Source organism: Lepidothrix coronata, unplaced genomic scaffold (assembly GCF_001604755.1).
Source record: "Lepidothrix coronata isolate B3197 unplaced genomic scaffold, Lepidothrix_coronata-1.0 Scaffold17, whole genome shotgun sequence".
NCBI lineage: Eukaryota > Metazoa > Chordata > Aves > Passeriformes > Pipridae > Lepidothrix > Lepidothrix coronata.
The window spans coordinates 1,427,729-1,550,311 of record NW_016690197.1 but is presented as its reverse complement, the minus strand read 5'-3'; the positions used below and the strand labels follow the sequence as shown (position 1 = coordinate 1,550,311).

At 39.5% G+C, this 122,583-nt stretch overlaps 4 protein-coding genes across 11 annotated transcripts; 2 read left to right on the top strand and 2 right to left on the bottom strand.

Annotated features, from left to right (window-relative positions):
- Positions 1-8,308: 8,308 nt before the first annotated feature.
- Positions 8,309-39,470, bottom strand: GPRIN2 (G protein regulated inducer of neurite outgrowth 2). Of its 2 annotated transcripts, XM_017806854.1 has the most exons (3): positions 39,299-39,470; positions 39,022-39,160; positions 8,309-12,713 (listed from the first exon to the last, which is right to left on the bottom strand). In XM_017806854.1, exons 2-3 carry the CDS (start codon positions 39,036-39,038, stop codon positions 10,895-10,897), a joined length of 1,836 nt encoding a protein of 611 aa, XP_017662343.1. In that variant the 5' UTR covers positions 39,039-39,160; positions 39,299-39,470; the 3' UTR covers positions 8,309-10,894. The 2 variants fall into 2 exon arrangements, with proteins under 2 accessions (XP_017662343.1, XP_017662344.1); XM_017806855.1 differs by lacking the exons at positions 39,022-39,160; positions 39,299-39,470 and adding an exon at positions 15,658-15,772.
- A 2,249-nt stretch (positions 39,471-41,719) lies between these two features.
- Positions 41,720-51,645, top strand: SYT15 (synaptotagmin 15). Of its 2 annotated transcripts, none has more exons than XM_017807156.1 (8): positions 41,720-41,826; positions 45,083-45,281; positions 45,969-46,111; positions 46,676-46,971; positions 47,805-47,975; positions 48,502-48,622; positions 49,885-50,064; positions 51,345-51,645. In XM_017807156.1, the coding sequence occupies exons 1-8, from the start codon at positions 41,820-41,822 to the stop codon at positions 51,479-51,481; spliced, it is 1,254 nt and encodes a 417-aa protein (XP_017662645.1). In that variant the 5' UTR covers positions 41,720-41,819; the 3' UTR covers positions 51,482-51,645. The 2 variants fall into 2 exon arrangements, with proteins under 2 accessions (XP_017662645.1, XP_017662644.1); XM_017807155.1 differs by having other exon boundaries at positions 46,652-46,971.
- On the bottom strand, positions 42,417-88,607 carry FAM35A (family with sequence similarity 35 member A). 6 transcript variants are annotated; one of them, XR_001873520.1, is made up of 10 exons: positions 86,697-87,374; positions 64,319-66,808; positions 63,067-63,174; positions 62,085-62,279; positions 61,104-61,238; positions 58,773-58,979; positions 57,670-57,904; positions 55,842-55,957; positions 55,007-55,256; positions 42,417-42,428 (listed from the first exon to the last, which is right to left on the bottom strand). XR_001873520.1 is itself a non-coding variant. In XM_017807150.1 (10 exons), the coding sequence occupies exons 3-10, from the start codon at positions 65,829-65,831 to the stop codon at positions 55,084-55,086; spliced, it is 2,682 nt and encodes an 893-aa protein (XP_017662639.1). In that variant the 5' UTR covers positions 65,832-66,808; positions 86,697-86,793; positions 88,508-88,607; the 3' UTR covers positions 54,817-55,083. The 6 variants fall into 6 exon arrangements, 5 of the variants coding, with proteins under 5 accessions (XP_017662639.1, XP_017662638.1, XP_017662641.1 ...); XM_017807150.1 differs by lacking the exon at positions 42,417-42,428 and adding an exon at positions 88,508-88,607 and having other exon boundaries at positions 54,817-55,256; positions 86,697-86,793; XM_017807149.1 differs by lacking the exon at positions 42,417-42,428 and adding an exon at positions 88,413-88,477 and having other exon boundaries at positions 54,817-55,256; positions 86,697-86,842.
- Positions 88,608-88,877: 270 nt separating this feature from the next.
- GLUD1 (glutamate dehydrogenase 1) lies at positions 88,878-118,232 on the top strand. Its single transcript, XM_017807121.1, has 13 exons — positions 88,878-89,307; positions 100,841-100,921; positions 101,749-101,804; positions 102,687-102,750; positions 104,409-104,503; positions 108,690-108,869; positions 110,607-110,744; positions 111,749-111,886; positions 112,013-112,093; positions 112,783-112,906; positions 114,131-114,222; positions 116,161-116,223; positions 116,871-118,232. Exons 1-13 carry the CDS (start codon positions 88,878-88,880, stop codon positions 116,988-116,990), a joined length of 1,662 nt encoding a protein of 553 aa, XP_017662610.1. The 3' UTR covers positions 116,991-118,232.
- The last annotated feature ends 4,351 nt before the right edge of the window (positions 118,233-122,583 follow it).

Here is a 122,583-nt window from a genome sequence, read left to right as displayed (position 1 = left end):
AGGGAGGCTTCAAAAGGAAAACGCTTCATCAGATGGAAATCTCAGTGTCTGTGCAGCTCTGAGTGCATGTGGTACCCGAGTCACCATTTCCCACACATTTCCTCCCCTGGGCACGGACCAAGGAGCCCGTTCTTTTGAACAGGACCTTACCCGTGGTTACCAGTACAAGTAATTTAGTGCTGACCTACGAGAAAGTAGAAGTCAGATGCCCAGACCCAAATGTGCTGTTAACCCTAGGAACCTGTGTTTCAGGTATTTGACTTCCTTGTCTAAACACGAAGGAGACACAGGATGTGTTATATAATCCTCCTCTGTGTATTTGGATTTGAGAGGAAAAATAATACCAACCTTGCCTGACCTTGGAAAACCAGCAGTGCTCATACACCTGTTGTGTACACCATCCAGTTACACAGCGAGACTGGTCCAAGGACAGAGAGCAGCCTCTCCTGGGTAGGCAGGCAGAGCAGACAAAGTGGTTTGCTGGCATGCCTTCCATGGGCTTGACCAAGGCCATCCCATAATCCAGGTGGTTTGAGTGCTTTTTGTGGAACCACTCCACAGCTAGTACATTCCACATGGTACACTCTGTGTGGATTCATTGTGGTTAAGGTTATGCCTTCCTAGGAGGATTTGCCTGTTGGATACATCTTCCATCTTGCCCTTAAAGGATGACAAGGAACCATATGCACATTGTAATGGTCTCTTTCCTCCCACCATTGATGGCAGTACATGCTGTTCCTCCCTCAGCCATATCCTGTGCCATGCCAGATGTGCCTTTTTACCCAAAGCTGCATTGCATAATCATCATAAAAAGAAATTTAAAATTATATTAGCCTGAGCAAAGGACAAATTGGTGGCATGTTAAAATAGGGGCAAAGGGTTGGGTAAGAGTTGCAGTTTTATGGGAAAATAAACAAGATGATCTGCTTATGTTCAAACAGCAGTGAAGATGGAGATGTACTGGGCAGTTACTCAGCACTGTGTTGGCAGTGAGCTTCCAACCAGGGCACAAAGAGAAGCATTTTGGATGCATAAAAGGGATCTACATACACATCAGAAATAGTTAATGAGGATAAAAGCCTGCAGCTTTTCCCATCAGAAGTGTATGACACTGTGTTATGCACTTCTCTACCCAAAATTCAGTGCTATTTCTTGCCAAATGGGAATCCTGCCTGTAGTCCTGCAGTGTAAAGCCCATCTTTCCTTGATTCTGCAAAAGTGCTCAGTGACCTCCTTTGCACACTCCAAGTTCTTCCCTGCTTGGCTGCAGTGTGAAAATGAAGAGCAGGGAGAGATTCATCCCTCCACAACCCCAGGAAACAGGATCCTTGATAGAGAAGTGCAAGCTTTTCCTGTAGTCCTTTGGCCTGCCAAACTGTACTACTGTGCACCACCCAAACCACAAGGAACTTGAAGAATGTTCTCTGCTTCGATGATTTTAGAGGAATTTTTATGGTGTTCAGATAATATTTCTGGTTTCTGTTTAGACCGTTCCTCTTTCAGTAACTGCAATAATTTAGTTGAAGAGAATCAGCTGTGTTAACTTCTCTGTTTAATGCCCCATAATGTAATTTCCCTGTTCTGCAATGCTACCACACAGTTCAGCAGTCCGTCCCTGCCTCGTGGAGGGGAGATAAAGAAGTGCAGCACAGGCACGGTGGCACAGCAAGAACGGCACAGCTGGAGGTGAAGCCAAATGCCAAGGCAGACTAACAAACTGACGGCCGCTCCTGTCAGGAGCAGCAACAGCCCCAAGCTGGACTATGAAATTCTAGAAGAGTCGCCACTGCAGGCGTCAGGGAACCTCACACAGCTCCCGGAGGAATCGCCAGTTTCCTCCGAGCTCTGCTGCTGGAAGGGAGCTGTTTTCCCTTTGTCCCTGCCAGCGCGGGTGCACGGCCCTCCCTCCCACGTATCCTCGCTGACGTCTGTCCTTGGTCCCCTTCCAGGCAGGCTGTGACTTGGCACTCAGTCCCACAGCTGAGCGCCAGATCCGTCCCCGGCCTTCCCCCGGAGCTCATCCCGCCCGTGGCCGCAGCCCGACCCCGCGGCCGCCGGCCCGCCCGAGGAGCGGCTCGGAGCCGTCTGCCGTGCTGAGGGCCGAGGCTTCACTGCCCTGCAGGGGACTTGCAAAGCTCTCTGCTGTATTTACTCACCTTGAATCTTTGCTTTTTGTGTCGAGCTACCTCAGTACCAGAGAGAAACGAAATGTTTTTGAACTCCCACACAAACGGTTCCATATATAGACTGCAAACAGATGTTTTAACAGCCATTTCCTGCACACCACACACAGCCTTTTTCCTTTCTCTAGTTTAGGGATTTCTCATTTCTGCAAACTTTTTAATTACTATCTATTCATCTGTCCCACTTCACATCAAACAGAAGTACAGACTACACCTAACTCCACAATCATCTTTCATTTAAAGAGGTTCTCAGAAAGATTTTCTGTAGCTTCTCTGGGCAGTCAAACCAAAGGCAGAACGTACTTCTGGAAGCAATGGGTACCAATGAGAACTCAGTGTTTGTGAATTAGTGTCCTGCCACAGATGAGAACAAATCTCTTACCTGTTGTGGCCCAAACCTATCAATGCAAAAAATAACAGAAGTTTTAACCAAATAAGTGCAATTCCTGAGCAAAGCAACAGACAAAAGGAACATATTAACTTATGATAACAGAAATTATTTATCTTGTGCAAGTGCAGTTACCAGCAATTGGAGGGAAATACCCTTATTTATGTACTAGCACATCATGTATGCCGTGCAGGTATTAGGACTCCATACCCTATGCACAGACATGTTGGTAAGCGCATACCCAAGCATCCAGATGTTTGCCAGCACAGCATCTTTTGTGTGATAGATACCTATGCAAGTAGGTTTTCCCAGGAATCCCACATGTCCTTGGAAACAAAACTACATGTGGCCATTTTAATGCTCACCCTTTTTTTTCCTGCTTCTTTTGTTATTAATTTTTCCCTCCGGAAACCCTCTAAAGTTTCAGCTGGTAGATGCATCTGAAACAGCAACCACTACATTTACACATATCCTTTTGCAGAAACAGGAGATTCTTTGATGGCCAAAAATTAAATGTCTTCCCACCTATGAAGGGGAAGGCACACCCGGTTCGGGTACGATGGAGAGGTATTGCAACTCGCATGTGCTTTACAAATGAGAGGAATGCCCATATGTGCTTTGTAGGTTACAACAGGCTCCATCACATCTTCAGTGACAGCAGGAATGGCTCAACAGCTATGCAAAAATCTGGCAGTACAAAGTGTTATTTGTCAGTAAGTGTGTTACTGACCTCATCATCAACCTCTGCCACGACAGCGATGTTCATGTCACTGAAAAATAGTCTTAAAGACAGTGCATACCTTTAATGAGACTTGTCAAGGCCAGGAGTGGGGCTTTGCTTCAGTACCTGATGTAATTCTCCTTGTGGTGTTTGCTGGCCAGCCTCCAATACACAAAGAAATACATTCAATAAGCAAAGTCTCAAAGTCACATCCCAACAGTCATTCATCGATCCTAGACTTGATGGCTCCTACAACTTGAAATATTGAGGAAGGAGATAAGTATTAAACACAAATCCTTAGTCACGTTCCACATACACCACACAGACAATTCTTGAATTACTGCCTGGCACACTTGGGCTATTAAAAATGCTGTAAATTTAAGAAATCAGAACATCAGTGGAAAAGTTTGCCATGCAAATGTAGAGCTCACTGCCAAAATCTCAGGGTTGAGAAGGTGAGCTTAAACTAGAAAAGATTATTATGAGTCACCTTTGGCAAAAACAGTTGGCTTCTGCGATACTTGAAAGGTGGGAAAGCAGTACAGGAAAGAGCTGCTGTGTGACATAGGGTGGGAAATTTAGCATCACAATAGAGGAAAGTACTTTATTTCATATAAAGGCATATAATACCCAGATATTCCATTTTTCTATGGCAAAAGTAACAGAAACTGTAAATAATAAATTAATGAGAAGAAAATGCATGGGGAAGGCCCAGGCCTGGTGACTCAAGTGGGGTGCTGGCCCCACCACAAACACCTGTTTTTGAACATGAGGGAAGGGCCTCCAGGGAGGTGAAAGCAAAGAAGATGCAAGTCCCCACTTTTTGCAGCCCCAGGCGAGGTCGCAGCATCAGTGGTCAGGCACAGCACCAAAGGGCTTAAACTAGAAGGAAGGAAGCATGTAAACAGTGTATAAACAATTTTAACTAACCTAAAACCATTTTTACAAAGCTTCAACCTACTGCAGGAAACTTTTCCTATCACAAATATAGATTGAGCCTTTAGAGAAACAGCAGCACGATTTTGGCCACTAAACATTTTGAACCTCCCCCCGATACACACACACACACACACACACACACACACACACACATATATTCCAGTCAAAATTGGAGCTACACACACACACACACACACACATATATATTCCAGTCAAAATTGGAGCAGAAGGGACTCAGTGCAGGCTTAAAGTATGAGGGCTGTGTAACAGCTCTAGGGATTACTCTTGTTTGAGTGGAGAAGTAGATTGTTGAACAACAGGCATCACACAATCAAAACAGGTCTCTGCTTCCTCAGAAACACTTATCTTTTCTCGAGATCCTCTTTAAGGAAGCAGCTACAGCAGCACAACACTAAATTAACCCCTAATTGTACTGTTAGAGTGAGGTTGGTGCTGAAAAAAGTGTGAAATTTAGCAAATGCAGATCACTACAAAAACAAGGAAAAAATTACAATATAACCCATCATACCATGAATTCAAATTAACAGGTAGGCTTTCCTAAAGTTGGATTCTCTGAGACAATGGCATTTGCAGGATTTTCCAGACAATGTGAACACAAAACAGCATTTAACTTACCTACATGCAGGAATTTCTGCTCAGTCCCAAGCAGGGGCAAAGCAGTTTGCCCTACAACCAGCACCAGAAGTGGGGCAAGCAAATTACCTATAACAATTGCAAAAAGCCACCAGAGGAGGTGAAAGGCCTGACTTTTTCCACAGGCACTGAGAGTTAGTGCCTGTGTCAGGGGAAGGACCAGAAACTCCAGCTCCAGCAGCTGCTGCTGCCAGGGCAATACATCACAGGTCAGGTAAAGGCACCCAGGCCTGGATAGTTGTGTGCTTCCTGCACTACAAAGACCTGCCTGTCAGCAGGCGTGTGTTGGAAAGCACAAACAAAAGGGTGTTTGGGCAAGGTTCACTACCCCCCAAGCTCTGACCCCATCTCTGCTTTACATTAAAATTGTAGGAGGTGAGCAGGGACCAGAAGATGCAGGGGAGGAGGAGTGGGTGTGTCCTGCCAGGCTGTGCGCCAGGTGGAGCTCAGAGATGTAATCCTGGCCAGCAGCAGTTCACCCGGGCACTTGACCCAGATTCCTTATGTTCCACTACCTTGAACACCACGGGGGACAAAATCTCCCCTTCACCAGACCTGTGACACTGTTGTTGCTAGAGCTGTCTTTTGTGCCCAGAGGAGAGCAAGAAGTGGCTGGAACGGGATGGATGGAAGCTTGCAGCACCGTTTCTTTACTTACGTTTCTCCCCTTTGTTTTCTAAGCTTCCTTCCCATCATCTGAGTGGCACAGCCTGTAGTATACTGAAAGCCTGATAATAAGACAGATGACATCTGTTTAGGTCACATCTTAGAAAGGATTAATGCTTCTCAGGACTTACAAGCTACAGCTTAGTACTCTGCTATCTGAACACATGGGCCCTGGTACATGTGATGGCTGTCAGCTCAAGACTCAGCACTTCTACAGCTCAAGAAATATGGAAGCTGGACATCCAAATGACCATGGCAAAGGATATGCACCATTCCCTTCACTGATGCAGACTGGTAGTAAAAGCCACAAGTGATTGTGTGCTTAGTCTGATGAAGGAGCTCCAGGAGGAAAAACAACCACAGCACTGGTTTTGCCTGGGGCAGGGGTGCTGCCCCACAGAAAATGACAGGCTCATTCCAGATGGCAGAGGTTGGGAGCTCAGTTTTTATACTGAGCTCCCCCCTGTAGATGGGCAGGGGAGTGGGATGACCCAGACTGTAGCACCAGCAGAAAGCACCACAGCTCCCTCCCTCAGCAGGCAGGAAGTATTAGTGGACACGATGTACTTGCAGACTCAAGCAGCCCAAGGCTCTGTGCACAGGCTCACAGGCATCAGATTCCTCTTTTTTTTGCAGAGGGTCAGCTGGATCTTGTGACCTGAGTAAATAACAAGGCTTTGGAAAGAAGCTCAATAGGCACATTGTGTTCTTAATTTCAGATCCATAGTTCTGAATGGAGAAAAAAGAAATAAAACTCAGAAATCAATCTTAGAGCCCTAAAGTCCTCTGGAAGGGAAAGATGAGTGGCTGACGCAGCAAGTTCCACTAAGTTATTTAACTGATACTGTGGAAGTTGATTAGAATTATTTATTTCCACCTCATAAACCCACATGCTGCCTCTTTCTCTCTTGCCAATTAACAGTATTACTTAGCACTAATAGACTGCTTTCATTTTCAAGGGGCTTAGGAAGACAAATTAATCACCTCAACATGCCTGAAAGGAACAGATGGCAATGAAGTATTAACATTGCAATTTCACAGTTGGAAAAGCTCCTGAAAGAGGGGGCAGCAGGAGTGTTTGGAGGGCACCTGGCCCTGCTCCCTGTGTGGAGCTGGGGTTCCTCAGTCTTGTCTCCACTCTGAGCTTTTGCTCTAGCCCAACCTCACCACATGTTACTTTTTCTGAACAAAGTTACACTGTTTTTCTTATTCCATCTTTAACAGGGGTAACATCCCTCCAGAAGGTCTCTTGCCTCACCACATCTCCAAGACAGGTTCTTACTGTTTTGGATTTAAAAGACTAAATGTCTATCCAATAATGCAATTAGTCCAGCCTGTCATTATTTCTTACTGGTTATAAGCAGAGAAGTGATCAGGAAGAAATACATTCCCCTGTCCGTACAGAGGGGATGCTCTTTTTCCCTAGAACATCTTGCCTACATTTGGGTACATAACAGCTGACTGCTTTTGCCTCCTCCCACTTGCCCTGTCTCAGAGGACCATGGGCATGGAGCAGCATTGCTCCCTGGGGCCTTTTGGCTCAGTCCTAGGACACACACTTCCTTAAGCTACACCAGGAAGGAAGATAAGCTTTCTCTAGAGCAGGGGTTCCCACAGCAAAACTTGTGTCTAAAGCGAGGGCTCTGCGGCCATCCTTAACAGAACCAGCTCAGGATCCAGGTCTCTTCCAGCAGCAGGAGCCCAAATCTAAGTGGTCTGCAGACACCACAGAGTGAACTGGGAGTGAGAGAGAGCCCACAGCACCCCTGTCACAGGCTGCCAGCCTTCAGAGAGCCCCTCAGCAGCGCATCCCCATCCAGCTGCTGCCTCCTCATCGCCCCGGGGCAGCAGGAATCGCTGGGGAGTTTGTTATGGGGGCAGCCACGTTACTGGGCCTGGAGTGAATTTGGTTAGGTGGCCTTTCCACTCGATTCCCAGACATTAAGCAACCTGTCACACACACAACTCTAGAAAGCTGCTTCTCAGAACAAACAGACATTGTCAGGAGAGGACCAAACAATAAGGACAGTGATTTTAAAAGTGACCCATACGACAATGACAAAGCAACTTTTTCGTAGTTTGTTGTTTTTTTAAAAATCGATTTAACTATGGGAGGTTTTTATTTAAAACATTGAGAGAATATTCTCTATTTCAGTATTTAACCCCACAGTCAAAGTTTATCTCAAATAGCAACTGTGCAATGATAATAGTCAGTGTCAAATGTCTGACAGGTTTTGGTCTCTCCTCTAGGAATGGTAACAGTAAATAATAATTCAGAGTGAAATGAATTATTCTAACGCCTTTTCAGAGCCCTTTCTTCAGCATACTGATATTAGTATCAATTCCCTTTAACCTGTGCAGAGCCACTGAGCTAAGCATCTCAGCCCACTATCAATCTCTCAGCCTCAAGTATCATATACAATGAAATCCTTCTAGAGACATTAGTTAGTGTGTAGGGACAACATAACATAACCAAAACGCTGCATTAGCTGTGGCTGTTCCCATATGTTAAGGGAAACAAGGAGCACTGAGGCAAAATGGTTAGAGCACCCAGTGTGTCAGTGCAGCCCTCACTGAGGATTCCAGGGAAAGGCAGTCCCAATTTCCTCAGATGTAACTGGTTCCTCAGCATTCAGGCTGGGGAGCAGAGGCAACATGATGCAGTGCAAACTGGTTTTCAAATGGGCTCAAGAAAATAATACGCCCTGATTTCACCTTGGCTTGATAAGCATCTGTGTTCAGCATTGACCCACTCAGTTATAAATCCAGTATGAGCTTTTCTGCTACTTTATTCATATTTGAAAATAGAATGTAATGGATTTGGATTTTCCTAAGTTAGAAAACATTAAAAAACAGAATCAGAGTTCTCACATTTATAAGAGTAACACTTAAACAGAGAATACTTAATACACAATGTGGCTGCATTTAATTTTTTTTTAAAATTGAACCCAAATGCAAAGTGAATCCAAATTGCCTTTTTTTTTGAGGCATCTATCATACAAGAGAAAAGACTTATTTTATCCATGCAGCTGATATTCAGATTAGTGTTTCAGTTGGTATTTTTTTCCTTAAATCTCCATTAATATACGTTGTACTTTAAACCTTTGCAAAAGCATAGGAAATCCTCAAACATAAACACTATTTTTATAAACAACAACAACTCCAATTATCATCCTAAACACTGTAGTAAGTGAGCATCTGTTTTTCTGGACTTGCAAATCATTGGTATCCTCTCTCCTTACTTGTTATTTTTCTCATCCAGGAATGATAATCAGTATTTAGGACTGTGGCAGCAATGCACAAACCCCAAATAATCGCCACCAGAGCCGTATGAAATCCAAGAGTTGTTCCAGTTTTTATAGTACAACAGCCAAAGGATTCCAGGGACTTGGCCATGTTGTTCCAATCCCTTCTGCAAACTATCTCTTTCTGACAAGTTTGATACTGGTCCTATTTTATCACCTTCCTAGAGCAGGGGGGCTTTATTTTAGAGGGGTTCTTGGATTGGCAGGGGTGGGAAAGAGAATACAGGTTATTCCACACGTCAAATAGCTTAAAAGTATGGATTATGATGGCCATGGGAACAAGGTACACTTGCTATTTTAAAGGTTTAGTTTGACTCTTCAAATCTTTAATTCTCCTGCACACCCAACGACAAGCTAATAGACAACACAAGCTTTTAGACCACCATAGTGCTTGAAATTCTCAAAGTGTAATATTTGAAGAAAGGGAGAAATCAGCGTTTGATACTCTGGGCCATAAAATAAGTTCATATGGAAACTGTTTAGCTAAACTCTAAATAACAGCAGAGTGATTTTATTTAGCTACTCATTACTTCTTTACTTCTATTAAAGCTTAAAGAAAAGGAATTTTAACATCCAGGATCATTATCAAAACTTGGATGCTCAGAGCTATAGAAGCATCCTGAGTAAGGCATCATATTCCAGCGGTTTCAGACTTGGTTTGTATAAAACTCATTTTGAGCTCAGACTTCATTGAGGCAAAGTCCCAGGGCCTGAATGAAGCCTCCTGAACTCAAAGCAAATTTCACAGCAGCCAGCTCTGCTTAATTCCACTTTGTCCAGGAGTGAAAATTTGATCTTCAGCCACTCTATATTATTAAATTAATGCATCACAGCTCATTGACCAAAGGCCACGTATGACACTGGGAATGGTATTCTCAGCTTCCTTGACAAACCTTTCACTTCAAGCAGGCCCTGCACCATGGCTGCATTACACTATCATAAAAGGTTTCTCACTGAGAAATGGTTTGCAAAGTTGCTTTTAGGAGAAAATAAATCTTTAAGCTGCCCAAATGACCAAGGCACTCGGAACAAATAATCTTAGAGCTGTACTTTGGGGAAGACACAAGGTCTGACTTTCAGCAGGCGCTTGATGTCAGACCAGAGAAGAAACACAAGACGAGCAAAGGTTACATGCAAACTGTCCCCTGTGGCTTATGCAACAGCCAAACAACCACTGATCAGGATAGATGCACATAAAAAGAACTCACTGGAAATTACTTTTAATATAAGCAAAACAAAACTGCTTACGAGTTGTAGGGTATGATGTGTGACAGACTAATCTGAACACCTTCTGTTTTATGTCTCTAAAACAAGCATTCAGTAAGTAATTCACATTACATGAGTCATCTTTGGTATACTGTACATTTGTGTCAATCGCTTGGTAAACATCAGTTCTGGATATTTATAGTGTAATTCATCATAACTACAAACTAATTGGAAAGTTGGAGGGGCATCCAATGTACGTGAGCTCACAGAGGGAAGAGTTCAGACTAGTAATACTGAAGTTACTTCACAGTTACGTAGAAAAAGTTACAATTCTTTGTCATAGAGCATTACACTAGTTTGTCATTCTACAGTTAAAGTGGGCTTACAGTCAGCATTTTTATAAATTAACAGCAAAAGCTCCCAAAACGATTTAAGGGAGTAGGATTGAAAGCTAAGAACTTTGATGAAAGCATAATTTTCTAACTTTGTTTTCTAGCCCTAAATTATTAAAATACAGAAAAAATCATCATTATTTTAAAAAGATGCGTCATTTAGAAAAGAAGTTTCATTCCTTACAATACAGTTTAAAATAACACAGAAGAAAACAGTGCTACATTACATACAGTCAAGAGCATTCGGATGACAGGATGTAGATACCAGCTTATATTCTCTGTTATATGGCCCAACCACAGGTTTTTCCTTGCTTTGATGTATATTCAATGATCACTGAACTTCTCCCACTTATCCTGATGTGGACTGTGTCATCGGTTAAGAGTCGGCATTTATTTACAATTTAAAAGCAGCACAGCTATCCTGCATCCTACAGCTGTGCTCACTCCACTGCAGTACTGGAACGAGCACAACAGCTCGGATATCTCAGGGAATGCATCACTGTCCTGAAAGGCCTTTTTTTTGCTGGTTTTTCAGGAGGTGGCTCCTCGTTACTTTTCTCAGCCACCTCAGCAGGCTCTGTCTGGAATTGTTCTATTTGAAACTCCAGATGTTTTTGAATGGCTACCCCGAGAACTTCTGGATCCACAGATGCCCCATACACTTCCCATGTCATTCCTTCATCGTCCCACCTCACTTCACGTACTGGAGTTTTGGGGGCCTCCAAGTCTTGCTCCAGGTTCACCTCTGGGAACACATGTGGGTGACCTTCTGCTGCAGCTGCTGGGCTTGTAGCCACAGATTTGCATTCCATGGTCGGAAGAGTTTGTACCTCGGCATCTCTACGCTCAAGAGGTGGTTTCAGTCCTCTGGTTAAATCATTCATAGAGGTCATAGTCCACATATCCTTAGTTGTCACTACCATGTCTGCACCTTGCTGGCTGCTGAGGGCAACGCAGGCAGCCTTGGTTTCTGGAGGAGCTCTCTCCTGATGAGCACAGTGCTGAGCGTGCTGCAGTTGTTCTCCAGGAACATTACAGCACTTCAGGACTCTCTTGGCATCCAGGCCCGATTCACTTACTGAAGACACCAGCTTAGGATAGGTCAGAATGTCTGAAGCAGAAAAGGAATGAAAATAGCCAGGTGCTGCTGGCTCTCTTCCTGTCTCACTTACGGAGCACACCAACCGTGGAACGAGTTGTATGGATGGGATGGGCAAGGAGTGGCAGTAGGCAGGGATGGTGGCATCTGCCTTCAAGGCATCCTGCCTTATACTGCAGGGCCCTGCAGAGTTGTTATGAACTGCCATCACCATGGGGGAGTATGCAGAGTTTGGAATATTACCATAAGTCAGACCACCATGGATAATCCCAGTGGCTTGATTGAACATTGTCCTGTTTGGAAAACCATTTCCAGGCATGTGGTGTCCTAGAACAGCAGCGTGAAACGTTCCAGGATCTGTGTAAACAGTAGTGTTACGCGGAATAGTGCCACTGTCAAAGGTGTTTGTGGGTACTTGTTGGTCTCTAGGCAGGACTGGAAGATGAGTCACAAGGTTTTGATAGTGAGATGTGTTTTCATTTGTTTCTGATCCAAACCTCTGTGTTGGGAAGGACATCCTAGCCCCTGGTGGGCCATGTCTGCAGCTAGAAGAGCTCAGGCTGGAGTGGGTGGCACTGGTTTCTATGTGAGTGACATAAGTCTGCTGTTTGCAGCTGCAGGTTAGGTCTGAGTGGCTTCTCTGAAGGGCAGTTCTTGATTCTTGCATTTCACACATGCTTTGCTGGTGAGCAGCACAGGCTGAAGAAACATTCCCAGCGGTGCTGCTCTTTACACATATCTTAGCATCCCCCACTTCCCAGGATGCTGAAGGCTGTTCAGTGATAAGGAAATGGTTTGTAGTCTTAGTTCTGCTCTCTGAACGGTCATTTGCTGACTGGTCACTTATGATTTGGACCTCTGATGCAAGTCCCATCCTCCCAGGCTGTGAGGAGGACCATCCTGGACTCTGCACACTCCTTGCATCGCTCTTGTTTTCCAGGGTATGGCAGATGGTGCTACTGTAGCTTTTCTTCAGCTCCTGTTTGTAGTTTAGCCTTTCCTCTAGACTTGATTGCCCAACACAGGTCAGATTTGAGGAGCTCTTGGACAGGGGGTGACTGTTGACATTCAAGAGTCTGTGACAAGTAGAACTTAGCGAGTCCTGGTAGGAGTGAGTGTGGAGCTGGTGGCTGTCAGCTGACATGGCAAAAAAGAGAGATCTGCAGAAAATGGTGGAGAAGAAAAAGAAGCAATTTAAGAAGGAAATAAATGTACCAGAAACTATAATCTCTATTGCCTTCTGCCTGGGCTTCTTGCTATTCACAGTTCACAAATACCTTTGAAAAAGCACGGTATTCTAGTCTACGTGTACTCAGGCCAGTCAGTTTCCACAAAGGGTTTTTCCCTAAATTAGATTCAGGTTTTATTGAAATTCTGGTGAGGGTTTTTTGTTTGGGGGGTTTTTTTTGGTTGTTTTTTTTTCCATTTCACAAAACACAAAGGGAAAAAATTTTCTTGGTTTCTACCTTTTAACAAAAACAATCCCAACATTACCAACTATCATCTCTCCTGAATTCACTGGAGCTGTTTTTGGGAATGCAGAGATGTCATGTAACTTAAGCAAAGACAGATGTATTTTCAAACAAGATAACTCTTTGCCACAGTGCTCATTAAGCCAACAATGTTAACTGATTGTCAAAACAAAGAAATGTTCAGTTTTTAGTCTCTCGACATTATAATTTCAGAACTTATCCAGCCATTGCTGGAGCTTTCAAACATTACCAAAGCCATTAACAGTTGAACAGGTTCTCCCTTTTCCTCATACTCAAGCTTCTTCATATTTCATTTCAGAAGAAGATCACTATTTTAGTCAACTGTTTTCCCAGACTCCACACAAGTGAACTGTAGGTATGGACAAAACTGGTTTGGCTACCTGTGGCACAGGAGATGTGACATGAAACCCAAAGAAATGAGCTCTCCCAGGCCTGTGTGGAGTCAGTGCTAGTGTTCCCAGAACAAATAGTGCTGGGCAGCACAGGGCACTAATGCCCAGCTGGACTGTGACAGCTCAGGGGGCTTTCTAGCTTGTGCTGACCGCTGGCACCATAGGAGGTGGCAGCAAAGAGGGATCCAGTGAAAGGCAGGAGATGAAACTCCTCTAGGAACCATAAAGGCCCAAGGAGAGTCTGCACCTCAGCACAGACTCTGTTAAGGGTACGTGCTTTGGGCTGCTTGGGCTGATCACCTTTGGGAATCCACAAGTTCATGCTGGCTGTGGAAAGTGCACACTCACTGCACTGAAAGCAGGGTAAAAACAAAACAAGAAAATCTTTAACCAAAGTGTTGTGGTTCTTCTGTCCTTTTTACAGTCACTTCTTGTTTCTACTGGTGGATGTAGCTATATATTGTTAACACGTTAGCACTGCCACAACTAAGAAAAGTTGTGATTGAAGATTTTGAATCTAACCAGATTTAGTGATTTATTTTTGCTGATTCAATCAGATCTTCCACTGATTGACTGTGCACATTCCCTCGGTGTCACAGAAGTGTTGCAATATTTGCATAACTAGGATATTTTAATATGCTCATGTATCTATAACTACACACAAAGGTGTATTTCTTTTCTACAAGAACTCATTCTGTTGAACAGGAAAATCTAGAGCATTTTTGCATTTCTTCGGGGTCAAGTACTACTGGATATTTTGTCGTGCAGATGTATAGTGGAAGCCACAGTTTCTCAGTTAAGACAACTTTCCCCCAGATGTTCTCTATACACTCTGCCTCCCAAGCAGGTCTCCTACAGAAACCTGCACAACTGTGCACTGTATCACTAAAATAAAAATGAATGTGCAGAACAAAAAAGGTACATACCCGTGGTGAACAAAAGCATTCTGCAAATGTAACAGGAAAATTCACTCATTACACCAAGAACGTGGTGGCTGCAAGGGCTCACATTTGACCCTCTCAGTGAGAAGCTTCTAATATGTGATCCTTCTAATGTGATATTTACAGGCTCAAAGAGTCATCTACCAACCAGCACAACTGATAAAGAGCATGCCTTTTGTTCCATCCACAAACCAAGAGCTCTACTGCTGATCCAGGCAGCTATCAGTGCTTGTAATTCCAGTTTTACTGGTAACTTTGGCAGGCTAACAGGTTGCAATTTTCCCGTCACCTGAAATCCAGTTGTGTTGCCTGTTTTCCATAATGAAATTAAATTGAGCATGACAACATTAAAAAATAATAATATTTGCAATCACTTCCTTGGGAAGCTTCTAACTGCTGGCTGTGTAGCAGGGACTTGTGATTGGCAGCAATATGGTCTAGCAAAGGGCTTGCTCAAATTTGGACTGTATGCAGAAAAAAGGCAGTTTCCTGTCCTTCATACATGCTTCACCTCCTCCAGCACGTTACCTGTCCTGCAGCCACTTACACACATGGGGATAGTCTGCCACACAGAGTTCAGAGGAGTCAAAAGGATTAAACACCACAGCATAGCTGTCTGCAAGGTGAGAACCTTACACTTAATCTCTTTAACAGATAACACCTGCAAAGGCTCTCACACACACCGGGATGAAACAACACTGACTAGTGGGAATCCTCAGCCACAAATATTGAGACTTAGGTGAAGGGAAGGCTCAAACATATCCTCTTACAGATGATAAACAGCTCTGTGAACTTTGAAGGGTTCTCTCACAAAGTTTACAAGGTTCAAATACGTAAATATACACAAAGACCAAGGCCTCTATCTACTTTCTATGTGTAGCATTGCTGCAGAAACCTCTGTAACTGAAAGAAGTGATGCAATTTGAAACCGATTCATCACCTCACACAAAACAGATTCAGACAAATGAAACAGTCCAAATATAGTGACATTACTGAAAACAACATTCAGTGTGATGCTGGCAATGAAATCTCCAAGAGAACGCTGAAGAAATTTATTTTTGCCCCACTGCAGGTGAAATCAAGACCAAATGTGGGCCAATGCAACATATATTACACGTGTACATGTATAACATTAAAACCAGCAACTACCATCAGCATTTAAACATTCTTGCTCAGATAGACCAGTGTTCCAGGCTAGCACAACTGTAACAATTATCCTATGATTTGGGCCTTGAGAACAATAGGAATGATTACCAATTAACTAAAACCACATCTCACCTTCTCACCTGAGACTTTATGACACAGTTAAGGATGGGGAAAAAAGGAAACAAAGCCCCATTGAAGCAAGATGAAACAGCTTCTTGAGAATAATGCACTTTCCTGTCATGTTGAAATCTGGAGTTACTTTTCCCAGACAGCCTGAACATTTCTCCTTTTATAGGCCACCTACTGCTTTCCCCCTCCATTCCCTGCTCCCTTGGCCCACTCTGGAGCTCTTACACAACCAGCACATTGTGTCCACCTGGCAGAGGCAGGGCCCTGAGCCGGACTTGTGCACGTGGAGCTCTGCACGGAGAGTGACAGCTGCACAACAGACCTGTGGCAGCCCTGGCCTTTCCTCCCCTCTGCTGCAGCCAAATGTTGCCTCAGCATTTCACAGCAGCACAAGTGAGCCTGCAGGTGTGCCACAAAACAACACCAGCTTGCTGATCCCCATGACTTTTTTTTTTTTTTCAAGTGGCTTAGCTCTCATGACATCAATTCATCAATCCAACTGCACCAATCACTAACGTCAGCACAGCGGGGGAAAAGAAGGCTGTGCCCCTCTGGAGAAACACAAACTCACACATGGCACAAACTCACAGCAAAGCTGTATGTGCAGCGCCCTTCTTCCCAAGTCTTTGGAAATGGAATGTAATCTCATCCCCTACTTCCCAAACCACGTTTCACACGAGCAGTGCTGGCACTGGCTGCTCAGGGTGCACAGAAATTCTTCTGTGTAGGTCCACCCCCCCACAGGAGGGGCCCACACACCGAGGTGCGGCACGTCCCTCGTGGGCCTGTGCGGCTCATCCAGCTGGTGACTGCGGAGAAGGAGCAGGAAGGAAGCAGAAGTGTCTGGATGGTCATACTGACACATCTACCAGCAAGGGGATGGGTCAGGCACCCAGAATTGTGTGACAAACTTTTTTTAAAAAAACCACCACCAACAAAATCCAACCCCAAAACACGGGACCTCTCTAATGTCACAGTCATACACCACCACTGTATTCTGTGAATCAGCTAATTAGAAATGGATTAGCATGTGAAACACGGATAGAGACACAGCTGATTTAGTGGGTACTTAGAGACCCAAACCAGCTTTCTCTGTGCATGCTGGGTAGAGAAGATTGCTTTGCTTAGCTTTGCTTCTTAAAAAGTAAATATATAATTTATAGAAAAGGAATTTAATTCAAAAATACCTATTGTAGGTTCTGAGTTTGTCTGAAAGATTCTAATTTTGAAGTTCAAAGGAAATCCACACCTGAATAGACAAACAAGAAAGCAGTAACTTTGAGGCAGATACTCTGCTGTGAATATATAGAAAATTGTTAGACAAGCAGAGAAAGGATTAGGATAGAAATGGAATTAACATCCACTATTTTTGGCTTAGCTTCAGATAGCTTATGAGAGGATCTAGGCTGCTTTCACTAATTCCACTGAACTACTTTAAAGCAACAAATGTGTATTTTGCTATGACTTATGATTAAAGTTGTGACCTATTTAATGCACCAGTAAATTTAGTCTCAAAATATTAAATATAATGTATGTTATCAACTGAAAGACGTACACTGGTAAATTAATGATGATTGTAAAATTCTTCAGTATTTTTATGTTCCACGCATGTCAACATATAAAGCAAGATTTCATGTAAAATAATAATACCCCATGTATTTTAGTATGATCATATTTAGCTCCTGTGTTACGTATCCGTTAGTGATTGCTTTCTTCCCTGCACTGGCAAGCTTCAAAATAGTGATATGACAAATGAGACATCCACAAAACAGATAATAGATTTCATAAAGAGGATAGTAACACGGGATACTGACATGGGATGATGTGTTAATAACAAAAGAAATCCAGCCATGCTTGCATTTCCTCCAACAAGCAAAGAGAGAAACTACAAAAAGCCATAAAAGTAACTCAGCTGCTGGATCCTTCTAGGATGCTTGATTTTGAGAATTCAAGAAAAAATCTACACTGCAGCTTGGCAAGAGCGACTATGCTCTTTGACAGAATCATCACAGAATGGTTTGCTTTGGAAGGGACCTTAAAGATTACCTAGTTCCAACTCCCTGCCATGGCAGAGATGCCACTCACTGGATCAGGTTGCTCAGGGCTCCATCCAACCTGGCCTTGAACACTTCTAGGGATAGGGCATCCATAACTTCACTGGGCAACATGTTCCAGTGCTTCATCACCCTCACAATAAAGAATTTCTTCCTAAAATCCAATTTTAATCTCCCATCTCTTAGTTTAAAGTCTTTCCGTCTTGTCCTATCACTATCTGCCCATGTAAAGAGTCATTTTCCCTCTTTTTTATAAACCCCTGTTTAGTACTCTGCTAACAGTAGCAACAATAGACAGTGAGGCAGTACGAATCACCTAACACATTAAACAATACAAGTTAGTTGCAGGATTTGGGAAGAGTCAGAGAAATTTAATGCTATTTACTAAAAACATGCATGCAGTGCCAGAGACTTATTTCTCTAAGACTTTCACTGTTTATTTTTGCTTTATATAACTGTGATGGTCAACCCATAAGTCAACTACACTTATAATAGTGACTGCAGGCTGTTTCACTTGTTCTCACTTTGCTGATCACACAATTAAAAAAAATAAAAATTTCCTCATAACAATTCATTTTATGCTTTCAAAACCAGCATCTGACTGCAAAATGGTGATCAGAGCCAGTTTCAGAGGTGAGAGCAATAATATGCAAATGTGGAATTTGGAAAAACATTTGGCAATTTGATCCACACCAGCATTTTTGGATGATAATTGTAAATTTTGGGTCCTTGCCCTGAATTTGCTCCTTTATTTGCATGATTCTGGCCCCACCGTGCCTCAGTAACCTGTGCAATAATCAGCTTCATAAGGCAAACACAGAATTTCTGCAATAGCACCAAACTCCAAGACAAACACATATACGTTTTATACAAGGAGAGTAGTGTGATTTTAATTAACTTAGGAGATTTACTTGAATAGAAGGCTGCTATATGTAGGTTCTTAACTCTGTTTAATCTTATTACAAATACCATGGTTATACATTTGAAAAGGCAAGAGTAGTTTATGGTTAAAATGACAGAACTTTAACTACAACCTAAGGGACAGCTGTCATGTAGTCATAAACACGGCTGACACCTGCCTGGGACATAAGACAACACACACAGGAAAACCTAAATTTCTGCCTGAACAGCCAAATTACCTCAGGTACCAGAAGCAGTACAGAATATTTACTCTGTGTTCTCTTCAGGCCTGGAGTTCAAGCAATATGTCTTCCTTATTGGAATCTACGACTGAACTTCTAAGATACATGTTTACAGTGGTAAAATGACATAAAAAGGAACATCATCTAATATGACATTGATTTCTTTTAAAGCAGTACTAATTTTGAAGAGACTTATACCACCAAAATAAAAAAAAAAAAATAAGAGCAAGGTTATGTCTAAAAATGTGTCCCTGCTTGCCCACACTGAGAATTACCAGTCATTTCCACAAGATAAGAAAGATCTGTTCTGCACTCAGGAAAAGATTGACATGCTAGTATGATGAGTTCTGATGGCCTCTCCCTAACTACTACTACTGAAAGAAACAGTTCATTAGCAGTAATCACTAACATTTATATTGGGTGGGGGGAGTCAAACCACTTGAAAGGCACTGGCAAAACAGGATTAGCCTTGGTAAAAAGCTTAGAGGTTCAAGTGTCTGGGATTAGGAGTTTTGTTGTTGTTTTTAATTGTTATTTTATTTTGGTGAATTATAAGTGAAAGGAAGAAATAGAGGAGTTACAATAGGGTAAAAGGTATCCCTTGTCACGGAACATAAAAGACTTTCTCTAAATTCTGTCAGTACAACTATTTCAGTGCAACTAGATTAATAAAGACTTAGGTTGAGACCCCAATCACTTAACCTTTAATCCATCATCTTCCTGTAGGCTTTCCATTTTGAAATAGCATTATAAATGTACTATGACTTATTCAGTTCAATCTGCTAATGTCCTTTTGTGAATATTTTGGGTCATCTTAAATATTTTCAAGCATCAGACAGATCCACAGGACAGACTGGTCTGGGCACTTACAAAAGCCATCAGATGGACACAACAGATAAGTGCACACTGATGGGAATGAATGGGATCGTTTTTCAGTTCTGCACCATGAGAAGCAACGGTGACAGTGGTTCATGTCACTGGGACCATAATTCCCTGTAGGAAGAGGAAGAGGAGTACATTTGACAGGCTAGAAAACACGAGAGCAGAAGAGTTCTGGCCCTCAGTGCACAGGACTGCAAAGGCACACTGGACAGACATCTCTCTGCATTGATTGGTAACAAGATGAGAAGGAAAGAGTCTCCTTTTTCCTGAGTCCCCTTTTTCCATCTCCATTCTGAGGAGCGAAGCAGAGACCTCCTCCCCCAAATGCTGAAGGGACTATGGGTAGCCTGGTTACCAGTGACCTCACCAGGGGATAATAAATGAGTTGCCACACCAGAAAATTAAAAGATTCCAACATTTTCCAATATATTCACCTCAGTGCAGAAGGACAGGGCCCTTGTGTCCACAGTTACCCCAACAGTGTAAGAAAACCCATGCAAGAGGGTGAACATTCTCTTTTAAGAACCAGCAGGGACAGCCCACAGCTCTGGTACAGCTTGAGCCAGGAAAGCAGAGCTGAGAACTCTGAATTCTAAGAATGAGAAAGGCTAAAGTGAGAGTGCTACGAGAGAGGAGCCTGATATAGATGAACCCAAAGAGACTAATTCCGTGAGATCTTTAGCTGAATTCCCAGGAAGGACAATTCACATGGGGCTGTAAATAAATCATTGGGAAACCAGAGGCACACTCTATCACAAGGGAAGCATGTGTTGGAATGTAGTCCTGACACCACCACATGATTACTGTGCAACTACGCATCCTCTTCACCACCATTATTTAATCATCTGTCCCAGAAACAATTTCAAAAATCTCTTGGATTTTGATCTTTTTTTAGAAGAATTTTACAAGCAAAACATTACTCCCACTCAGTGTGCACATAGATCTGCCTCAGCATACAATTACCCTACAATATACCCAACAGAGCTAAAATATGAGATATTGTACAGTTATAAGTCAGACGACTTAAAACATTTTAATTACAACTGAAATATGCTGATGTGCTCATGTGATCAGCTGTTTTCAGCAGCTGGGGCTTTAGAAAAATCAAATATTATGACAGCAGGCAACACTGACCTAGAATCATGCTTGCAGTGAATAGTGCGTGCCTACAGAAGTGGTATATTAATATAATTGTCTTTCTGGTTTAAGCAGATCAGAATTAAGCAAAATGAAACTGTTAATTCAGCTGCCAGGTTTATGCTGCTAAGAATTGCTGGCTACTGGTATCCACTGGCAGTACAGAAGTCCTGTGGGAAAAACATTTCACAATTTCTTTAGGAATTAATCTTTAATGCAGAAAATGTTTGCAGTGATCTATGAACATTTGGATATATTTCAGAGTGACAGACACTAGTGAACCTTTTCCTCTTCACAGCAGAGGATCAAATTGTATTCCATCACATGTACCAACTTGGAGGGGACAGGGTCAGTCTGGTATAGAAAGACTTGTGCTCTTCAAAGCTCTCTTTCTGTGTCTACTCCTCAGTCCTGAGCAGACCACTTCCAAAGCAAACCCACTGATCTGGAACTCTGCAAAAACACATGGCCATTGCTTGCTCAGCAAGCCTCTGCCTGTCAGAGGCCCAAGCCTGAAAACTGTGTGAATCACAGCTGCCTGTGAAGCAGCTTGAACTTAGAAATCATGCAGAAAACCAGCAGCTCATTTACAGCCTGCTTCCAATCTCAGAGCAAGGGAATACAGTTGGATATTAATGCAACCTTTACAAGAGGCCAGCAGTTTCCACATCCAACAAACTCCACCCAACATGGAGTTCCAAGATTAGAACATTTACTTGTAAATTCATGTGTTTTAGTAGAAAATGTTCAAATAATCATTTTTGCTATTTGCTTGAAAGCTTCACAGCAACAGTTAGAGGGAAGATACAAACTCAGCCAAGCCACCCTGCCCTATGGATACCCTGGCTTTAACAACAGGATTCAGCACTGTAGTTAGTTACCTTTGAACATGAGGGCAATGAAATACTCTGCCCTGACAAGTGAACACACCTCTGACACCTAAAGCTCTGTCACAGAGTTTGTATGAGTGGATGGACAGTCAGTGTGTGTGCTCTGTGCTGGCTGGAAGGCGGTGGCCAAAAGCACTGAGCTGAGCCTCTGTCTAACATGCCCAGCCTTTCCAAAAAGCTCACTCACTTGGTCCAGTGTTGTGCCAACAGAGATAAAAGCTTTATAACTAGTTATTAGCTCAAATCTGCCTTAAAGATACTGCCTGGATATAGCCTCAGGTACAGTGGCTTTTCATGTTCACATATCAACATTAATTGAAGGATGGCAGTTCCTATAGTGGCATCAAAAAGGAATAATGGGGAAATAAGCAAAAGTAATAATAATAGCAAAAACATCTCCATTAGAGTAAAGGAAAACAGTATTTCAGACTGAAAGATGCCCCATCAAAACAATCAAAGACGGTTCATTCTTCTTGAACACGTAATAGTTGAATCTCTTTCCTACCTAGAGAAATCTGACAACTCATCTAGTGAGACCCAGTAATTTACCTTCATTTCTTGTTCCCTTGTTTTTTCCTGTGATTGAACACCACACAAAGGGTCTCAAAAGCCCCTTCAATTCTTTATCTAAATGAGTGTTTGTGAACTATACACAAAACCTTGGAGAAAAGAAAGATTCAAAACAACAATCTCTCTAACTCCAGAAGCTGCTCTCAGTGGTGGCAGGGAAAAGACTGACTTTTACATTGTAGACCCACAGAAAACTGACTTCCAGATTATAAATAACAATTGCTCAGTAATTAGAAAGAGGAAACAATTGCCTTCTAATTCTGTCTGTGCCCACTGACATACTGTATGACCTTGAGCAAGTCATTCCCTTTGTGACTCAGTTTACTCACTGTGACTCAGGGATTAGATGCAGAAGCCCCTGATGTAGGTGTTTAAAGGCTTAATTCATGATTGCAGAGTGTTCTCAAATCCCAGAATGAAAGATATTAAATATAAGAGATTGAAAACAATGTATTCTGGCCCTTCTTTTGTAATACTTGGTTTGAAAGAAATAAACAGAGCACCTCTACAGGAAATTCTTGTTGTACATGCAGAAAGCTCACTTTACCAGTAGAGACACTAATCAAGCCTTAGAAGCACCCTCCCCCCTCCAGCTTTCAAGCATCAAGTGAGGATGAGTTATCTTAAGGATTTCAAATACACACACCCAGTATTACCAGAGTTTCTCAAATTAGGTGTTGTGTGTATATACTCTCTCTATAATATGCATGGTATATTAAATAGCAATGTGTTATTATAAGCAGCTTCATTAGACCTTTATAAGCAACGCTGTCACAACTGCAGACCACATTGTCCTACAGTGCCACATTCATTTGCAAGCTTTTATTTACTATGATGGACTTCTCATGAAAAAGAGATTTTCTCAGAAATTTAAGCTGTCAGTTCACACTGCAAGCTGTCTTTTGTATATCCTTAAGCTGGAAAAGAACTGGCAATCTCTATCCAAAGGGATAAGTGAGTATTGAAAAGGACTAAAAAGAGGACTATCTAATCGTATTTCATAGCATTGCTAAAAGCTGCCATTGTAGTATGAGCTAGCTTTGAAAAGTATACACAAAGAACATGGGAGGAACTAGGAAGAAGAAGTTTTCATTTCAAATTTGGTATTTTGTCATTAAAAAAGTGGTATTATGTCGAAGTGCAACGTCTGTCTCTCAAAAAAGCAACTGTACCAATTCCTCTGTGATCTGATCAGTCCTATGTGGGAAACTATTATCTATATTTTTCAGAAAATGCCTGAAAGGGATGAAAGGGAGCATCTCTCTACTCTATCAGGACTTCTCAGGAAAGAAGAAAAACATCGGAGCTTGGCTAGAGGAAAATCCATGCTATCCAAGGCTGATTTACCACCAGAGACCTTGAGGAGAGAAAAACCAAGACAGAGTAAAGTAGCAGACCAAAGCAGCAGACTAAAGCTTGCAAATATTTGTCAAATCCAAGTATGTGAAGAACTTCCTCTAGAACTAACATTTACACCCTGCTCTACGTAAAGAAGCAAATTTCCCCTCTCTTTGGTTAATCTCAATCACAAAATGAGCTGCAGAAGTCTCTACTTCCTTATTTATCATTTAATAATGTCAGGAACACAAAATTTTGAGGTATAAATTTGAAACAACTCAAGAGCTGCAAGACAATTCAGCTCCTGTCATCACTCGGATAGAGGAAGATCCCGAGGACAGCTAGAGGATAACTCTTTAAGCATCCGGTGTTAGCTGCTAGCAACAAGATACTGATTATAATAAATAAAGTCCCTGTTACAGGAATTCTTTGCTTTTCAAACATTGGTTTGACCATATTCAAGGCCCAAGCAGACATAACCCTAAGAAATCTGATCTGATCTCACAGTTGTCTCTGCTTTGAGCAGGAGATTGGAATAGATGGGTTCCTAAGGTCCCTTCAAAAATGAGTGATGCAATGATATTTTTTTATTGTTTTCATAATTTTGTGCTTTTATCTGTCCTTGCCAATGAGAAGTTTTCATGTAGCTTCTCATCCTGAGCCTCAAGAGAAACTGAAATGTGCAGCCATTTTGCAATACTAAACCATTTTTTAATTGATTAGTGGAACCTGCACCTTTTACTGAAACAAGTTGAAAAAGGAATGACTTTAGAAAGGATCACAAAAGTGATCCCTGTATTCTGCAGGCAAGGGGATACATATGAAGGAGGCAGTGACTCCAAGAGTTTTCCAATCCATTAGCACCTCTCAACAAAAACACTCCACCCCTTCCACAGTTTAGAGGCCATTGAGAACCAAATAATTTTACAAATCTAAAAAACACCCCAAAACAAATGAAACAGGGTGGCTTTGTGAATTCATCATCCCTCCAATTTCCATGTCAGGTTTGCCTAGTTTGAGCTGAAAAGGAAATTGGATCTTCCAACTCAGCTCTGATGAACTGGGTTCTGTTTTCTGCACTGTTGACCACAGTGCAGCTCTGCAAGTCAAATGAAGGTCTTAAAACTGCTCAATCCCATTAACCTTCATTTGCACACTCAGGTGTGCCCTTGCTAAAGCTTGATTAGCAAATACTCTGCAGATAGAGAAATACTCCTGCTCCTTTCTCCGTTTTGTATTAAATCCACAGCGCACAAGGGTTAAGCCATAATTTTGGAAGACATAGACCTTTAAAGATGCACACAGGGCCAGGCCAGTTTAAAGATGATCTTTCTTACGATGCTTTTCTTTGTGCAGAATGATGCTTGGCTATAGCTCACATGCTTAATGCTCACACTCAACACCAAGCTAGCAAAGACCTGGCTGATGTCAACTTCATTTAGCTGGCCTGACCCAATTCCCATGCTCAGAGCATATACACCTAAGCAGCATCAAGGGGATTTTTTTTTTTTGTGGTTCCTGTTGCTACAGATAATTTCTCTGAGTGCAACTCTATTCTGAAAACTTTACCAGCTTCTCTAAATGGAAGAGACCACCTTCTTGCCCACAAACCACTAAGGAATCAGAGGACACCCCTTAAGGGACAGCTCTTAAGACATATATGAACTAACAGCTGCATGGCTATAGATTAATTCAATAGTTATAAGGCATCCATAAGAAATATTGCATCAAATTATCTTAACCACAGAATAGTTCATGCAGTATTTTTCAGTTCTCTACCTTCTCATTGTATCCCTCATGCAGATAATCCTGACCACTGTACTCCAACATTTATTTTCATTCTCCCCCTCATTTTGCTTCTACAGAAAAGATTTCTCTCACGTCGCTGAAACATCCCCCACTCTCCCGCCAAGAAAAAAACAAACAAGACTATTCAGAGTTTGGATAATTCAGATCTTCCAGAATTTTAATAGCCCAGAGAGAAGCCTTTTCACTAATACAGCTTTACAGTTTACACCAGTTAAAAACCTCTTATTTCTGCGCAATGAGGGTGCAAGAATTAACCAAAGGGCCCTATGGTGTGGCTCATTGCTATGGGAAATGGCAAAGACAAACAAACAACCCCCAAACACAAACAAACAAACCAAAACCACCAAAAAAACCCCCAAAGAGTTCATGGCTGACAAAGACAGTAAAGTGTAACATCATTTGTGGCCTATGATTGTTGCTGTACTGTTGCTCTGGGGCCAGAATGGTTTGGGGCTACAAGTAATGAAATATCACACACACCTGCCAAAGATACAAACCTTTGTTTCCTTTAGGAAGTAAGAGAATTGCCCAGTGATTTGAGGGTCACTTGCAACAGTAAAACTATGGCATACAGTAACAAAAAGAAGATATATTTTCCCCTAATTAACTGGAAAAAGTACTTATACAAAAAAATTCAATTAACAGCTCTCTGTCTAGTCCTTAGCCTTTAAAAGCATCATTCCCAGGCTTCATTCTCCTGCAAATTGGATAACAGCTTGCAATATCCAAATACAAGGGACCAGTGAAGTACACTCCATCCTCATTTAAAAACATTAACTCCAAGGGAAAGCAATGGACAATGCAGGCTCTTTAATCTCCAGAAGAGATGCTGAAGAAGAAACAGGATTTTATTGCTGTTCTGCTCAGAAGTAACTCACCTGCACTGAGATGTAACATTATCTCACTGTTACAGCAAATTCCTCTGCTCCCGAAGTGTTTTAATGCTACCTCCAATTTACCCTTTCTTATTACCCTTAACAGAAAGAAAATTAAACTTCAAAACTATAATGATCATCAGTAATAGCTTTCACCTATTCTACCCTCCCTCAGACACTTTGATTTTTCAAGTGCAAAGTGAATATGCATAGTTCACTATGGCAGGAAAAATATGGATTTGATATGGTTATCTAATGGGAATTTATGATATTTGGTATTATAAACCAGCTCAGATACCACAAGGCCATATGCAGTTTACTGCTCTTGTTTATGCAGTCTTAGATAACTGTCAGAGCAATTAAATGGCAATTGCAGCTTTCTCTAGAGTACAGTTAAGATAAAAGGTCTGGATTGTAAAAATCAACAAAACCCTATAACTGGAGAAATGTTTTACAGAGTTACTGAGTCACAATATGAAAACAAAAAGTTCTCATCTAACCCACCCTCATAAATGAAACCCTCCCTAAATCTAATTCTTATACACAGAGACTCCATGCCGAGGTCTTTGAACTCGGATCTTACTACAATCTACATCCTGCAAGCATTCAGACATATGCTTGACCTTAAACATGCAAACAACTACCTGCAAACTTTAATCCATGTCTTGGTGCAAGGAAATCACTGATATTTTTGTATGAGATGATGACTTTGAAGCTTGAGTCAATGGAAGAGAGGTAGATTTTGATCTCTGTGTGGTCCATCTTATTTACGCACAAGATCGACATCTTACAAAATATATTTATCTCATGGCTGTCTTTCCAGTTACCTTTTATGTTTTGAGTTCTCTAAACAGAAATAACTGCTTGTTCCCCCTCCCTTTTTTAAACATCTTGCCCTAAAAACTAGAAGTGCATCAGCCCAGATTCTTGCTTTTTATCATGGGAGGTTGTAAACCACAATATATGCACAAAACACCCTTCTACTAAGGATTCTGATTTAAAACATTTCCTCTAGAGACAATAAAAGGCCAAACCAAATCAAATCTTTCACAATGGAAGAGACATGTTTTGGTTTAAAAGAAAATTTTTCTTTGTCATTCTAAACAGCAGTTGAACATTTATCTAGGAAGCAAGACTGTAAAACAGAGCTGACATGCAGAAAGCACTGAAATATTCCTCAGGTTTTCTCTAGTGTTGGATATTAACTTCTTAGGAATTTAAAAAACATGTGGTACACATGGTATAAAAAAACAAGGTAAACAATTCTCTGGCAGATTAGTACTGAAAGGTAGTAATTTAAAATAATACAATTTACTCTTTTCTCTTATTTTTAATATCAAACCCCTGACATACACACAAAGGGTAATCAAACAGCATCTTGATAAACTTGCAGATGTGCAGAGGAATAAGATGAACAAGATTATGGGGGTTTTTCTCCCCCAGAGAAACAGTGACAAGCATATTCTAGAAACACTTACTAAAAGACAAACACATACACATGTAAGTGAAAGACACCAGCACCAAAAAAAACCCTTCTGCAGAAATATATTAAATTCAATTAAAGCTCAGAGCCATAGCTCCCATCATTTTAGAAAAAGAGAAACTACCATTTCCTGGGCTTTTCAGTCCAGCTATCAACCCCCTGCTGCCAACACAGCACTTACAGAAGCCTGGGTCTGTCTCTGTGCAGCTCCTCTCCCTTCCCCTCATCTGCTTTGTTACTCTCAAAGACCTGCTGGCAAAACAGGGAGGACTCGGTGTCCTTACGGGAGACGAGAGAATGGGCAATACATGACTTCTGTGGTCCTTACCTTCCCCCTACTCAGAGATTGCACATCCAGCTTCCCTGTCCAAGTTACTTGGAGGGTATTTAAAAATAGATGCTCAGAAATCTGAGGAGAACAAAAGCCAAAAGAGTTCAGATTTCCTTTCCTTGATCCGCCTGATGCTGTTGACACTAAGGTGAGCATATGATAAGGGGAAGGAGGTGGGATTGTTAGAGAGCTTCAAAGGCAGGAGACTGGGAGATGGGGTTCCCTCTGCCTAGATGTGGCATCCCTTCCTGGCTCCCCCCTTGGCTGGAGAGGAAATAAAATGGAGCCTAGGAGGGAGGGAGAGAGATAATCCTGCTGCTTCATCTGATTAGAGAAACTGGGCCTGTGCAGAGCCGGCAGTGCCGCCAGGGAAGCACAGGGAGGGGAGGCAAAAAGGGGCAGGAAGAGGAGGAGCAGTGGGGGAGGAATAAAATTAGAAGGGTAAAGGAAAATTATAAAAGATATACAAAGGAACTGGCTCCAGGGCCAAGGCATGCTGTATGCCTACAATTTCTACCTTCAAGTAAAGGTGAAATCACCAGTAGGAAACACCCACTGCTTCTGGTAATATGGGGCAATTGGAAAAAAAACTAAATCAAACCCTAAGCCCAGAATGCATCAGTTGTGTAGGCGTGGACTGGGAACAAGGATGTACCAATGGATTGAAAAGAGTGAGATTGCTTGTGCTGAGCAGGGGGAAATGGAAAAAACCAGTATGCTACAGATAGTTATCTAGTTTGTCATGCACGGGACACAACTTAGAACACATCTTCTATTGCAAGTCATTTTCCAGAACCTGTTTCCACTTACTAAAACAAATCTTAGTTGAACCAAAGTGACTTTTTAAAAAAGTGTATGTCAGCACACACACCAGGGTGTTTGCAGCTGTGCCCTCAGCTGCCCTCCCTCAAGTCTCCTGCTTTGGCAGCTGCGCTCCCAGTCGTGCCCTCCCTCCTTCCCTGCCTGGTGCAGGAATTTCTGGGCTCACAGCTGCCCACTTACCTACCTATGGCCACCTGCACCACCGTGCTAGTGCAGCCCAGGGGGATCCCCAGCCTGCAGGAGGCTGTGGTCAGTCTGGCCCTCCCTGCACACACACATGAAGGCAGCACCTTGTCCTCACACTTGGCCTGACAGAGGGGCTCATTCCAGGGCACAAGCAGGGTCCCCAGGGTGCTGCTATGAAGCATTCCCTGGCCTATCCTGCCCCAGCAGGAATATCCTACTCCAGCAGGAATATCCTGCCTCTAGGACACAGTTGACAGGTGTGGCCTGTGGTACATCAGGGAACTTCAAGGGCAGATATGAACAGAGGAGCCTTGTCCCCAGCCATGGTGGCCTGTTTTTGTAGAGAATCTCCTCTTTCCCCCACCTTTATGAAATGCTACACTCAGTCCTTTCCCAAGCACCACTCCTTGTCTCTGCATTGCGAGCTGTTTTAATTTCTTTCTGGCCTATTCCCCTCCATTTAAAGCTTCACACAAGGCAAGCTGGTTGGATCTTTAATGGGTTAAGGAGAAGGATTCCAAAATATCAGAAAATAACCATTTCAAGTCCTCTTTCTTTCTGTTCAGGAAGGAGTTAATACCTTTCTTGTAAACCACTTACAGCAGTTCCCACTCTGTTCCTAAGCCTTCACCCAGTACCCCTCTATCAGGCCTACCTCAGCTGAAAGAGGGGGATCAAGACCCCCTCTCTGCTTCTAGGAATGTAATATTGCTCCCTGAGTCTTCAGAATGGGCTGCAAAAACAGTAATTTCCTATGTGCTTCCAGGCTTTGTTCCTAAGATGCACATCCCCACAGCCTCACTGAGCAATTACTCCCTCGGGCTACAGGTCAGGAAACATTCCAGGGGTTAAGAGCCATGCACGGGTCAGCAGCAGCTCTCTGCCTGCCATGTTTACTACAGCAACGAAGCACAGTAGGCACTACAAGTCAGCTGTTTGTGCTGACCTTGACATCCTTCCTGCCAGGCTGGAAACAGAAGTTCCTTGAACCTGTCCCTTCCAGCACACTCTTATCAGCATTCCTGGTGGCCCAGGATCACGCCAAGGTGACTCTCCCCACCCCCTGGCCTAGGACTGCAGTGGTGCTGCAGGGAGAGCATAACTCTACAGCATTTGCTTCCTTTCTTATTCCAGCAAAAGACCTTTGGCTGACATGATGAGACGCCCCTGGCACTCGTAGCTACTCCAACATTGTTCCATGGGTGCCAGTGGCCAGATGCAGAACAACTCAGTGTGACGCTTCCACTCAAATTCATCTCCCAGACTTGTCTGAAGTTGCCCAAATGATGTCCCAAGCACATATAAAAGGTACAATGTGAGGATAATATTGCACTTAGGTTTTCCTCTAAACTCTCTACGGGAGGAATTTGCACAGCTCTCTTGCCCCAGGTTTGGTATGTCCAGCAAGGTTGACTATTTTCATTAAAAGCATCAAAATGTGCTTACTGAAAGGTACCAGCCCCATGACTTTGAGTTACCTCATGTGAGGAATGGCAGTCAGGTCTGCTTGCCTGCCAAAGGAGGACACCGCTGGGCAGAGCTGTTGGACCTGCAGGCCAGCTTTTTTCACCCCAGTCTCCACCCAGGCAGCCAGGGCTTCCACATTCAAGAGAGGAGAAGCCCAGTCCTAATCCAGAAGCCCTTCGTCTAACCTAAAATTCACTAACCACACTTTGGCCAGATACCCCACTTCAGAACAGGATATGGGGCAGGAAAACCATCCTCATTGCTTGGTTCCTCCATGAGACCTAAAAGCTTGTACCGAAACCCTTCTCTCACCCCTTCCCATCTATAACCCCACAGTCTTTTCTTACACTGTCTGATCTGCTGTCATTTGTAGCAACTTTTCCATGCCAGGTGGGTGATTGGGACCTGCCCAGACCGTGCTTGCTGAATTCCTGCATCAGCCTTGAACCTCCTGAGCTCTGCTCCTGGCAGAACTTTCTTTGGGGAGGCAGTTCAAGTGCCTGGGGTGGCAGAGTGTCCTGCTGGAAGTGCCCTTCTGCGCTGCAGCTCACACAAACACTGCTTGCAATTTGTTTGTATCTCTGTCTGGGGGCTCTGCAAGCAATCCCTGAAGGCTGATATTTGCTGCTTGTTGATTTTAAGCCACTTAAACCAGTGAAACTGCACCTGTAACCCGGCAGATTTTAGCTTAATGCACTTCTGGAATATGCTCTAGTCTACAACAACAGCACAGCCCTCCAGGACCAATATGCTGTCTTGTGGGTAACATTGCTCATTTGCCTGAATGTCATCTGCCACAGCCAATTTGGATCAGGTCTTGGATATCTCCATTGTAAAGTATTTTTGAGTGTTTCTGAAGAATAACAGCCCTTTAGCACAATCTGAGAGAGCCTTCAAGATAATAACTAATGCACCATAGGCAAATTTAACTTTTACTATGCCTGTAACCACTCAGAAGCTCTCCACTCTAGATACTGCTTGCCCCCTATTGAAATTGGCATTCTGTTTGCAGTGCCAGCTTTTCAGGTTTTGCTCATGCTCAGATACCTAAAATATCAGTCCAGTACAGGAGCTGGCATAGCAAGTGTTTTCACATACCACTTGAGGCAAGTGAAATGCATCTGAGATTGTTTAGAAACATAAAATTGACCATCACCTTCCATTTGACATAAAAAACACAATTATTTCTAACATAGAATTTTATAAAGAAAGCGATTGTCAGATAAGCAATATCAAAATCACTTCACATTAAAATTTTAGATAAACATACAAGAGCATGTAATTCAAAGATAATTTACAGATAGAATCCACTTCATCACATGTTAACGTTCTACTTAAGAAAGCAATGCCACATATATAAATGCTTAACTTCTTAAAAATATCTGCAACTCTAGGTTATCTTCCCCTGTACAGGAGTTATTTCAGTAAATGAGCTCTTCTCAAATTCTCAGACTTCCCAGTACACTTCCCAGAGTGAAAACCTTACACTGCAGGGTTAGATGAGCACTAGTGCCAAGGCAGAGTGTGAATATGTGAGAGGTTGTGTGTGTGTGTGTTGCCCTCAGTGACTTAGGCAGTACTTTCCAGTGGAGACTGAGGCAAAAAGGTGCCTCAGCCTACCCCATATCCTAGATAATATCCCGTATATCTGTAACATCCTAAATATCTATATCCTGGGTAACCAGGTCTCCCATTTCCTCCTGAAGACGGTCCATATTTTTCCTAATCTTTCTTTTATCTCTCATGTACCTTTATAAGCTTTCCTTGTTGCATTTGACATCCCTGGCCAGGTTAAATTCTATCAGGGCTTTAGCTTTCCTAACGTGATCCCTGGATGGTTGGATAATTTCCTCTCAGGATAACTCTAGGCTTCCTTTCTGTGTTTGAGTTTGTCCAGGATCTCTTTGTTCATACATGCAGGCCTCCTGGCATTATTGCCCAACTTCCTCTTTGTTGGGATGCATCACTTCTGTGCTTGGAGGAGGTGATCCTTGAATATTAACCAGCTTTCTTGGGACTCTCTTCCCTCCAGGGCTTTATCCCATGGCACTCTACCAAGCAGATCCCTGACGAGGCCAAAGTCTGCTCTCCTGAAGTCCGGGGTAGTGAGTTCGCTGTGCACCCTTTTCACTGCCCTAAGGATCTTGAACCCCACCCTTTCATGGTCACTGCAGCCAAGGCTGCCCTGGAGCTACATGTTCGTCAACAGCTCCTCCTTGTAGGTGAGAACAAGGTCCAGCATAGCACCTCTTCTCATTGGCTCCTCTATCACTTGGAGACTAAAGTTATCATCAACACATAAACCAAGAACCTCGTGGATTGTTTATGCCCTGCTGTGGTCTGCCTTCAACAGATATTGGGGTGTTTAAGTGCCCATAAGGAGCAGAGGTTGTGAATATGAGGCTGCTCCTACCTGTCCATAGTCAGGAGTTGAAACCAGGAAAATAGCCACCCTTTATCCCATACCATCTACATCAAGCCCAGGACTCACACTTTCAAACACATCCCAATTAATCACCACCACCTTTTCTGTATTTTGATATATACACAAATATCATTCCCTCAGGCTATGGGCTATCACTCTAAATTGTCTATTGACTTAATTTGTCTATGAACACTCTCTCTCTATATAGATCTACATAAACACTATGTGGAGTGTTTATATCCAACCAGCAGCATGACAAGTTCTGCTTGTTGTGCCTGTGAGAAAAGACATTCTGGTTAGACAGCCCAATTATAGCAGGTGAGGTCTATGAATAAGCCTCTATTCTGCAATTCTGCTTTCCTGTGAAAAGGAAGATGATTTTTATGTTTTTATCTCATAAAGTCACCATGAAATTTGCTGGGTCATCTGCATTCATCTTCATTGGGAATAATGTTGGAATACTACTGACAAGACTTTTTTCAAGGAGCAACATAGATGTAGTACTCTTCTTTGCAGAATTAATCTTTTTGAAAGCTGTCAGAATTTTTAGACCTGTGAAAACTGGTCCTTTGAGCTCTGTCATCTCCTTTCTTTTTCATCTTGGATTTATGAGCAGCTTTCTCAACAAAGCAGACCAGCTCTTTTGCCTTTATTTTGCCTTGGCACTTAGCAAGGCAGCCCAGTGATATAAAGAATCTCATATATTTCAAAGACTTTGCAGATCTCTTTACAGCACTTTTTTTTTTTTTTTTGTTATCAAACAAATAGTACAAAAGCTGATTATGGAGAATACAAACAAGGTGCCTTTTTTAAGCATGCTTTGCTATAAGCCAAAGATGTCATTAGATGAAACCTTACATCTCATCTTAAATCAAGGGACTATCCATGGACACACTGCTCTCATTTCTCTTTTCCCTGATGTCACTTCCTCCCATGCACAACCACCAGAATGACTCCTCTGATCTCTACAATTGATTATATCCATCAGCAAAAAGCAATAAATAATTGCACAAACCCCCCCAACCTTTCAAGCCAGTTTTGGGGGAGCTTTAAGCTGCCTTTCATGCAATAAGGGCTTTGGCCTTTTTGAGAAATTAATCACGTTTAGCTTCGTCCTGAATTTGATTGCTAGTCTTCCATCTGTTCTGGTACTCTCAACTGGAAAGGAGGCAAGCCAGGATCACACAAACAGGGAGGACTCCCAGGGCCTGCTCCCAGAAAAAAACCCCCACTACAAAACCCACACTTCCAGAAGTCACCAATAATCCTGTCCTACATGACTTCTCCACCAAGTCGCTCTTGAAAATTTGGATCTGACCTCTTTTCAAAATTACATTCATGTAAACCTCTTTAGTTTTGCCAGTGATGTCATTCAGAAAAATTACTTGGTTTTTGGACAACAAAGTATCGAAGTCTGTTTGATAAATTTACTGGTGCCCAGGGCTTAGGGCTATGAACAAAGCCTCTGTAGAAACAGCTTGCTCTACTTGATGGGAGCTAAGTATCTAAATAAAGATTTGAACTTTGATGCCTCAATTCTCTGATGTAAAATGAGGAGATGGTATCACTGAGAAGCTGGGGAAAGCACAAAGGAAAACACTGCACAAGAGAAAAGTACTGCAGCCTGGGAGCACCATTTCTGACCCTGATGCAGCCCCAAGAAAGGCTTTGTTTTCCCATATGACCTGCAACATTCCCAAACAATTTAGACCACATCAGTCATCATAATGTAGCTGTTGGCCTCATGGCCTGTGCATCAACTCAAGTCCACTCAACACTCCTAATCCAGCCTCCCTTTCCCTGGACAATAGGCCTGGGCAGCAAACCCATCCCCATTTCTGCCCAATGCAGCAGGAGCTCACCTATACTGGTCTCCCTGACTTCATCCAGGACATGCTGGGGAGAGTGTGTTGGGAGCAAGAGAGACAGAGGACAGAGGCTTCAGGAAAGCTGGGGGAACTTTAAGGGAATTTGGATCTGGTCCCTGTGGCTGCCTACATTAGACCAGTCTCATAAGAGGCATGATCCCTGGTGAGCAATGCACTGTACATTGAATAATGCTTGCAGAATTAAAACCTATAAGTACATATAACTATGAAGTAGTGCACACAGATTTCAGAGCAGCCCCACAGCAAGAGAACAATGCTATTTCAAATGCATCCAGTGCCAGAGGCAGTCCAGAGAGATGGACTGTAAGCCAGGCCAGCTCTGCCTGCAATAATCTGCAGGGCTGACTCTGTGACAGATTGAAATGCAGTAACAGTGTTTATGCAACTAAATCTTGTTCTAATCTATTAGTTTATGTAACCTTTGCTCATGGATATACTGACTCATAGGTCTCAGGAATCTAAAGAAAATCTCCTTTAACTCTCTCCCATCCTCCAACCCCCAGTTGCCCCATAAACAAGTGGATTGTCAGAGATCTTGCTCATTCTCTTTGAGGAAGAATTATGTTGCTAACAGGAAAAAAGGCATAACTAAAGTTCTCAGAACCAGTGTACTATTCCATACAACCCAAGTTATATAATAAGCTGGCCAGTGGCAGGCAGGTGTCCTTCAGGTTAGCATTTCCAACCACAGAATGTACCATTTGAACCCCAGGCTGGGGAAGGCACAGAGATTGTTGACTTAGCTCATAGGGAGAAAAAATACTGCTTTCTAGCATTGACTTTTTTAATTCTAAATAAAGCATGGCAACCATATCTGTGGGAATGACACTGATGTTTCCTAGCTTGAAAGATGTACTTTCATCCTTCCTATATTGCTTGCATTTCCTAGAACATTTTCACATATATTTTGAGTGAGGAGCTGACAACAGGAACAGAGTGAAGAATTCTTGCTGCAGCAGTCAAAACTCTAGGGATTACCACACAAAACATGCCCACATCAGCTTATTTTGTCCCTTCCTGTGACAAATCCTTATGAAAGGATTTGAGTTAGAATGAACCCTTTTTTGAATTCTTGGGGTGGTGGTTTTCATATTTTTTTTGGTGTGTTTTTGTGTTTGGTTGGGGTGGGGTTGTGTGGTTTGTTTTGGTTTGGTTTGTTTGTTTGCTTGTTTGTTTTGGTTTTTTTTTTGCTGCCACTGCAATAGTTCACAGAGCTACTGCAGTGCTGCCCACGTAACTGCACTATACCTGATTTAATTTCTAACCCTTTGTATTGAGGATTCATACACTGGCCAAAGCTGATTGATATCAGTTGTAATTAAAAAGTATTTGAAGCCAAATCCCATTGTATTTGGTGTATTTAGGAGAGGTCATTACGTATTTTTGATGCATACCAGACACTATCATTACTAGATAAATATTCTGTAAATGGATCAGTCATTCCTTATTATTTGTAGCACAAGCAGTATAAGAACAGGCAGAGTGCCTTTTTCTATTAAGTTCCTTTATATATTGGATGGTGTCCTAGTGGATTCTTGATCACACTGAACTGTCTATTCTGCAGAGCCAGAAGCTGTCTCTGAGAGGGATGGGTCAGGTTTCAGCACTGCCCTGTGCAGTGGTTTTCCAAGGAAAGCCGGCAGAGACAGCCCCGGGATGAGGCCTGCCCACCGCCTCCCAGCACTGAGCAAAGAGAAAGGCATCACTTGCCCACGTGAAATAGGGACTTAATTACAGGAAAAGTTTATTCTTTTTACCTACATTCAGGATTTTGAATTTTTTTTTTTTTTGACCCTCGAGACTCACTATGGTCTTGCCTGGGTTTTTCAGCAACCTTTTTTTTTTTTTTAACACATATATGTTTGGGATGGCATCCATAAATCTGTTGTGGCTCTACGTTGGGCAGTTTTAGGTGCATGTGCCTACAGAAACACACCTGTAAGTTACACCAAACAAATCATCAGTTTTCCCTATCTGATTCCAAAAACAAACATCACATTTTTCTCTCAGTTAAAAGTTTGCACCCCATGAAGCTGTACCAATTACACCATTACCTGTGGTGTAATTTCTATGCCATATATATAATTTTGTACTTTCCTGCAAATCTTAAGATGGATTACTGCCTATGGATTCATCTACCTGCTCAGCAATCCCTTCCCCTTTGTATTAGAGTACATACCTTATTTACATTATGTCTAGTTTAAATTCATTATCCCTCACTCAGACTGAGTGAGACCTAGGAAATACTGCCTAAAATAAAAACTAGTCTTGCCTTAGAGCAACATCTTTTGTTCATCACTACAGCTGTGTGAATAGCTCGTTTTTCATGTGTACATAGGTAATCTTGCAAGGCCTTGCCAGAGTTACAAAGTTTAGATTACTATTACCAAGGCTATGTGGCGTACAAAACCAGAACAAAAAGCCAGATCTTACCCCCAAAAAGCTTTAAACCCACACAAGCCAGAGATTCACAAGTAGTTTTCACTGCAAAAGTCTCTACAGGACTTGTGCCTATAATCTGTGAACTTGGAGTTTATGAATAAAAAAATTTTAAAAGGAACATTTTGTACTGGTTTAGTTTTTTTTTTCTTAAAACAGCAACAGCTGCTAACTTTCTTATGCAAATTATATTAGCAAAAAAAAAACCCTGCAGCCAAGAAGACTTGGTATTTCTGAAATTCCTACTGCAAAACACGGGAAGAAAAAGTCATTTGAAAGGAATGAAAGTTCACATTTTCTCCATTTTGTTTCATACATTAAGAAGCCACCCTTAAGGGAACTTTTTGGTTTGCTCCATCATTCACACCAAAGCCAGGAGGTGGTGCTATAGCTTGCAAACAGTTAAAGCTTACTAGAAGAAAAAGGAAAAGGTAAAAAAAAGAGAAACATTCGGAATCCTGTAGAAGTGCTGGTATGCAGACCTTACCTACATATGCTTTCATAGCAGTAGGTGTATTATAACAGGGCTGAAAAGTTGTGTAAGGCCCTAAAGTATTCATGTCTGTCAGGGGTTTCAAATACCTGACAAAAGATGAATATCAAAGCATGGGAAAAACCCCTGTATTGCACAGCACGTTCTGTGCCAGCTGTAACAATTTTTCATGTGGCCAAGGTTCTGTTGACCAGTTCTGTGCCATGAGGAAACTGATGGGATAAATACACCCAGGTGGAAAATTTTTGCAGGTCCAGAGAGTATTCTGCCTCCCTCTCCCTGAACAATGTCAAGGTTAGCTGCAGTGCCTGGAGTTTTACTGGGATAAGATGAAACACCAAAGTAGGAATCAAACCCCCTCAACTGGGTTAATGCTTGCTTTCCTCTCTTTTATTCTTTTGCTGCCTTTCTCCTCAGGCCCTTCTAGAAGCACCAAACACGGCAGCATTTGAAGATTTTTTCCTGTTGCCCACGTTGCCCTGTCTTTATCCCCATTTCATACCTGTAATTTTACTGGGAGAGCTGTTCTGGACTGTAGCCTGCTTAAAGGCAACTACCATCAACAGCAAAGCTCAGAGAAAACAATTCTGGGAGATTCGTTCCCTTCTGGATGCACTCACTCTCATTGTCATCTTTTCTTTAGAAAGGACACTAGCAAATGGCTCCCAGAAAGAATCCAAAGGGTATTTTGTGACAGAGTAAGTCTTTTTTTCCACATATTCTTTTCTGAAACAGTCAATTATCCGTAGCTTGCTAAAGCTAAGAACTAGGTGTTAGTCCAAGGCCAACAGTAGACTGTGGGAGAACTTCTTATCTCAGTTACACAAGTGTGGATCTGGAGGAACTCCAGTTATTAAACAATCTATAAAATAAGGATAACAATAACTATTATTTCAAAAAGGTTTTGTGATGGTTAACTACCAGTAATTAATGCTGGTGGAGAGATCAGGATGCTGGAAATGAAAGGCACTATAGAAATTCTAAGTGCTCATTATTTCTGCCATTTAAAATTACACTTCTCGATGTAATCTGTTTGTTGTAGTCAGAGTGCCCATCAGTGCTCCCTGTAGATCTAATCTATTAAGTCCCTGAGTGATTCACCAGTTTCACATTTTAACTGGAAAAAAAAGTTTACCTCTTTCCAGATGCCATTGTAGCTGAAGGCACCACCGATGTGAAAGTCAAAATTCACAAATACAAGGAAGTGGGTGCGAAGGCAGAACAACTTGAACACATTTCACTTGAAATGGCTGGATTTAAAGATCATTCTAGAGCTGCAAAATGGGATTTAAAAAAAGAAAAATTAAAAAAATCCTTCTATCCGCTGAAACTTTAAGATTATTAATAAAAATTACAGTAGGGGTTGGACTTTAGAGTAAAACTGTCAGCTAAACTGTGCTATAATTACTTACCATTAGAAGGATCTACTGATACTTGTGATTCTACAGCTTTATCTTCTTTAAATACCTCTCTATCTTCTATCACGGGATCTTTCTAACAAACAGTTTTAAGTAATTTCATGCAGTCAACTTGATTGTAACCAGAATGGTATAAAAGGTGCTAAGGAAATACTTCAGTTTTTTCAAAAATATCCAATTTTAAATATACATACGTTGAATTTCACCAAGTCTAGTGGGAATTACAAGAATATCATATGATAAATGATGCAAACTTGATACTTAAGTGTCTCGTGAGCAATGCAACATCACTGTTTTTAAATTAACACTCCTTAGAAAACTATTTTGTGGCAGAATATTCTTTAGCTTCAGTGCTCTGACTGTTTAAATCAATTCCTTTAGAAACCATAATCTATTTCCAACTTGTCTTTCTATTCTTCAGAAGGTTTAAGAACAACATCAGAGAAGATTTTCAGGCTCACCTGAAAAAAACCAAAAAATAGAACATGAAGAAAGACATACTTCATAAATATGTATTACTATCCGGGGCCTGACTCCTTACTTTTGTTGCTAATACTAAAAAAAAAAAAAAAACAAAAAAACCTAGGATGTCTTGCCAGTGATTATTCTGAAGTATAGTAAAATATGATTTTGTATTTGCATTTGGAATTTTTAAGTGGTCTTCTAAAGCTCAAGGTTTTACTGTAAGATGCAAGACCTGGATATGCAGACTGAAAAAAAGTATGTGTTATGAAATACGCACCAGAAACTTAGAATATTTATAGTACAAAATCTAGGTCCACAAAATATTAAACTCTAAGCTTGCTCTCAGCTGTTCCAGAGATTTAGGCTAGGAAGGAGGCAAGTAATCAGAGATAAAGGAGAGTATAATTGTTTCACATCCTGCATTTATTCTGATTTCCAACTGGTGCAAGAACTCAGCACAGAAAGACTAGAGAACAGGAACTTTGTGATGCAGCAGAGAATCAAAATTAAAGCTCCCTGCTTAACAACTTTGCCATTAACTCCTTCCACAGGGACTTGGAGAGGGTGAGATCTGCTCCTCCCAGCTGATGCTGTCCCATCTCACTGAAACAAGAGCTCAACTCACAGGTGGTTACTGGTTATTGTTTCCCAGACTTACAGCTTCACACACCTTCTCACAAGCACCACAACCGGTATGGGAGACAGTGCGTCTGGCACAGATCATTTTAACCCCTCAGTAGCGTTCTGTAAAGCAATCAGATGTTTAAAGCAACTTTATCACTCCTCACATGGCCACAGAAGCAGCTCAAGTGAGAACACTGTAACAGAAAGCAGACAGTTGTTGTCTTGCCACACAACTCACAACTTTTGGTTGTCTCAGACTTGCTTATAGACATTATCCTGACAAGAGTAAAACTGCTCAGCAATAAATCTCTACTTCGGTGTTAATACTAATTCAATGTAGAAATAAGAATAGTAAAAGCAACGACTATCCAACATTTATTTAATGGTTAACTTTCTTACAAGTGTAAACTCGAAATATATGAAGCTTTTTCTTCTTAGAGTAAAAATTATCTAAATACTTTCTTACTTCTGGAAGACTCAAAAATTAATAAAAAAGCTTACCACACTACATCTATAACAGGACATTTTAAACGCAATAAGAAGTATTCTAAGATTCCACATACACAGAAGATATTTCACCAGAATCCTGCTGGTTTAATTCCTGTGCATTTCCCTGGCTTTTAGATTAAACAGAACTATGCAAATGTATGCAACAGCTGTGAGGAGAACAAGTATATGTAATACAAACAGTTGTTAAATTTAAGGTACAGATTCTTGTCATACTGTGAAATAAGCATTAGCAGACAAGAAGCAGTGACAGTGAATAGTTTGTTTCTGAACCATGCATGAGTAATTTTGTTGGTAAAGATCTGTTTGGTTGTGTTTATTACACACATGAGCGATTAAAGATCATTACGTTTATAAATACAAATAGGAAGAGAATATAGAAATTGCAATTGTCTGAGGGGATTTCTTGTGTTCCTTTGTGCGTATGTATTTTGTTAAAAGCGTGAAAGAAGTTAATACTACTTTCTTGCCCACCCGAATATTCAGAATCAAGATACTAATATCAAACTCTTTTTTCTGAGCATAATTGTAGCTTTTGAAGTCCTCTCGCACAGCCAGGGCCGCACAGGTACGTTTTTTAGGGCTGACATAAGATTTACGCAGCACAGCGGTCACTTCCCTGCCCGGTTCCAGCCCTCCCTCCCCACCAGGATCGGTGCTGTCCGTCCCTCGCCTCCCGCGCTGCGGGGCTGGCCGGGCACGGAGAGCCTGGGACAGCACGGAACCTTTCCCGAACAGGTGTCCTTGCTTTTCTTCTGACCGGGACCAGAAGTGTCTCCGTTTTAGCTCCCGTTCCCAGCCTCTCCCGTGTGCGCCCCGCGGGGGCGGTCCGGGGAGGGGCTGCCGGCCCTGGGGCAGCCGCACATCGCCCGGGCCCGGCGGGGATGGCACCGGGGCCGTGACCCGGAGCACCGCACCCATGCCCGGTGAGTGCCTGCGGGCGCGGGGGGACCGAGGGAAGGAGGGAGGGGGTGCCCGGTTCCTGCCGCAGCCCCGGGCCGGGCACCAGCCCCGGCCCCCGCCCGCCAGCGCTGAGGGAAAGCCCGACATCGGCTCTAACCTGTCTCTGAACGCCAAGCGCTGTTCACCTGCCCGGCCGCCTCCGGAGCCGGCTCAGGGAGCGGAGCCCGTAACCTGCGGGTCCGGGAGGCACCGCCCGGAGCACCGGCCAGGGGAGAGCTTGGCTCAGAGACAGGCACGGCCAATGCACAGGGTCCAGCCCTCACCCCTGTTATTTGGTTTATACTGTACATATGCTTATACTCTAAGTGCCTTATATGGGGATTAAAATTTTCACGGAGAACTGGCTGGTCACAACTCCAAAAGGCTTACTGCAAACTTTAAGGAAAGCTTATTAAAAGCACATCATCAGACAGTAAGCGAAAAGGGATGCAATCCCCAAAGGAGACAGAGGATGACCATCAACATCTCCTCTGTGCTGGGATAAACCTGGTACCTATTAACAGTAGCCAGTCCCCCAGCTCAGGCCATGCGGAGATGAAATGGTCCAACAGGTCTCTTCCATCTCCTGCTGCCATGATCCAGTACCACTGCAGAATACAATACATAATTTCTCACGATGACAGGTAGTTATTTAAAAAGATACATATTTTCTCCCTGCACACAATGGACTCAACTTATTTCAATGGTCGATTTTGTGGCTAGTGCTACATTGTACCCTACACAACTGGATCTCTTGCTGATCTAATCAGATAAGATGGACAAAAAGTGAGCCAAATTCTCCTTACTCTTATTAAATCACAGGTAGCTTTACTGAAATGAGTAAAACTTTACCTTATATCTACCACTGTGTAAAGTTAAAGAAGGAATTTGAGCCCGTGGCTGTGGCTGTGTCATAAACTCACATCATTCTGCACTGAACAAACTCAGTACATAAAAACTCATTAACAAAGAGATTGGAAACTCATTCTCTTACACCAAAAATCAATGCACAGGTGCTGTACTATATGTTGGATTACAACACACTGAAGTTTACTGTACTTAATAGTAAATGGTGACAAACTGGTTATGGGGGGACACAGAACTGCTGCTGAGAGCATCAAAGACTTGTGAATGAAGAGGACAAGTTAAACTAAGTTCTGTTGAGCTTGCTTGAAATGTTAACCTTTTAGACACCTCTGTCAGGCAGTAAAAGTACCAGCCATATAGACATTTGTATTGTTGATAGTGCACCTGTATGAAATAAAACATTAATTTCTGTTATGTTCAAAGGCATTAAACTGGTGCATTTTTTTCTGCATCTGGCTATCTAAGCTGCAATGAAATGGCAATCTGACTGAAGACATATTTGAGCATACCCTACAAAACTAATAGGAATAAACACACAAAATTCCCATGGTTATATGCATTTCCTCATACTGTGCATTCTTATCAAAGGAAACTAATTCACCCACATAGCACAATCAGACTTGTGTCTGTATTAATATTAACCCATACCAAATGGGTACTTGTTTCCTGTTCCTCAGAATAAGTATTGCAGTAATAGTCTGGCTGAATGCTGAAACCTGTTCAGGTCACCTGCCAGCTGCAGGGACAGCAAAGTGCCCGTTGCTGTGGCACAGCCATGAGCAGAGTGGCTGCTCCGTGGTGGTGCTGGGAGACACGAGTGATTATGTCACTCACAGGGAAGCAGCAGCCAATTCCTGCAGACAGTTAAGGCAACACACCTGGAGGGGAGCTGCAAAACTGAGTTGGCTCCAATGACGCTACCAACTGCAGGAAAATGAGTTAGGATATCTAGAGGTCTTTAAGGCACTGTGGCCAGGTTAATTTTACAGCACAAGGTAATTACTTAAGTGTTCTGTAGCTGAAGGACATTTCATATCACTTATTGCAACAGGGCAACACTGAAAAAGATCAGTAATACATGTATTTGCAACTGACTTGCCATACTCTTTATAGCTCTAATCAATAAGCTCCACAAAATTAGTTTCGAATTCTTATTCAAAGCTATTACTGGTGTTGACTGATTATTTTGTGCTTGTATTGTTTTTATTTACTTGTACCATCGTAGAGAGATGACTAACTGCAAGGTATCTACCAAGCACAGACAGATAAAAAGGAAAAAGAAATAAAGCATAATCAGAGTTATATCTCCCTAAGCGCAGAGAAGGGGAAAAAGGTCAATACTAGTTGTGAGAAAACACCAGGTCACTTGGCTGCTTCAGTTTCAGAGGAGACCCTGAGAATAGTCAGCACCCAGTACTCAGCTGATCCTGAGCTGCCTCCCACGGCTGCACAGTGGAAGATAATTCTGCAGTCTGGGCTCTTTTTCAGACAGAGGATATTCTGGTAGGATCAGTTCTCAGCTGAGATCTAGTCACATCTCGATGCATCAGTACTAGTCTAGTGGGGACTGAACATAAGTGGTCTTTGCAGCCTTTCAGTGCAGCATACTCAGCAAACATGTAAAAGCAACGAACTGAGCCCATTATCAGTTATCTACCCTTAGTCTGATGAGAAATTCTCACAACAGAATTCCTCATATTCATATTAAATACATTTATTAAGTTTTTTTAGTGTGAACAGCCCAAAACCCAAATTATACAAGATTTTGTTTTATGTGAAGTAATCACAATTCAGGAAACTGTGTTTAATGGATACTTAACTCTGACTTCACAGATCAGGAAACACATGCATCCTTAGAAGGAAAACAACCCATAGCTTTGCTTTGTTCCTTGTTCCAGGGTCTAGTCTCAACAGAACATAGATGAATAGTTAGAAGAACAAACCAAACCAAAATAATGGAAGAACAAACCAAACAAAAATAATGGTACCTTTTGTATTAGGTGCTCCTGGCTTTTCTTCTTCTTTTGTTACACAAGCTCTAGCACTTCTGACATGCTGAGGTAAAATGCTTATGCTAAGGTAAAATGAAAGCCCAAACAATCCTTTGAGGTCTGTTTGGTTTTTTTTTCCCCTGTCTGTAGTCTCTTACCTTGCAGTCACTGCCAGCATATCTGAACACTTTCTAATCTGTCACTGCTGATGTCATACATCTTCCAAAGACAAAAATGTGCACATGAGCTGAAGGCTTCATTTAAAAATCATTCTGGAATGTAAATCAGATAAATTTGTTAGCTTTATTATTCCTGCCTATCCCCAAAACATCCATAACTTTGATCTTCCTATGATGCTTTCTGTGGTTCTGTGTTTGTATAGAGCAAGCAGTTGCTGTGGCTGGAGCTGTAATAGGAGGCATCCTTCTATTTGTTCTCATTGGAATGACTGCATACCTGCTCTGGAAAAAATTTTGCTGCCTCCTTTCTTATGAAAAGCTCACCAGTTCTGTCAAAACAACAAATGCAAATGCCTTTTTTCAAGATCAGACAAATCCTGAAATGCAACTGAAAAGCACAAGGTACCTATTTTAATTTTGTTTTTAAAGCATACACTAGTGGTACTTTATTTCAACTTGTCAAATCTCAAACGAGGGGGTGACCTAATATGTGTATGTACAGAAATAAATAAGACTCCCACACTATGTGAAAACATCAGTCATGTTCTGTTTTGTTTCTTTAGAAAATGAATAATTTTACTATGAAAGCAAGGATTATTTCTGATTTATGTAAAAGAAATACTACATTCAAATGTAATTGGTGCATGGCTAGGTTCTTTTGTTACCTAGACAAATTCACCTATCTTCCAGAGTCATTCCTGGTGGTCTCATAATGAAGCATCCAAGAACCGAACAACAGGACTTCAGGAGGGAGGGAGACTCCCTTAGAAAGTTAGTTACCAGGGCTTTTGGGCTCTAAAACAAGAAGCTGCAGTTAATTCTTATTTTTCTTTGAAAGATAAATTCTAAAGGAAGAGGGATAGAGAGGAATCTGTCTGAAGAACTGAGACCTAATGTGCCTCACTGGATATTTATGCATTAAATCAATAAAATCAATTGCAAAACAATGGATATTTATAATTTTTACCTATGCATCTCTGTGGAATTTTTACAAAATTGTGTGAAAAGAACAGTAAAGTTATTACTATTACCAAGTTTGGTTTCCATATTTAAACCAGAAGAGTCAATAGCTGCTGTTGTCTTGAGCAGATCCAGGAGTGTTCCATTTATCATTCCACCAACACTGCATGGGAGAGACTGGATTAACCTGACAAATGAAGAACAAGTTCAGGAAGACAGTGACCCCTACATGATCCCTCAGTCTGGGCCACGGTCATCATTTCATTCTTTGGGTATGGCACTGAAAAAATGGGACTCTCCTTAAGGGTATTCCTTTAATGGGTAAACTTGATTATTATGAGTCTCATTTATTGGGGGCACATTAGACATAGTGTTACACAGTACAAGCCCTAAACACTATATGTGTGTGTATATATATATAGGAATTGAGCAAGAACAGAGCCATTCTGGTCCCAGTGCTGTGGTACCTTGCACATATGGCAGACAAAGCAGTCTCTCCTCCCATGTTTTGTAAAGGCCCAACACAAGTGTAGCTCAGCAAGTGTCTTATTGTTGTTCCCAGAAAGAGCAGTGACCAGTTGCAGACTGAAACAACAAATACCTAAAACTATCTACATACAGTCACAGGAATAAAAGAAAGAAAAGTGGTGCAGCCTTATAACTACTCCTCCAAATTTGAGGAAAAGAGAAATAAAATATGAAATTACACCAAAAATTATTGTTAATTAAGAGACTAATGTGATTTCCCCTAATACAACATTGATTATAAAAATGCCTGCTATGGTCTTGAGACTAATCTCGTTCTTTACAAGGTGCTTGTTTTTTATTTCATGAAGCTGGAGCTTACGTTGTAGGGACCATTAACCCAGAGCTGTACAAGTTTCCTGAAGACAAAAGTGAGACGGATTTTCCTGATGGCAACATCGGCCGCCTCTGGTTCTCCATAGAATACGAGCAAGAGTCAGAGAGGCTCCTGGTCTCCTTGATCAAAGTCAGAAAGCTGCAGCCTCCTGCTGATTCCTGCAGTCCATTTGTGAAAATCTACTTGCTGCCTGATGAAAGAAGCTACTTGCAGTCCAAAACAAAACGTAAAACACTTAACCCGCAGTTTGATGAAAACTTTGTTTTTCAGGTACTTTTTAATGAAGCAGATTTTTGTTAGCAAATATTAACCTGTCAAACTACAGTAGTTTGTGGAAAATTAACGTTCACAACACTTCTGACAAGATAGAAGTTGCTTCCACCAGAGATGGGATATTTTACTGGGGCTTTTGGAGATCCTGAGCTACAGAAGTGTGTGGCTCCAGAACTGATCTTACTTGTGCTCTGCACCAAAGTTAAGGATTCCAGGACTTGCCCTGGGAATGATGAAAATTCCAGTTTGAATGGCTAAGCAGTTCAGCCCAGCAGCTCTGGAAGTCCAATACTGATCTAATTGCCAGATCAGTAATAGAAGCAGCCAATACTGATCTAATGCTTTCATAGCTTTTAGTTTCTTTGCTGTGGAAGTGGGGGAGACACTAGAACTTATCTGGTATGCTGTTTGTACAGTGTTGTAAAGAGTGGCTCCCCCCATGCTAAGAGGCTTTCAGCAGATGTCACAAGACAAAAGCTTTAAAACCAGAAAAAGTTTGTGTTTCAGACAACTGAAAAAATAAATGTTTACAGATTTGTAGACATTTGTGTCTGAAAGTGAATGCATCATATAACACTAGATCTGTATGAGCTGAAAAACCACCAACTAACATCATATTTTTCAAATAAACTCATTCTATTTTAGCTTGCATCTTGACTTCTGCATAGCTAAAACTTCAGGCAAATTAAGAAAGTGAACTTCAAATAATTAAAGGAAATCTCCACCTACCTTCAACATACTTTGAAAAATTCTTCCTTTGAAGTCATGCTAGAATAGAAAAGTGCCAGATATTTTATAATTATTAATAAATTCTTCCTTTTCCTGTACAGGTTTCCAGTAAAATGTTGCTCCAAAGGACTCTGAAATTTTTGGTTTATCATGTTGATAAACACAAGAAGCATCATCTCCTAGGACAAGTTATCTTCCCACTAAAAAATGAAGTATTAACTGATGACAACAAACTAGTCATATGGAGAGATCTGGAGAAAGAAAACTTGGAGGTATGTGGTACCACGCTGCTTGGCATTGTGGAACTTCTGTCATCTTGCAAGTGTTGGAGGGATACAGCTGAAGTAGAAGCATGTTCTATCAAGGACATCAAATGAAAAAGTATTTGATAAACATTTGGAATCAGAATCCCCATCTTACCAACCTGCAGATCCACAACTGCTATAAAGGGATTACCCAATTTCTCAGAAACAGTCACATGAGTTAGGAGGTAGTTACATAGGAAAGCACCTTTTCCTATTTGCTTCTGGTTTGAATTACTAAGAGCAGAAAAAAAAAAAAAAAGCAGGAGAGGCAAGGAAATAGGCAGAACCCAGTAGAGAGCGTACTTCAAAGGTTTAGGAAGGCTGATTAATTGATTCCATCAAATGCCACAATGGCATAAATAAAGCCATTACAATTTCCTCACATCCCTTAATGTGACAGAAACCATTACTATGAAAAAGGCTTTTTCTCCCCATTTTCCATGCGACCACAGTTTTTCAGATATATCTGACAAGGGGTGTTCTGCTTCCCAAGCCTCCTTCAGAGTATGGTGATATCCAGTTCTCCCTGAGCTACAATGACTACCTGGGCCGTCTCACTGTAGTGGTTCTGAGGGCAAGGGGATTAAAACTCCAGGAGGAGAGCCATGCTGTTGGTAAGTGTGATTTCCCCTCTGCTATCAGCTCCAGAATTCCTGTTTTAATTTGCTCCTTCCTCATCTGTCCACCCAGGCTTGTGCTGAGTGACTCTGGAAAGAACAAATAAACATCTCAGTGATTTAATATGAGTGGAAACAAGCCATATTTTGCTACTGGGGTAATTGGATTTTGATAGCTTAGTTCTGCTATGTTTGGGATTTGTTTCATAATAAATGGTTTGTCTCATGTCATTAGTGGCAATTTTTTTCTCCTGTTTTAGTACAGAGAGCAACATCCCTTTGCTGCACTCCAACATAGAGAAAGCAGTATTGCAGGGGATACTGACATGAAAAGATTTGCCTCAGGTCAAATTCCCAGAGGTAACAGCTGCAGGACAACTCCTGATGCTAAACATCTGCCCTGGGAAGAACTGAATTGAGAAAAAAATTCCCATTTTAGGACAGCCTGGCTGTTCAAAGGACCATGGCACCGAGTCACATTTTCCTCCCTTTCTGCAGTGGGGGTTTTTCTGATATGTCATACTCATGTCCTTGGTCTCTGAGATTACCTCAAAATGCTCTTTAAAATCTAAACACTCCAAACAAAAACAGGCAGCAGAAAATTTCAGGTTGCTTTGGATCTCATTGTCAAAGATCTGCTGAATAAGACCATAATGCAATACCAGTCCCCCTCAGGAAGCAAGGCAAAATTCTGTTGTTCTTGGCATGTGTCCCCCACAATTTTTGTAATATTCTTTAAAAGCAAGAGGAGAGATCATTGATCTCTTCCTCAGATTTTCTACAGAATCCCTCACCACAGGTCTGGGTGACTGTGAGAATCTGTTCACCTGCAACACACCCAGTGCGAGCACAGGCTGCATCTCTGTGATGTGGCTCCTCCCTCACGGCCTCCCTTGTGTTGGCTCAAACAGCCACAAGATCACACACCCGAAAATAACTGCTGACTGAACAAACTAAGCCTGCAAAAAAGTCTCCACCAGATGAAGGGAAGGCATAGAAATATAAGAACAAGGACGCAGGGTAAGGATGTGACTGCTCATTTTAACAGCTCTTGAATTGGAAAGTGCACTGCGGAACTGCACCCTCAGTGCTTTGTGTACTCCCTGCTCAAATGTTATGCATTGTCATGCTGTCATGTGTATTCCACGAATCCCTCATGATTTGATACCTGATATTGAATCCTGAAGGGAAGAAATTCCTTAGGCCATCTCCCACCTGCTTCTCACGTATTTTTCTTCTTGAATTTCTTTTTCTCCAAGGTGTGTATGTCAAAGTCTCACTGATGAACCATAATAAATTCATCAAAAGTAAAAAGACAGCAGCTGTTCTGGGAACTCCCAATCCAGTGTATAATGAAACCTTCAGTTTCAAGGCAGATCAGACAGAGCTGGATACAGCAAGCCTGAGTCTATCTGTGCTCCAGAGTATCAAGGGAGAAAGTAAGCTACGTAAATTATTACAGTCAAGTTGTCATAAATCTCTTACTAATTGGAGACATGTTTAAACCCGGGAGGAACTAATTCCTTTTCAGCAATAATCATAAAACATATAAGATTTTTGGGGTATTTCACAGGCTGTTTCTTCAAAAAGCAGAACAACTTATTTGCAGTTAAGCATATGTCTCCTTCAGAGGCTAAAGATAAATTTAACAGAGGGTGAATAAAATAACCACAGACTAGTCATTGTCAGTAAAAGGTGCTGAACTTTTTTCTGTATTATTTCAGTATCCTATTAAAACAAGCTTACGCAATTATTCTGTGAACATTTGTGGGTAATCCTCAACCTCCAAAATTTTGAGGCCATTCACTCTTGCTAACCAAATTTGAAAGTGGAATAGGAATTTTAATTATCCCAGCAGTTCATGCAGCGAGAAAGAAGAAAGAGATTAGCAACATCCCCGTTCCCTGGCAGAAAACCTGATACGTGAGGCCACCTCTTACTAATTGTTACAAGAATCCATTAAGGATTCTCTAAGGAGCTCCACTTGGAGAAGTAAATCAAAATTCAATATTTCCACTGCTCACAAGGACATCTTCCCTGCAGTGCAAATATGATCTTGATAATGTAGCATTAATACCCTCATTTAGATTCACACACTCCTAAAGAAAATTCCTTTAGGTGAGATTTTGGGGAGGTACTTTGGCTTTGAGGATTGATGAGAACTAGAATCAGCACTTGAGTCTTTCATCGTTTTCACTCGCAGACAGTAAATGCTTTACAAACTATTCTGAAGTTCATGCCAGACCAGTTCGAATCATTTTCCCCATTCACAGCTGAAAAGTCCAGGCGTGAAGAAACAATTTGCTCCTTGGCAGAGGGTGGTCAGTGGCAGTCCACATACTGTGCCTCCAAGCTGTCTCAATAACTACATTTATTCATTCCTAAGCCAGAGCACCATATGAATCCTACTGAGGTTGCTGATGCCCAAAACTAGGGCAAACTTCCACAGTAAACTTCAGGTAGAGGAGCTGGGCAGATAGAGATCTTTGTGCCTTGAACACAGTCTAGTTTAAGTGCAGGCCTGCATTGACTAAGTACACACTTACTGCAGTACCTGAGTCTCAGCAGGTAGAAACTACAGAACCTGAAATCCAGCATGAATTCCTTGACGAATATTTTGGTTTAGTAACTTTCAGAATATGCATAACCCAGAGAAATATAAGTTAATATGCAAATTTAGGCAAGGATTTCATTACTAACTGCTTATTTTTTTTCCTAGAAACACTTCTGCTAGGACGAGTAGTAGTTGGGCCTTTCATGTACACACGTGGCAAAGAACTTGAACACTGGAATGAAATGATCAGCAAGCCCAAGGAGCTGGTTAAGCGATGGCATGCTCTCTGCCACAGCATGTAGGCAGTACTGATAAAAAAAACCAACCTTAAATTGGAAAAGCTCTTACTATCTTTCTTATCTAAAGGGTACAAAAATATTTGCTAAGATTTTGTATTCTAAGTAGACAATAATAAAAGAATTGAATTATTTCCTTAACCAAACAAAAATAAAAGATTTGGTCCCTGGTAGGCTGGAACTCTCCCCTTTTCAAAATGTATGTTCACTTTATATAACACACAGCAGAGTAAACAAAACACAAAGCCAAACATGATCTCCCAGTATTAGTTATTTTGATTAGTAAATTCCAGTTCTTGGTCATGAGTTCTGTGCACAAATGATCACCTATCATGTGGATAGAATCCAAAATGACCTAAAAATTTTCAGTGATGACACCAGGCCTAACTGCCCATGCATTGCATCAACACAGGCAGAGTGGCTTCACCAAAAAGGGTGGGAGCCCAGTAAGATGCCAAAACTGACAAACCCAACTAATAAATTTATTCAAAACTAATAAGTTTATTCAAAATAGCAGCATTATATTTAAAACCTCTTTTGATTAGGAAGGGTGGAAGGAACTGTTTATGGGTCAAAAACCCAGAAGCACCTGTTTCCCTCAGCACAGTGTATTTCTTGCAGTTCAATGTTTTCACCTGACCCCAACATACAACACTCTGTGTTGGCACAAGCATAGAAGGGACAAGCATAGAAGTCATGAAGTCACAAGTGATTGGAGGTTTCCATGAGTATTGGAATACTCTGAGAACATAAGAAAAGGACCTGTCCTGCCCTTATATATTTCCCTCTAAACATGTCTCTGCTGGAGACAGCGCACTGATTTAAAGAATCTTGGGTTTGACCTGGTATGACCATTCGAACATTGAAAATCCAATTAGCTTAAGCCCCCAGGGCATATATCTGTTTTAGCAGTAGAGTTATCTTTGTTAAGTAAATTACTCTTCCATAAAGTAATTTGGAGCAATTATTCTTAATCAAAATAAAATAGAACATTCTTCTCTTCTTGATTGTTCACTGGGGACCTGAACTCTGTGCCTTTCACACTGTACAGTCATAAGCCAGCCAGACTGACTACTGCAACAAAATATTTTGTACAATTGTGTTCCAAGAGGACCATAATCTCTACAGCTGAAATAAAAACAACTTCCTTTCAAACAGGATACAATAGTAATTAATTAAATATATTAAAAAGATGGGACTTCTTTGGAGAGATGAGAATGCTTTCCCATTTCGATAATATTGTTATTATCTAAAGGAAATATTATGAATGAGAAGATATCACAGAGTAATTGTAAGATAACAGACTTCCCTGATCCACCATCTGAAATGTTACATGGTACCCTCAGTCTGTCTTGCTAACTGCACCCCTGGATACAAGATGAGCCTAGATGCATTACATTAAAACTGAATTATACAAAGTCCTCAACCCTAATTATATCTTGGCTAAACGAGTAACACCAGCACCCTCAACCCCAATGAGCTGTTTTCAAATTTTAGTCCTACAAAACTACCGTAAACCAATCTGATAAGCAATATGTTTGATCTGGGAAGGAAAACTGTACAGTTATGCACTTTACATATTAATATAATAAAACAATTTCATGGAAGAAATTTTTTCCTTTATCACTTAAATAATATCAATAAAGATCTTAAAAGCAACCTGTTAGTAACATTTCAGACAGCTGGTTTACTAGTTTGTGCAGGAATATGCACGTAATGTACAGTCCCTATTAACAGGTCATCTGACTTGATGTACAGTATCGTCCATGTAATTAAAAAATGCACTGTACTAATGTGATTCTCTTTCCTTTCTGCTTCTTACATATTAAAGTAACAATGCTTCCAGCTTGTATGTTCAATAATTCCAGCTAAAATAATGAGGAAACATATTTAAATGCACTTACCAGTCATCCAAGTGAAGTAAATGAGAAAGACCCTTTTTGACTCTTCCTGAACAAGAGCTATTTAAGTAAAGCAAGAGACATTATAAGGAGCTACAATACAGTATTATTGTCAAATGATGTAGCAATTATTTTTAACTACTGCCTTTTATATACCTTTTATCTGATCCTGTGCTTGAGACTTAAATTGAGATGAAGGAAGAGGAATGATTACAAGACTGCTCAGTGCCCACCAGAAGTACCTTTCCTCTAATAAATGTTAAATTTTTACAAATATGCATAGCACAGAAAACCCCAAGAAACATACAACAAATAAATGCAAGATCATAGAAAATGTGACAGCTTCCTCAATGCTTCCCATTACTATTGACAAGTACAGGAATTTCTCAAGCTCTGCAATAAATCTAGCATGTAACTTCATGACAGTACAACCCCATCTGATGACAGCGAGCAGCAATTCACCACCACTGTAGAACAAACACGAATAATGGTGACATTCTTGTTCTAGAGAACAGGATCCTGGAGAAGCCCTACCACTAGTCAAGCAGAGTATTTATTTATAAATCCGTTTTGGATCACTCTTACCTCTTTCTCCCAATTACAATGATATCTATACTATTCTTTTAAAAAGCCTAATGATCACTGCCATCTGCACTCATCTGTCCTTCCTCTAAGGAAATGAGAGACCAGATTTGAAAATCACTTGCTCCTAAACATTCTAAAAGCAGCAGCTTGATGAAACTGAAGGGGAGAAAGATGCACCGCGGGTGATAAAGCATCGGAGAGCTCCTTCAGAAGAAATATCTGTGCCAGGCACAGAAAGTAAAGTGACTTCCTCTTTGAAAGGTAGGGAGAAAAGTCTGGAGTAGTAAACACAAGGCAGCAGGACCTATAACTTTTACACAGAATTATTAAAATGAAGATAGGAACCAAACCATGGCATCATGTTTGCAGCTTGGATTTCAAGAAGGAATGCTGTTAAACATGAGTCAGAGGGGCGATCTGCAAAACCCTGAGAAGAGAATGAGGCAGTTGGGTCCCTGTCAGCTGGAGAGACCTAAGCCCAGCAGATGGAACTTGGTGGTTACCCACACAGAGCTCGGCAATCCAGAGGACATGACTTCTGCTCCAAGGCATCAAATCAACCCGCTGAGACTACGCATTGACAGGATGTAAAACAATCTTTAGGGTTTCTCTAATGCAATTGATGACTGCTTCTCACGAGTCTTACTGAACTCAAAATGCTCAAGCAAACAATCACAACATCAAACCAAAAGACATAACTAAGTTACAGATAGCATATAGAATCAGACAAACAAAAATCTTATAACTAAAATATTACTGAATTCTGTCTGCCTTCCTCTAATCTTCCAGATCTGAGGAAAATTCAGTCTCCCAATTGTAGTGAACTTTTCTGAGGAGAAAAAGGCAAACACATACCCAGGAAGAGTTTATTAAGATAAAAATACAGGTATAAAAATATACTTTATGACAATTCACCAGTATTACAGCAGCAGTATATACTATTAGCACATATTCCATATCAGTCCTTTAGGTGGTTTTGCTTTTTTCATAAGTTAAGAATAAAGTCCTTTATTGTAATTTTTTTTAAGATATTTGCCTCCTTCACCTAACTCGTTTTTCTTCTGATTACCATCTGTGTGTTCTTACGGTCTTTGTTACTCAGTTACCGCAGAGGTCAGTACTTCAAAGATCAGGATGAAAATTTAGCAGATGGAAATCCTTTTGCAAAGGGTAGCTGTTCTCATCTAGCACAAAATGGCTCCTGATTTCCAACAAATAGGATGCTTCTGTATCTGTTAGCAGCGAATGACACAGATCTGCTACTACTGTGCTGTAGGTTATATCTGAGGAGGGCACTGCAAAAGACAACAATTCAATTTACACTTGATTTTCACAACAGCACCTAGCATTCAAGTTCTATCTCCATAAAAGCTCCACTGAATCACTGGAAATGCAGTTCAACATCTGAGTAGAAAATTAGCTTTTATTTTTAATTATGTTTTAAAAACAACGAGCTGAGCCTGTTTCTCACCAAACTGTTAACATCTGTGAATCACGTAAAATGCCTCTCAGGTCAAACAGGATGTATCAAGTGAAGCTTGTCTGAACCACTTCTCAGTGTTTCACATCTTGAAAGCACATCAACTATTTATAAAAACTGCTAAAAGATTCTATTTTGCCTATAAGGAATCCATTTAGCTATTGAATATTTAGCTATACAGTTACACCTATTTAGTTATATAGTAAATGTTCACAGCATCTCGCCTCTTGTAGCTGCCACCTGTACTCTGAACTTCTTTCTCAGACAGCAACTGAAATATTCTCTGATTTTGGTTGTTGGGTTGTTTGTTTTTTTTTTTTAAACTGTCAGTAACTAAAAATTTTGATTCTGATGTCAATTTGCTGCCCGTTTCTATCATAAATAATTCATGAAACAGTACCTAGTAATCTGTTCAGCCAGTCTGCAGGAATATTGAGGAAGATTTTTTCCATCAACTCAGACACGACATGAACATAAATTTCATATCCTTCATCTTCTACTGTCATCAGAGCAGGTCTAGATCAGAAAACAAAAGTCTCTTGAAAGACAGCTGCTACATTTTGGGTTTTTTATTGAAGCAAAATTTCTGAAAGTAAGACAATTTAATATTACTCTGCAACATAACACCAAGAACTCGAAAAACAAGAAAATCTCTATGCGCTCATCTGTCAAATCTGTAGCACTGGAATCAGTTTGAGGTGTATATACTGAATTTACTACTCAATGTTAAAGTAACTTCTAAAGTAAGCCTTACTTTAAGACAACTGCTGAAAAAAATGCTTTATGACGTCTTCCTTGGAAGACAATGAGAAATGCACTGTTATAAGTGTTACTTATGGCTCTGAACTTTAAGTATAAGTGTTTATATCTAAGTATATGTACCTACAAATATACAATGCTTACATAACATATTGAAATGCAAAGTAGGGAGATGAGCTTAGGTGGATCATTTGGAATTGTATCATCTATATCAACCTCACCCAATATAATCTGTCTTAATACATCACTTTATAGCCACATAATACCAAGGTACATCACTTGTACCATGACAAATACCAAATGATTTCACAAACCATTAAACAAATAAAAAAATCCTTCACTGGAAATATTACTAAGGTGATGGATTCTTATTAATCTAATCAGAGCAAAATTTCAGTGTAAAAACAACAGGCTTTTCTCTGAAAAAGTTGGACATGTAAGTTCCACCAGCTGTGTTCACATGCTGAGAGTACAAACATCACAAATCTATCATTTTTCTACCACCTTTTGTGAAGAAGCAAAGTGAGGTCCTTCAGGCCCACTGAGAGTCTATAATCTTATGACAGAGTGTGGGAACCTTTCCAGTTAAGAAAAAAAACCTCTTCACACTTAATCCTCCCTGATAGGAAAACAAACAGCATATAAACTTAAAGATGCAAGACCATTTTGCTTAGAGGAAAAATACTAATTCCCTACCTTGTTAGATAAAGAGGATATTAGTATTTAAGTCAATGATTCATTAAACTCACTATGAAAGAGTTTAGAAAGAATTTGAGAAAGAATTTAGATAGAAAATTTACATATTCTACAATTCTGTTACATCCGTGACCGTCTCAATTAACATTCTCTAGCTCCACATCTTTTAAGTCACTGTGATACATTTTGAAAGCCCAAGATAAATTTAAAAATTGAACAATTAGTTAATAGCAATGTTCCTACATCAACTGGATCCGCTTAGTTTATTTTCTCTAAGTGTGAATGTATGTGTCTCACAGTGCCATCTGGTGATAACTCAGTATTTCTGCTCTCTGAGAATGCTGATTGAAAACATTTATCAATGTTATTTCTGCAAGGCTAAAACTGATTATTCAGTTTAAAAATATGGTTCTGCATTCCCACGATTTCAAACTCAGGCTGAACAAGACTCTTTAAGTTTTCCTTCGGTCCTCAAGCTTCTACTCCATCTTAGCTTCATCTCACACAGTACTGGGTAAACGTCATTTCTGTATGACATAGTACTCAAAGAAATTAAAAAGTTACAATTTAAACTAAGAATATCACACACAAATAACGACAATATAATACAGCAATTCAGGAAAAACTCCTTGAACATTCAATTTCACTTAGAAAGACAAGGACTGCTTACCACACCTTAAATAAAGAATTTTATATATAGGGGAACTTAAAATGGAGAAAGTTGCAGTTTACTTCCCTAATAGTAAAAAGTATTTTAGCTTTATTTTGTTTACCTGTAGAATGTTTTTACTTTGTTGTATGGCAAACATCTAATACATTGCTTGTAGATCATGTTCTCATCTGCCTGCAGTTCCAAACCACATTTGGCACAACCTGAATATGTAATCATAGGCAGAGAAGCCAAAACACACTCCAGTGAAGTGTCAGCAGAGAAGATGAGTTGCTTGTACTGACCAGTTGAAATGGTAAACTTCAATTCTAAGATATGGGCTTTCACTTGAATCACTCCTACAAAAACAAGTTCAATCAAATATGAATTCAGTTTTATTTATAACTGAAAGCAAAAGCAAGAGCTGCAGCTGATTCAAAACCAACATCACTATCAATAAAACTTTCTGCCTTTTTTTCCCTTTAGTAACACATGCTCATATTTTTAGAGATATTTTACGTAAGGAAAAATCACTGTGGTTAAATACTATTTTAAAATGTATAAAAGTACACTTTAATACTACATTTTCAGGTTGTATTGTCATAGATGCCTCTACAGAAGTGCCTGAATAAGACAACAAAATTGTGCAGATAATTTCCAAGTGATTTTCTTTCCACACTGAAAATCACAGCTTTAACAAATTAGCTTTCCATTATTTTAACATAAACCACAGTTAAATGTTGCAACACCAACTTTAGTTACTTCCTAGAATTTAACACCAACCCAGCAATCTTTTAGGTTTATCTGGGAGGGGGTGACTACGTAAAATGTTTTCTTTGTTCTTTTGTAAGAAGTTTTCAATAGCAGTAGCTGGTTTACTCTTGATTTAGAGAGTTCTAGTTTTGGAGAAATACTATTTGACAAGCTTTCAGTGATGAATCATTTAATTACAAGGCTGGTTGGTGCGGATAACTAAAGTCAGCATTTCTCCCTATGTTCCAAAGCTGTCTTTGTATGGTACCACACACCCCACCTATCTCACCACTGGGCTCATGAGATGAAGGCTGCATCAGTTTGGTTGAGTACTGAGCAGCAGCCTCCAGAATAAATTCAGACTCCCAGACCTGTACTACCTTAAAACATAAGCATTTTACTTCACCAGCAGAGCATCTATTCTGCTTAGTTAAGCATTGCACAAGAGACTACAGAACTACGGACAACAGTTACCTGAGCATTTTTCCTCCAAGTGTGCAGAGAGCTTTGTCAACTGCATGAGGGATGTTTGGCTTTTCTGAAACTTTTCTTTAAATTCAACTGCCCTTTTGTCATCATCAAACAAGCACTCACAGGATGACCATGGAGTTGTGTGCAGTTCCAAGTCACCTGAGACAGAACTACGTTGGACCAGAAGGTATTTGAAGTCCCATATGTGATCTATTGAACAAAGAAAGCAAACAGAAGAGTATATTTTCTTATACTGTGGCTAATTTAAAGCAAGCCAAGGTCACTTACAAGTTTTAGCATTTTCCTGTTTTGGATTAGAGCCTGATTTTTGGTGGTAACATGCTACAACTTCAAGCCCATGAAAAATGCGCTGTCAGATGCACTGTTTTACAGTGAAATACTTCCAAAAAATTGTCTGAGCATTCATCTAGTTTCATGCACCTCATATCTGACTAGAGATCTTGCAGCCCTCAAGAACTGAGCACGCTTCAGTCCAAAGGAATGTTTCAGGCAGTAACACTACAGCAACACCAAGGGAAAATCTAAACAGGAGGAAACAAACAGACACTTGGCAAGAGGGGATATACAGAAATAAGGGACAGAGTCTAACTAGGGAACAAGATTTGGCTGACACCTGAATTAAACTATTACTGAGATCCTCAACATTCCCCTGTTGACTAAAAATCTATCAGAAACGTGAGTAAACTATAAGTAATCAAGTTTACAGAAACATATTTAATGAAATACATCTTTATTTTTTGGCAATCTAAACCAGGTGAGTGTAAATCATGAACTGAATGTCTGATGACTGTGTACTGGAAGTCCAAACTGATTTTTAGCAAGAGATGAAAAATAAATGATATTTAGATGTCTCCATACCTTCCTCTACAAGACTAAGGAGTTTCTAATCTGCTCATACAACCAGTAAACACATAGCAGAGCTGTGGTACAACTCCTGCCAAGGACTTTGTGGACATCGTGGTTCTCCTGTAGCCCACTCACACTATTTAGCTGCTGTACTGTGTATGCTCTAGTATCCTGTGAATTTATCTTTTTGGCTATCTTACTGGAATCAAATGTTCATGGTTTGTACACAATTAAGTATTTGAACAATCCCCCATCTTGAATTTCAAATAATCATTTAGTCATAAAAATGCCAACTGCCAGATGCACAGAACACTAGCTGGAGAATAAGACACAAGGTTTACAAACACAAACAATACTACAGAGATCTACATGTTATACTTTTCCATTCTAAGCATCAGAGAATGATATATTGTTGTGTCTAATAAATTACCTTTGGTATCCTCTTTTGGCAGCTACCAAAAAAAATCAAATTCTATATTTTTAAAAGTAATATTCTAGATGACTGAATTCTGTAAGATTTCTAAGCATCTAACAAACAGTATACACCTGCTAACACTCAGGTATGCACAAAAATAAGAGCCATGTAGGCATTACATAGAAAAGTTATTGCTTGAATTGGACCATTTTCTTCAAGTAGTTTAAAAGGGTAGGTCTTGCAGTTAAAATGATTTCCAGGAATGGAGATTACTTATAAATTGAAGTAGAACTGGCAGAATTCAGAGTGTCAGAATTTAACAGGTAAAGATTCACTATGAAGTTGTTTAACCTTTATGGATTTTATCTTGTACTGTATGAAAGCTGGCTTTTTAGGCAGGCATATTCAGCATTTCAAGTAATGCACCATTTACTTCCTAAGTGTATTCATTGATCAGAAGCATAAACTGAAGTTATCAATTTAACAAAAACCTACTTTCACTTATTTTTAAAGAACAAAGCCAGGAAAAAGTCAGAATTTGGTAACAGTCAGTCACTGCTGAAACACAAGCTATGTAATTAATGCAAGAGATGGTTTTAGGCAGTTACAGCCAGACTAGATTGCAAGACCATTCAGATATAAAGCCTGACACTGCAGCAAGGTGGAAAGCAGAGAATGAACATCAGAAGTAGAAAAAACCAGCAATTCATGCTAAACTTGACATCGATAAGGAAGACCCAGCAAAACTGTAATAGTTAACACTCATGGTTTTTAATAGTTAGATAACCAGGCACTAGTGCATCTTGTCTCTAGATTCAAATTTTTAAATATTTATGTCTCCTCGGTCTTCTAAGGTAAGTGCATTCAAATTCTGATGATGATGGCATTGCTCCTAAACAGAGTAGACATGTTAGAATTGCTATCAGATATGTTACCCTTGCAAGGGAAGTATTTAAAGGTTGAATAGCAAATGTTACCAGCAGAACATTTTAAAGATATTAACAGCATCACAAAAATCCTTCTACAGCAACCAGCAGGTACAAGGACTTTACCTTTTTTCCTTTGAAGCTGAGGGCACCAGGCAGCCCCTGCTCCCCACAGAACCATCCTATAGCGTTGATCTCTGTTCTGTTCTACTGTTAAAATAATTTTTCTTTGCCTGCCACCTTTGTAGCTATACACAGATTCTGAAAAAATTGAAATTACATTACTTCTACAGTAAAAACATGTAACCCCAGTATTAAGGTGAAATCATGTTGCTATCATATTTTACAGTGCAATTGCAAGGGAAGAAGAATACACCTACAATTTCTTCAGGACAGGAAACCATCTGATTTCTTCAGCAACATGAATCTAGTTTGAAGGAGTGCATAAAGTAGACTAAATTACTTTTATCCACCTAAATACTCAGCAACTGGACACCCCCCTCTGAAAAAATAGGTATGTGAGCATCTTTCAGCTCCCACTCATCCTGGCTTGTATTGAGTAGAAACAAATTTTACTCAACCTCTCAGCAACTGATTGTCATAACTGAAAGTTAAAGTTCCTGTAACTTCTGTGGAATACACTAAAAAGCACTTCTCGAGAAGTCTTCACATAAAAGAAAACCACAGTCATGTACAAGGCACACTACAAGTATTAGGAACAGTACATATAAATTGAAACAATTAGGATCTCTACGTGACTCTTACCCAGCATACTGCCTATCTTAGTTCCACACTAAAACTACAGTATCCTTAATAAAAAAATAATTTTTCAACAAGACCTCTGGCATTAAATATCTAACAGCTCTGAGATTTACATACTATAGCAAATATGAAGATTTCTATCTTCCAAATTCTCCAATTATAATGAATAAATATGATATTGACAGTGTGGGTAAAAGTTTGAATCTTACTAATACAAGTTGATAGTGCAATATGATCAAATTCATGTGCAAAGCTTGAAGTCAAGCACTGAGAACATTTTGCCTTGCAAAATTACTATTTAAGTTTCATCCAACGCAGAAGCTGAAGTCCAGTGCGTGAACTCACCTGTTAATACAGCAATGTCGATAATTTTCAGGATTGAGTGCACCAATGTGTTTGGCTGGAGCTGATCTAGCTGCATGTACTGAACACTATCCAGTCTCTGAACTTGTCTTCGTGGAATGTCTCTGAAGTGTGGAAATTCTGATGATATGTATGCCAATAAGCCATGGAGAACACCATAATCCCCTAAAGGATAAACTTATAGGAAAAAAAAAAAGTCAAAATTACATACTATTCTTCATGCTTAGAAGTATAAAACTTACTGCTTGGAACATATTTACACTCATAAAATCAAAACTGTTTCAGAACAATCTTAAGGCAAGAAAACCTTGAGATGTGTAACACGATCTGAAATTAAACTGTACTTCATTTGCCTCCTCTTGATAACATCCCGAAGCTAAGCTAAGTACAATACTTTAAATTACACTAAATACAGCAAAGAAATCTTGTCTCATAGCTTGGTAAGAGGAATAGCTGCTCTTGACCATTTACATCAGAATCTGCCTCAAACAGCTGGCAACAATGGACATCACAAAGACAGTAAGAACAATGCAATCATGGTGGTACTTCCACTGTATTTTTTCCTTAGTCTCCCATAATGAATTACTTTCCCTGGATGGATCTACTTACTCTTTAAGCCTCTGAAGTTTTTGCAAAAAGTTTAATCCTTGGGCAATTTCAGACATCAAATGGTCGAGTCCTGGGATAACTGCTCTTTCTTAAACTGAACTCACAGAACTCAATTTTTCAGAGTTTTGAGCAGTAACCACCAAACTTTACCATAAACTCCACATGCCTATCTGATGTCATTATGTCCACATGTTGTCCACAGGTGTTCCTGTCATACTTTTCTACAGTGTTTTGTACCTCTCAGTTGCACATATTTCCATTTTATTCCATGTGTGAGGCATTGCCAGCAAAACAGAATACTTTAAATAGCTATTTTACTGTGATTTTCATGGAAACTTATGCACTATAATCTTACATTCTTCTGGATTGAGAGTTGAGCAGTTCCCCAGATTCAGTAACTGGCTGGTAAATGTAGATTGAAGCATGATTTCTCCACACCAAAGATTCTCATACATTATTATATCTGCAACAAAAAAGCAACCTTATCAGCTCATGTATCAACAATATTGAAGTGTATCATATTTTCTCATTAGTTTGATGTAATTCTTAAATTCATTAGCCTCCTAACAGGCACTGTTTAAGTGAAGTGGGTGACCATATTGGATAAATTATTATTGTACAAAACTTCAAAATTAGTAGTACAGTACTAGGCTTACCTAGAAACACTTTTAATATATTTTGCAATAAGAATGTCTAAGCAGAAAAGAAAAAGGACAACTTGTCTTTAATTTCTTTGAAATATCTACCTTTGAGCACTTAAAGAACTCTTAACAAAGAGAAATAGGCACCTTAAACTGTGGTGCCTATTCAAACAATTTGATATTGTTTAACTTTTTTGCATATTGCCAAACCTAAATGGCTGGATCACTAACAAGTTCTGGGCCACTCCGGCCCCAAATTAGGTGCAATATTGTTTTTGAAGTATTGCATTTGCTCACAAGATGTATTCTCTTGAAGAGAGGGTTTTGCTCCTGTCAGGTACTAAAGAGTACAAAGGAATTATCAAGAGGAATCTACATTATTAGTTGACATGTTATGAAAGAGGTAAACTACAAACAGCATTTTGTATTTCTGCAGTCTGTGTTGGTTACCAATTCACAACATGATCCATCTCAAGATGCTACTGCTACATTACAAAGTCCTTCACAGGAGGAAGAATATTTCCCATCTTGAGACTGAACTTCCCATCACAATTTTTTGGTCTACCTGCTGGTCCAACAGCAGAGTTACAAAGAAGTCTATGAGTCAAACAACTAGCACACCTGGTTTGTAGTATCACTTGTACTTTTCCAGAACAACTGTTGTAAGACACAGACACCTTCCAGAATACATCTGACTACCCATGGCACTGCTGTAGTGTCAAGGCATGGCTGTGTCTGTGGGCAAACCTCTATGGGACAGTCAGTGTTCCACTGGCAGCATGACTGAGAGTTCAAAGCGATGCTGAGCAATGCAAGCGATGCAAGAAAGATACTCAAAAATGCTTAGCCATAGTTCCAAATTACTTGTTACATATTCTTCTACTTTAAATGAAAGTTTAAAACTTCTTCTGCTACTTTAAACTTCTACTTTAATACTTTTAAAAAGGCAAATAAAAGAATTCTCACCTGTAAGCAGCACAACATCCCCAGGAAACACAGTGAGGGACCAAAATGCAGCACCACGCCACAGCACCACCTTTCTCTCAGTTTCTGACTGGTCAATAACAACAATTGTCGCTACAGGAACTTTACATGGAGATTTTGGTCTAGTCTTTACTTGTATTTCTTTGATATGAGAAGGATGTAGTACTGTGACCAAAATATTGTACTTTTGATTTTTGCAGCAGCAATTCTTAAGTGATGATAGTTTCTTCTGAAGTTTCTTGAACTCTGTCATCCTCTCTTGATCCACTTTAATACCAGGACCAGGTAGAGAAGAATTCAGTTTAGCTCTCTTGGATACCAGCTGCCTTTTAAACACTGAGTGAAAAAGATGAAAGGAATCTTCACATTTGCGGGGTCTTTTAGAAGAGTTCTTATGAGAACAGTCTACTTGAGAGCACAATATTCCAGAGCTCAGTGGTTCAATATGGATTTCATTTATCAAGGGCTCATCAGGAACTTCAATTTCTTGTAATTTCCCTATGTTTTCCTGAGCACTTCCTTCTTGTTTCGTAGCTTCAAAACAAACATTTTTCCCATCATCCTCAGAACTGAAAAGATCAAGAGAATTTGTATAGTCTTCCTTATATTCATTTTCAGCCACATTAGTACACGTTCCAACACCAGAATCAAATTGGAAGTGATCATACTGCCTTTCTTCAGGTTTTTTGCCTGCTTCTGTTTCTGACAGTTTTATGATTCTTTCCGGCATCTCACTCCGCTCCTGTGCAAGAACAGCCATCTGACTTGATGTCACTACGCTGCGAAACTCAGTATCTGTTGACACTGCAAAGCTCGAACAACCGTTTGGTGCTTCTGGTTTTGACCCTTGACTTTTTCGGAAAACCATATCCAGATATTGACCTAGACGTTCATGATGATCACTTCTGCCACCTGCCTGCAGTCCCACAGACAGATTTATGCTGATCTGCTTCGTACTGGCAACCAACTCGGAAATGTCGGCGCCGTTCACTTCCGAACGACCGGATTTTCTCTCCGTGAGGTCTGAGCAGCAGCCACGCGATGGTTTGCCTTGTCCAGCCGATTCTGTAAAGTTCTGTGCAAGGTGTTGATCTGCAGCCTGATTTACATTTGCAGGTGTGTATCTATCCTTAGATATCTGACAATCAGAATAAGTTAAACTTTTGGTCTCTTTAGGTGTGCTGGCACAACTTACTGCCGCGGGTACAAGAGATGTCAAACATTCTTTTGCTGCCACTGACCTTCCCTGTTCAGACTGCTGAGTGCTGCCATCCCTTGTAGGAACTGCTCTGACTGTGGAGTTTCCTGCCTGGAACACTGAGGGCTCAGCAGCACCTTGGACTTTTTCAGAAAAAAGGCCATGTGCATCACACAAATAGTGCAGCTCTCTCCATTTTTCAGCAGTAGGTGCTGAACTACTTTGCTCTAACGCCTCCAGTGGGCCTGGAATATGGGGTGCTCCCACAAAAACATGAATCTGAGGTCTTTTTGACATTTCTGACTGCTGTGCAAGTTGGACTTTAAAAATGTGGCTTATGCAATAAGCACAATAATAAATATTAGCCAATGCAAAAAAAAAGTATTTTACTTTCTCTTAACAACTTTAAAAATACATAAAATTCAAAGGAGCATTTCACAGTTTAACTGGTAAAAACACTACTTTACTACTTTTAAAGCCTATAAAAATAAATGTACAATATCTAAAAAAATGGAAGTTATTTTAAAAATATTTAATATTTATTTCTTGTGTCAAACTTGCATAGAAAAATAAATTACAGTACTCCCTAGTTTCTGATTCTGATATTCGGAAACACATTATAGTGAAGTTAAAATTAAGTTTAATTATCGAGCTATTTATCTTCATTTATAAATAAACAGTCATATGTGAATTCATTATTCAGTACTTTGATTTTAATTCATGTGAAATAAATGCCTGTAAGAAACTTTCACAGCACAGTTAGGAGATAATTTCATCTCCCAGAAAATTAGAGTTTCAACTAAATTATTAAAAACACCAGAGCCATTTAAAATTAAAGTTTGCTAGTAATGCAATATTTTACATGCTGTTTTACAACCATATATTAAGTGATTGGTTTAAGAAACTGAAGTGTTTGGGCTACTACTAATAAATTATAATTATTTACTAAGCACTAAGAGGTCAGTGAAATTTGAGCAGGTGATTTAGAATTTGCTTTAATTCATTTAAGCAGTATCACACGACTCAAGAAGTAGCTTTTCTAGCTACTTTAAAATAAGCCCACCTTACATAGCACGAAAGACATTCTATTTTTTTAAATTTCTGCTACATAATTACAAATATAATTTTAAAATATGCAGCTACAGCTACGAGTGTTCATTAAAATGCTGATGTCTAGCTACATGTTTTGGGAGTGTTATTGCTAACAGAAGTTGCTGCAATAGGTACTTCTGCAGGTGTAGAGAATGCCAGAAAAAATTCAAGAGCTAATCCACCTGTGAAGAGAAGGAAAAGAGCATTGAAACAAATACAGCATCGAAAAATATGCAAATTTTTCATTTAGCACTTCTTAAATTAGCAATCATTTTCCCCACAACCCCACTAGGGGTCGATAAATCTGCATATTTCTAAAGATCACTTAACATGGAAAAACTATAAACATCCTGAAACACTGATCTCTGGTATATTATTGGTGTCACTGGAAAAGCAATATACAACCACTAAAATTAGATATGGCAAAATTCAAAGAAGGTACAAAACACAGTAACTGTCTGCATTCGGTTTTATACTCATTAAAAAATGAATGCTTAAAACAGAGTATCCAAACTTCTGTAGTTGTACATCTAAATTTAGTCTCATAAGAATGTAACTTTTAAAGGATAATTCTCAAACCTGCGAAAGCTTTCAGTTATGTAAAGAATGGCAATATACAAATAAGCAGAAAGACAGAATTTACAGTTCAACACTAAAATAATGGATCAGATAAGGGAAAGACAAAGCGACAGTGAAGTTGAACCCCTAAGTAAGTGATGTTAGTAAGTTCTGCAGATAAAAGTCTACTCAATACATGACATAAAAACAAGTTCAGTAACAAATCTGTGACAAACAGAAAATGTTTTGATTAGTTTAAATGAACTTCATAAGTGTAACCTAAGTGATGAGATTAAATAATTTCTTCCATTTTAAAATATCTAAGTCTACTGGTAACTTTTTCATTTGTGATTACCTTGGTTACAGCCTTTACAAATGGGTATCTTTCTTAATTAGGTACACTAAAGTATAACAATATGAATGTCTCTTAATAAGGAGGTTCAAATGAATAAAAGGTTCAAATGGATTCCAAAATATTTAGTGCACATATGTTCTATAGAACAAAAGATGTTGAACTGTAGAATTCTGACACAAGCCTATGCCATTTCAACCTCTTTTGTTCTATAGCACATTTTAAATTAGTCCGTTCAATACTTCAATACATGAGTTCTGTGCACACTGGAATGCTAATTTAGCTGCTAAATAGTTAAGATAATTAGAACAGTATGTTTAGAGGCAATCTTACAACCTGGAGTTGCAAGACCTCTCAGAGATTTGTAGTCATAGAAAAGTTAGTGCTTAAGATGCCATAGTGTAAAGTACTCAGAATTAAAATAAAAAAAACTGCCAAGTGTCCCAGATTACTTTGTATATAAAATGCAGGACTTCACATACTGTACTGTAGAAAATTTCTGCACTTTATAGCTTAAAGCCAGAAAAGAGTGACAAAGGAAAGCTTTTAGACAATTATATATTTCATGGGCTAAATGTACCATTTCAATACTTGAAGTTCAGTATAAAGGAAGATCCTAGAAAGGCAGCTGTACTTCATTCTACTTCCAGAGATATCCTGTATCATATTTCAAGTGTATTCTTCCTATAATCAGGGTTGAACAATTAATTAACCAGTTAAGACTTGAAGGAGAACCATCACTGAAGAATCGAATAATAAGCACTGGGGTTTTTGTTTGTAATTCGGTCTACTCCCCATATTAAGCTCATGGAAAATTAGATCTGTTTTTTAATTCCCAAGTACTACTATACTATTTTTAACCAAAAGCATTACCAATTTATGAAAACAACAAGATGTAAATGTAAACATATCCTAACAGCCCCAGATTTTCTTCTCTCTCTCTTTCTCTCTCTCTCTATATATATATACACATACATTACACTCAAAGTCTTTATGCAGAGTCTGAATTGAACAAAGCTGTTATTTTGGCATACTTGAAAAAGACAACTGCTGTGCCCCTTACACCTTTCTCCCTTGAGGATTTCATTTTGAGGACCTGGAAGATTTTGGCACAGTCCCACAGCATAGTCTAAACCAGCTAATTCCTATTGTAACTGCAGTAATTAGGACTCAAGTTACAGCAGGCATGACACTGCCAAATATAACTGAAAAATTTCTGCTTTTTCTTCCAAAAAGCCTCATCTTTTTACATTTACAAACACACATCTGTGACTAATATTAAAGGGGTACTTTGACAATACTTTTCTTCTTAGGCGAGTATCCAAGTATTTCCTTTTATAAATACACCTTATACCTAGGCAGCATTGACATGAAAAAGATGTATGAATTGTAAGTGATATCTTGCTACAGTACTAAAACAAAATAAACTGAACACTGCCAAAATCTACTACCATAAACATATAGGGGCAACTGGTATCATTAGGCAACTGCATTTCCCTGAGATAGATTAAACTGAATTTATAATAGAAGGATGTCTATGCCGGTCTTCTAGCAGACTGATGAATTCAAAGGTGTGAGCCTCCATACAAATGTGTTCTGAATAAATATCTGGTAAATAAGAACACATCTGTAACAGTATTGCATATAAAATGTGAAATGTTTGCCAATTGAGAAGTCAACAATACTTTAATAGGAAAACACTTTCTAAAACAAAAATAATTTCTCTATCTTGGTAAAAGTCCAGTTATACAGTAATTCATCAGCCTCTCATTTTAAGTATCACTGCTCTTTTGGTTCTTGTCATGTTTAAAGATTAGTAAGTTACATATAGATTCAGAAAGTTTTCCTTAACTTTCCAGTTCTGTAACTTCTCTGAACTTAGGATTTGCTTTCTTTATTCATATTTTGCAGTGCCAGTATATTCAATGCCAGGTTGGATGGGGCCCTGAGCAACCTGGTCTAGTGAAAGGTGTACCTGTCCAAGGCAGGGGAGTTGAAAGTGGATGATCTTTAAGATCCCTTTCAACCCAAGCCTTTCTATGATTACACCAAAGCAATTAAATCTTCATGCTAATTATGAATTTTTTCAACTAAAATATAATTTATATTTTCAAAACCTGAAATTTACATTTTTCTTACAATACTTAGAGCTTAGGAATGGTAAGTGAACTCTGCCTACTTTCTGGTTCACATAATAAGTCCACTACCAAATCATCTCCATTGGCAATTTTCAAGTGACTTTCTAGATCAAAGATACTAAACTCCTTCCTATACTAGGAAACATCAGTACCTAAAATCATTTAAGTCTGTAAATCAGAAAGAAAAATAAATTAAAGTTTACCTAAATTCTCTGCATCCAAAACTGTGTACAGAACCTTTGTTATGATGGTTTAGAACGGAGTTATTACTATTTTAATGAGTTTTGTTAATGAAGTTCTGGGCCTTGTTTTAAATAAAAAGTCTGAAAGAACAATTCATCATAGATCTTAAAAAAATAAGCAAAAAAATCTATCAATCCTATTAGCATTTTATACTGTAATTAAATTATCTGTGGGCAGACAGGGGGTTAACTACACCACAGATAACAGGAGCTAAAGCTCATAAAGATACAACTGAAACCTGAATGCACATATCCATTATACCTGTTAATTATTACACCATTTCCTAATTTGTAGAAAGGTGCTCTATTCCTAAAAGCCAATGAAAGCCTAGTTTTTTATCTCTGAAATGGTCAGAGTCTGATTGACGGGTCAATGATCTATTAAAAAGCAGTAACTACATCAGCAAGGTTTACATTTGCAAGACACTGCAACTGAAGTTTAATATACCTATTACAAGAAATACAATATGCTACATAAAGTATTTCCTCCAATCTAAACACTAAGGCAGGAATTCTAAATTTAAAGGTTTTTTAAATGAACCATTATTAATAGATTGTTAATCTGTATTGATTTGCTACACATGGAATAAAATTAAAAACAGCTTTAAAAATCCTCTTCCAATAGTTACTCTAGAAACGTTGTGATGCTACATACTTGACCTTAAAGTACCCCTAATATACCTCAGAAATATTCATTACTTTTATTCCATATTTCACTCTTCATTAATAGTATTCACTCACCATGATAATCACCAAGCATTAGGTCAAAGTAACTTAAGAGGGTGACATAGCTTCAGCTTCCTGTCATTCCTGAATATTAATGGTAGCCTAAATCCCTGTTTTGAAAATTACATCCAAATAGTTCCATCAAGCCCTATACATCCAAAAGCAAATCACACTAATTCCACCTCTAGTTAACAGTTTCTTTATATCTATCCCATACTACAGCTTCAAGCTACAAATAAAATTACAGAAATAACAGACAGCAATGCATCAGAAGACAAAGCATTATAGCAATATAATGCAAAAGTGTAACTTACTTTACCCGCCAGAATTTTCATATATCCCCAACATTAAAGTTTTAGGAGACAAAGTGTATTCTTTTAACTTCGCAGCTTTGATTTGGTACTGCTTGATGATGAACATCCTAAATAGCAAGCAGTTAATAACTTGATGCCTAAAATATGTAAAATGCAATCATATTGCCCTTTACCTGCTGAAAAGGTGGCCCAGTAAGAACTACATAAATTAGGATATTCTTTAAATTATAAATTTTAACTTCTACTGTAAGCTTTCCCCTCCATTATTTGTATATTTGATTTTACACTCCTCCTACACGTAGCATACAAAATTAAAGGATTGATTCATCAACCTTACAACAGAAGAAACTGAATTATTCATAGCCATCTTTGGAGTAGAAGAACAGCAAGCAGTGTAGTAACACTTAGAAACTGAAACAACTCTGGGATGAAGTGATGAACTCATTCCATATTTGCTTACAACTTGTGCAAGAAAAAGAAGGATGATCCTCATGCCAACTACTCCTGCTGGCACTGCAAGTGAATCAATACACCAGCAACATCACCTACCCACCAAATCAACAGGCAGCTTGGTCCACATGCATATGTATTAAAAGGAACCCAATGGAAAATAAAAAATGATGGAAGAAATCGAGCTAAGCAACTTGTAGCTGAAGCAAATTTATATTCTACATAAGAGTGAGGAATGTATCATATGGGCTTAAAAGAAAATTATATGTGCAAGTGAATGGCAGCTCTAGGAGATCTAAGTGGATTGCATGAGACCAGGCTAGTGGGACCTAACAAGAAGCCAAGAGAACATGCACGTGGGAGAAAGTACATGGACATGTGGGCAAGTGGGGAAATGAACAGGATACATAATTAAAGGTCTTATTTGTCATCCTTTGTTTGGTGATTGTAACAATCACCAAAAACCTTTTATCTAAATTTTAGTACAAGGTTTCAGGCAAAGAGTGTAGTCCTATCTATAACCGACAGGTTTAACCAAAAGTAATTCTACACCAAGATGGTTATTTGGTTTAATAACATCATATAATAACATCATGTTTCTGGAATAGTGTGCACAGAGACAGCTGCCAACCAGACATGGTGGTAGAGCAAGAATCCTGCTAGTCAATGTCAACAGGTATGAAAATCATAAACATTTGTCTACAGAAGTATCTGTAATTAGTATAAAGTTACTTCTAAATGAGGTACTTGGGTTATTACTGACTGTAAAATAATTTCTATTAGTAGTTACTATATACGTTAAATAGCAGCAATATTAATCCATTCACTGTTTAGTTCTTATCACTGGCTATTACCAGAGGACTGCAATACCATTTGGCCTCAAGACAGGTACAGCTGGTTTATAACACACAAAACCTGTACTCAGCAATATGTAGTCAAAAAACAAGAGGTATCAAAATTTTTTTCCTTATCTGCAGTGCTTTCAGTAACAAAATGCTTTTTAGAACATGAAACACCTATGACTCGGGCATTGCAATAGAAACCTTCCTAAATACTCCTGCAGCAGCAGGGAGATAATTTCAACCAAAAATCAGTGTTCTGAGAAGTTCCACAGACTTGACACTGTTAGAAAAGTTAAATACTGAATAAGAGGGAAGAAACACCAAGTTGTTCTTCATAACTATTACTGAACTATTAAAATAAAAAAAGAAGGCAAGCAATCAAATGGCATTGCTATTGCTAATATTTAATACGTACTTACTTGCCTGCAGGATCAAGGCCTGAGTTTCTAAAGTTGTGCTCTAAAAGGAAAATACTTCCCTTGGTCTGAAACAAAGACATTTCTTCTGTGAATACAAGCTTATATCATACAGAGGCATCTACTGAGCAGTTGCATCAGCCATTTTAAGGATTATTTTTTGGAACCAAATGATGCAAAAATCTGAACACTGATAATACATTTTCAATTCAGCCACTGAGATGGTCATCAGTGTGTTTGAAAATAGGAGTAAAGGTACTAGGCTTTTGTGATTAACTTGATAATTCTTTCCCCACTACCTTTGTGGCTTTTGAGATGTCCTTTTAAGTAAATGCTATTTATTGATTTTTGTTTTGCAATACATAAAAACATATCATTAAGGAGATATGAACATACAGTGGCTGTTACAAAAACAAAAGAAGTTAAAAGTTCTAAAGAACAGTGACCTTTAGAATCGGAAAGAAAGATAAAGGTAAAAGGCCAAAGATACACAGACGTGTCGTGCACGTTTTATTGCAGAACATTCCTTCCCAAAAGCCTTACTTGTGATAACTGTTTAAAACACTAAACTGCTATATCTTCTCTTAAGAAAGATATTCTTCACGGTATTTCAGCATATTAAAAAACCTCACAATATTAGAATGGTATCACTGTGGCTTTTTTTTTGAAAAACAATTAAGTCTGCAGAAAATTATCCACAGGTATCATTACTGACGAAAATCTATGTTAGGACTGAATCCTTCTGATAAACAGAGTTTGATAAAACAATATAGGACCTGAGATGAAAGCAAGGCAACTGGTCAAACTAACATTATCATTATAGCCCTACTTCCACCTGATTAACTTCTGCAGATTTGATTTATTAGTATCAGAAGATAAAAAAAATATATCAGGCTAGCATCACCTTCTATTTTCTTCTTGTAAAAGTCTTTTTGTTTTCTTAAATTGAATTTTTTGACCAATGAGAAAAACAGAACTTTTATCTAAACTGAGTAACCATTCACTGGGCTTTGATTGAATGGCTTTCTGTAAAATCTACTTCCAGAACTGCAAGTATCTTTCAGCTTGACTTAGTAACACAAATGCCAAAATATCACTATGATACTGGGCAACAGGCATTGTAATAATAACAACCAAGAATATCTTCCTGCACAAATCCAGTGTATTTGAAACAAAAGGATTCTTATTTAGGTTCAAATGACGTGAGCTGGTATTTCCTATTATGAATGTTTTTGGAATCCATCTTCCACAACAATTACATAGATCACTGGGATTATTTGGTTAAAGCACATGGTTAGAGCCATAACCAAAAGCTGCTCTCTCAACTGCAGTTGCTTCACTGGTTTGGGAAAGAGAATTCATTCCTCCACATTTTATGTGGCTTCCATACTATGGTGGAAAAAAAAATATTTAAAATACTAAGATACCACTAATATTTTCTCATCTTTACAAAAGCCTCACTCAAAAAAAGATGAAGTTCCATAACAAAAAAACAGATGCTGACTACTTGGACAAAAATGGGATATTGTCAATGTTTTGGACAACACCTGTAGGTAGGACTGTGCTTGTGCTTTTGTACTGTGGGAGACAGGGTGCTGGAAAGGTATCATTCATAAGTTTACTGATCTATCCCATATAAGTAATCTACAAGTGCTAGGAAAATGCCTTTCCCACCACAAGTGGATATGTTAGCAGTAGACTTTAACAGAAGCTGCACTTCCTCTTGCATTTAATACAAGTGGGATATTTTTCATTTGTCAGCAACACTAAACAATTCAAGTTTGCTGTTAACTAAAAAAAAAACAAACAAAACCAGCCACCCACTCAAAGGAGTCATCACTACATTAAGACATGTTCCAAGGCTGTTCAAAACTACAGACTACACAAGGAGGTCCAGAAGAAGCTGGATGGTATACAAGCCCACAAGACACCTTTAGACCAATAGCTCAATTAGGATTTCATTTAACTCATCACTCTTTATACAGGATTGCTCCAGAAGAGCAAACATTTCACCTTCCTCCAAACAGAAACAGCAGCAAGCACTTCTTGTCAGGACTAATCCTACGGCACCAGACCTGACCTATTCTCTCCCCACCCCAAGCCACATGTGCACATTTTATCTGTTCCTGTAGCATGCAGCTACATCCCTTCTGTGGTATCATTACTGTATTTTTGTGAGGTTCAAAGCAATCTGATATACTAAATAGCCGATCTCAGTACGCTCAAATCTCAGGAAGATGAAAGCTGGCTTTGGCTTTACACAACACTTCTATAAATCTAAAGTCTCAAAAGGAAGGTTTGTAACACATGCTTCTGATGTGACTATTGTAATTTAAGCAAAAGCCTTGATTGATGTTAACTACATGACAATATTGACTTTCATATTCAAATCTAGAATTTCCAGTCTTGAAAAGGCAAAACAAGTTCAAGATTATTTTAGTATTTCCCTATTGCACACACCCCAAGAATACATTTCAGCCTTAACTGTAAAAGATACGTTTTTCTATATAGAAGTTGAGAGGTTTAAGATTTTTTAAGAGATCAAGCTCCCTTAAGGAAATATAACCTTCAGACTTGGGCCAAACTGTCTCTGTACACTGGTCAACAGCATTACAAAGATCACAGATGGCTCACTGCACACTTGCTCCTTATTGTGGCTACAGAAGCAACACAGTCACCAACCCCTTCATAAAACTGTATGAATGTCAGCCAAGCAAATGCTCTTTTCACAGGTATTACAGCTAAGGAGTAAAGTTGTTAATTTACTAGGGCACTGCAGGAAACCAAGAGAAAAAATTCTGAGTATTTTAAGAGAGTGAGAACTACACTGAATCTTCTGGAAACAAAAAGAACATTTTCAAGTCTTTTGGCATTTACCTAGGAAAAAAATAAGATATGAGACATATAGGAAATTAGCATTAGTTTTTTAATATATAAGCCTTTACATTTCAATGGTTTAGAGAGATGTTAGTTTAGCAAACTGGTTAAGCTTTAATAGGGAACAGGTAACACTGAGTAACTATCAACACAGTTGACTGAGCCAAAGGTGCCTTTTAGATGCAAATTTCCTTATTTCAAAGAGGTAACTTTCTCTCACACTTGAAGGCAGCAATGCACTTAGACTAGTTATTAAAAGTAATTTGATTGATTATATCTCAGAAAACTGTAGATTACAATTTCTATCCTACTATGCCCAGAAAAGTTAATCATCACCATCGAACAAAATGTGAATAAAGTGCATTAATTAATTACCAGAAGCATTCATCTATATGGCCTGTACCCTTTTCCATGGTAAGTGAGCTGTCTGAAAACACCTCAAGTAGATTTAAAAAAACTCAAGGTACAGTGTAACAAGTCATCTTGGGTCTCCCTCTACTGTTCTAAGTCACAGGGTGTAACAGCAGTGCACAACAGTGTAACCCCTGATAAACACCTTGTATGTGTATTCTCAGTAAAGGGGCATCATTTTCCTCACTGTTTTTTCAGAGGCAATAACTCAATTATTATCCGTACTGTGCTATTACGACTATTGCTGAGTACCTTCACCCAGATGCCTTTAATTCAATAACTTTTACAAGTGTTTTTATTACTTGCAGTACTACACAATCCTGCCCATCCTAACTCTTCCATCCTGTGCTGTGGGAGAAAGTCCAGCCAAGTATGTGCAGTCTTCACATGTTCACACACACCAGCAACCCACCTGGAGGAAAGCACCTTCCTTGGAGAGAAGCTGGTACTCCAGATGATCAGTCTTACCACCCAACTATGCTGACAGAACCAACCCCACAAATACGTGCAAGAACCACGAAATTTCAAGTTGTGTAACTTTCAAAGCTCCTGAAGTATGAAGAGGCAAGGATGGAAACTAAAACCTTTTATCTATTTACCCATTTGTGTTCCTCCAGAAGCTGCTCCAAGCTGAAGTAAAACTATAAATTGCCTCTTTCTGCAGTATAACGCCAAAAGAGTAGAGATTTAAGAAATGGTCACCTCGTAGTTTACTTAATACTTTGTGTACTGGAACTGTAATCCTGTTTGCAAATCCAATTTTTTTCCTGTCTGACACATGTTGCAAATTCTATACTTGATATTTACTAGAAGAGAAACAACAGGACTGATAGTGTACACAAGGCCAATGTGGTTACTAGTACACTAGCATAATTTTTACCACACATCCATGTGAACTGTCAAACAAAGCCGACATCACAGCAGCCTTCTAAAAATATTTAAAAAAACACAAGCAAGAAGTTTTCATATAGAACAGAAGTGGCAGTGTCAATGTTAGGAATCTATCTTTTTCTGAACAGCTCTTTTTAATGCCCCAACACACAAATGAGTTTGGTACTGAAGTAGCTCTGAACAGCATCTTGTAACCTGTCCTTATTGGATGTCAACTGACACACTTTACACAAAATTACTATGTGTGACTTGTGACTTCAGTGCCATGCACACACATGTGAACTTCACGCTCTGTGAAAACATGAAAGAGGAAAATTAGGGGTAAAATAAATTATGATGAATGCAGAGAGGTGAAGAAACACAGGGAACTTGGTATCCGTTCCATATCAAAGTACTCATTGTGTTCAGCTAATGACTTGAGTAACTCCAGATTTTACTTGCTTGTGTCAGGAAGTACACAGAATATAAATAATCAGCTATTGCAGTATTGGACATATGACAGGAAATGAGTAAATACATATGGGTTTTGTCCTTCCCATAAATTTCGCAGTAAAACCTGTTTATATGAGCTTAACTTTAAAAGATCTTTAAAGTAGCAGACAAAGCAGAAAAAGCAAAAAGCTATTAAACATGTGATCTATTATCTTTCTCCAGAGATTAGCAACCTTTACAACAGAGCAGAAAGCATTTCAACAAGCAGTACAGTTTGTTCTGTCTTAGCTAATGTTCTGAGTTACCTGACATTGCATTGCAAGAACTATACTGATGTTAACACTACATATATATACAACCTTTATCTTGCAGGTAAAACTAATATATCATCCAAAAGAATGGCAGCTTAGAAGCCATGCACACACAGCAAGCATTAAGTGAAATATGGCAATATTTCATGTTAACTTTTTTTATGAAACACTGGAGCAGAAGAAAAATTTGAGATAAATAAAACACATAAAACCAAACTGCTAAGATATCATATTTGTCAGGACAAATCTAAAAAGTAACAAATGGTGATTCAGTTTATATTACTGAAATCAGATTAAAAAATAATTGAAGGCATATTCCTCAAAGTTAGTAATCATTCAGTAAATACAAGGTATTCAGACACAAGTGAGAATCAAAATATTGACGTGTTTTTCTCATGTCACTTGTATGACATTACAATATTATACAATATATTATGAACTGCAGCTGCCAAGGGAAAAAACATGCAGAAAACTGAACAGTCTGATCACAGTGAGTAAAAATTAATAAGGGCATGGAGGGAAAGTTTCACAAAAGAAGCAAGTGCAAGAATTTGATTTGATGAAGCTGGATCCAAAGCAATGTCCATTTAAATTGCATTCTTCATTAAAAAAGCCAAATATAGAAAAGGTAACATAATAAGAATTAAGAACTGTGTAACAATATTGTGTAGTTTTTAACTCCTTTACACATTATGATGTTACTTGATGATCCATTCTCAATATGGCAAACAAATAAGTGTTACTTTTGCAGCCCAAAAGGAAGTTTAAATTCTAATCCCAAATGGAAACCAACTGTCAAGTCCCTTTACCTATGCTTATCCCTTTAACTTGGGAAACAGTGTTTAAAAAATAAGTACTTACATTTTATATCCAGGTAATTTTAAAGTATGGAAAACCTCACTCTTACAGCCAAGATAAGTATTTTAGAGAGAGGTGGGGAAACCCGACTTGAATAGTTATTCAACAGTTATTCAAACCCCATTCTTTCAAATTCTCAATTGCTCATCTTATATAAATCAAAATACAGTTCAGTGTGGACTGAAGTAATTCCAATTTAAAAGTTACTTAGGGTTTTCCACATTACATTAGACTTCCAGTGTCATTCCAGGCTCCATGACAAAAATTTGCCACTACACTTTGGATTAATAACAGTACTCATGATACTTCAAGGGTAGTCCTATCCTATTATCCTAAAAAGGAAATACTGACTTCTCAGGTCAAGAACTAAATGTCAAGAGCTGAACTATTAGAAGAAAGCTTGTCATTGATCTTTAGAACTCACAGTGCTTTACAAGAATTGATGCAGTGAGAGGTTTGATCTTGACTGATCTGTAGGAAGCTGTGGAATAGCCCAACTGCAACGTCTATAGTCTCAAGGAGTCAATTAGAGTTAGCAGTCCATGCAGTTACAGATTAGATAAAGTCACCTTTGTCCATCTTATCTCAATTTTGTATTCTTTTATGGTCTAGGGTGGCAAAATAAAAAAAAAAAAGCACCACGACCAAGAACAAAACCAAGTGTAGACAAAGCTCAAAAAACTACACTGCTTTAAACAAGCTGATCTGACATTCTCAGCAAAAAAGCACAATCATATCTAGACTGGCACATTCCCAAAGAACTCGTGCCAACCCCAGTATTTATTTCCTTTGTTTGCAGAGTAATTCCACCTTACTTGGCAATTTAGAAATTTTTATAACCAAATATAGCCACAGGTCAAGTTATATCACCTACTCTTCACCTGCCATTATCCAATTTGCTGGATAAAGACTTGCTGAAAGTCTGATTTCTTTCCAGACACGTGAAGCATACAGTATGAAAATAATTGAAATTAAATCTGCTGGCAAAACACGTAAATAATATATTTGACAATCATTCTTTTTATTCAAACAGACATATTAAAGTAGCTATGGATGCAGCCACAGATATTGTCATTCCAAGAGAACTGCTGCCTGTTTCTCTAACACTAATTTCTATGGATTCTTTTAATCCAACAGAACCTGGAAAAGCCTATATAACTTCTATTTTTCATCATCTTCAACATAAAATTAATGAACTGTAGTTCCATTAGAACTCACTGTTTCTGTTCCTGAGAAGGAGAAAAATGAGTAAAATTAATATAAAGAATAGACATTCAAGACAAGAAGAATTTTACTTGTCACTTTGGAAAATAATCTAAGACTTTCCTGTACTTCTTGAGAAAACCCAAGTCGGACAGGAAAGAAAAACTGTATTAGTTTATTAGAAAAGCAAATTCCAGAAGTTTCTCCTTAAAAATAAATACTGCCTGTGCTCTGTAATTTCTGGCCTATATTCATTCAGATGTGCGGATCGTGTAAGTTTGCACAACCAGCTCGATGCCAAACAATACTTTATGCATTTGTCCTTCCCATACTTTTAAGAAGTGGGGGGAAATTATCATCACCTGTTTTTCTCATGGGAACTGAGGGAATGAAAGGTTAAGTAATTTACTTTGGCTTGCACAGTAAATTGAAACAAATGGAGAACTTACTCAGTGAATCACATACTCATACCTTAAACATTGCATTGTCACAAAACTATCCTTTTCACCTCAGCTTTTCAGCTTACCTACTGAGATTCTAACATGTACCATCCTTGGTCATCCCATTTCTATATCTGCAACTTTCTCTCTCAACCCACAACACCAGATTTACTGTCCTCCTCTGCTTTTGTTCCCTACCTGAGGTATCATGTGCTGACCTACATCAGCACAAAATAATCAAATGCTTCAAAGTTGGGATTAACACAATTTAGTTCTTGAACCTCATACAGTATTTGAAAGAGGTTCTCTCTTACCTTATATAGTGTTCTGTAGAACATACCCACATGGTTAAGCCTTAGTTTTCAAAAATGTTACGAGTTACTTTAAGTCCTGAGGCAGTCAGGTATATTCTGCTGTGACGTCAGAACTCACCTTGGGGAAAAAAAGATGAGTACAGTGTTTTGCCAAATAACAGACCTTTTTTTTTTTTTCCTTTTAGTTAACAGGTCCATTAATTTCTTTGACTTAAAATAACCTTCAAAGAATTAGCAGTGTAATAAACAAGAATAAATTACACCTATAACTAAATAACATTAGTGGACTTGCACTGCAAGTCTGGGTTCACTGGCAGGTGAGGCGTTAAGTATCCTGGGAGAACAGAACAGTGAAGGAGACTGGTTTCTTTCTTCCTCCTTCGCCTCTATTACTTTCATGAGGTTTTTGTCACAGGAGGAAGAAGCTCAGTTTCCGCTTATATAGCCCAATGTTACATTTATTTATGTAACTGACACGGTGATAATGTAGCCTATAAACCTGGGATGAACACAAAGCATCCTCTATTCAAGAAAACTGATCTCTAATGGTAACTGAACAATCTAAAAGCATGCGTTATTTAGACTGCCAGTTAATGTTCCTTTACTAAACTAAAGAAAAACACATGGCTTATCTGAAAACTGATAAGACAAAAGAAATCAGGATAAGCTTTTACAAATTCCATGGTGATTTTAACTCATTTATTCAGAAGACCACAATAAATTAGTCCTTCTGAAATCAGAAAATCTGTTACCAACTATATGCAGAGCTCTACCTTAGCGGTATTTCAAAATAAACTTAACTTCAACACACTGATTTCCAAAGGAAAGAACAAAAGAGATCAAACAGAACAGATAAAGTAGACATTATCTTGCCAACACCGACAAGATTAGACAATAAATAATAATCAAGAAAAACTTGAGCAGCACAAAGTCTTCAGCTTGTTAGCTAAAAGAAATGTTTATCTAAGTCAGATTCTAAGGTGGTACTGAGGGTTTAGAGCAGGAATTTCAAACTGTTCTCATGTCATCTCTGGATGTTGGCACTGGACAACACGTGGCCCATCCCAGCCTTACTCCTTAAGGTGCCCACTGCTCCCACACCAGCACCAGGTAACAATGACAGCAGCAATCCCTCCAGAAAACATTCCAGGATGCACAGATTTTGTCTGTGCAGGTTTTGCCACAACTCCATAAACTGGCACTGATGTTTGGCACTGCACGGCTATACATCTAACAGGACCATATGTAACTTAATTTACATAGGATATTATTAATAAACCAAGCCATTTATCTAGAAGACAGAACAAAAGGATAGAAAAATGTTTACCTTCTTTTAAATACAGCGCTTCCAAAAAACTGTTCAAGTGTGCTCAAGATAGGACAATTTAATTAAAACAGAAATTATTTCTTATTCTGACCTATTTTCCCATTCTGAGATTCCTCTGGGATGAGCTATACAACAGTGACATTTTATGCTGATCTCAACATCCAGTGGGCACCATGAACAATCTTGGTGTCTGTGAAAGATGACTAAGAAAAGATAACAGATATACATTTTTACATCCAGCATAACCAGTGATTTTTTTTTCTTGTTTTTTTTTTAGGAAATCCAAATGTGTTGAAAAATATCAGCCAACGTACTCCTGGACTTTTCTGATAAACAATGCCAATTTCTACTGTACTAACAAACTTAAGTGGCAGTTCTTAATTCTCTGTATCCGAGCTTACCCACCAACACATTTTACAAAGGATTAAGCATTCAAACATATATTAACAATACTGCTTTCCATAACCACACTTCCAAAGTGAAAGAGGCTAAAGTTGATTTTGCTAATAGAAACGCAAGCAAAAGCACTACAGGGGACTAGTATCCTCCAGTTCCTAAGAACTTTAATGTTTGTTATTTAAACAATACACACTACATTTATGTCAACAACTTCTGATTGTCAATTGAGTATTAAAGTAAGAAAAAACTGGTTTGCAGTCTCTGATGCTGTGATTGCAGGCTGGTAAGATCTCAGGTATAATTTTCAGCCAGACCGCCAAGGACACCAAGAGTTGCAAAAATCCCTCTATTTCAATTGTAAATGTTATTTCTTTGTCCGCTCCTGGCAAACCACTTGACACTCTCTGTTGTTTGCTGCGTTGAGTCTAATAGACAGCAATTCTCTAAAAGACATAATTTCCAGGAAATAAACCGATAAAGTACTTTCTTCCCCTCCTAACCTTATCCAAGGGAACACAGCTGGCATGCTCGCAGTGCACCTGGGGAAGTTTTTGTCCCTGTATATCTGTCAGCTTTCCCATTATTAGCTTTTTCATCAGCTAATTTCAAACCCATTTAAAAGCTAGATGGAAATCTCAAATATATAGGGGTTTGGTATCATGCCCTCTTTTGTCTTTTAGATTAGAAATGAGGAAACACCAAGCAAAAGCTAAAGATGATTCCACAATGACAAAAGCAGCTACCTGAACACATTCTCACTGATACAAGAACCAAGAAAGGAAAAGACTTCACACTGACCTACAAAAGCCTCTACCACTTCATGAAGGGCCATGTTGATGGAAAGGTCACTGAAATCAGATTAATTGGTTACTGACTCCAGTAAGCTTCGGGTCAGACCCACAGCCTCCACAGAAAGTTACTTTTTGTCCTACCTATCTGAAAACCACAGGTGGCTACAGGAAGTATGTATTATTAAAAAGCATATTTAATATTTATTATCTGGTTATAGTTATTAGCCATATATTCACAGTACCAGAACTGGAATATGGCACTGCGAATTTTTGCATATCTATAGACTGTCTGAGCAGGAGATGAGGACATTATCTCTGTATACATGAAGAGCTTTTTATATCTGCTCTGTCACAGAGCTGAAGTCACCAGTTGGCAACATCAGTCATCATGCACAGCAACTATATAAACAGATGGAGACAGAAGGTCTTTAAAAGTAATAAACATAAGCATCACCACTTTTCATGGTAATCAAAAATATTTACTCATGAGGGAGGTAGCAGAATTTATGCAATATTTTGATGCATGCAGCAGAATTATTAACATGTTAAAAGCTCAGAAAACTGCTCTCTGACACTTGCTCTGTACCATTGGTAGACTAGTCCACTTACTGAGGGTTTTTCAAGTACCTTTCACTAAGAAAATTAGGAATCCCTGTCAAATTCACATTCTGGCTAATAGTCTAATAAATCTACTGCCACAATTCTGAAATAAGAATAATATCTTGTTGCAGAAGTACTGGAAAAGTAAAAAAATCTTATGATTGATTAAATAATAAATCTAAATATTATTTTGCTCAGCTACAGATTATTTTTGTAGCAATACCTCTAGTAAAAAAACCACTCACTTCAGCCTAGTCCCTACTAGGCTAAACCTAAGAGCTTTCTACTTTACTTGCACAATTATGAGTTTCACTCCCTACTTTTACAGTGCTACAGACAAGCAAAAAAGTTACTATTTACATATGATGTTAGCAGCTTATATTTGATCAATTTAATGAAAATAATACATAAAAATGTTAAATAATAAGACCACAGGTACCTAAGCATCTCATAAATAACACAAAATATTGAAAGGTTTAAAGTCTTTATCTCAACAGGAAGTAATCTCCAATTTCCCAGTATTACAGAAAGCACATCTCAGATTTGCAGCATGTGCAAATCTAACTTCTGCAGCCTGCCTGGAAAACCACCAAATTTGGGGTTTTTTTCTCAAGGCAAAGGGAGCAAATGAAGAAAACCTGCAAGACTGCTCTCCAGCTTTGATGAGGCTGAACGCAGCTGAAGCTTTTTATAGAGGAAAGAAAAGTCTCTAAACCCATAGATCTAAGTATTGATAAGTTATGCTACCAGTAAAAAGGCTTTTAATAAGCTTTAGTATCTAACTGGTTGTAAACAGGTGATGGAAATGAAGATTTCTAGTCAAGTGTTCATTTGGTACAAGTGCTTATATAGACAGTCACAAATTAAAGGAATTTGCTGGGATTCAACTAATTCATGTGCTGCCTCTAACAGCATCTTACAGAGCCAGCCCTCTAGCAACACAGAAACCAGACAACTGAACTGTTCCACACACCTCATTTCACTCCTGTGCTGGCTTGGCATAAAAAGGGAAGAATATTACCAAGAAATGTGGCACTTAAGAGTATAACAGCTTATTCACAAATTTGGAATTAAAATTAAGCTCAGATTACATTAATAATTCATTAGACTCTTTAGGCTGTAGTGTATTTGCTTTATAAAACAACACATCTTTAAAAGAACAAATGCTGTACCAACATTACCCACCACTACCCTGAGGACTGAATGCTGGTACATTTTCCCGCAGATGAAGAAACTGTCATCTCTGTTTTCACGTGCCATGCCAAAACCAATTATACACAAAGCTTTACTCTAAAGCATTGTGAAGGCAGAAAATAAAGCCCAGGAAACTCGAGAATATCTCAAGCTAAAGATCTGGAAAATAATCAGATTGCTATTTGGTAGTATTTTAGTACACTTTCCCACAATATGCAGTCAGGTCCAATGCAAGAGGATTTCTGTGAAGTCCTACATACTTGCTGCTTACCTGCATGCCCTCTATTTAACAGAAACACTCACAGGATCTCAGCCAAGAGATGTGTGAACAGCACTACAGTTAATATTCCTGTCAGATCATATCCTCCCATTCTCACAGGAACTATTATGCAACTGTCCAGAGATCTGTTGACTCAGAGAACGAAGAGTTTCTGCAGCAGAGTTTGGGATAAGACAACAACCCCAGCTCTCACCTATTTAGTTACACTGCCAAGGTCTACATGAAGCTATACAGCGTAACACTTGTGTCCAAAAAAAAAATAGGCATTTTTTTGCAATTTCAGGTGAAATGAGAAAGGGAAACCTAGTTGCTCACATCAGCAATTCAAAGGTGAACAAGACCCTGCTTCAACTCATATAATATTCTAAATCATCCCACTGTGCTAGAACCTCAGATTTACAACTTGCCCCGTTATTTCTGGAATCAATAGGGAAAAATAAGTATGTAAGTGTTACCCGTATTTGGAATTTATCTCAATCAATTCTTTAAAGAAAGGGTAAGTAAGAACCGTCAAGTGCTTTAGGCGATTGATATGGCTGACAGCTTAAAACGAAGCTTGCTGAAACAATTTTAATTCCTTTTGCAGATTATTTGGAAAACAATTCCTCTTCCCAGAAGACAGTTTACCACAGAGAGGAACTTGTTCTCTGCCCACTGTACAGTTCAACTTTCTCCTGAGCATGTTGTCTAATGGATTCAAACTCTGGAGTCTCTGCACAGGAGGCAACCCCATCGTTCCCCTGGATTTGAAGGGCTTAGTCAGACAGAGTTATTCAGAGCCCTGTGAGAATCCCCCATTTGCCGCTTCTCTGCTTGTTCTCATTTTTTTTGGTCAGCTGGTAAGAAGACTGGGGTGCAAGCTGGGAGTAGCTATCCTAGCTTCTGAGAGTATTCAGCATCAGTCCATCCTGGGACTGTTTTTGCCAAACTTTCATAGGTAACACCAAGGTGAACCTAAATTACCTTTAAATTTTAATAATAGCACATCTTCCATTTATGATACCATTATTAATGATGTTAGACACAGGAAAAAGATTATGCTAGTCATCTACATAATCTCAAATAGCTAATACTTCAAATAATATAATGAATTAAAGCAGAAAGTATTGGGCTCCAGTTTTTCAATAAAATTTTAAAATCTGGCACATAGAAAATGACTCCACTTGTTATGAAATTGATAATTTACATCTTGAAACTGTAAATTGCTTTAGGAAGGCACAATGCAGTGTTTATTATTGCTCTTACCTATAATAAACATAATCTGTTAACATTTCTATATAAGATATTTTAGAGGAAGCTTAGGAAATTAAATCAATTTGTTTGTGTCCCTTAACTATACTTCACAGATTTTAAATAGAAACAGATACCTATCAAGTACACACAGTTGAATATGACCTTGCTGCAAAGTCCATGAATCATACAGACAGCTCCTACCACACAGGTATTGAGTTTTCTCTACGTATCTCTCTCTTCAGATGTAGGCCTAAGACAAACATCCAGCATGAAATTATTGAAGTCAGTGGTTTTTTACTGATGCTACTCAAATGTGAATCTTCTGATGGCATCTCACATGCTATACAAGAGCAAAGATGATATAGTTCCTCTTTTATTATTTCAATTACCACTTTCATACTTGCTTGAACTCATTTTAAAGCATGCTATTTTTAATTTTCTCTGACCAATATTCACCTGCTCACCACTTACCACATAACAATACTGGAATGGGGTATATGACTTATGACTTCTGTTGCTCTTCTTGGATAGCCTCAGGCAGTGTCATTCCTCTTGTCTCCAGAAGGGACTTGAATCAAACAGAAATATGGTATGGAGTTTGGTAAACTGCCTGTAAACTGTACACGTTATTTCAGTCATAAAAATGTGCAAACAAAAATCCCTAGTTATCTTCTATCTTAACATTTAAAGGCTAAGAAAATTAACATCCTGATTTAATTATTCTCAGCATTCAGCACAGAGCTTGTTGAATATTTAGTCAAAAACCCAGTCCTGTTCAGAAGGGAGGGTGGCTTTGGTGTATTTGCATTGCTCCAAATACAGTTGTGTGATTGAACCTCTGTAGAGATCCACTTGGTTCTCTTCACTCTCATGTTCCATACTTAGTCTCAAATACATCTCCAAACGTGTACTGCAAACACAGCCTGATATTGCAAGCAGCTGATAATTAAGTGAAGCTCGTAAATCAGAGAGACCACAGCTGAAAGCAGGATAAGAGCTAAGCACATTAACCTTAAGATATACCTCTACATGCTTGACCAAACTGGCTAATCATATTTTTCATTTAACCTTTGTGTATGTGAAATGGTATTCTAGCCAATGGAACAAGGTAAAAATAATTAGCTTAAAATGACTAATTGCCACAAGACCTTTGACCACCTTCTTTCCTAAGAAAAATTCAAGAACTTGTACAGAAATTGAGATTTAACTAATGAGAATGTGCAGATGACTGAAATCAAACAGTACCTCAAAGCTGATACAACCACTGAGAACACTGCAGCCCCGTGACCTTAAAATTAACACCAAAATAGAACTTTTCCATGAACCACCTAGAGTATTGACAGACAAGCAAATCAGTAGTTTGCTTCTGAAGCCCCGTGGGAACATCCAAAGAACAAACCAGGCTAAGAACAAACTCCTTTCTTGTTTTATTTTCCATATCACTTACTATCAAGGATCTCTGTTCTTTAGGCTACAGTTATAAACCATCCTCATTACAGATAAGAAGCAGTCTTATTAGTGGACCTTAGGACAAATTCTTTTGAATCTTGGGACAGAGAACCACATTATATCAAGATAAAAACTGAATATCAATTGCCCAAAGAGTTTATGTATGGTCAAAAATTCTATGACTAAGCTTCCTGCTGACAAATACACATTAAACTACTTGCCCACAAGCCTTGTAGCACAGCCCTTGGATGTCCGCGGTGGTTAGAGAGATTCTCATAGAGATAAACCAGCTTCCTGGTTATTCCTGCCCTAAGGGCATGGGCCTCCCACAAACCTAAAATAGAAACACCCCACTGTATTTTCCAAACAGCGGCCCAAACCTACAGAAAATGACCCATACTTATAAAACGAACATGGTTCAATAATACAACACACTGTCACCCACGCTCTGAAAGCAGACCTTGCACAGTTTAAAGCAATAGTCTTAGAGATGTAAATACCCGAGCTACATAAAAACCACGGATTTTAATAGACCAACACCCAGCAAAAGGCCAACGGTTGACTACACAAAGCAGGCAAAACTCAGAGGTCTCTTCCAGCCCCAGTGCCTCGGTGGTTCTCTGAAAGCTGCCATGCCAACAGCTCCACCTGCAGCCTCTGTCCCCTCTTGCCAGGGGGCACCTAAACACACGTGGGTAAGCCGGGTTATCCCGGCAGCTTCCCCTGCGAGCGCTGTACCCTGCTCGGTGTGAACACACCCCCGCTCGCAGCTGCACTCGCGCCAAGAGAGGCCCCGTTTTCCACCCGGCTGAAGGGCAGCGTGCGGCAGCTACCTGCGCTGGGTTCCGCACGGGCCGCAGCGCTCCGGGCCCTGGGGCAGCGGCGCGGCTCCCCCGGCGCGGGGAGGCAGGCCCGTGCCGGAGGAAGGGGAAGGGAAGGAGGGGAGGGAAGGGGGGAAGGGGCCGGGCCGCGCTCCCGCCCCGCGCAGGCCCCGCTCGGCCCCGGCCCGGCCCCGCCGCGCCCCCTCCCGGCCCGCGAATCCCGCCGGGGGCGGCGCGGCCCGCGGGGCGCACGCGCGCTCGGGAGGCGCGGAGCGTTCCCCGCGCCGCCCCCCCCGGCCCGTTTAAAGGCGGCGGCGGTGGCGCCCGGCACCTCCTGTGACAGCGGCAGCGCCGCTCCGATCCTCATCTGGCGGCCGCCGCCATGTACCGCTACTTGGGCGAGCTGCTGGCGTCCCGCCTCGCCGCCGGCTCGGTGCTGGCGGGCGCGGAGCCCGGCGGGCCGGCGGCGGCGGGGGGCGGGGGGGCGGCGGCGGCGTGGGGCGGGGGCCGGTGCCCGCGGCGGCACTACTGCGAGGCGGCGAAGAAGGAGGACGACCCCAACTTCTTCAAGATGGTGGAGGGGTTCTTCGATCGCGGCGCCAGCATCGTGGAGGACAAGCTGGTGGAGGGGCTGCGCACCCGCGAGAGCATGGAGGAGCGGCGCCACCGCGTCCGCGGCATCCTCCGCATCATCAAGCCCTGCAACCATGTGCTCAGCGTCACCTTCCCCATCAAGCGCGACAACGGCGAGTGGGAGGTGATCGAGGGCTACCGGGCGCAGCACAGCCAGCACCGCACGCCCTGCAAGGGAGGTGAGCCCCGCCGCCTTCCCCGGGCCCGCCGAGGGCCGGGCCGCCGGGCCCGCGGCCGCCCCGCCCCGCCGTGCCCCGCCAGCCCTGCCTGCCCCGCCGGCCTGTCCCGCTGCCCTCCCGGACAGGGCAGGCGGCGGCTCCCTGTGCCAGCTGCGGGATCCATACCCAGGGGAAGGCAGGGGCAGAGCGGTCCCCGCGCTGCCCCGGCCCCGCGGGTGACCCGGGCCGGTGTCACGGCCGGGCCTTGGCCGCAGCCACCGCCGGGCTGGCCCGGGGCGAGGAGAGCGGTGCGAGGGCAGCGCCCGCCGGATTTTAACTCGGTGTGACTCAGACCTCGGTAGTGTGTGTTGGGAAACGTGAGAACAGCGCGCTGGGAGTGCCCGCTCTTGAGTCGGGAGCTGGAGGAGCCGCTGTCCCTTAGCGCTCTACCTGCTGTGTTGGCGAAATCCGAATGCTCACACAGCAAACATCCGTAGGGAAAAATAACAAGTTTTGATAACAAGTTAACTGTGTATCCAGATACCGGCTGGATACACAGGAAGACAAAAGTGATTTTTCTAGGAGTGCCTAACTCGGCATAGGTGACACCAACACATGCCAAGGGACCGGGAGGGTGAATCCCGCTGGGCTCTCGTGGGATCGACTGTGATCTCAGAGAAATCAAACTCCCTTTTAGTCTGGGATAGATGGCATTTCCTTGAAAAACAAGTACAGATGTCCTCCAGCATAATTTAAGATCTCTGATCTATGTAGATGGACAGTTAGGTATTGGAAACCATTTCAGGACTATGGCTCAAACCAGAGCTTCTATAGTCTGTAAACACATTTATTTTTCTTCAATGGAGACCAGCTTTGTGGTAGATAATGATGGTTACAGAAAGCAAGTGATTTCTTATCAATGAAGACCTCTAACTTCAGGACTAGAGTAGGAAAGGTGTTCTTAGGTAACTGTGTTTGTGACAGTTCAGCTGGTGACAGTTCATATGTGACATGGGGATTTGTCTCTTTGCAGCACAAATAGTCTGTCCTATTAATGTCATTCCTAACATTCCAAAATCAAATATGTAGTGAGTGTCCTGTGACATCTTTAATTCTTACCCAAAAGAGGCTAACTCAACTTGGGGTTGTTTACTTGATAAAAGAATGACCAGCATCAAACTGAGTCTCAGCTTGGGCGTGGCTGAAGCTTACTCTGTGGAGCTGCTGTTTCTCTGCCATTATTATAATTTCTTTTAAAATACTGATGGGTTATTACGCTGCTGTTTTGTCACTGCTGAAGTTAAGTTACTCTTTGCTGCTGCTTAGGAAAAGTCCTTTGCTGTACAGCCGGTGTTACTCTTAAGATCCCTGCTTGTATAACAAAATACAGTTCAGTGGCAAAGTAATGAGATAATACATGATGGCTTCTAATATTTCACATTGGTATTGCTCAGGACTGAAGGAATTAGTGTTTTCACAACAAAACAATTATACAATGTTTTATAACACTGTACATTAACAAAACCCACCAGGTGGCTGATTGGACATCCTCTGTTCTGATACCTACACTTCTAAATCCTCAACAGAATTCTTGATTTTTGGTGGCATTTGTTCTGCCTGTCTGCACTGACACTGAAACAAACTGTGGAGCACTTCTGGAAAGTTACAACTGTAAATTTCAAGGCAATTGAAAATGACACCTAAAGGAAATAGGAAGTCTCAATAAATTGTCCCTTTCTTCTTGTGCTGCTCCCTACCCCCTGTGGATTTAGGGAAGGAATTGCAAATGATATTTCCTTTCTATTCTTCAGCATGGTGATCTTTAATAGATTTCACCTTCTGATGCTCTCTAGGAATTTGCCCGCTATCAGATGACAGATCTTGGATGTGCACTAGATTTAAATGGGATGCATGTTAAGAGTAGATCAACTGCTTGAAACCTGCTATGAAAAAAAAAGTGTGAGGAAGTAGAACATTTCTACTTAAACTGCAAAGGAGTGGTAAACATATTTCAGCATTTAGAGTACATTTGATCCACCCAAAATGCACCAACAACTTGAGCTTTTGTCTAAAAGGGATTTTTAAACTAGAATCCTAGTAGATTCCGCAGGAATAAAAGCACAGACGCAATGAAATACAACCCGAAATTCATACAATAGTATGAAATGGGAAAACATGCTGAAGTGAGTGTCCCACACACTGTGGACTCCAGAGTCCAGTGTAAGTAATTCTCACTGTGAAGAAACAGCAAGGGACATAAGGGCACCCTTTAAAAGAAGGGGTGAGTTGGCAAGCAGGAGGCTTGGAGAATAGGAGGAGGAACATAGCTTCCAGATCTTTTCAGATGCAGAATTGTGACCTTTAACTTTGCGCTTCCTGAGAAGTAAAATTTGGTAAAGTGAGGTTCCCCATTCTGCTTTTTTTTTTTTTGCCTTGTTTTTAGGATGTATATTTTGTAAGATAGTGTTTAGTTACTGCTAGGTGATCACTAGCAAATCGGGATGCTTTGTCATGTCTGTCACTTTTTCAAGGAGCGTTGTGCTTTAAAAGCTCATTTCTTGTATTTCTTGAGGTTTACATAAACTGAAGGATAAGAGATGCTGTTTAGAGAATACTAAAATACTGTTTTGTATGCAGATTAGACAAATTATCAAAGTACACTTTAAGATTCAAGTATGGAATGTAGGAAAACAAATACTTCTAGGCCTTTATGGGCTGTCTTCCATTAGTTGTTCCTAATTTCTTTTTGTACATCCATACCAAAATACTGCATTGGTGATTGTATGTTACTTCTGAATACCTTTTTGTTCATAAGGACGTTTACAGATTTAACCATGAACTAAAGAAGAGTTTATACTGTAAATCAAATTTTCAAACCTTGATTTAAATGCTCTAAACTTGAGGTCAGCTGAATTACTTAAGGAAAGAGAATCTAAATGAACATTTTGATTATCTGCACTTTAGCATCAGCTTCTATTTCTACTAATTGTTTGTAGCTAACATTATAGCATTTAGATTATCTTCCTTCTGTCGTGGATATCATCTTTAATTTCTTTGGCTGCTCATTCTCTTTTGCAGTGAAACCTCAATCCCTGCTTAGTGGTCCAGCCCAAATATGGAAAGGGCCAAACTTTTAAATGCAAGGTTGATCTTTATAAATCTCTCATGTGCGTGCAGATGATATCTGCTGGTAGACTTCATCAGTTCCTTGACTAGTAGCCTTTCTGCACCTCCTTCTCTGCTGGCTTCTCTGACACAGCCAGATGAGGGCAAATTCAGGATCAGTCTTATGGTTTTTGGATTGGCAAATTTCTACACTTTGGTGGGATACTTGACCGTCACATTTCTATTCAAGAACTACAGTGCTCTTAATACCCTAGTTCTAACAATCTAAAGCATTGTTCATGAAAATAGGAAGTTGTTTAATGGCTTATCCTACTTTCTTCTCTTCCCCCAGAGCAGGTGTAAGAACACAAGTCAGCTTGGCTGTGTTGGATATAGTTGTCACTACACGATAGTGCAGGTGATTCTGCTTTGGGTCAAGAGAAGTGCTTTTCCAGAAAAGAGGCACTAGGTACTGAAACATGCTTTCTTTTCAGGATATAACTTGTGGGGGTTTTTCACCTTCCTCAGTGAACCCAGAAATAACATTTCTTATTGAATAATGTAGAAGTCAATCCTTAATTCTACTTTGGGGTTGCAAACCTTTGCAACTTGAGAAAGTGGTAATTCTTTTTCCTTTTGTGTGCTTCCATTTTGTGGTTTAGGAATCTTTACAGAGCAGTCACAAATATCCCCATTTAAGTGGTAGGTCTCACAGTATATTCACATTTTAAAGACTCCATTTTCTGCAATGCAACTGTTCTCTGGAAGGGAAAAATCAGTCAGATGCCTCCTCATCCCACTGAGAACATGGGATAAGCAGTTTTCTTGTGTTGGACCTCAAGGTGCTTACAATCCAAATGTAGTATTTGTACAACTGGACTGATGCTGCCTGGTAGCTGAAGTAATGCTGTGGGTCAGATCACTCTTTCCTTTGCTTGTGCAGTGACTTGCATGCCAGTGGCCAGCACTAACAGGAAACCACAGCTGCTCTTGTTCACTGCACTGACAGCTGCCTAAAGAACTAAAACAAATAGGGTACAGGAAATGAGATGTCTGAATACAGATGACTTTGTTGGAAAGTAGTCTGGCAGTTCCTACTTAAAATAATGAATCTTTCTAAATAATTTCATCGGGTTCTATAGGTGTGAAACTGGTTAAGCAGCTTTTTTATGTGGCTGCTGATGACCATTTATCATTAATGGTCAGTTTAAGAAAACAGAATAAACTTACTGAATTCTTACCTGCTTAGTAGCATGAAAATGACTTCATGTTTGTTAGGCAGCACTTACTGCAGGGATAAAGCTATTAAGTGGTTTTAAAACTTTTTAAAGGCTTTTTGTGTTGACCAACTGTCCAAAAGGTCTGTTATAAATGAAACCAAATGAATCAGAGCTGGGAAACAGCCTAACTTTTGTTTGTGCTTGCAGTTGCCGTAACCAAGTCTCACTGCTTCCTCATTGCAGAAGGGCTTTACAACCATCTTTAGTTCTAGACTAGATTTAGTCTAACTTTCACGTACACAGGAATTTTGAAAAGCTTTTTCATACATTACTTTAAAGTTCACTCTTTTATATAAAGACAAATGAGTCTTACTTTATTTGGTCAGTTGACTTAAAGGTGAACGAATCTGATTTGCTGTGTGGTGCTGCCTTGGCTAGTTAGTGGAAGAGATATTCTTTACTGCAAAACTTTGCTATCTTCTAGCTTTTCTTCTGCCTCAGGATTTTTCCTTCTCACTTGACTTATAAGTTCCTGTTAATAAGTTTTACTGCATAAGGTGACTTTTGTTCATGCTACCCTTGCCGCAGATTTCCAGTTGCAGAGGTCTAAGGCTGTCACTACTCTCAGTGCCCAGATATCCTCTCTTGTACACATTATCTTGTTTAAAACAGTATACATACGTGATGATGGTAGCCTTACTTTCAGAAGAAAAACCTGTACGTGCAGGAGTTGGACCAGTACAACTCCGTGTGCTGTTTTGGATATCGTGACATCGTTTGTTCCGTTTGTGAGAGGGATAAGTAAGAAGTAGTAAGAAGCTCTAAGGTTTCTTTCCTTTAGCAAAGCTGTTTCTCCTGGGGTTGTATTGGTGGCTTTGCTTTTCAAAGTGATGAAGGGGTAAAAGTTAAGAGGTCATGTCTTTGGCCCAGGAGTCTTTCAGAGTAAGATGTGGAAACATACCCTATGGACCATACCACAGGTGGAACTATAACACAGACCATCAGTAACTTGAAATAAAAGATGAAAACTGATCTAACTTCAAAGGAGTGTGAGAGTTTAAAAAAAAAAAGCTAATTAGCCTGATTGTGATAACGCTTGCAGTGTTATAGCTAAAGCTTATAAAAGTGCTTTATTTTCATAGAATCATTAAGACTGGAAAAGACCTCTAATATTGAGTCCAGCCTTTGACCAATTTTCATAGATTTCTGTTCTCTTATTGTAGCTTAACTAACTTTACAATTAGTGCAACAGTGGATATACATTTAAATTGCAAATTGGAAAAAAAAAAGGAAATGAATGGGCATCCTGTGCTTTTGCTGTACTTTATTAAACTAGTTGCAATGCTCAGTGAACCATATCAGGTTTATGTTTTTACCTCAGATCCTCTTGTAGGAAGCTATGCCTTGCTCTTCTGGCTATGAATCTTTTTAGTCTCAGCTTTTTCATATAATCAGCTCATACCACTGGTGCGGTAGCCAGCTTTGTCCTTGATCTTAAATAGTTGTTTTCGCTTGCTACTGTTGGCTCCTTGTCTATTTATAGAGCGATCATACCTCTCTCAGCATTGGGCTTTCTGGATAAACACGTGTTGGGGGTGGTGAGGAATCTCCTGTGTGATAGTCTCCCTCCTGTTCTCTGGCTGATCCTAGCAGGTATTCTTTGTTGCATGCATTGCAACAGCTCCATCTTGTCAGGAATTAGGCTCTTGGGAAGAGCATAGGATTTGCCTGCTTCATGTCAGCACTGTGGTGGCTTACTGTTTTGTGGCTCCTGTGGCATTTGGACCAGCCAGGGCCGATCTGTGTGTTATTTCTGCCCTCTGCACACACACCATCCCTCCCCCATGTGCGTGGTGTCAGTATTGATGTGGAAGCTGTTCACTGCATCTCTCTGTTTCAGTCCCTGTTATTACAGTGTTGAGTGCAGTTCAGTGAGCCACCTAGTCCTTTAGGTAGGGCTGAGGTACTTCTATAGGTGAGAGACTTTACTTCATAGCCATATTCTAAATGCATAAATTCAGGTACTGTGTGTTTGCCTGGTGGTGTACTGAATTTGCCATATTCACATTTAAAACACAGCATTCTCAGAATGGAACAAAATAAACGTGTATATGTTTAAGTGTATTTCAAGTATAAGTGCAGCTTAGTAAAAGCATACAAGAAGTGGTATGCTGCAGTCTTCTGTCTACTTGAGTACCTTATGGTCACTTTATACATACTGCTGCTTAAATCAGAATGGTGGAATGTCTCCATGGGGGAATCTCATTCCTGCCCCCAGTTATAGCTGGCTAGTGCTGTGTGGGAAGAGATAAATGTTTTTATCTCCTCTCTTGGCAGTTAGTGAATTGAATTTAGGAATTAGTAGTTCTTGTTGCTGATTGGTGTACAGTGTTCTTGTTGTCCAGCACTGAATTACTCATCTTGCTTTGTTAGAGATATCTAGAATTTCTTTGTCTTCAATAATGACAAATTTGTCACTGTGCTGTGTACCACGATTTCCAAATGGTTAAATAAGGTTAAGCAATTTTCTTCTAGGGAGGGCTGGATTGTTTTTCTGAATCTAGAAGAATGTGCTTGTTCTGAAAGAGTCTAAGGATTGCTTGGAAGATCTGTTCCTACTGAGTTAGGTATCAGTGATTACTTAGAGTTTGATAGCAGTACAACCACAATTGCACTTGTTTACTTACCAAACATGAAAATGTTATACATAATCCAGTGGTAAAACATTAAGTAACTAAGGCACTGCAGTAAATGCTGGGACTGATTTGTGGATTTTGTGAAGCAGTTTGAACGAGGTGAGCATCTTTACTGAAGCTCCTTGTGCTCTAGACTTACACTGCAGCCTTTGGACAGGGTCAGGCAAGCTGTTAATGCACAGAGCCACCACGGAATCCAATGTTACTAATTGGGAGATTAATATGGTCCTAAAAACTTTCGAAGGAGATCATGAAATCTGTTTTGCTGAGTGCTGTATGGGTGGTGTAGGATAGCTGCTGCTCTGGAGGGCTGCTTTTGATGAGCAAGCCCTTTGCAAATAAACGTGAGCTGAACAAATGCACCCTCCTAACAAGAATTGTCATCTGTAAAGGACCCAAATTAGTTCCAAAGTTCACAAGATCATCACAGCTAGAAGAAAACACTGAAGTCAAAGCAGGACGAAACCCTGGTTAGATATTAATAATTTAGGCTGAGGTGCAAATGTGTTCAAGGTTCTGGGGGACTTGAGAGGCTTGCTAAGATTTGCAAGATAATTTAGTGCAGGAGGAGTAGTTTACCAGGGGTTTTGCTCTGAACTGTTACTATGGCAACTCTTTAGTTTTGAGACTTTGAATACTTCATGCTCATTAGTGGTCAGGGCATACGTAGGTACTACCATTTAAGATCACTGCACTAGAAGATCAGGAAATAGCAAATGAACTTCCCTAAATGTAGATTTGTAGGCATACTAAAAAGGCAGTAGTCATGCTTAAAAGGTTGGTAGTTCTGTACATCAGGTTTTCTAAGAAAGCATAATAATCACACTGAACATCACAGAACACACTGAACATCACAGAACACACTGAAATCTGTACAACGTAAAATGTAGTAGGATGTGTAACCAGTTTTCTTGGAAATCAGGGTCCTTGTTATGTGGATGTTGGTAAAATCCTTACTATAAACCTGCTGATCCAAATGATAACCGACTGCTGTTATTATAGAATCCAAAACACAGTCTTACTGATAATTACTACTTTCACATATATTTAAAAAGAACACTGTCTTTCAAGTGCTTTCTACCTCCGTTTGGAAAAGTTAAAATTAATCCGTAGCATTATCTAAGAATCTAAGCTTAAATCATGAGGAAACTATTACTGGGCTCAGTGCAAAAGGTAACTGAGTGAAGTATAATATCTTCCAAAATACAGATCATAAAGAAGTTTTAAAAATATAAGTACAACAATGTGATAATAAATCCTTCTCTTTAGACTGACCAATACTAAAGCAAAGTTAAAATGAAAACATTTCCTCATCTAGAAACTTTTGTGCATAGAAAAACAAAGTCTCTCTTAGCATGCTGTTTAACTTCTTGGGGTGTGGCAAGGAAAGAGAATTCTCAACTAGAACAAGAATTTGTATGTTTTCCAGTGAAAAGTATTTTCCATGGCAGTGAGTCATATTGTAACTTGAGGCTTTCTTCAAACTATTTTTTCTGTAGCTAGTTTGCTGTAAAAGCCACAAGTTTCCCGGGGCTTACTGTGTGGGACTTGCCAGGGTTTAAAAAAATTATCTTGCTGCCTAACAGTAACTTTCATTTGCTTTTATGTTGTAAGAACCTTAAAAAAAACCAAACCCAGTGTTTTATCTCTGTATATGGTCCATTTTTAGACTCAGGCTATTGAATGCATAGTAACACTGCCAAAAGAGCCATAAAAATGCATGGCAATACTCTCCTCTTGCCAAATTAGGAAGCTGTCAAACTAAATTTCAATGATGTCCAAATAGAATAGAAAATAAGTAAGTCTTTTATCTTTGTGCATCCGCTTGCAGATGGAATGTACAGCATTCTCAGATGCCTGCTTCTCATCAGTCTTAACAGCTTAGCACAAATAACTTCCCTGTCAAGAGGTGGGCCTCCTGTAGAGTAATTACAATTCCTGGAAAACAGTAAATGGCTGAATGTGAGTGCATCTGAAGCGTTCTGTGCTCCTGCCACCCAAGGGAAAAACTCATCATGCCTGTTGGGGACCTGGGATCTACACCATGAACTTCACCTGACACTGTAGTGAACAATTCTACCAAATAAACTAGAGAAGAGTAACCAGTGAAGTCAGCACAACTCTCAGAATTGACTAGTCTCCCACTTACCAAGATAAAGCCACCAGTCAAGCCACTTCAATTACAACTGTTTAAAAGCCTGGAAAAGAAGTTAAATCTTGCTCAAAAATGTCAAGTTGTCCAGAAAAGGACAGTTTCAGCCTCAAGTATAAAAGTTTGCCTTATTCTGGTGTGGCTGACAAATAGGCAGCTCAGTTAAAAGCCTGTCAGTACTTAGTTAGTCCTGGGGCTTTTTCCCTATTTCCCTTGGTATGAAAGTTACATTTATTACATTAAAGTTAAAAGTAATTCTTGACTGTAATAAAAGGAAACCAGAGATCTAACTGTTTACATGTGTTTGAGTATTCTGGTTAAACTGCTGCTTGTTTACCTCTGGAGATGTTTACCTCCATATGATGTGCAGAAGAGTCTTCCCTCTCCTTTTTTAATTTTCTTCTCTCTTGATGACTATCCCTAACTATTTAGTTTCCCTGCTACTTTCCATACATCAATAAACAACATTTTGCGTGCCTGCAGGAGTACATTTATAGCAAAACTGCTTTGTATACACACCTTGGAAATTTAAATAAGTATATGGGTTGAATAAATACACAGTGATCTAGTTCAGCTGGGGGTGGAGGGGCAGAGTTCATTTCTGGCCAGCACAGACCACGACTTCAAACTTGGCTGGCTTGAGCAATACTCTAATGAGACCTGTGGCCAGAGTACCTGCTCAACCACGAGGAAATGATTTCCTCAGGCAGGACAGTCAGTGCTGTAGGTGGTGGTGTTGCTCAGAGCTTGACAGAAAGATATCTGCTCCTCTGAAGGATCAGAGTAAGACATGTTAAAAAAACTCCCATGTATGTTGTAACTTTGACTGGTCTGTAGGGCTCTGATAGATTCCACTTAAATTTTGAATATTACTTCCTGTGAGAAGGTGATTGAAAGCCCAGACATGAACACCTTGCAGCTACCCAAGTTAGGAAGTTTTGCTTTTGGAGACCACCCTTCCCCCATATACTCAACAAATTTAAATTCTGTTCTGCAGAGGCATGGTACTTTCTTTCACTGATTGAACTCACATAAGAAAGCAGCACTTGGCCCTCAGCTTTATTTGAGCAGTGCTCAGTTCCTTTGAAACTGGGATTGTTTCCAGAGCATTCAGGAATGGCTTTCATAGCAGCACTTTAGTTTAGATAATGTATGCTGGCCTTTTTTCACTCCTAAGGACCTGAATATAGTCTTCTCTTTACATAATAGGAAATTTGTGGTGCCATCTAAAGGACACTCTGTGCCCACTACAAACCACCGTGCAGCTTGGCACAACCTACAGCCAAGGATTTGGGGGGTAGAGATGGAGATAATAAATTATTCATGGCTCTTTTACATGCTTAGTTATGTAGGAAAAGCTGGAATAGAAACAAACATACAGCTGTAGGGGCTTTTTTGCTGTGGCCACATGACTTTGGGCACTGTGTTGATCTTAAACACTTAGGCTTCTGGAGTTCTGTCTATGTGTCCGGTCAGTTGGGTTAAGTATTTTCTACTCTGCAACTACCTTCAGAATACATGAATTTTAACTGAGTTCAATCAATTTATTGGACAACTACAACCCAAGAGTTGGGCAGGTGAAAGATCTCCTTGCCTTTGCATTTTTCCTCTCAGTTTTAAATTTTCTTGAATGCTGGGATCACCCATTTTGCATCTGAGCTGCTATCAGCCCACAACAATTTGAATTTGCACTTGGCACCATGTGTCAGCACACACTTGCAGCTCTGCTGAATGACATGGAGCAGGGAATGCAGGTGTGGGCTGGCTTCCATGTGGGTGTGGGATGGATGGCCTGGTCACACAAGCTTGATGGGCTGGAGTTATCTCAAAATGTTTTGAAAAAAAATGAATTAGCAGAGTGATTTGTTGCTTTTTGTTACATGGCTGTGTCTAGCAGCCAGAGCCGTGAAACCAAGCCTTCTAACAGGAGCTTGTATTACTCCAGCAAAAAGACCTTGATTGTAACCTGTGCTGATGTTCAGGAACAAAGTTCATCTTGTATATACAGTGAATGAAGCCCACAGCTAAAGATCTTATGGAATGCTGAAGAGCTTTATCAGCCTCTTGAAAACTCTGGTCCTAGTTACCTGTCAGCTTGACTTGTCTTCCTCACTAGGAATATTCACTTTTTTCCCCGAAGACTAAATGCTGCTGTTAAGCTACTCAATAGGGAATTACTGGAATCCTGCATTTCTGCTGAGTAAAAGATAGATATTTAAGTAAGATAACAGGGACTTGTTCTCCAAATCTTAAAGCAAGTAAATTGATAAATTGCATACTTGCATGTTATAGATGGTCGATGTAGAATTATCCTTCCCGATTTTTAAATACCTGTGAAGTTGCTCAGTGAATTCCTATTTTTTCTCCTGTGTCTTTTGCAGGTATTCGTTATAGTATGGATGTCAGTGTGGATGAAGTGAAAGCCTTAGCATCTCTCATGACGTATAAATGTGCTGTGGTTGGTAAGTGTTTGTTTTTCAAGCAAGATTTCAGTCTTCAATTTCAATCGGTACTGATGTAATTTACAGGAAAAAAAATCTAAAAGACTAAACTGAATTTTAATCTTTAACTAAAATCTGTAGCAAGGTGGGAAAAACATACAGTTACCAAAATAATAATACATATTCCCTCTGCTGTTACTGTAGATACTTAAATAAAGTTGCATTTTCATTTGGAAAGTCCAAATTCTGCCAGCTACCCTCTCCCATAAAAGTACTGAATCTTGAACTCAAATCCAAGTATGACAAACTTGGATTAATAGGGGACTAATTTTAGGGGGAACAGATGGAGGCTGTAAAGGATTCAGGCAGGGGAGCTGTGGAGAAAGAAGGATAAAATTCCTTTACGGGTTATGAAGAAGTACAGTTCATACACAGCTACTAAATTGTAGAGGAGTTTGGAGAGAATCTGCACATTATGTGTAAGAAAGAAAATACTTTCTTAATGTATATAAAGACACATAGGACTACCAGAGTAAAGTGTTTGAGCTAATCCAGTAAAATATAAATCATAAAACTTACTGTTTCTACAAGTGCCAGGGACAAGAGATTGAAGCATAGAAAATTTAAATCATGAACTTTAGAGTTTCAGAGACCATTTTCAAGCTGCCTTGAAATATCTCCCATTTTTACAAGAGTACCTAGATCAGATTTTAGTTTACACTTGAGAAGCCTTAAATGTGGCAAAACCAAAATCACTGCCAAAATCAAAGATAGAATTACACATATTACTCATGTGTTCTGCCTTTATTGTTGAAAAAATAAAATGATTTTCCTTTGCATTCTTGTAGATGTGCCATTTGGTGGGGCAAAGGCTGGTGTCAAGATCAATCCCAAGAACTACACAGTAAGCCTAATCATAGATAAAAATTTGGTTATCTGCAGTACTGAAGCCAGCCAGTTAAAAAAGCTCTTCTAAGGGCATTATTGACCACTTAAAACTTCCTACCACTTCTGCCTATGCTGAATTTAGCCCGTGCATGCAATAGGTAGGAAAAGAATTTTTAAAATGTCTGTGTTTCAGAGGTGGAATACTTCAATTATTTAATTTTTAAATTTTTTCCTGAACGTCAGGAAACTACAAATAATTTTGAACCTGAAATTTTTTTGAAGTCGATACTGTTAATAAAAGCTTAAATTAAATTACTCTTAGGAAAAAAGTTAATGTTTTTGTTTATTTTGATAAATAGTTTTATGCTCCATTAAACCATCGTATGCAGTGTTCCAGTGTGAATAATAACTAACTTGGCTTATGAAAGGTTTACTGCAGGCTTGCCTTCTTGCCCTAATTAAAATAACTCGTAGAGAGAGGGACACTAGAACACGTAACAGATATTCTAAGCTCAGAGCTCCTGTAAGGGTTTGGGTGAAGTCATTCAGCTGTGTTGATCACACAACTGGCAGCCCAGCTACTGCTGCTGCTGGTTGTAAATTGCTCACACAGGATGTCAGATTTGTTTGCTGGAAACCTCCGCTGCAAGCACAGGTGGTTCTTCCCGTGCCACGCTCCCGACTTGTCACGGATCAGAATGTACAGAAAGAAAGCCGAGTGTTTCTTGTGCTGCCTGAATACCAACAGTCTGTTAGGGAGTGGCATATAAATTATATAAATTATGAATCATTCTTTCTTCTAAAGGAAGAGGGTGTCTGTTTATGCTTGGGCTGAGTTCTAGCGAGTACTCATAAACACTAATATTTTCCTCTGATGTTTATTGCATTTTCTCTGTAGGACAATGAATTGGAAAAGATCACGAGAAGGTTTACCATGGAGCTGGCAAAAAAGGGATTTATTGGTATGTTGGGCAGCTTTACTATGCAAATTTAGGAACCTGATTTATTTTGCATTGTCAGTGTCCACTAGATAGTGTCCTTAAAGAACAGTGTTTTTGAGAGCTGGAAACAATTTGGGCACAGAACTTCCAGCAAAGAGCCACAAAGAATTGAGACATTGCATTTTAGTGCATTTTAAAGAGAACTGTCTTAACTTTTTTCCTAGTGGCTGTTCTGCTACGAGAGGCCACAAAAGCTGAGGTCACAGTATCCAGAATGATACACATTTCTCTTAAATTACAAAATTGTGACCATGTTTGTGGCAATTTTAATCTCTAATAGCAAACTCTTTACTGTTACTGTTTCCTGTAGTCTCAGTTGAGGCTTTTGGCAGATATCTGAGGAAAGAGAGGAAGGAAATAGAAGACCCACCCCAGCAAAAGTTGATGGCTTCACCCATGGCAACCACAGGCTGCAAGGGGAGCGTAGGCAAGCAGCATGGGAGCCTGTTGTAACAGAACCTCAGCTTCTGTAATGTTAGTAGGTGCTTCATTCAGACTCTCAGCCCTGAGCTGTTCTGATACCTTGCTGTCTGGAGCTGCTAGCTGGAAGTCTCTGGAGAAAGCTGAATGTTACTAGCTCGACTTGTAATTAAAGGGCGGAGCTTTACATGAAGGAGGTTCTTACTCAGATGAACAATGAGGCATGTAACTAGTCTGCCATGTACTCCTGATGTCTAACTGCCCCAGGAACGTATATCCATTTATCTGCTTTTTCTTACTCTTCAGCTAGAGTGTTTGTCATTTGCTTTTCCAGCCAGAGTGCTTATCATTAAAATTAAGCTTCTTTATAAACATACTTACTGATGTGACTAAGGTAATGCTATACACTATGCCAGCTATACTGTTTGCTAGTTCAGTGACAATTAAAATGATTTGATTAAATTTCTCTTCTTTTTTGGCTCTATGGTTGGGGCTACACAACTTTCACAAACCTTTTAAAAATACTTAGGAAAAAATTATAGAGGCAGAGCTGTGTTTAAAATCTTGCTGAGCAAGTCAATCTGATCTTAAATAGTATGGGCAAATACTGGGTTTAGTTATCTAGAAAAAACGGAGTGAATTTGTTATTATTTCAACAGATGTGTGGAAGTTCTTTCAAAAGTTTAGTTCATCAAGAACAGTTTAATTTCTCTTTCTTGAAGTAAGTGGTAAAATCAAATGCACGTGCTGCAGTGTAAGGACTAGGAACAGCCTATCTCTGATTTTTAAACTCACCCAGGAACAAAAAAGAAATTCTAAGGCCAAAGAACCCAATCAATGTCACAGTACATAGAAATCATGCCTAGACAGCACCCTCCCTGTTACAGCAGTGATTGCCAAAAAAAAACAAAAACTTTTAATGCACTGTCTTGCTCTGACTTTTTATTGACAAACTGACCTTCATTTTATCGAGTGGCTTATGTGAAAGGTTGGAGGCTTTGACAGCGTTGTAGAAATGTGTGATGCAGTATCTAAACCTGAATTGAATCTAGAAGAATATGTTGCTTGCATAATAAATTGAGGATTAAACAGGAAAACAGTTCTTCTCTGCCAAGGCCTGCACAGTTCCCAGGGGAATAATGGTTGAAGATAACTATTCATGGTGGACCCTCAAAAGCTGTTTGCACTGTTGCCAACAGGACCTGGTGTGGATGTGCCTGCTCCTGATATGAGCACAGGGGAAAGGGAGATGTCCTGGATTGCCGACACTTATGCCAGTACCATAGGACACTATGTAAGTTTTGAGCAAAGACTTTCAAGTAGAAAAAAATGCTTAATCATGTGAGTTTGTTTCATTATGGGATCTAAATATATTCTTGCAAACTGTGACAACATAATTGGTGTGAGGTTTTTAGGGTACTACTGTTAAGGAAAAATAGCTTTAAGGTTAATGTTTTTACACTAGCCTTCAATAAAGTTTGTTTGATACAATTGATACAATACTGATTGCGAGTGTTCAGCAAAAAAAAATACAGTTTTTAAAGGTACAGTAGGTCTAAAACAGGTTTCTATTTCTACCATTTCCCTCTATTTTTCATTAGTACTATAATTATTAAAATTGTTAAACAATTAGTTCATAATAGCTTGTACAGTCTGCAGAATTGAAATCTTTCCATTTCAGATAACAGAATTTACAAGTTTTATGACATAAATGCTTGTGGTTTTGTTCATTCAAGAGACCATGAAAATTAAGTTCACGCTATTGTTATAAGGTTCTCTGCAGTCCCCCTAGAGGTAACAAGTAATCGATGTAGACTTCAGCAAATTCTCCACTGATAGAACATGTTGCCCAGGAGGCAATAACATGAATTAAAGTTTTTAAAAATTAGTTTTTAATCTTAGCCCTTACTTTGCCGTTTGCCCTTATGTTGGGGGGGGTTATTTGCACCTGACTGCTAACCAAACACTTGTTGTATACTTTTGACAGGTTGGATGAGAGAAAAACGTATTATGAACAGCTTATTTCTTAGTAGCTGTGTATTGATATGCTAATCTATTGCATGTTTGCCTATCCCAGCTCCTTTTGAAATGAAAAGACTCGTTCTTTGTACATTCTGCAGTCCCTTCCAACAGTTTTCCCTAAATACAGCAGGGTGTCTGCCTCCAGTGGTAAGGCATTAGAGCCACTCAACATGTGTTTCCCTCTGGTGTGTCTGTTCAAGACGTGCCCAGCTTTCCTGAGACAGTCTCTAGGCAGAATACTTGTCTGATCCTTTAACAATAGGAGGATGGAGTGGCACAGGTTATTCTACATCTAAAACAGAATCTAAGGTATCTTATGGGAGGAAAAAAGGAATGCTTGAGGAATCAGCTGTGGCGTAGGGATTGAGTTAAATCACTTTTACACAGAGCTGCCTGTTAGATAGGGATGCCACTGTAAAACATTACTTGCTTTTTGCTATTCACATATGTAAATTTTTTAATTAAAACTTGAAACCTGATAAAACCCCAAAATTATGACTTCAAAAGGACTTCAACATGTGGAGTGGCAACTAGTTCCCTCAGTCATAACTTAAAATTCCAACATTTACCAAAGCTACTACCTTAAAGCATTTTAACATTTAACTCATTGCACTAAAATGCATATTTCACTGTGATACAACAGCATTGTTGTATCATATGACCTGTTTTAAGATCTGCTGTATTAGTTGAGTTCTCATACAGTTTTATACAAAAGCTTCATTTTTTTTTTGATAGTTGGAAAACTAAACACTGATAGAGGAGAGGCTTTCAAATGGCTGAATTTCTTACTCTTTCCACTTTGTCATCTCACCTTGTTGTGTAGTCCTACACATACTCACGATTCAGTGACAAAATAAAATAACAACTACTGAGGATAAAAATAGAATTTGCATTATGCTACAACAGCTTCTTTTATTCCTAGACTCTCTGCATGGCAGTATCTTATTGAAAAATAAAAAAACCTGAGAGGATTTAGGAACATTTTTCTGAGTAGTTAATTAAAGAATTGAAACTTAATTTTGTTGGGTTGGTTGTTTGTCCATGCAAGAGAGAATGGTAGCCATAGTGGAACTTCATAGCTATTGTGGAGAATGACCAGGTGTGGAGAAGGAAAGTGACAATTCTGACAAGGGGAATAATCCATCAAAACCAGTTTGTAGAGGAAGCAGATAACTATCTGTTTGAGACACCAAGAGCACAAATAAAGGTGATTAAGGAATACTAAAGAGATAAAAGTGGCCATGGGGGAAGAAGGGAAGAGAACTAAGAGCAGAAAATGAGCATTGAACAAAAGTGTAACTAGCCATAATTCTGAAGAGAGATGGAAGCTATGCAAGAGACTACTAAGAGTTGAGTGGAAAGATAACTTTGGAGAGAGGAATCTGTCTGAGAAATCTACAGACCTCATGAGTCAGTGTGGTTGCACACAGCTGTATTCAGGGAGGTTGAAGTGGAAAGGATAAGTCAACAGATACAAACAGATAGGGAAAGTCTGCTTGAAACCCAGCAAGAGAACCAGCAAGCTGGAGAGACAAGGAGAAAGGGGTTAAGAAAGGAACAAAAGTTAGTGTCTGAACATTGCCAACTAAGTTCATAAACTACTAGTGCTGATATAGAAGTCTTTAATGCTAGCCATAAACCATTTTCCAAGGTTCTCGTTAAAAGCCATGCCCTTTCTTTTTGGCCCAAGACGCATTAAATGTGTTTGCCTATTGACCTAAAATCAAAGTTTTTAGGACTTTGACGTCAACTGTGTTTTGTATATGTGACTTTAAGAAGATCTGGACCTGTGCTCATCTCGTGCTCTATTTTCTTGCTAAACCATGCAAGTCGTTAATAACTACCATGTTAACTGTTCCAGAAAATCCATCTGAAGTTGCTGGATCACTGAATTATATATGGCTAAAGTTTTTGGTTAAATTAATCTTTTCCGCTCTTCTGTACTGCCTGACACAATCAACTGACTTTAGGGACACACAAAGGGACTTTAATAAATACATTCTTATATATGATGGGAGGCTGTATTTCTTCAAGTATTTATAAAACAGACATCCGCCTTTGTGAATGCACAAAACCTAAGACATAGTTTCAATCTGAAACAGAATAAAACCCTAAAAGTCCATCAAAATACCAGGGCAAGTTGTTCCTAGCAAAACACCCCTGCTGATCTTGGTTACGGTTGATATGCCACCAGAGGGAGCAGACAGCTTATGGACAGCAGTGCAACTATATTTTGGGAAACCGAATTAGGAATTTTGTGGCAAGCCCAGGATCACTTTTATTCTTAAAGAAGAGTTACCTTTGTCTTTATGTGTTAGCTCACTATCGTTTTCAAACAAAAAGTTTTAATTTTTATTATGGCTCTAGTCATCGCCAGCCATTCTGTCTCCACTTACTTTTGTCTGCTCCTTTCCTTCCTCTCACCAAGCATCTTGCACTCACGCCACAGGCATGCAAATGCTTTTGGCACAGTGACAGAGAGGAGGGAGCCTCCCAGGGAATATGTGGCTGGTGGAATGGAAACCCATCCGGCTGCTGGCAGACTCATTTCAGTGGATTCTCTTTCATCCCTACTCTTTCACTTGTGTTGGAAGCCAAGCCACCGTGTGACTGTGCTCCCAGGGTGTGGGAGCATGAGAACGAGTGCTGACAGAAGAGGGAGGTCCAGTGTCTAGTTTGGAAGCATTTTTTTCAAATTATTAATTTCAGTTGGAAAAATTAAGTCTGGTTTTAAATAGTGATTTTATCTTGGCTAACTATCTGGCATATGGAAAACTTTATTGCCTCCAAATTAAGAATAGAGGCTTGATTGTATATATTGCTTTTCTGAATAAAAGTAATCTACTTATCTAACTTTTGCCATATGACCTTCATACTGCAGATTTTTCTCTGAGATCAAACAACCCTGTATTCTGACAACAAGAACATATTAGGCCTGTCCTGTCCTTTCAAAATAACTGAATTTGATATAAAGGAACACTAAACACTGTTTAAAGGTGATTAAAAACCAGTCCAGGGATATGTCTGAGCCCTTAAAAAGATTAACACTTCAAGAATAATGATGAAAATTGTGACTGTAATAGGAGCTGATTTTGAGAAACATCACTCACAGCTTTTTGATTTGTCAAAAGCGTGCTCATTGCTAACAGTACAACGTGGATGTCACTGTGATTAACTAAACACAGAGTGAAGTTAACATACACACTTAAAGACAATAAAAAATTACAGGCCATATCCAGTATTGCATTACACAACTTCCCTGACATCTACTGGAGTACTTCCAAGGTGTTCACACACAGTGAGGGAGGAAATAATCTTTACAAATAAATGTATATAAGCTGTATCAGATTCTGACCCTTACGATTTCAGTTTTCTCTTATCTATAGCTAGAACTTCTTGGTCCAGCTGCTGTTTGATTGATTAATTCCCTATCTCACAAGTCCTTCACTGTTTTACAGGATATTAATGCCCACGCATGTGTAACTGGTAAACCCATCAGCCAGGGTGGGATCCATGGACGTATATCTGCAACTGGTCGTGGTGTCTTCCATGGAATTGAAAATTTCATCAATGAAGCATCATATATGAGTTTATTAGGAATGACTCCTGGATTTGGAGATAAAACATTTGCTGTTCAGGTAAATTTTTTTCCTTTGACCGTAGGGAAAAAGTAGTAAACAGACTTTCAGTAGAGCTGCTTTTAAAAAGAGCTGTAGCCCTTAAAACCTGTTAGGGTTTTAAAACTTCCAAGTTCACCTTTACTCTCAAACTTCAGAAACTCTTTTCAGGCAATACAGGTGCCCTGTATTTTGGGCTGTTTTTTAAAAAACTGAACTTTCAATTGCACCCTACAGGCTCAAAGCCATATCTCTAATCTTTACAAACATAGGCTGCAAACACCAAAATTAAATACTATTACAGGAGTTCTTTCAGGCATTGCACACTTTTCGGTGAGCTATGACACTGTTTCTGCCTATACAAAATTCGTTGCAATGTTTTACGATAAAAAATTCAGGGAGAGAAGGAATTGATGGTTATGTTTCTTGTTTCACTATAGAATGGGCAGTTGGAAAAATAGGAAGCCAATACCTTATCCTAAATTTGTAGGTTGAATGCACATTTTTGGTGTTCGTAAGACTTGAGGATTTAGGTAGCTGAATTTAAGGGGTTTGATAGTCGGTAATATGTATTATCATTCCTAAAATTTCAAAGAAATAACTTGTTCTGCTTTAAACAGTATGTTAAATGGAGGATTTGAGGCACTGATTTGCTTGGTTGTTAGAAATAGCAGAGTAATTGTAACCTCCAGGTTGTCCTCTAGTTAACCCGTAGGCTGGAACAAACATCCCTGCCCTGCGTGGACCCTGCAGCACACTCATCTCCCTGCACTTTGGCATTTTCGTGCCTGGCAGAGGACTAACCAACAGGCACTTCAGCATAACTTAGGCTGAAAACATGACCATAAGAATAGCTGAAAATTCTTGTAGGAAAACAGGCATAAAGTGTTTTGAAGAGACCTAATGCACGACAGACTGTTGTATCAAAGTTTGCTTCTAACGCATAAACAAAAATCCTAAATACAACTGGAGCTACATTAGACAGGACTTTAGTTTTCACCTTATTTTTTCAGCACAGAATTGTACTACAAACTTTTGACGTCGATCATGTGACTTTTTAGTCTACTATGTGTGTTCCTTTACTTCCAGAATGCCAGCATTCTGGAAGTAAAGGAACATAATGGCCTGGAATCATGTTTTCTACACATGTAAGGATGTAAAGCATTATAATGAAATACGAGATTATCTAAATTTAGAGAGTCTTTTTTGTACAGGGCCACTTCAGAATGTGTTAGAAATTACATAGCTTCCTACTAGTTTGCAAGTTCAGTGTGAAGAACTAATTATATTCTTTTGTTTAAACACTGTGGGATGGTTTTACACTTGTAAGCCTTCTTTACCCAAATTAAATGAGAATATTTCTTGTCCCACAAATGTTAGTCAAACCTGCGAATAGCCATACAAAAATCTACTAATCCCTTTAAGACAGTGCCAGTTATAAAATACACGTAGTGATCCAATATTGATAAATATCAGTTTTGACACTTCCATAGTAGCATTAGTTCTTTCTGTATTTCCAGTATAAAAAACTTAGCACAACTGTATATTGCTGGCTGCAGTGCATCATTTCTGTAGGGGTATTCAGACAAGAATGGAATGCATGTAAATATCTTCCATCATTCTTATACGTATCATCCAATGCCAAGATGTGCCGGTAGATTAAGGACTATTTAAAACTATTCAAAACTGTATAAACCTTAACAACAATCATCATCATTTTAGCTGAAGGGTTAACTACTTTCCCCTCTCCACCTTCAGGGATTTGGTAACGTGGGCTTGCATTCTATGAGATACTTGCATCGTTACGGAGCAAAATGCGTTGCTGTCGGGGAGTTTAACGGTTCTATCTGGAATCCTGATGGGATTGACCCAAAGGAACTAGAAGATTTCAAATTGGTATGAAGCTTAACTAAGCAGAAAGTGTTTTATTTTTGTCAGCTTTGCAAGTACATAGGATGACACTGCGGACTGGTGTTAATTTGATGTTTAAATCATGCTGCAATTAGTCCTTACAAAATGGCTTAGAAATGTTGACTCTTCTGACCTTTCTCCTTATTTACGCTTTGACCTGACTCAGAAGAATGCCTGCAAGTGTGCAGGCTAATTACTTCAGTATTATTTTGCTTTTCTTATGCCTAAACTAGGAAAGATGTCTTAAGGAACCAGGGTAGGGAGATTCCTGAAGGATTCCTGACTGAGAGTCACAAGCATGGGGTCATTTAAAGACCTGCGCTTTTGCTGCTTCTTAATTATTGAATGTTTCTGAAAGAATGAAAACCTGTCTTGCAGTGTGACTTGAATGTGTTGTTTATAATGACAAGTGGATATGGTCTTTTTATTTCCAAGTGAAGCAGACTTGAGGGGACAGGCACTAAAGTGCAGTCTTCTACTTGAAGTTTCTAAGAGCCTTATTTGATGTTTCTTCTTTTAGATAGGGAGTATTCAAATGTTTTTATCACTCCCTTTCTCAGAAGAATGAAAAGCTTTGTCACTAAGCAAAAGCAATCATTATAGTACTTTAAAATAGTACTTCTGAATCTTATGTGATGCAACTTAGCCTATGTGTAGCACTCTAGTGAGTCATTTCAGTTGTTTGAAAACTGTTTTAAGGGCTGAGAGGGACCTTTTTTTTTAATACTCCAGAGCCCAAATGATTATCAGTGTCTTTGGCCAGAGAGCAGTTATGCCTCAATCCCCGTCTTGGGAACTTTGACTGTTATTTGAGCTTTGTATCTTGCTTTTTGTATGTAATCTAAGTAAAGATAAGAATTATGTTATGTGCTGTCTGTCTGGTACTGTTGCCCTTTTTTTTTTTTTCTATTATGGAAGCCAGAGGAAGGGAAGGAATTCATACAAGTACTCACACACTCAAAACACCCTGGTTTGTTTTCTTTGCACAGCAACACGGGACAATCATGGGCTTCCCTAAAGCAAAGCCACTCGAGGGCAGTATTCTGGAAACAGACTGTGACATTCTCATCCCTGCTGCCAGCGAGAAACAGTTGACTAAGGCCAATGCTCACAAGGTTAAAGCAAAAGTAAGTGAAAAGAGTTCAAATGTAAATGAAAAATAGGGAAGGTCTGTCTAAATGCTATTATTTGATAATTAGCATGAACAAACCCAAACATATACCTCTGAGCTACTCTGCTGTGATTTCTTTCAGATTATTGCTGAAGGTGCCAATGGGCCTACGACTCCTGAAGCTGACAAAATCTTCTTGGAGCGGAATATTATGGTTATCCCTGTAAGGTTTTATTATGACCTTTGATTTCATTACAAAAATAACATTTTTGTGAACTGTAGGAAGACATTATTTATTGAAGGCTTTATTGATAGCCATTCATTCTCTAAGAGTGGCTTTTTAGTAACAGATGTCTAGGAAATGGGTGTCAGTGTTGCTTAAGAAAGGCAGTATTTATTAAAGATCTCACTGCAATATACTGGCCAGTTTGTTTGTAGACATTGTGTATCTGGGTGATACTGTAGATTGTACAGAGTAAATGTTGTCTGTTGTGAGTATTTGAAAGAATAAGACTTAGCCAGGTATAATGACAATTTTTTCTTAAAGAAAGGGTGTCCTGATCAAGTGATATTGCTAGACAGAGTGGCTGATCTTCAGCCTTTACTCACTGAGATGGCCTAAGGATGCCCTAATTTTTTTGATTTAACACTTTTGCTAAAATAGAGGTAGTCAGTCAAGCACACCTGAACTTCTTGTGTTCTTAAGTCAAGTCCTCTTTAAATCAGTAGAAGTAATGTCTGGACTGCAGAAGAGGATAAGTGTTGTCTTGTAAGAGTAAGAACTGAATTGTCTTCTGTACTGCAGTTTAAAGTAGTGCTTTGTACATAATAGCTCTGCTTACTTTTGCCTAATACCATAGAGCTGCCTTTATCACATGATCACAACTCAAAATATTTGCTATTTTTGTGCAGGATCTTTACCTGAATGCTGGTGGTGTAACAGTATCCTATTTTGAATGGCTGAAAAACTTGAACCACGTCAGTTATGGCCGTTTGACTTTCAAATATGAAAGGGATTCAAACTACCACTTGCTCAGTAAGTGCTCAGTTCCACTTCCACACACTGTTTAATCAATACACTGGACTAGCAAACACCAAATGTGGGACAAATAAATACAGAACTAACTAAAATTCACCGCAGTTTCCCCACAAGTCTATAACTACTTCATACTAAAGAATAGAGAAGGTTTTATGGGTTTACTGACTTGTGACTCTGATGGCCCAAGTTAAATGCATAGTTTTTCAGTTATCTTTTCATTCTTCCCTCAGTTTTGTGAAAATTCTGAAGTCAAGCTACTTATTATGTGAAATATTTATTACTTCTTAATAAACATCCTTCAGCTGTACACTTGGTGTTTGAGAAGTATTCAGTTTGAATGGGTAACATTGTTCTGCACATACAACAATAGAGGATTTCTGTAAAGGACAATGATATAATTGGTACAGGCACTGTAAAAATCTGCTTATGGCCTACAACTCCACTTATGGTCATTCTGTGCTACCTAGTTTCTGGGAAAGAATACCAATTGCACAGAGAGAGGAAGCTTAATGGAGAAGTACTGGCGGATGTTGCTCCATTTTAAGCAATATTCTGTAGAAAATGTGAAAATCTTGAAACAGAGGACTTCACAAAACATACATGCATGATTTTAAATATAACCTTTTCTCTTAGGTGTTTCTAAAGTAGTTGAGAGTTACAGAAATTCTCCTTTAAATCCCTTCATTAGCTTCCAGATTGTCTTATCTTGAATACTCTGTGATGTTGGTTTATGGATTTCAGGAATTAAGATGAAATAAATATCAATGAAAATACCAAAGCACTGCTCATGTCCTAAGGGAAAAAAACCTAAAATTCCACAGGGGCTTTTTTCTTAGCAATTACTGTATATTCCAAGTGCAATATGGGATAATTGATTGCTTTAACTTCAAAAAATAGTTTGTCTAATACTATCTATCAAGTTAGGAAAACTAATCCAGATTGCTCTATCAGTTTGATAAGATTAGTAAAATCAGTAAATTGAGTTCATTGCCTTGTGACTGTACTATAGTAATACTGGAGTCATTCACATATAAAACCAGAAAAAAATCAGTATCTTTCCCTTTTTTTAGAAAACAAAATAAGATGACTTCCTTTACCCACAGCCCCTATAGCCTGCATTTCATGCCACTGAGTGCTGGAAGTCTTGGCCTTGCCACCTTTGTTAGGGAGCACATTCCTCTCCTCGTCTGTTACCTTGCATCTATTTTTTTTCCTTTCTAGTGTCTGTCCAGGAAAGCTTGGAAAGAAAATTCGGGAAACATGGGGGAACTATTCCAGTTGTGCCTACAGCAGAATTTCAGGATAGGATATCGGTAAGTAGCTGCTGCTGGTTTTTTTTACTGTTAAGGTAGGTGTATCCTGATATTATAACTGCAATCTAATTTTTACCATTGTAGCTACCACAGAGCATTTTTCCTCAAACAAGGCATTAACACATAGTTAGGCTGATGGTCAAATAAATAAAGCAAGCAAATGATCTGACCTGCTTAAGAATACTGGAAATAAGCCATTTTTGCTTTCTTTTACTTGAGCCTGTGCAAAATGCCTCTGATATTGTAAAAAAGCTACAGTTTTAATACAGATGCATTTTGTATTTTGGAGATCTTGTTGATATATAATTTGCCCGGATTTCCAAAAAACTTTCAACAAGATCCCACACCACAGACAGTTTGATATGTTTTTTTCTGTCACTCCAGATTAAGAGCTGGGTGAAAAGTTGTAGAATGTTCCTCTAAGACTGAATTAACAGGCAAAGAAATGTCAGGTAAAATTCATTGTTATCTAATGTGTAGCAATACATGGTGGGGAAATTTCCATATAAAATGATGGGTTGTGAGTTCATCCATTTGCATTCAAATGGAAGTTTTGGAGGTGATGACAAAATACAAGCTTAGAAATCCATAGCAGTCAAAAAGCAAATCCAGCATTAGAAGTTATTCTGAAGTGAAAATACAAGACTGATTAGTGATGCCACCATATAAATCCACTGTGTCTGCCTTCTAAATACTGTGTGCAGCTTGAGTCTCTGCATCTTCAAACATTATAGATGTGGGAAGAGCAAGATCACAGGAATAACCAAAAGTATGGAAGCTTCTCATACATGGAACAATGAGCTAACCATGGTCTTACTGGCCTGAACTAGTCAGGGGGTGGAGACAGTCATCTATAGAATGAGTGGTGTGAAAACAGGCAGGTGAGGGTATATAGTTCACCATATGGAATGGTTCAAACAGAACCAGCACAGTGAGGCACAGAATGAAGAATAAGGGGATGGTTCCTAGCACAGCAGACTGTTCTGCCAAAAGATACATGGAAACTGAAAGCATCAGTCAGCTCGTTTTCAAACACAAGTTCAGGAGGAGATGGAGCAAATGATGGGGTATTGAAGTCCAGTGAGTTGTGAAAAACATTAAACCATGCTTCCTTGGGAAGAAATCAGGGGAAATGCATGTGGACTTGGACTACTGTCAAGTGACAGAAATAGATTTTAGCCTGATCCAGTATGATGCTAGCATTTTCATACACATTAGGTTTTATGGATAGCATTCCTGATGGTTCTGTGGCTTAAAGCAATTGCTGGATCTCAAACACAAGCTATAGAAACTGGCCTAGTACTTTCTACTTCCAGCCCGAATAGGTATTTGAGGGAAAGTGCGTATTTTGTATATGTACCTGTCAAATCATTAGTAAATAACAGCAATCAGGACAGTGCAACATTGAAGCTGATACTGAGTCATCCTAATTCAGGCAGTCTGCAACTACTTACTGCTCTGTGTATTTAAATTTTAATGGGAACAAAGTTGTTCTGGAGTTGCTCAGGGCTAATACAATGTGGAGAATACGAATTTGGGATTTATGCCCTTCCTAAAACCTGTCTTCAAAGCAATTGCAAGAAGCTTGTATAGGTTATTGACTCTTGGGAGCTTTTTTGTTTAATATTTACTGTGCATTCTGAAGGCTGAAACAGTAGTTACAACATCAATAAAAAAATGCATCATGCATCTAGAAGCTATAAAAGACTTCAGTGCTTACATTTGAGGTTTTAGAATTGAATTGGCCATAACTAGCTCTTCAAGTAACACAGTAAAGGTGATTTAGATTCTTCACCTATCTTTAGAAGGAGTGAGAAAGCTTCAGTAATTAAGGGAATCCAACATGTCATTGTCCCTAATGCACCTTGGTGTTTTGTCATTGTCCCTAATCCCTTTATGTTTTGGATTAAACCCTGATTTTATTCTCTGTTGTTGCAGGGTGCATCTGAGAAAGACATTGTCCACTCTGGGTTGGCTTATACAATGGAGCGTTCTGCCCGGGTAAATATTGCATTACTGTATAGACTTATATGAGAGAAAACTCACGACTTTGGAACAGCTTTTGAATAGGTTGTACAGAATTTCTCTGCAATTAAAGGGATAGATAGACAATACATGGTAATGGGAGTTACCACAAGTATGAAGTACTTCTGCTCTGTGCCATTATGGCCACCATTAACTGGTTATAGTAAACATTAGAGATTAATACAGGAAATGAAGAAGTATTTTCTAGTAGAAACTATAGTAATTAAGAAGTTTTCAGTTGTCTTCCTGTACCTGGCTAATCTGGAACACATCCATAAGAGTGCTTTACTTTACCATTAGCAGTTTTAGATTAACCCCTCTATGCTGTGTTTTTAATTAATGGGACAAAACCTACAGTGAGAGACAAGATGTTTCAAGTATGTGAGGTACATATCAGTCTAAGACTTGAAAAGGGCTAATATAGTAACATGGGAAAGATTTTCTTCCCTTTCAGTTATCAGTTATAAGGGGAATCAAGACATTTTATGATTGATACACGAAGAATCAGAGCTCTGATACCAATCTAGCAGCTCCTTTTACTCCTAACTGGGATCCTGCAAGCAAAATTGTTCAGCTCCTAGGGAGAAACTCACAGAAATAACATATAACCTTTTCTGTTTCAGCAAATCATGCGTACTGCCATGACATACAACCTGGGTCTGGACCTGAGAACAGCTGCCTATGTCAATGCAATTGAGAAAGTCTTCAAAGTGTACAATGAGGCTGGTTTGACCTTTACATAAACAGGCCATGACCGCTCCTTGTTGTATCCCACCCCTCTCGCTGTTAATGTACCCTCTTCTTGAGAAAGCTTATCACAAGTTTACATGTAACCACAAAATTTTCTTTTCTTCTGACATTATAGTGGATTCTATTCTCAATTAGTTTCAGTTCCGAACTAGTCTTTTTTACAATAAAAATCCATGGATTAGGAAATTGTATACAAGTATGTATCTGAAGATAACAGTTCATCTGCACTTGTGGGGGCCATTCTGGGTATTTCGCCTACAAAACAAAATGGTACATTTTATATATGAAAGAGTGGTCTTGCCACCTGAGCCACTTCTCAGACTTCAGATCAGATACTGTACTATATGAGCACTTAGCTCATTATTACTTCATGCACTTTTGTTTAATGACGTAATTTTGGCTTCAGCACTTTCAGTAAGGCCTTGTATGATCAATGCTGTGGCATTGGCAAAGGAAGAACGGGCCTCCAGCAGGGATTAACTTTGATAGGAGTCTAGTTTTTGTTTGTAGTAAAGCTTCAGGCCTGATTCTCTTTAGGCAATATTTTTTCTTTAACTGTGCTGCTGTTACAGGACTGCCTTTTATCGCTTGTTCAAGCTAGTTTGACTGTCATCATGATGTAGCGCCGACAGACTAATATTTTTATAAGCTGAAATTATCAAGCAACTCTAGTTATGTTTTTAATCAAGTATCTACATAATTATTCTGACTACAGGTCGTTTCCTTTTTTTTTAAAAAAAGGGATATTCTGAATTTGGTAAGCAATCATACTTAGGTTTTTTGGAATTCTTTTTCAGTCTTTCCTTTCAGAGGCTTTCTGAAAATTGGATGCTGCCTCAATGAACAACTGAAATGAAACTGAACCCAGAAATCATTGGCCAAACCACAGAGGAGCTAAGATGCTGCTATAAACTTAATCCACTGTCTTAACACACACGGCCTTTTTTTTTTTGGTCATAAGGAGGTCTTGAAAATTTTGAACATCTTGGAGTACAACAAAATGGACCTCAACCAAATATTGTGGATCAAGCACAGTTTTTGAAGTGTAAGGCTTTTGTCCCGTGGAGTCCCCTTGAAGTGCCAGATGTTATTTATGTAATGAATATGAATGTTTTTTTTAAAAAGACAACTAGTCCCTCCCAGAAACTCATGCTTTTTTCCTAACTACTTTGTAACTGCATGACATAACCTGGAGAGAGAGCAGTTATTAAAAAAAGTTGACCTTTCCAAACCTACTATGCTGGTGTATTACTGTTTTCTATTTCATGCAGTAGCTTTCTATAGTTACAATCAATCTGAAAATCTTCACAGCACACTTGTCTATTACATGCTCACTGCTAAAATGCTACCTCCTAAGTTTTCTTAAGGGGCTCACTAATACTTCTCTTGAACTTGCCTGTCAGCAAGACTTTTAAAATTGGATATATTTGGTAAATCATTTCAGATCTTTTTACTGTGTCTTCTCAAATTTGTGTGAAGAACTATTCTGGTAGTTAGCATGGAGCAATAAACCTGCGTGGTGCATTTAATTAGTGGCTTGCTCCATCATATATACCAATGTCTAGTTTTATAAAAGTACTACAGATCACCTAAGTGCAGCATATATATATATATATATACACACACATATACTGACATCATTTAAAAAATGAGAACCCTTTGAACTTGAGAGAATTATTGTGATCGAGGTGTGGATCTCTAAATACAAGACCTATATCCTAGATCATATTTTTCAGTGCAGTTTTTACATAAACATTTATCATATAGTAAAACAAAAGAAGTATTTTAGCAATTCAACTCTGACAAACTGTAACCAAAACTTGGAGGCTAAAAACCTCACAAATAAACAGTTGTATTATTAAAAAGAGAAATAATCTTAAAAGCAGCGTTGCATTACCTGACAGAAAATTTGTTAAAAGCAAAATGTGTACTGTTGTTCTCCCTCCCCTGCTTCATTTCCTCTACAGATAGTAAAGCACCACTAGTTTGGCTGTGCAGACTTGAAAAACGGGACCTTTTCAGTGCTGGAGCACACAGAAAGTTGGCATAGATAGCTGACTGGGGTATCTTCTACCTCCTACCAACTTGGAAGGGAAAAAAAAGCCAAAACCTGCACAATGCCTGTATTCCCCAATTCATTTGCATCTTCTGGTCTTGTATACACACACACTAACACCTCTTTTCCCAGGTGAAAAAAAGCAGATCTCCCACCTGGCGTGATTTTACCAATCCCAAAGAGGAGCCCTTAAGGTTGACTGAATCTCTGCTCAGCCAACTTGGTTGCAGTGGTTCCTGACCTCCAACAGGCGTTGGAGACACGAGAGACATGAATCTTAGCATAGCCAGGGGCTGGTATAAGGACAACTTAGGGTACTTTTAATCAAAGAGTTGAGATTCTCAAGGAGACAACGCTTGGAGTCTGACTTAAGATTACCACACATTTGCTGATTTGCCCTTTGCTTGAAGCTAAGCACAAGAATCAAACTCACTGATTCCAGACTTCTTGTGATGGCCTGCTGTGAAGTGTTCTTGTGCATTAGGGCTACACTGGTTCTGAACATTGTTGACCTCAATCCTAACGTCACAGACAGTTAAGAAAAGAGTCACATGTTCCTTATCACATTTTGTAGCACAGACCTCTGCAGAACCAACAACAACAACAGAAAGAAGAAAGTGGTAAAATTTGCTACAGTTGCTATGAGTTAACGTGGCTTTAGAGGCTTAAAAGCAAAGCAGCTCTAGCCATTTGCCAGGCCCTAGCCACAGCTGAAAAAAAGCAATCACTCTCTGGGATGTATGTTATAAATTTGGGGGTTTTTTTTACTAGAACTGTTACTTCAGTTAGGTGTTAGACCCTCCTTATATATATGCACACCCACACATGCAAGTCAACTGCCAGCTAACAAAATTGAATACAAACAATACCACCTACATGCCACCTGGCATTCACCAAGGAACTTGCCAGGTTGTTTGGCAGGGAGCCAGTCAGTACCTGAAGTTAGGTTTGAGCACAGATTTGAAACTGCTCTGAGCAGAGAACAAAGCGCATCCTCACCACAGCAGGTGTTTGTAAGCTCTCATTCACACTTAATACAGCACAGGTAGGTAGTTTGTGTTACAGCATCACAGCAAGTACTCTGAAGCTGCCACTGAATTGCAGAAGGATGACAACTACAGTGTTCAGGGTTACATGCCACCTTGCAAACTACTAAAAGCGAAATATTTCTATTATGCAGAAGAGCAAGCAGAACAATCATTGTTCTATCCCAGAAAAGAACTCAGTGCTACACCTCTTTTCATTGATGGCAACTGTTGCCATCAGAAATCAAAGCAATGGAAATTCTTGCTATGTTTCCAAGATGCCAAGTAAGTAACCTCTAAATTACTCCGTTAGTAATTGACAAGTTTGTAGTTTCAGATTCTAAGTTCATGTGCACACAGATTGTTTCTGTTATTTGGGGGCTTTTTGGGTTGTTGATGAGTTGGGTTTGTTCATGTTATCTTTTAAACATACCTGCTCAGTTTTGATTCTTTCAGCTGCTGTATGATTACTGTCCATCCGTGTTTGACAGAATGTTGTGAATGCCTCCAGTGCCCCACATTGCTCATCCTTCCCTTGCCTTTTCCAGAGTTGTTGGAGTTGTACCAATGACCAGGCTCAGACAGCACTAAGCACATAGTGGAGCTGAGCACTCTGCCGCCAGCAAGGCAGCATTCTGCTGCTGGCATTAGTTTTGAGTATCAGTGCTGTTGTACAGTGGTTACATATACCTTAAGCACACTTGAGTCTTCCTCAACACAGTAGCTAATTGTGATTTTACCGATAAGACCAGAAGCACTAACACAGTCATGGAAGCAGACGGGTGCTTACCGTGTCTGGAGGGGGCTGTTGGGTGCTCAGCTGGTGAGACTTGTACACACACAAGTGATTTAGGCTCAGAGACAGAATGGGAGAGACCAGCTCTCAAGTGCTTGACTTTACATGGTGCCCACTCTGAGCCATCATTTAACCCCCACCCAAAAAAAAAAAAAGAATGTTTGCATTAGTAGCATGGCACAACTCTAGCTGTCTGCTCTGTGAAATAATCCAGTCTTTCTAGACCAGTGATTTTAAATCTTTTTTTTAACGTATGTAACCAAAGGAATACACACAAGCCAGGCAGAGTATAAGTATTTTCTTTATTTAAGAGTACAGGTAGTAGAAAGTTGTTTACAAAAATTTCAGTGCTGATACATTTTTATCTTCATTGTCCAAAGCTTTTTCCCCACGAAGTTGCTTGGTTTGCTACATTTTTTACAGCTTTTTCACCGGTTTCAGCAACTTTGTAGACTTCATCAAGTGCTTTTCAAAGAGAAGAACAAAGGTAACTGTAGCATCACTGCAGTAGCTTTCCCTTTCCCACCAGGTGTGGGACAAAGAGCAAGGAAGGGTTGGGGGCTCTATCTGGGGTTTCACTGCCTTGATATTACTGAAATAAACACAAACATTCCTGTACCTTTCTGACCAGCATCCTTAGCCTGTTCTGCTGCTTGCTGCACAGTCTGGCTCACCGTGTCCACTGGAAGTAGGAGGAAAAAAGTGTCAATTAAGCAGTCCTTACCCTTAGTTCAGTAATCATATTTTAAAAGGGTTCCCCTAAATGTTTCAGGGATGAAGAATTACTCCATAAGGATGGGCATTCTGATCTAGTAGTGGTGCTATTAGAATTCTGTCCCTATCTCCCCACAGTGTCCATGTGTCTAGGTATAGATGAAAATTATAGATGTTAATGTGCATTACCTACAGTGTCAAGAAACAAACCCTAGTAGAGAATTGGGTGTGATGAAACCTTCCTTTAACTGAGCCTGGCTCAGATCTGCTGAGAGCAGGCTGGGGCAGTTTGGTTGGTAAAGATTCTCTCACTAACTACATAAAGCCTGATGCTCATTGTCTTAACTGCTGTAAGAGCAGCACCTCAAAGATGTAGTGAATAGTCTAACACTTTCTCTTGTAGCTAGGAAAAAAAAAATGTATTCTGTAAGAGACCAGACTAAAGGCATGGAAATGTTCAATAGAAGAGACATACTGTGACATGAAGAGCAAGAGAAGGTATTGTCTTAAAGGCCTGCAGCCTAAAAACTAGTAGTAAATGTTTGGATGATCAGCTCCCAGTATCTATGATGAGGAAAGTCTTGCTCTTGAGTCAGAAGTTCAGGGCAAATGGCTTTCAGTTGAACCTGTATTTGTTTTATTACCCTGTCTTCAAATACTACCTCTTCAAAAACACTAGACACACTCTGCACAACATATACTGAAGTGGGGGCTGACTGAGCAAGCCAGATTCCTCATGGACACGGGAGAAGGGAGAAATACTGAGGTGAATAAGAACATTTAAGTGGACTGGGAGTGCCTAAAAACTTCAAAGGTCTCCAGGCTTGCACTGAATGGCTTTTCAACAGTGGTTGTTTTAAGTATCTCATAAAACCCAGTGGCCTATTTTGCCTTGAGCTTGTAAGACATTTTCTACTGCTCAAAAGACATGCTAATTATCATCACACATCAGCTTTTGCTGCAGTTTCCTAGCGTGGATGATGTTCATGGCTCAT

Bases quoted from the DNA above. Each gene is read 5' to 3' on its own strand.
- FAM35A (XM_017807150.1), bottom strand. From the start codon at position 65,831: ATGTCAAAAAGACCTCAGATTCATGTTTTTGTGGGAGCACCCCATATT. The intron at 58,980-61,103 runs GTAAAGTCCTTG...TTTGTTCAATAG, and splicing joins TCAGCTTCAAAGGAAAAAAG to ATCACATATGGGACTTCAAA. The intron at 57,905-58,772 runs GTAACTGTTGTC...TTGTTTTTGTAG, and splicing joins CTTGGAGGAAAAATGCTCAG to GAGTGATTCAAGTGAAAGCC.
- SYT15 (XM_017807155.1), top strand. The intron at 45,282-45,968 runs GTACCTATTTTA...TGTCTTGAGCAG, and splicing joins ATGCAACTGAAAAGCACAAG to ATCCAGGAGTGTTCCATTTA. The intron at 46,972-47,804 runs GTACTTTTTAAT...TTTCCTGTACAG, and splicing joins ATGAAAACTTTGTTTTTCAG to GTTTCCAGTAAAATGTTGCT.
- GLUD1 (XM_017807121.1), top strand. From the start codon at position 88,878: ATGTACCGCTACTTGGGCGAGCTGCTGGCGTCCCGCCTCGCCGCCGGC. The intron at 101,805-102,686 runs GTAAGCCTAATC...TTTTCTCTGTAG, and splicing joins TCAATCCCAAGAACTACACA to GACAATGAATTGGAAAAGAT. The intron at 110,745-111,748 runs GTATGAAGCTTA...TTCTTTGCACAG, and splicing joins AACTAGAAGATTTCAAATTG to CAACACGGGACAATCATGGG.